At 38.2% G+C, this 111846-nt stretch overlaps 11 protein-coding genes, 1 long non-coding RNA gene and 1 pseudogene across 19 annotated transcripts; 5 read left to right on the top strand and 8 right to left on the bottom strand.

The window, feature by feature from the left end:
* The first annotated feature begins 8239 nt into the window (after positions 1-8239).
* On the top strand, positions 8240-9282 carry LOC131315037 (leucine-rich repeat extensin-like protein 1). The gene has a single exon (XM_058344086.1). The coding sequence runs from the start codon at positions 8464-8466 to the stop codon at positions 9028-9030; it is 567 nt and encodes a 188-aa protein (XP_058200069.1). The 5' UTR covers positions 8240-8463; the 3' UTR covers positions 9031-9282.
* Positions 9283-11329: 2047 nt separating this feature from the next.
* LOC131315036 (uncharacterized) lies at positions 11330-12587 on the bottom strand. Its single transcript, XM_058344085.1, has 2 exons — positions 12256-12587; positions 11330-12079 (listed from the first exon to the last, which is right to left on the bottom strand). Exons 1-2 carry the CDS (start codon positions 12403-12405, stop codon positions 11501-11503), a joined length of 729 nt encoding a protein of 242 aa, XP_058200068.1. The 5' UTR covers positions 12406-12587; the 3' UTR covers positions 11330-11500.
* Positions 12588-16872: 4285 nt separating this feature from the next.
* Positions 16873-19165, bottom strand: LOC131315034 (uncharacterized; annotated as a pseudogene).
* Positions 19166-20133: 968 nt separating this feature from the next.
* LOC131315033 (importin subunit alpha-like) lies at positions 20134-24843 on the bottom strand. The gene is made up of 11 exons (XM_058344083.1): positions 24426-24843; positions 23655-23751; positions 23474-23565; positions 23230-23361; positions 22864-23049; positions 22602-22765; positions 22434-22512; positions 22100-22228; positions 21734-21861; positions 21272-21649; positions 20134-20728 (listed from the first exon to the last, which is right to left on the bottom strand). The coding sequence occupies exons 1-10, from the start codon at positions 24633-24635 to the stop codon at positions 21274-21276; spliced, it is 1593 nt and encodes a 530-aa protein (XP_058200066.1). The 5' UTR covers positions 24636-24843; the 3' UTR covers positions 20134-20728; positions 21272-21273.
* Positions 24844-25969: 1126 nt separating this feature from the next.
* Positions 25970-36248, top strand: LOC131315032 (uncharacterized). Of its 3 annotated transcripts, XM_058344080.1 has the most exons (13): positions 25970-26393; positions 27245-27382; positions 27584-27665; positions 28315-28391; positions 29086-29192; positions 29338-29470; positions 31172-31288; positions 31387-31478; positions 32533-32599; positions 32760-32838; positions 32932-33023; positions 33733-33876; positions 34809-36248. In XM_058344080.1, exons 1-13 carry the CDS (start codon positions 26172-26174, stop codon positions 34947-34949), a joined length of 1491 nt encoding a protein of 496 aa, XP_058200063.1. In that variant the 5' UTR covers positions 25970-26171; the 3' UTR covers positions 34950-36248. The 3 variants fall into 3 exon arrangements, with proteins under 3 accessions (XP_058200063.1, XP_058200064.1, XP_058200065.1); XM_058344081.1 differs by lacking the exons at positions 32760-32838; positions 32932-33023 and having other exon boundaries at positions 25976-26393; XM_058344082.1 differs by lacking the exons at positions 32932-33023; positions 34809-36248 and having other exon boundaries at positions 25976-26393; positions 33733-33752.
* On the bottom strand, positions 35847-41744 carry LOC131315031 (protein FAR1-RELATED SEQUENCE 11-like). The gene is made up of 5 exons (XM_058344079.1): positions 41615-41744; positions 41330-41485; positions 39388-40397; positions 37977-38420; positions 35847-37894 (listed from the first exon to the last, which is right to left on the bottom strand). Exons 3-5 carry the CDS (start codon positions 40354-40356, stop codon positions 37034-37036), a joined length of 2274 nt encoding a protein of 757 aa, XP_058200062.1. The 5' UTR covers positions 40357-40397; positions 41330-41485; positions 41615-41744; the 3' UTR covers positions 35847-37033.
* A 6640-nt stretch (positions 41745-48384) lies between these two features.
* LOC131315030 (uncharacterized) lies at positions 48385-50015 on the bottom strand. Its single transcript, XM_058344078.1, has 2 exons — positions 49465-50015; positions 48385-49140 (listed from the first exon to the last, which is right to left on the bottom strand). The coding sequence occupies exons 1-2, from the start codon at positions 49915-49917 to the stop codon at positions 48880-48882; spliced, it is 714 nt and encodes a 237-aa protein (XP_058200061.1). The 5' UTR covers positions 49918-50015; the 3' UTR covers positions 48385-48879.
* Positions 50016-55774: 5759 nt separating this feature from the next.
* LOC131315028 (uncharacterized) lies at positions 55775-66260 on the bottom strand. Of its 2 annotated transcripts, none has more exons than XM_058344075.1 (23): positions 65832-66260; positions 64721-64800; positions 63820-63906; positions 63685-63735; positions 63476-63593; positions 63245-63301; positions 62525-62589; positions 62303-62386; positions 62136-62186; positions 61975-62037; positions 61820-61866; positions 61589-61658; positions 61446-61508; positions 60990-61079; positions 60868-60906; positions 60035-60184; positions 59877-59954; positions 59695-59780; positions 59320-59368; positions 59152-59232; positions 58881-58974; positions 58026-58136; positions 55775-57514 (listed from the first exon to the last, which is right to left on the bottom strand). In XM_058344075.1, the coding sequence occupies exons 1-22, from the start codon at positions 65947-65949 to the stop codon at positions 58069-58071; spliced, it is 1689 nt and encodes a 562-aa protein (XP_058200058.1). In that variant the 5' UTR covers positions 65950-66260; the 3' UTR covers positions 55775-57514; positions 58026-58068. The 2 variants fall into 2 exon arrangements, with proteins under 2 accessions (XP_058200058.1, XP_058200057.1); XM_058344074.1 differs by having other exon boundaries at positions 55775-57522; positions 65832-66204.
* On the top strand, positions 55910-56644 carry LOC131315029 (uncharacterized). The gene has a single exon (XM_058344077.1). The coding sequence runs from the start codon at positions 55910-55912 to the stop codon at positions 56471-56473; it is 564 nt and encodes a 187-aa protein (XP_058200060.1). The 3' UTR covers positions 56474-56644.
* Positions 66261-75423: 9163 nt separating the features above from the next.
* Positions 75424-79619, bottom strand: LOC131315027 (transcription factor MYB12). Of its 2 annotated transcripts, none has more exons than XM_058344072.1 (3): positions 79367-79619; positions 79123-79252; positions 75424-76279 (listed from the first exon to the last, which is right to left on the bottom strand). In XM_058344072.1, the coding sequence occupies exons 1-3, from the start codon at positions 79497-79499 to the stop codon at positions 75439-75441; spliced, it is 1104 nt and encodes a 367-aa protein (XP_058200055.1). In that variant the 5' UTR covers positions 79500-79619; the 3' UTR covers positions 75424-75438. The 2 variants fall into 2 exon arrangements, with proteins under 2 accessions (XP_058200055.1, XP_058200056.1); XM_058344073.1 differs by having other exon boundaries at positions 79123-79242; positions 79367-79534.
* A 5253-nt stretch (positions 79620-84872) lies between these two features.
* On the bottom strand, positions 84873-87393 carry LOC131315026 (transcription initiation factor TFIID subunit 13). Of its 3 annotated transcripts, none has more exons than XM_058344070.1 (5): positions 87268-87393; positions 87142-87179; positions 86150-86209; positions 85795-85869; positions 84873-85471 (listed from the first exon to the last, which is right to left on the bottom strand). In XM_058344070.1, exons 1-5 carry the CDS (start codon positions 87365-87367, stop codon positions 85421-85423), a joined length of 324 nt encoding a protein of 107 aa, XP_058200053.1. In that variant the 5' UTR covers positions 87368-87393; the 3' UTR covers positions 84873-85420. The 3 variants fall into 3 exon arrangements, with proteins under 3 accessions (XP_058200053.1, XP_058200052.1, XP_058200054.1); XM_058344069.1 differs by having other exon boundaries at positions 84873-85193; XM_058344071.1 differs by lacking the exon at positions 86150-86209 and having other exon boundaries at positions 84873-85193.
* Positions 87394-97582: 10189 nt separating this feature from the next.
* On the top strand, positions 97583-102450 carry LOC131315025 (phospholipase A1 PLIP2, chloroplastic). The gene is made up of 5 exons (XM_058344068.1): positions 97583-98523; positions 99849-100340; positions 100483-100542; positions 100870-101286; positions 101709-102450. Exons 1-5 carry the CDS (start codon positions 97888-97890, stop codon positions 102282-102284), a joined length of 2181 nt encoding a protein of 726 aa, XP_058200051.1. The 5' UTR covers positions 97583-97887; the 3' UTR covers positions 102285-102450.
* Positions 102451-108107: 5657 nt separating this feature from the next.
* On the top strand, positions 108108-110987 carry LOC131315024 (uncharacterized). 2 transcript variants are annotated; one of them, XR_009196579.1, is made up of 3 exons: positions 108108-108163; positions 108256-108313; positions 110778-110987. It is a non-coding gene; the product is annotated as an uncharacterized LOC131315024 (long non-coding RNA). The 2 variants fall into 2 exon arrangements; XR_009196578.1 differs by lacking the exon at positions 108108-108163 and having other exon boundaries at positions 108169-108313.
* Positions 110988-111846: the final 859 nt, after the last annotated feature.

The raw sequence follows: 111846 nt of genomic DNA, 5'->3' as shown, positions 1-111846 counted from the left end.
AATTTTTGGACTGCTCGGATCGGCCGTCCGGTGGCCGGAGACGGCCCGGTGCGGCCGTCCCTACGATTTCCCTACGGTACCGGTCGGTACCTATAGGATTTTCGTATTTTATATTTATGATTTCTAGGTATAGTTAATATAATTTGAATTGTCAATGACTAGAACCCTAAAAAAGATTTCTGGAGCCGCCAACGCATTCACGACATAAACTTGGGACATCACCTAACACAAAGCTAAATTAATACTACACAAGATAAAACACAAGATAATTAATATACTCATTGAAGACGCTCTTACAACTTTCCTTCGGACATATAATTGGATGAAACTGATTTTTGAGTATTTGAAACCAAGAACTAAATACTTTTTCCTAATTTGTATAAAACAAAACTCTAAACACACTGGAAGACACATGATATTGTGAGCTCATGTAAGCTCGAAACTCTAAACACACTGGAAGGAGATATATATTGTAATCTTTGCACAGCAAATATCCTAATAGATTTGTCTCTTAGGCTCGTCAATGAAAGTACCACTTGACAGTCACATCAGTATATCTCTATTTTTTAGATATACATTAGCGTAGACAACATGTAACATTGACCGATGAGGATGATGTGTGGATTAGACATATAATTAAGATACCACATAACACGTCTATTTAAACCTGACGATGTGGATGACATCGTCAATCGAATGTGGATAACAATAGATATGATGGAGGCGTCAACGGTATGGCCAACATGGTTATACCCACTCACTAAAATCTGCATATGTCTCGTACACTTGATGGTGGCTCGTGTACATTTGTGAGAAGACTCCGAGCTAATGTCACTATTACTTATTGATTTCAGATTTTGCAAAACAAAACACCACCTGGCAACCTTAGAGCATCAAGGGGATGGAAATCATGTTGTATACCTATAATACAATTCAGATGCAAAAAAACATGCTTGAATTAAAATGACACAAATGAAAAAAGGAAATAGATATTTTCATCCCCATATGACTATAGCTATAATTGACAGGTTATCAACCCAATTGTTTCTCCCAGATTTTTGGTTTGGACAGCCGGAGTTACTTGATTTCATCGGAAAGATGCCGGAATTTGCAAGAACACGCCGGAATAGCGTGCTTGGACGTCCCCGAAAACTGATTTCAAAGAGGGATTCGATCGGGTTTGTGTGAGAGAGAGAGAGGTCTGGTTTGATCGAGAGAGGAGAGGGGGATTCACAATCGAGAGAGGAGAGAGGTCTGGCCGGTTTGTGTGATGAGAGGGGATTCACAATCAATTTTTTTTTTTGCGGAATTACTATTTTTTTTTAAAGTCCTCAATTACCGGATGTATTTTATATATCAATTGGAGTAGCTCTTAGTAATACATTAATAAAAGCTAATCGTTATTTGGACTCCATTTTTGGTTGCATGCGATTATTTTATAAATCATTATACAAACAAGTCAATTAACCACTGAAAGAAGAATCGTAACAACATAAAGTACGGAGATTCATTGCAATTAGAAAAAATGTACTATAAAATACACGAAAGAAGAGTATAAATTCCTTGACTTTCAAGTATTTAATTCTACTTTTCGTGTAAAAGATATAGCTTACTTTCAATTCCATCACTTTCCACAAACAATCTGTTCGCCGATTCTTGCTGCATCGCGCGGCACCAATTGTCCCTGCGCCACCACCAGCGACCTGTAGATCTGACCGATCATCTTGTCATCGTACTCCGTCACTGGGCCCCTTTTGTAGATCTGAGCGATCATTTTCTTATCGTACTCCTTAAGCGGACCCTTTCCAAACGAATTGTCGAACACACCACCACCACCGTACCCACTACTAAATGCAGGGGAAGCGTCGGCGATCCTTAACATGAAATTGACGTAGGCGTCGCGTAGACCGATGAGGAACTTCTTGGGTGAGAACCACAGCTTTGGAGTTATCTTGATCTTCCAAAACCGCCGTCTCCGGTTCGAACCGCCTCCGCCGGCCCCACCTAGCTGCACCACCCTAAATTTCCGGCGCCGGGTTGCTCCATTGAGCCTCTCGTACTTTCTCCTCCTCCAGTACCCCTTCACTCCTTTGTACAAGCTTGCCGACAACCCTTCCATTGTTTCTCTCTCTTCCTTCTCCCCCTCTCTCTCTATATCAAACCATTGTAGGTAGGTAGGAGTAGTAGTTTGAGAGAGACAGAGAGAGAGAGAGAGAGAAGGGGGGAGTGCAGGGAGGCTAGTTATGAGGGTGAGTAGCGACTCATTTAAGAGGGTGTACCCTTTACTGTTTTTTTATTTGTTGAACGAGGTCGTGTAGAAGGGAGAGTAAATTCTGTCCGGTGGCGGCAGAAACCACGTCGTTTCAGCTGCGACCATTGTAGGTAGGCTTCACCATGCATTACTACAGTAATCTGAACCGTTCGTATTGTAAGGGTCGTCGAGTAGAATATTTATGCAAAAAAATTAAATTGATTGGATATCGATAGGTATATCAAAATTAAATTTTATTTTATTTTATTTAACTTCTAAAATCATTAACTATCCCGTCCATTTTATAGCTATCGATGTCCGATTAAGTTTTTTTTCTTTTCATGGATGTTCCACTCGGCCGGCGAGCTTTAAAAGATGAACGATTCAGACTGTAACAAACACATGCATGGTGGAACCTATAATAGTCGTGGCTAAAGCCATTGTGATGAAACAGAGATCCGCCGGAGGAGGAAAGAATTTAATATCGTGGAGAAGTACTGTTTGACTCTTCTACCACCTTTTATTTATGATGATGAGATGAAACAGAGAACATGGCATGTGTGAGGTACCGGAAATCATGTCCCGTTTCTACACTACTTCTATTCTACCTATAAAATACAGTCCATGATCTTTCCATTATATCCAGATCGGAAGAGGGTTAAGTTGAGAGATCTGGCGGGCCAAAGGATAGGACAAAAATAGTGAGTGATCTCAGTTGAAAAGAAGCCCACAGGAATGGAGGAGGAGGCCGGCCGGGCCCATGTACAACACACCCAGTACGTTCACAATTCAGATCCAGCCACGTGCATCAACGTACAGTAATTAGATCATGTCATGCATGGTCGACGTGTTTGATTTCTAGTCTACGAACATGATCCGTCAACCGCTACCAAGTGGTCCATGCTTGTCTGTCTAGTGTCTATCACTGGAGCCGGAGTGAGGTGCGTAGCCAGCCATTTAGTACTTGACTTGAGGGTTGGGGGTGGCCGGCCGGGGAAGAAATTATTGATTTCGCTTCAATAAAACATCGGTAAACATGAAGTTTGAAAATGATACAACATCGAATGGCCGAATATGGGATTTATCTCGTTTTTTATGCTAGCTTTCAACAAAATTAAGAGAGCATTATGATGATCATAATTGTGTATGTATATATATATATATGCAATTTGAATATGAATTGATCATATGAAAGAGTGATCTAAGGCCATCCACAGTGGTATAATCAAAAGTCAATTGTTGTTAAAGTTAACAATGTTGGGACAAAAGAGTGCTCACAATGGTATAATCAAACTTAGCAACATCCTTAGAAATAATCAGATTTTGGGTTTTGAATAACCAAAACTAGCAACCTTTTTCAATAATCAAAACTCTTCTTAGGCCATCCACAGTGGCATAATCAAAAACTGATAACCAAAAATTGACACATCAGCTTTTGATTATCCATTTAAAAGGTTGCTAAGCTTAACAATGTTGAGGTCCACAATGGTCACTTCTAGTCCATAACTAAAATAAGGGATACATTACAATTACACTCTCTCTCCCTTGTGTTTTCCACCATTGATCACTTCCCTCCATTACACTTTTTTTTTGGCAAAAATATATAGATTTTCTCCTTTAATTTTGGAAAAAAAATTGGTGACTTCCTTCCCTAATATTATGAATTTGGAAAAAAAATCATGTACACAAAAAAAAAAAAAAAACAGATGTGTTCTTGAATTTGTAAAAAAATGTAAGGTTCTTTATGTACTCAACCACAGGGAGAGGAACGAAAAAGAATAAAATAAAAACGGAAAAAAAAAGTGAAATACCTTAATGCGGCGACCAATGTTTTTCACCATTGATCACTTTCCTCCATTACGGTTTTTTTTTTGGCAAAAATATATCGATTTTCTCTCATAATTTTGGAGAAAAAATTGATGACTTCCTTCCCTCATATTATGAATTTGGAAAAAAAATTATGTACTCAAAAAAAAAAACAGATGTGTTCTTGAATTTGTAAAAGAATGCAAGGTTCTTCATGTACTCAACCACAAGGAGAGGAACGAAAAAAACGGGAAAAAAGTAAAATACCTTAATCCGGTGACAATGAGTTGAATTGTAAATGATTGAAAGATACGAGCTTCACTTTTGAAGGGAAAGAAAAAGAAAGAGTTTGTGGCTGAAGAAAATGAGATATAGAGCACGCGAAGAAAATAAAAAGAAAATACCATTTGAAACACGCGTGTACATAAATTTTAGAACCAGTTAACTTATGTAGTGTGATATTCACAAATTTTGATTATTGAAAAAGGTTGCTAGTTTTGGTTATCCAAAGCCCAAAATTTGATTATTTCTAAGAATGTTGTTAAGTTTGATTATACCATTATGAGTCATCTTTTACCCCAATATTGTTAACTTTAAAAATAATTTGCTTTTGATTATGCCACTGTGGATGGCCTTAGCCTCCCACTTTTCCCTCTTGATCAATGCAACATCTTTAAGTGTTCATTGCTTTTCAAGTACAATATTGACTCATCATTCTTCCCTTCATTCTCTTTTTGTTTTTTTTGCTTTGATTTTTTGTCTTCCTTCTGGTCGGATTTGGTTGTGTGCATCATCCTGGAAAACAATCTCGCCAAGGGGAATTGAACTTGGTGCATGGTGATAGAGTGGATAATGGTGGACTGCCCCAGTTATCCAAACCAATAGCTTGACTATGTGGGTTTGATGATTTTTTGGATGTCTTGGATTGTATTTCAAATAAGAACTTGATTGTTCTACTTCGAACTGTGCTTTAAAATCAACCAACAATGCTCATACTTGAACTTATGAAACGTAATGGAGAGAAATGAATAGCGGAAAATAGGGGGAGGGGGGGAAATTGTAGTTAATCCCTTATTTTGATTATGAACTAGAAGTAACCATTGTGAATCTCAATATTGTTAAGCTTAACAACCTCTTAAATGAATAATCAAAAGCTGATGTGTCAATTTTTGGTTATTCATTTTTGATTATACCACTGTGGATGGCTTAAATGACACTAATCGAACCACTAGCTTGGTGGGATCACATACTATATACTAGTTAAAAGAAAAGCCTACATATCGAAGGGTAGTATCAAATTTAATACTCAATCGCTTGGGATGGTAATGGGTCATGTTTGAATCGAGATTTTTCTATTCCTTGATTAAGGGGCTGTTCGGGAATAAAAATGAGCTGGCTTTCCTGAGAAAAATGAGCCAAAGAAGTCACAGTGTGTCAGGAGGTTTATTTTTGCCGGAAAAGCCAATAAGCCATGGGGATTTTTTGTCCGAACACCTCCTAATTCTCAAACTCCATGCATGCTCACATTCATAACAATTAGAGATCAGGCATACACTCCGTGTGTGCGCGCGCGCGCGCGCCCATATATGAATACATGGGATGTGCAACAGTGCAAGTGGTGGAGTAAATAGGTGAGTGGAAGGTGGGGTGTGGCTACTAGAGTGAGAGTAATTTTACATTTATTATTCTAACAATTAATTTTTGTCGTGGTTGAAATGTAGAATTTTTTTTTTTTATGTGGATAATTCTGAAAATCACTTTTTGGACATAGCTTCACAAAAGTGTTAGTAATGCAAAAATGGGTAAACCTCAACCCAACCTAAAAAGATAAATGTAATTCACCACCAAGAAAAATCTTGAACCTAAATTAGTGGGTTATGAAAACAGTTAAAAAATGTATTAAAACACGAGTCCAGAATATTAGTATTATGTATTCTACCATTCTATTCTTCTTGTTGACAATTCAAATAACATTGACTTATCACATGGATGAGTACTGTCACTAGTCCCTTTGTTTTCTATGTTACAACCATCATAGTGTCAGTGTGGATCGATTCTAAAATGACGTGCGGTGTGGGAACATACTTTTGAATCCCTTAATAAATGAGATTATATATAAGGGGCCTTTTGTTTTTTTCCCAAAGCCGGTATACATCATTGAGTTAGAAAGTTAATTGTTAGCGGGGTAAAAAGAAAGGGGAGCCACCACATAAGTGGGGCACACGGCATGGGAAACGAACCCAACCAAACGAAAGGAGCTTCAAGTGCTCTAACCAACTGAGACACGTCCACTTTCAATTAGTACAAATTAAGAAGATGCTGAGAACTAGATTCTTGTTGAGTGTAGAAATTCATCCACTATTATCTGTACAACTAAACTTTTTTGAATGGAGTATATCATTTCTCATGTCGATCATTAATGTGTACAAAACAATATCCCTGGGGTATCAAAAAATCACAAAGAACATTCGGTAAATTATTAATTATTGCTTGTCTACAACTGATTATGCAGTTTTATTACCAATACGAGCACTTAAACTTAATCTATTTTTTTATTTGGAAAAAACCATAAAAAGGATTACTCCTCTCTTGATAGTTCCAGTATTTTTTTCTCAATCATTTAGCAATTCTTTTTTTGGTGAAGCAAGTGATACTGTTTTATACAACAAATTAATTCAGTAACTAGTAGTAATTAAGTATTTAACAAGTGGTAATTACGACATTGATTTGTTGAAGCATTATTACGAGTCTTCTTATAATGATCAGGATTTTTCATCAAATTTAAGCAAACGAAATCTAACCCATTTTACTTGGGGTTCTTGTAGTGCCTCAAGCCACTACAACCCTAGGCCCATCAATTGTGGTTCTTCTGAAGTCCAAGTTTGTGATTTGAACTGTTTTCATTTTTTTTTGGAAATGTTGAGCATATTATGTGTACCAAAAATCGTATTGATCGGACATTGGCAAACAAATGATTGAAACTTATGTCTACGGTCATTCTCTAAATCATATTAGCCCTCCATTTTTGTAAAATAGTAAATGATATCCAATTATACGGCTACCAATATCTAATTAGTTTAATTTTTTACCTAAATAATCTACTCAATATTTTTGACAAAATAAACGATTTAGGTAACAAATTGGATATATTATAGAGGACCTATAACTGTGGCAATAGGGGGTGTAGTGTTTTTGGGCACTATGGAAACCTCAAATCCTTTTATCTTAATACAAAAAAGAAAAGAAAAAAGAAACTCACTTAAAACTCCCCCGGGCGGAAATTGGAGCAAGTTGCAGAGCTATGATGCACGGACACGGAGACACGAAAATTTTAAAAAAATGGAGACACGGACACGTCAAGTGTATATTTATTTATTTAAATAAATAATTTTAATTTGACACCCATAAATTTTTTAAAAATTACAATTTGGCTCCAATTTTTTTTAAAATTACAATTTGACCCTAAATTTTTTTTAAATTACAATTTGGCCCCAATTTTTTTCAAAAAAAATACAGTTTGACCCCTACCGTATCCCCATCAGTGTCCCTGGCCGTGTCCAATCCTAAGGCCCGAGAGGCCTGGGCCTTGGGTATTCCAAAAATTCCAATTTTCAGGGGCATTCTAATATTTTCACTATTTGAGTTTGAGTATGACTCTTTTTAAGACCAATAGAAATTAGAGGTAATGAGTTAAGTCCAACCAACCATCTCATAAGTCTAAGTGCCCAACCTATTAAATTCCCAAAATCATTTTCCCCAAATCACCGAATAACACCTCCCCAAAATCGTTTCCCCCCAGACTCATCCCAAAATCTTGACGATCTCGTATTTTGTATTCGTATGTAATGATTAGTAGAACTTTATATTGGTTTGACTTTCTCGTATTGTGATTATTATTGTAAAAATTGTTAAGTATTAATTCTTTAAGGGCACACTTTTTTTTTAATTGACCTTGGGCACTAAAAATTCTTGGGCGGGCCTTGTGTGTCCCCGTAAAAAATTTAATAAATTATGAGACATGCTGCGTGACGTATCTTCGTGTCTCGACACTGCGATACGTTGACCTCTAAAGATGTCGGTGCTTCGTAGTTGCAGAGTCACCGAAACGGGAGAGAGATCCGAGAAACCGCAGAGATAGCCAAACTCTAATAAATTCAGATTTTGTTCTTTTGATGAAGGGTGGGGTAGCGTAGAAGATAAAACACAGGTACGTACCATCATATGCTTGCAGTAGTTTGTACTCACACAAATGCACTCTCAATCATATCCTCCGCCTCTTTCTCCCAGCGCACCACCACCCCCCATTGACAACTCTCTCTCTCTCTTTAAAATCACTCACTCCTCACCCCAATTTCGACCAGCCCAATTACAATCACCACCACACGTCCCTTTCTCTGAAAATCAGAATGATCAGAAATCACAGAATTCTCTTCCTCTCTCTCTCCCTCTTCGTTTCGCAATTGAATGTCTCGTTGGCGACTTCAGCAATCACGGCAGTGTTAAGAGACCAAGTGGCCTGCACAATGTGCGACTCCTGCGACAACCCGTGCCAGCCATTTCTCTCTCCTCCTCCTCTGCCGCCGCTTCCGCTGTGTCCTCCACTACCATCTCCGCCGCCCCCGTCACCACCGCCACCGTCCTCGGACCCCAACTGCCCGCCTCCGCCGTCCGCTCCAAGCCCTGCAATCAGCTTCGACTCGCCGCCACCGCCAGTGCTGCCGTCGGTTCCGACATTTGGTTACTATTCACCACCACCCCCGTCCCCGTCGGAGAGCGGTGGAGGCTGGTATTATCCACCGCCAAATGGATACAGTTTTCCCGCCCCGCCACCTCCATTCCCAATTCTTCCCTACTTCCCGTACTGCTGTTATACCCCTCCGCCCTCTGATTTCATGAACTCCTCCGTTCCATCGGCAAAACACTCTGCTTTTGTTACCCTTATTTTACTTTTTCTAATCATGTCATTTTTCTGAGAATTAACTCAAGTAGCATATATGCACCCTTATTTTCCCTCGATCTCCATATTGGAAAGCTGTTGTGCAGCTTGTGCTTAACAACCATGGAAGAAGAATAGGCACATGGAGGAGGATTGAAGAAGAAGAAGAAGAAGAATTACTCATTGTACTGACTGGGGATCGAGAGAGATCATACTGTAATAATTTGGTACTCCTAGCTTCTTTGTTCTTTTAGAATGTTCTAATAAAATAAAAATAAGTGATTTAATAGTGATTGTTTCTTTCTTACGTTTCTCGGCCAATAATAAATGATACAAAGCTGATCAAAATGATTTGTCATCATAATATTGCTGTTTACTGTCTTCTTTTTTCCCTTAATTGTCTTTTAGTGCCATTTTACAAATCTTTTAGTGACATTTTATAAATGAATGTGGTTATATGGTTCACTAGCAATTTTATAAATTATAAAATGTGAAAGAGAAAGGGAATGAAAAGCAATGGAGGTCTTTAGCTGAAGTGGCGACAGAGTTATAAACCCGCGCATGCATCTTAAGTTCGAAATTTGAAATTTTTTTAGAGTTAGTCCACAAGAGACAAATCTTTTACTTCCGGGAATGTTATGTCTTTAATTGGATGAAGGACGAAAATAGTCGAGATGTGCGTAAGCTGATCCGAACATCCTAACCACCGAAAAAAAGAAAAGAAGAAAAGCAATGGAGGTAGCCAGGCGGATAGTCGGCAGAGCTTGGCTCTCTCCAATCCTCTAATAATTGGAGGATCCTCCAATTCATTCCAACGGTTGAAAATCAATTCTTTATAACATCCTTATTATCCTGCTAACATTCAATAATCTCTCTCTTTCTCTCTACCCACAACCGCCCAACTCACCTCTTCTCCGGCGCGGTCCTCTCCCTTTTCCGATATTCTCTCTCCCCTCCCCAAAAATATTCTCCACAAAATTGTACATACCCATTTCGAACACTGGCAAAGATCGTGTTTGTACTTAGTTAAAATTGGACTTTCGGCAACAGTTTTTTCAAATTAAGTTTAACCTACTTGAATTTGAATGGCAAACCATGTAATCAGATTGCAAATTACGTTATTATTATGAAAAATTTAAGTATCAGATGATAATGGTCATTGCTCCTAACCTTCAATGGTGGATTCAAAAATCAATTGTGGTGAACCAACTTTTTTTTAATTAATTCACTTTCTACTACTTATTTTGCTGAATAGTGATTTTGTTGGACAGTTTTTGCAAAAAAAAAAAAAGAATCAAAGAAAAATAGGAAGCTATGGATTTTGGCATAGTCATAGAGAGAGATTCCGGCTGTGATGAATTGAAAAGAGATTCACTTTGTTTGGTTGAGCTTTTAGAAAGTTATTTTTAGAGTTGGAATGGTAATGAGTGGAGAGAGATAGAGAGAAAGATTTATTGAAAACTGTGCCGAGAGTTGAAAGTTACTCTCAAAAAGGGCAACCAAACACAGCGATTGATTTTCAATTGAAGCCTTGGGTTGTGAAGATAGTGAACAGGAAAGAGATAGAGAGAGATTATTGGGTGTTAGCGGGATAAAGATAATACTATGAAGAACTCATTTTCAACCGTTGGATTTGAATCGGAGGATCCTCCAATTATTTGAGAGGAGCCAAACTCTAGTTGGCAGCTGGAGTCCAACTAGAGAAACACGTGTTGCGTGGTGTGTAGTGATGGCTGGTCATGAATCATGATCTAATAATGTTTAAGGATCCGGAAAAATATCCTTTCACAGTTTGCACATGCGGCGATGGCGTAATTTATCCACATCTAACAAAATTGTAGGCCAAATGGGTGGTGATTCCGAGGGGATAGATAGATGGACTCTTGGGATGACAAAGAAGGTAGCGTTGAGTTTACACTTGCAACTCCAACTTCAATCGAAAAGTGAATAGAAAACAGAATAACTTGTTTATGGAGAAGCAGTGAATATATTTTACGGAGTCCAATTTTACGTGTTTGAACAATGCAAATTAAAAATAAACTATTTCCGATCAGAGATATTTATTATTGGTCAAGATTTAAAAATATATCTCGATCATTAATTGCTGAGATGAACGAATGAGATTGCGTGCCTCCAGTCATGAATAAAATTATTCTCTATAGAAAATTCAACCTGAACCTGCATCATGCAGTATTTAGTACTAGTATGAACTTGAGGGATTTGGACCATGCTATTTTAGTTTTTTTATAAGAAGATTGCATGTATCTAGCTACTATGATACGCGAGGAAGCACGATCCAATTTTTGATGAAATAAATTAATAAAATAATTAAACAATTGAACTCCAATCCCAACTTTTTTATTTAAAATTAATACTAACAATTTAACCCAACAATCTAAAAAAGTTTGACGTGCAACTACAAAATGCAATTTTTTTAATAAACACAAAACAAAAAATCAAGTTGAGGCCTCAATTTTACCATTTCACAACAGTAGCAGTAACAATGATCACCAATTCTCACGACGGAGAGCCCTGAGGACTCTACCGTGCGGAGAATCAGGATCCCCCCTCGTCGCCGACTGTTTCCAAATCTCCATAGCCCTCCTCAGCGCCTCTTCGGCCGTGTCCAGTTGCTCCTCCCTCCACAAAACCACATCTAATATCTCCCCCACGTACGAATCCGCCGTCCCGTCCGTAGCCCTCGTGATTGGCTTCCTCGTATCCGCGACCTCAATCTCCGATAACGGCGACGCCTTATGGTGGTCGTAATACTCCTTATAATCCTCCTCTTGTTCTGTCCTCAATTGTCTGCGGCTTTCTCCTCCGTCGTCTGGCCATGGGCCGTCGTCTAAGGCTGCGCAACTCACGTTGTCGATCGCTGCCCTGTTTTTGACGGTGGTGTGGCGGCGCTTTTGCTGAGGGATGGGGTCAATAGGTGGCGTGACGGCGGGGCTCTCTAGTTTCGGAGAGGGTGCGTAGGGTGGTTTTGGGGGCATCAATGGGTCAAGGTCTTTTGTGGGCTTGTGCTCTGTTTCCTTCTTCTCTGCGGTGGCTGCAGCCCTTGCTGTCACTAGTGTATCGCTCTCCTGCAACATGAAAATTAACATAGTAATAACGCTGTAGAGCCCAAATATTTACACAGTTTCTTCTTTCATGTCAATGCTTTAAATGAAAACAATAGAATAGCACGTCTTTGTCCCGAAAAAAATATAAAAAATTGTGCCCTATATATATATATATATGATCATTTTTAGCTACTTACGCTAGGGGATTCCCCATGAATGGCAGGGTCAGCGACGCGACGAGTTGGGAGGGGAACCGTGGCGAGTCCCCTGCAAAGGGATTGGTGGCGGGACACGCCGGAAAGTAGTCGGAAGTTGACTCTCGCGGTGGCTGCTAATCTGGATTCCATTCGTTTTACTAGTTCTAATTTCAAATATCTGGGTGGAGAAGACGCCGGTGATGGTGATATTAATATGTGGGATGAACTTTTTTCTCTTGACGGTTGAAAACACTTGTCAAAATATTTTGACGTGGCAAATGTTTCCAGGGCTTTCGTGTAAAACCGTGGAAGCTTCTTTTGTTCTTCTAAGTTCTACTGTGTTCTTGTCTTCTAAAGAGTCTCCCAGAAGCACGAAGAAGTTGCTTCCTGCTTCTTGGATTTACAAGGGTGCCCCTAGCTATTCCTATTTTGGCCTAATAAGAAAAATGTTTTATTTTTTGGTTCTTATTCAATTTTTTTTGTTTTGCATTTGTTAGTTTTTTTTTATCAATTTTTTATGAATTATTATTCGTCATAACGAGAAGAATCTAAAAAGTAAAAAATTACGATCGATATCAAATTTTTTTGAATAAAGACAAAATTAAGTCAATTTTTTAGTCTTTATATATAAAAAAGGGGTTTCGATCGTAATTTTTTATTTTTAAGATTCTTATCGTCATGACGAAGCAATAATTCATAAAAAATTAACGAAAAATTAATAAATTTGAATTTATTTAATAAGGACAAAAAAAGTCATTTTACTTATTTTGGGCCTCCACAAAATCCCCAAACAAGAAGACCCATTCCCCGCCTTCTTTCAAAAAATTTCTCAAGCTTCGCGGCAATGCTTCAGGAGCTCTCTTTCTATCTCTAAGCTCTCATTTGTACTCTACTTGACTACTTCTCTCTCTACAATGTTTCCTGTCGGTGAAAAGGCGGGGAAGGCGATGGACAACAGCGACGGCGCTACAAGTAGTGGAAATGGAGAGTCGATCGTACTTCTCTAAATTGCTCTCTCTTTCACACACATGCGAACATGCAAAGAGTTGCTCGTTGAAATTAAAATCATGGAGAGATTCAACTCTCTTCGCGGCATTCATTTCCAGTTAATTAGATCGTTGCACCTTCTCTTCATCTTTACATTTCGATCAATCAGGTTTTCGCACGAAATGTGAAGAAATCAGAGATGACTACGCAAGATTCACTTTTCTTGGTATACTTTTGATTTTGATGTTCATCTACGGTTAATCAGGGTGTCAAAGATGTCGAATCGCTTAATCAGTCTTCTTCTTTGTTATTTTGTTGAATTTTGTACCTAGAATCTGAAATTCTAAATCTCTTATGTTCAGATCATCCTATGATGTATAGAGAGTAGATCGAACATTAATGATGTGAACTCACTGTAATCTACTAAAATTTCTCAGGTTGTCCCACGACTAGTGATTGATCAGAATTCATTCTCCTGGTATAATTATGATGTTCATCTACGGTTAATCAGTATACAAGATGTACAGTCGTTTAATCAGTTATCTTCTTCATTATTTTGATGAATTCCAGAATCCGAATTTGAACTTCAGAGCTTAAGTTCAGATTATTCTACATTCTACAATATACCAGTATTTTCAAATCAGGATTCGCATCGTGTCTCGGTTTTTTAATTATATAGTTGTTCGTATTGAGATACGTATCGTATATCTTGTGATACATTTGTTGAAAGAGTTGGAGTTTCTATTGCGTAGTTGGATAATATTTTTGGAAGAGGAGGAATACTAAGACAAGAGTGGGGAAGGAGAATATTTGCATTGTACTTGAACTCATGCTTTTTCTTGGCTTGATACAAAATGGTTAGAACCCCTCCCTATTTGTACTACTCCATGGAAAAATTTTAGTACAAAAATATTTTCATATAACATAAACTTTGAGATAATTCTAGAATTACACATGTGTCTACTTCTCACAAAAAAAAAACTCTAGATATTTCACAAGGATATTCTATAGCTAAATATTATATAGTTTCTAAAACCTAGATATTTATATCTTTTTCGATAATATCTATCATATTTGGATTTTGTCAATTGGAGCTTTGTAAAAATACTAAATTTAATTTTTGTTTCAATAGCATTAATCATAATTAATATATAATTAAAAAGTAGATACACTTAATAACATCAACAAACTATGCAGCTTACATTTAAAAAAAATTAAAATGCAAAATTTCAAGTTTGCCGCCTATTACATTATGTTCCCTTTGTTAGGAAAAGTAAAGTAAGACAAAACACAACACAATCGAAGTATGGTTCTTTCTTTTATACAAACTCTACATTAAGGTTGAATTTATATCAAATGGTTTGAAAGATGGCATAATTAGATCAACGGGATTAGATTAATGCATTTGGGGTTTAGCTTCTTGAAATAAGGTCCGACTTTTTTCGAATAAGTAATCATAGGATACATATAGAATTAGAATACATTTATAAATCGTAGGATACGCGATCGTATTGCAGAATTTCTATACAAAAATAATACAAATAGTTGATCAAATCTCAATTGATTCTTATGATGTGAACTCAATTCAATCCACTCAGCTCCTCAGATTTTCACACGAAATGTGAATGAATCAGAGATGACAAAGCAGGATTCACTTTTCCTGGTATAATTTTGATTTTGATGTTCCTTTATCGTTAATCGGGTTGTCAAAGATGTCAAATGCTTAGTCGGTTTTATTCTTTGATATGTTGTTGAATTTCGTACCTAGAATTTGAAATTCTAGATCTCTTACATTCAAATCTTCCTACTATAATGTATAGAGAGTAGATCGTACCTTGATGATATGAACTCACTGTCATCCAAATCTTACTCTCTCTCTCTCTCCTTTCTCTCTCTCCAAATTCGAGCCGTCCAAAAATACAATGGATGGCTCGGATGCGCTGAGCGGGCACCACGTGGTACCCGCTCAGCACTGAAATCTTTTCTGTGGACACTGGTATGCGGGATATAAAACCCCAACGCTAATGACCAAAATGCCCTTCAATTACCAACTTATGTGCATATACACACTCTTACCCTGTTCCATCACTAGCTATTACACATATACTGATGTAGGACAAAAATGGAGAGTTTTTGTATTTTATTTTTATTGTTTTAGAATAAGATTTTAGCTAGGAATATTTTCATTTAGGTTAGAATTATTAACTTTCCGTATTCAGTTTGATTTTGATTTCTGCCTTTATTAGGATTCTTGGTCTACAAGAATTAGGATTTTATTTTAATTAATTAGGAAATATCTTTTATTTAATGCCGCTTGTTTTGGCATGATTTATTATTTCTTTTACAGTAGGATTTCTAGGGTTAGAGTCTTATAAAAAGGGCTGTAACCTATTCAATTATTAAACTTTTATAACTTTTATCAATAATATTCAGAGATTTTCTCTTTCTTTCTTGTGCGCAAGAATTGCTCGTTGCGACGAGTTGTTTATCTCGTTTGGACTAGTACGCTAACTAGTCTCTCGTAAATTCCGCCGCGTCATATACACAGTCTTACCCTGTTCCATCACTAGCTATTACACATAAGTGTACACACATGCACACTTTCATGTAGGTGATGCTGCAGTGTGTTTGATACCCGCATTGAATGTGATTGTGTGTGCGCGTTGTGCATTTGTGTTTGGTAATGGTTGCTATATCCTAACTGAAGTTGCATTTTTTATTTTGGCACATTTCAAAGAGACAAACGCTTAAAAATTTCTTAAAAGCCAAGGCACTCAATCACTCTAATACAAGGATGAGCTGATGAAGTGAGGAAAGCAGAAATCATTAGATGATTAATACAGTAGGATATTACTGTATGACTTTTGGCAACTAGCTAGTAGTACTTCAAACATTAGGCAAATCATTACAAAACCAATTCTGAAATTTTATTAAAAGTAAAAGAGATGACAACTACAGGAATTCATCTGAGGCATGGAAGGAGGATTAGGTTTCCGTGATTATGACCCCACCACCTGGGTATTCTGGTTGGTACCACAGAAATAAGCAGAAAGCGATAGAATCTTTTATTTTGTTTGGTTACAAAAGGAAGGCCTGAGCCCTAAACACCATAGCCACTACTAGCGACCGATCTTAATCTGTCAATGCCATCAACATCGTTTCGCAGATGCTTCAGGACCTCCAAAGGGACTTGCCCGTGGATCAACTCTCCCTGCTCCCACTTCAAGTCTATCTTTGCTAACTTATGAGCACACCCATTAGCTTCCCTCCACACGAAAATTAGACTACCATTCCTTAACAGATCCATCTCTTGTTTAATAAGCATAATCAAATTATGGTTAGGGTCGTGGTGATAGAATCTTTGATAATATAATACTCATCATGTGAACAACATAAGAGGCCGTCTAATACTCCTAAGGGTTTGAAAAAACAACTTTAAGCAACTAAATGGTTCGCCCCCAAGAGATCGCAAGTTCTAATCCAACGAAGGCTAAACATTTCAAACCTTGGACCTACAGGAGGTTTGTCCAGTCAGTAACTTTAGGGTCCCAGAATAAGCGAGGCGTGCGCAAGTTGGCTCAGACATTCGGTTATAAAAAATAAAAAAAAGTAGCAAAAGATCAAGATCAAGATAGGATTTTCATCTGCATCCAATATTCCATTCCGCATATTATTTCAGCACAATTTTTATGTTATCTCATCTCAATCTGGTTATTGGTTTTGCTTTTACTGATTTAATCAATAGATAGAGAGTTCCGGAGAAAGAAAGTTTCCATTTCACTTAAACAAGCGGAAAAAATGACTTGACTAGGACATTTTGATGGCCTTAAGAAAGCGGAATCGTTAAGAGGAAAAGGTAGCATTAGACACGAGAAGTAGCGCTAAGCCAATGACCACTTGATGGTGAAAAAGCAGGACAAGAAATAAACCATGAGGAAACAATATTTATGTTGTTAATGTGTTTTGTGGAATTTGTTACATGATGGTATATTATGTGGGCTAAGCCATTGCCTTTGACCATATGGTTGTATAGTTTCTGGGAATTTGAAACCCGATTTCCTTTCTAATCAACAGTGTACTTAAGTGTGTACATACAAACTACGGCAAAACTTGCATGCGAATATGTTTGAATATATCCTCAAAGAAACTAACAAGAGACGATGAAAGATATCTTACTGCATTTCCTTCATGCCAATGAGCAGAAGAGGTCTTTCACAGCATCCACCGGCTTCTTATCACCCGCTTTCAAGGCTTTATAGATCTCTTGAGACATTGGCCAGTACCATCACACAATTGACTCTTCTCCTCGCAAACTTAGCAAATGAATTGAACAGAGGAACTTCCAAATCCTCTGTTGCCAACAAACTGTCTTCCCGTCTCAAGCAAAGCTGCTTATGATGAACTCCATTGGTCACCCATTCAGACAACTCCTCAACACACTCGTTCACCTTATCGTAGTCAAACCCTCGTGTATCATATACACAGAACCCGCTACTCATTGATCTCAACACATTGTGTTCCTCCATAAACAAAGGTGTGTGACTAGTTCCACTTCCTACGAATTAACAGAAGAGAACCCAGTCATTGACCATCAATTATGTCCTTCCTAAACTTGATTAACCTTGGGTTGGGGTAGGGATGTGCAGCGGTGCGAGAGTGAAATCAAAACTTGAGCTATGGAAAATAGAAGATTATGTGAAGAAGTCACGTGGCAGTAGTAACATATGGAGAAAAATGCAAATTCTGCTGCCAAAAATTTAAGAAAAGTGTTCCAATGATACCTTTGTTTTGCTTTTAGTTTTTGCAAAACATATAGCTATACAACATTGCCGTTACTGTTCCATAAGTTAAATAGCCCCCATATCATTTCCTAACTGCGTCTTGAATATCAAACTTTGTCACTTAACATCACCTAATGATGAAACAAGCACATTATTGAGTAGTACCATTCTGTAGATCACGATTACAACTGAGTGAGTGGTGGTTAAAGTGAAAAGAATGTCAAAAAAGTTAAAACTTCAATACACATTCTACTACAATTTGACACACTTCTACACAATTTTCCTCCATATTCTACTTTTTGCACCTTGACAACTATCAAGTGAACTGTGGTTACCATTTTCTGTAGTTTACTATATCTGGACTAGAAATTTCCCAATTGTAGAGCTAACGGAGTTTACCTGAAGAGGTTTGGGCGAAGGGTATGAGACCAGGCCGTCCCAAAACGCTGTACATGAGATTCACAAGCGAACTCTTGTCAGCATTATGAAAACCAACCAACAGAATGGTGTTAACAGGAGGAATTTATATCCATCTCTTCCTTCTTAATTCCCCCTGTGGGGACCCAGAAATCCCCCACAACGGTAGTTGAAAAGCTTCTGTCAAAGCTCATCGAGGACTTCTGGGGCAACCAAGGCCAATCTCTCCATTTCCCTCAGGACTTTGAGCCATGGAGTCACCTTTTGTATCCCCAAATTTGTGTATTCGTCGAACTTTGCTACCGATCTCCACCAACAATATACAGCCTTTGGCGGAGATTCGTAGACATTTTCCTGGTTAGAAGATAGTAGTTGATCTTCCATTCTTTCGCTTTGAAAAAACAGCACAGAGTTCCAAATAGTTTTATTTTCTTCTTTTTTGACGGAAAGTCGCAAGCAGTTTGGGTTCCTGTTGGAGAGGAACTAAAAGGGGAGGGGAAGATAAAGACAAAAGAGTACTTTTCCTCGCTCTGCGCCTGTGAATGGGGATTGTCCATGCGAGTTTCGTCCTCTTGCTTCTGCACTAATTCCAGAGGAAGGTTCCGAACTTCCCAGCACTATTACACACTCCGTACCCTTTCCATACTTCTTGATTTCTCCATAATTACAGTAATGACGTTTGAGTAACGGTCACATCGAAAGAAACAACAGTGGGATCATCCCGTCTCTAATGACAAGAGAGGTATGAATAAGACAACATGCACGACAGTTTTCACAACGCGCCTGTGTAGCAGTGTAATTGGCAACCAACTAGATGGATTGTAATTTTCAACTGCTAACTATACTTGGCACATAAGCATATTGTGCAAAATGCTGTGTTTCTAGATCTCCTCGAATGGCGCCCGCACCTTTGTTTGTTTCACAAATTCCTAAACTTGGCTAAGTTTAATCAATTAGTATGCTCTTCTACATAGACTCTGAATAGTTTGATAGAGATTACATTATTCACTGTTCGATAAAGCTGGTGTTTTACGGTCGGTCAATATACTGTATAAGGCGCCTGACAGTCCTAACCTCCAAGAACCCATGGCAAGTGATGACCCCCCCCCCCTGGGAGGAAAAAGCCACAGCCGTATACGGTAACAGACCCTAACATCTTGTTTAGGGTCTCCATTGACCAAACCATCATCACAATGACAACTGAAAAAGTGGATATCCAGTTCAAAGAAAATCTAAACTGGGATTAAGCTAGTTCAATCATTATAGGGGTAGTTACACAGACATCTCCGAAGGCTTGCTTGTGTACAATTAGAGGAACATTTGGTGTCTGAAATACACTGCAGCTTACTTTATCCTTTTTCTGATAGTAACATCCAAGAACCTCCATTAAATCAACATCAGCATAATTCGCAGAAACTTCTTGCACCAACTAAATTACAGCGCCTAAGCACCAAAGGTACACTTATCTCGCATTCAATTCATATGCACATCGTTTCAGCCATCTTTGAAAGCATTATGAGGATCCTCATCATCATACAACAATCTATAGTCAAGTGCTTACGACCCCTATTCACTAAGCAACACCAACAGATATTATACCTAAACTGTTAGTATGTACACATGCAAGCACATGCGTGTGTGTGTGTGTGTGTGTGAGAGAGAGAGAGAGAGAGAGAGAGAGAGAGAGAGAACATAAAACAATATTCAACCTTACAGAAGGCGCACAACTTTAAAGATAGCAAATGGGACTTCCAAAACCATATACATCATCCGGCCATGAATACTTTTGACTTTTAACATTAACTCATAACAAATATATATATACTCTTGCATACCCCAAACCCAATTGCCCATAGGCCTTTCCAGTCAGCAAGACTAGATACTGATCTTGGAAGTATAGTCCACCTATGCATTCATTAAGCTTTTTCCTCCTCTTTTTTGACCACCTTGCGTTCTATAAATAGAACACATAAAATACATGAAAACTGACAGCAGGGACCAAAATGAAAAAGGACTCTGGACTCTTGCATTGTTTCACAAGTTCCTCTTCCATGGTAAGGATCTGAAACAATGCTTAACGACGACCCGGTTCATGGTATCAAACGACCCTTTTTTTTTTATTACTCGACCACTTTAAAGAAGCAAACCATAACGTGGCAGCATCTCCTCAACCGTAACTCAATCTGAACCCAACTGTACCTGAACACAACGAACAGATGCTCTACCCCACAAAGGACCCATATCTCTTCCACCAAATTCCAGTTGCATTCCCATCCAATCTGAATGCCCTGCAAAATTTACCAATGCACTAAGAAATAAGCACCCTTTAGCAGTGAGACAACACTTAACTATCATCCGCAAGTCCTATCATCAGCCAACTAACAAATCTACACCAGGTTTGGTTTGGATAGACTGACTAGGAAACAGGCCCAACTAATCTAATTCAAATTCCAATTGAAGTGAGTAAAAGAAAACAAAGCAAAGATTAAACACATCATGGGCATCACGTGAGGAATGCCATTCGTCATGCCTCCGTGAGGTGGCGGCATAAGATACATCCTTCATTTATTTAGACTATGCATTTTCGTTTACTTTGAGATTTCCAGTCTGTTTTTTGCTTTACAACAAGGTGCATTAGCCTCTAAATAGTAAGCTTATAGTTTTGAAAGAACACCTTGGATTTACTCTAATTGTTTCTTTATTTTGCCTTTTCACGTCACAGCTCCTATAAAGCGAACGTCATAACCATAGCCAAATGGTTGTAAGAGCCACCAAGAACAAACGATGGCACACTTCTCAATCCAACTTCACAAGTTTAACAAAACACGTACCTTCAACTGAAATTGAATCCACCTGATGGAACAGCAGGGAGTTCATTCCCTCCAAAGCGAAAACCAGATTGAGAAGCATCACCAGCAGGTAATTGCTCATCCTCATCCTCCAACCAATATGTCTCAAGGATCTTCACTGCCTTTTCGTATATTTCATTGTTGTCATGACTCTGAAGGTTTTCTATCTTCTCCAATCCTTCAGCTTCATCAATCAACTGGGCATAGTAATTTACATCGCCCGAGTTACCCAAGTTCTTCTCAGCTTCCCCAACTTTCAGGATGTTTTCAAGCCCTTCCAAGCAAACAGTGACTATCCTTGGGTCAGGACAAACAAGGAGATCACACAGTGGCTTTATACATCCCTGGCTCACCAAGAACCTGCCAACACACAGCAGTATCAAATCTCTGATCTGAAAATGTAAAAGAAAGCCATTAAGAATACAATACTCAAAAGAATCTTACTTTATTTGCTCATTGGTACCGCCAGATGTAGCATTTGAAATTGCCCAGGCAGCTTCTTTCTTGATCTCAAACTCGGCATTTTGAAGCAGTTGGACAAGTGGTGCCATAATACCAGCCTCAATCACAGCCTAAATGATTTATCGTTTTAAGTATTACCACCACGAAATAGACAGAGATAAACAACTTAACCATTACCACAAAACAACAGCCATGACGTTTTTCTTAGATATACAATATCCCATTCATGACATTGATATTACAGATAAAGGGCCCAACAGCAATGACTAGTGATGAAGATGAAACGATCCAGTACACTAAATGCTAAGTGATGCAATGTACAAGCAACACAAAGGTAGATATGCTCACCTGTATCTGACCCTTATTTCCAGCTGTGATATTTGAGATGGTCCAACAAGCTTCTTTCTTAATGCTCTTTTTGTAATTATTTGTCAAAAGGTTCACCAGAAAAGGAAGAGCTTGATGGTCTATAATAACCTGGAAGCAGTACAAAAGGAAAGCATCCAATTACAAAGGCACAAAGAACTTCATGAAAGTGGAAGACCAAACATGCAAAAAACTTTGAATCAGGAGTCACACAGAAACAGAAACTGCCATCACAATTCAAGAGCCACACAAATGTCGTAGAACAAATGAAACTGAACTACCATTCACAATAGTACAACAAAGATATTTTGAATACCTGAGTTTGGATATCATCACCCGTAACAATGTTACCAACTGTCCGCAGAGCAGGAATGAGCACTGATGGTGATGGATGACTAAAAACAGAACATTTTTTCAGTTCCACATAGAAAAGATAAAGAAAAGATTTTCATTATGAAAAATCAAGATGAAATCAGAAACTAACCGCAAAAGCTCAACGAGGCGGGGGCAGACACCAGCCTCAATAACAGCTTGGATTTTGTCATTAGTACCATCAGACAAGTACGACAATGCCCAGCATGCATCAGTGAGAACTTCTTCATCATTCGAATGTATAAGACGTGCAAGAGCTGGGAGAGCAGGCTTAGTCTGCTCAATGGATTACAAAAGCATTTGGGTTTAGAAACAAAAAATCAGGGAGCATAGTATCAAAACAAATATAAGTCTGAATCATTCCAAAGTCAAACCTGCTCAAACTGTGGTTGCGGTTTCCCCCTGCAAAAGTTTGACAGTGTCCATGTGGCATTTCTTAACATAGAAAGTTTTGCATGCTCATTGAACTGTGCCAGCAGTGGCATCAAGGCTCCACAGGTCAGGACAAGATCGCGACATTTGGGAGAGTCACCAGCAATGTTTCCCAATGCCCAAACAGCCTATAAAGATAAAACAACAGGTATGCTTAACATACTGAGGATACTTCATTATCTACTCAGCCATATAATGCGTAACTCTATGTAAAACTACGTTCTCTACTGCTTGTAAGGACCTAGCAAGAGGATCAAAATATGGAGCAAAACACAATTATTGTTTGGGTTGTTGACAGGAACATATACCTGTTCACGAACATCATCGCTTGGAGATCCAAGAAGTCTCACAAAAATTGGAACAGCTCCGTGATCAATTACAACCTTGGTGTTCTCTGATGTTCCAGATGCAATGTTTGTAAGAGCCCAGGCCGCCTCAAACTATACAGAATTCGTTGCAAATAGAAATAGGTGAACACATGACAAAAACAAATTTCATACATAGATATATCAATAGGTAGAAGCCCATAATAAAGAAAAACAAATATCAAACCTGAAGGTTTGGGTAGTCATCCCTAGCAAGAAACTCAACAAAGCGAGGAACAACACCGGATTGTATCACCTCCTCGATAGGAGGATTTCGTTCTGCAGAAAGAAACACAGTTATTGAACATGAAAGCATGCACAACATCGAACGAATTGAACAGGAATCAAATATGTATTTCCAAGAAAACCTATTGAAAGAAGCTTTCGGAACTGGGTAGTTGCTTCTAGCTGTAAGCTGCTATCATCGGACCAAACACCAGCAATCATGGCAGGTAGACTTTCTAACTGCAATACAAGGCAATAAATTCACCATCAGAAAGCCGACTACTCTACAGTCTACGTAGTTGCACTAAACCCCCCACTAAAATGAGACATGCCGTAATCACATCGGGTTGTCTCATGTTTGTAGTAAGCAGCCTTGGATACGAGGAATCCCCAACTGAAAGGCAAAGTCTAGCAGTAGACAAAGATCTTTCTATCAATTGATGGGGTAGAGTTTGATATGGGGGATAGCATCCATCTAATATTCCTCTCTTCATATTAGAGAGAGCAGATGTATTCATACGAAGAAAAAGGGTCAGTGACTTAATATCCGCCATCATCTCTAATAAGCCCCTCCTCCAAATCCCCCCAAAATCGTGAGGATTCTTCGATACTTATCCCGGGAGAAGCTTGAAGGCCTTACGGCCCTTGCCTATTGGATTATCATGTAAGTCTTTGACCTTGATTAGGCCCATACTTATTACCAGTCAAGGCTAAATTACGATTATACTCCCCCATCAGTATCAGCCCCTACATATATTCATCAATCCATGAAGATTCCAAAGGATGTTACTTTTAAACAAACCCTTATCAACCATTAATTGCAAATAAAGGAAAAGGCCAAATAACGGAACTATAACTGGCTAACTGCAAATCTAACGATCGAGGTATGACAAGTAAGAAAGGTTAACGGAGACCTTCTTTTCGATTTGAGAGACGTTAACGGCGGTTGGGAATTGCTGAGTTTGCAAGCCCTCACGACGCTTCTTCAACAAGCTCTCTTCTCTCTTGTTCTTTCGGATCTCAACCATGTTGTCTTCCCTCCGTCGCCGACCTTCCTCTGCATCGACGGCGACCTTGTACTTGCTCCGACGAACCTCGGTCCTCGCGTTCGGCCTCAGAGACATACTTGCTCGATCGAAAAACGAAACCCGAATATTAAGACGATACGTATAGGACTCGTGTGATTATATACGTGCGTTTACCGCGGAGGCGTCGATCTATATGAGACCTACGAAGGGGCGCTAGAGAGAGAAGAAGAAGGGTTTTGATTTTGATTTTTTGCTTTTTTGTTTTTCTGTTTTCTGGAGTGAGTGGGGGGATGGGCCGTTCATTATAGCGATTTCCAGTTCAACCACCGTTGATTACAAGACAAGGCTAGGTGTTGAGGTTTATTAACGAAAGCGCCACTTAAGCAAGGTCGCGATCGCTTGCTTCGCGTGAATGTGCGTTTTATTTAAGCATGGCCGTCGGATATGGAGAATCAGGGTAGGCCAACACTGGACTTGATTTTTGACGGCTGGAGGACGTTGTTGTGGGAGTCAAACCCCACTGAGAGATTGGGTAGGACGTGGGGTTGTTTTGAAAAAAACATGGGTTTGGGGCCTTTGCTGTAAATGAACAAAGTAGCACCCAAATTCGGTTCGGCTCATTAACGTTTGGCTTGGTTCAACTCATTTACTATTAAACGAGCTTGAGTTTCTGTAAACGAGCCAAATGATGCTTAGCTTGTTCGACAAAAGGCCGACTTGATTAAAAAAACTCGTTTAGTAAATTACTAAACTCGACTCATTGGGAACTCAACTCGTTGAGACTCGAAACGAGCGCAAACTCATACGTACTGTATTTTTTAATCGTTTAGTAAATGAGCAGAGTTTTTTTTTTTGAGGGAGGGCAAGAGGGTAATTATACCTACCAAACTCACCTAGGCAATTGCTGATTAGGGAGAGATAAAATGAACCATTTAAACACACACAAATCCAAACTCCCAATGAGCAGAGTTCAAACTCAGCAAAGCTCGGTTTGTTTGTTTACGTGCGTGGTCCTGACCCCTGTAAAACATCTGTTTACTGAACTCGGCCCATGAATTTTTTTTGTTGTTGTTTTTTTGTGATAATTTAACTTGAAATTAAAAAAGGCAAGGACTTGAGTTGGACTCTATTCTTCTCATTAAAAAGCAAGGCTTAATTATCATGTCCCTTTAAATTATGACTCTCTTTCAAATTACCATCCAAAACAACAAAATTTTGCACTTCATTACCTTAAACTATCTAAACTTTTAAATTTGGACCACTTATTAATCTTCAATCGTTCACCGTTAAATTTGAAATCTCAAAATTTTTAAACACGATTTTCAATAAATTTTTTCTATATTTTTCCGTTCATTATTTTAAAAAATCTTCGTAAAAATTCAAACCGAACTGGTAGTTTAGGGAAACATGATGTAATTAAGCCTTAAAGCAAAGAATCTAAACGAAAACGAACACGTGATAGTCAACTCATTCTGAGGTGATCAATGTTACTAGTATTATTTCCCCTTTGATTTGAAGTTGAAAGAAGATCGGTTGATTCAGTTCATCGATGGTCAACTCGTGATTCTATAAACGAAAACGAACAAGAAGCGCCCAAATTTCTTCAGTCGCACTTCTTCAGACTACAGAAAAATGTCTTCGGTGGTGGTGGTGGCGGCGGCGGACACAGATACAGACGATCCTACCCCTCTCCTTCATGACTCATCGCCGTACGGTGACTCCGCCGCAGGTGACGAGGAGATCGCCCCTTCATCATCGTCGAACGAGCCAGATGGATTATCAAGACCTAATTCGTCTGTTGGTTCCAATCAACGCCTCGCCTCTCTCGACGTCTTCCGAGGTCTCACTGTTGCCGTACGTCCACTCTTAAAATCTTACTACTACTACTACTACTTTGATCGCGTTCATAGTACTAAAATCTCCCATATTGTACTACTTCATTTGAGTGTCTCTGAACCTTGTAAGTACGGAATTTATAATCTACTGTAAAATTCTTGTATATCTGTTGGTGTACCGAGAATCTCGATATTGTCAAGAAAACGAGAATATAATTGATTAAAACCCGAGTTTCGACAGGACAATGTCGTCCGTCTGATAAAAAGTTGTTAAAATAATTTGTTCCACTACATACTACTAAAATTAGCTACTCCATTAGACCGACCACTTGGTCTACAGACAATACTAAAATTAGTTATCAAACTATAAGTGGGTCAAACATTGTAAGCAGGATAAGACCAAACATAATTTTTCCCATGGCTGCACAGGTACCGCACTTGTTTCCTTCTATTTAACTGTATCTTCCTCCTCAAAGAACAGAATAGGCGGAATGTAAAGTGTATAACATTTCCCCATGATTGCCCTCTTTCTTAACACAATATTCGGTTTGCTGGAATGAGTGATGATACTCCCTTCTAGTACCCTTTAGTAGTTTGGTTAGCTGGAAATAATACATTACCTTATGGGCGTATAATCCAATATGTTGTCCAATGGTATATTAATCCCATGGATGTTCACTCAATTGGGCGTCCAAGGAATCACAATTGTTTCACTTCCAAAATCATTCCACCAAGCCAATAGATACTATATAAATTTCGGGGTCTTAAGTGTGTGTTATATGATGTCTGTTCTGGCATCAATGGTGTGGCCTCGTTAGCTCGTTCTTTCTGTTGTTATCTTCTTCTCATTCTCGTTAGTTTTTCTGACAGTTGATGATTTTAGTAGATGATGCCGGAGGAGCATTTCCGTCAATAAACCACTCTCCATGGTTTGGTGTGACACTTGCTGACTTTGTAATGCCGTTTTTCCTATTTGGTGTTGGTGTTTCCATCGGTCTGGTCTTCAAGGTATCTACTATCACAAGAATTTTCAATAGTAGAGTTTCCGATTGGGTGCACACTCATGCTGCTATTCTCTCAGCTTCATGTATTGCTACTATTTTGTTTGGGCTGCATGGAGTACCATAACTTTTTAGCAGAAAATGTATCGACATGATAATCATATTGTCTACTCATCGGAAGTCATGATGTGTCTTGTTTATCATGCAGAAAGTAACAAACAAACAGTCTGCTACCAAGAAAGTCATACTCAGAACAATTAAGCTTTTCCTCTTGGGGGTGGTACTGCAAGGTTGGTTTCTCTTTGTTGTACATGCTGTGTTTAGTAGTTTTATTCAACAGACAAGGGAGGCAAAAGGTGAAAAGGAAAATGGGGTTAAGCAAACAAAAAAAGGCCCAAGGGAAGAAGCAAGGAAACGTAATAATAAGGGAAAAAAAGGGATTCTTTCCGTTGTTTTACCAACTGATCGATTCCCTCTTGGGACTAGTGGCTCATAGGGTCCACCAATTTTTTTTTCTTGAAAGAAGTGTAGTCCCTGTATGTACTGTAGGGAAGTGGAAAGGTTATATCTCAACCACTTTACGAAACCAAATGTTTTTTGGAGAGTTCAGCTTTTCCTTGTACAGACTTTGCTGGAAATAAAATGATAACGTGAAGAGTAACTCTTTCTTTCTACTGATCAAAAAAAGAGTAACTCTTTCTAAGTATTTCATTGTTTTGCTTCAATTATAAATTCTTGGGCAACCAAAAGGGCCTCAAGAACTTGGAAAGCTAATATAGATGCCTGGTAAAGTGGTGGAGTAATGCTTTCAAATTATTTTTATAACATCTATTTGGTTTGCAAAAGGAATTGAAACAAACCAAATTTAGCAAACTTTCATTCCATTTTAAGTCAACTCGTAGTGTAAATTTTTAAGGTATCATTTCAATGCAATTTTAGGTGGGTATTTCCACGGGCGCAATGACTTATCATACGGAGTGGATGTTCGCAAGTTACGATGGCTGGGTGTGCTGCAGGTATTTCTTGTTATGTTATTGATCGATTAGGTTATAGTCTACTGAGTCGAACTTTCCCTCGTGATTGTCCTGTTTTCAAACACATGCTTGCCGATGTATTTCTTTTATGTCAGTGGGTACTTTTTCTTTCCTTGATAGTTTGATAGAAGGAAAAAGATTATACCCATCTTTTCATCGTATTCGTTTATATATTGATTTCCCTAGTTGAGCATAAAGAAGTAATAGAATGCTTCCAGGTTCGCGTAAAGATCGAGTTTAGCTAAAACAATTGTACAAATTCTGGCCTTTGGTTCTTCATTGTACAAGTACAAGCAGCTAAAAGTCTGAGCTAACTTAGTGTGCACCATTTTAAATTTGACACCTCTTTCCCTTGTACGGCAAACAGTCAAAACACTGGTGTTTGCCACCTTAAGTTTGATTATCTCTAGGTTTTTTTTTTTTTTTTTGTATTCCCTCTCCATAGGTTTGGTATGTTTCTGTATCCTCGGTCTTGTATTGCTACGAGGTGTCAAGGAGCCATTTCGATTATTTGTATACAAATGTATAACCTTGATGTCCAATTACCTATATCCTGTTCTTAGTTTACAAAATTGAAACTTAATTTGCTATCCGAGTTTTCCTATGAATTTCAGGTTTTTGGTATCGGTCATACTGTTGGCTACTCCATTATAATCTGAGCGTCTGCAATATGCAGAGAATTTCAATTGGATATCTGTTTGCTTCAGTTCTGGAGATATGGCTAGTTAACAACGTTGCAGTTGACTCAGCCCTAACATTCGTTAAAAGATACTGCATCCAGTGGTACGCTTTTGTATTTTGGATGTTATGGTTTGTGACGAATTGACGATTGTAATTCAAGCTCCCATTCTCCCCCACTCCAAAAGAAAAAGGGTAAAAAAGGGACAGGCTTTCTCTGCTGATCATGCAAATCTTTCCCTTTTTTCAGGACGGCTGCTTTCTTGCTAGTATCGGTTTACATGAGCTTGTTCTATGGCCTTTTTGTTCCAGACTGGAATTATGAAGTTCCATCCGTAAACATGAGCTCATCAACATCAAGATATGGTTCTGGAACCCAAATTGTAAGTTTGGAAGACATTACATAACTTCACAGAAGCAGTTGTTGACAACATACTGCTTTTTGATTTGCCTTGTAGACTATTAATAAGTTGCCAGCTGTTCATTTCTGTTGAGTATTATGCTTTGAAAATAGGTATGAGTCCAATCCGCTTAAGTAGAGTATAAGTAGATGGATCGGAGGGGTATTGGGTGCTTGACATCTAATTGTTCAATACATTATGTTGGTGATTGGAATGTTGAATAGTCATTGGGTGGGAGTGCATCATTCAATTGCCTTTTCTGACTTCATAAGCTGAAGGCCATGTCAAGGAATTTGTTTCTCTCCAGTACTCATTTCTTGTTATATACTTCTACTATAATTTCTGTCAGAAGGGACTCCTTATGAGATTGACAGGCATATGGCTGCGTACTTTTAGGTGCTGTTTCCGACTTATAGAGACTCTGGCGAAGATTTATACACCTTATAGAGCTTACAAATTGGCTGTCGTGCTTAACCTTCACTTTGCACTTTGGTCACTTGGTGTTCGCAGTTGATATCTGATGATAATCTCTATGGTCTTGCTAGTAGGCTTTGGCCAGTTTAGTGGGGTGGTTTATCAGAGACCTGATGCTTTGGTCTACTCCTTTGTGGTGTTTGCTTCGAGATTTTGTTGTTTCTGTTGCCTACATACAGCTACAGGGTCTGAATATAGGCAGTTGTTTACATCCATATTAATGGGTTGTGTGATAGACTTGCAAATTTGCAAGTGCTATTTGGCTACTGGTGTCTAGGGGATTTAGCCATATGCTTTGTATGTTGTTTAATGCCTTTTGTTTCAGTGAGATTGCAGCAAATATGTTAGTGAGAGTCAAGTGAGTGGCAAACTAATGGTGGTAGTGTTACTACCATATGTTGTGGAGCCATTCACTTCTATTTTAATTTGTTCTCTGAACTCTAATCACATTGCAATCAAATTAACAGGGACAATAATGTCTAGTGAGGGTGTATAATCACATATTTGATGTTCGGTCGTTTTAACCTCTTATTCCTGCCCTTCTGAATGTTGCACTTTAGCTTTCGCTTGGGGCTTTCATTTCAGTTTAATAATTGTCTAACTGCAAATGATTCATGTGTTGGTCTGTTGGCTTAGAAGTATCAGGATGAATGCACTGCAAATTTTGGATGTTGAATTTAACAAATGATAAGGCCCAAGAATATAGATCATGTACCAACTCCAAGATAGAGCATGTGGCTTTGCTGATTCTGCCTTTGATATTTATGTTTCCTGGTTAGCAGAATAAACCGTGGTGCCGAATAACCTTGACCACCCTGATACCACAATATCCTGTGTTTAGATAGTTGTTTACTACAGTTGGGAGGTAGATATTCATATTCCTTGTGCTGAAGGATATCTGTTTAATCCTTGAACTTGCCCAAATAAAACTGAAAATGTGACCGACTCTGTTCTTTATGAAAATTGGAAAAACTGCATGCTCACTCTCTCACTATTGCTCTGACCTATGTTTCTTCTCATCTTTTTAGGCAGTATTCGTATCCATGAATTTCACTTTCAGGACTTCCATTTTAGCCCAGAGTTAATTTATTTTCAAAGGTTGATGATTTTCCTTTTGTTTGCAAAAAAAAAAAAAAAAAATTGAAGCTTAACATCAACGTTAAGCTCAATTTATGGAATTAATTGTCAATTAACCACATTCTTTTCTAGGTCCATTGTGGAATGAGGGGCAGTCTTGACCCTGCTTGCAATGCAGTTGGCTTGGTTGACCGATTTATTCTCGGTGTAGATCATCTTTATCAACATCCTGTGTATAGAAGAACAAAGGTGCTCCAGAACCTCCTATTCTTGCTGTCATCCTTCCAATTTTGAAGTCTTGAACCACTTTGCAGATCCTTGACCAGTTAATTTTCCCCGTATAACAGGAATGCAGTGTGAACTCTCCTGATTATGGACCTCTACCACAAAACCCACCAGAATGGTGCCTTGCTCCATTTGACCCAGAGGGCATCTTAAGGTTTGGAAACTTTCCTTCATCAGCCTTTTAGCAAATCCTGTTTATCATGATGGTATTTTTAAGGCTGGTAATATCCCCTAACTCAAAAGTGATAGTATCCATAAATCTTCTGAAGGTATACGATCTCAAACATGATTTGTCCAGTAAGAATGCAATGACAGATTCTCCGGCACAATTCTCATGAGCTCCATGGCTTTTTGGCAAAAGCTACGACTGGCAATGCCTTCTTTATAGACACCTATGGGTTTAGTTCTTTGCATGTTGCAGTGATTCAATGGTGAAAATAGGTGGCAGGTTGTAGATGTGGCCATTGGAGGCACAAGTGGGCTGGGGGTGTAAGGAGCCAGGAAGTGTTGGTACCTTAGAGAGAGTGATTTCTTTCATTCTAAATCTGGAGTTTTGGTTATTTTAAGGGTCCGGGGGCTTCTGACGAGGATTATTAGTAACAATGTAACATTGCTTTATCTTGTTTTATTCATCAGCAAAATTGACTCTATCATGGAATTAGGTACCATTTGCTCTTGCAAATGCAGAATTTGGCATTCCAAAGCAAGCTCGAAATGTACCCATCCCAATCTCAATCACTTGTTCACTCAGTACATTGACCCATACGGAAATGAGAGATGCTTGTAGTCCAAGAAAAATCTTGAATGTTATTCTTCATCTATTCTAGGGCCGTAACGGATGTTCAATGGTGTTCTTGTTTGTCCGAGGAACATACAAGTATTGATATGTTTGGATTGAGCATTCCTTTTTCGGTGATTGAGGTTATAGCTTGAACATTTTGTTGTATTTCATATTGAGGAGTTGTGTTGTTAATGGTTCATGTGATTCGCTTCTTGTTTTCTTTTTAGTGTTATCAGTGGTTTAGAATAATGCCATGGTCTTCTACTGATTAAGTTTTTATGATTGATGTCTTAGATATGGTAAATCGTAGTGATTGTTCGACTGCGTTTTTTGGATACAGCATTACAGTCCTGATAATGATAATTGTCATATGAGGGTTCTTTGACTAAATCTCTCTTCCTCCTTTGTGGGTTGCAAAATGTACTAGCTCATTGATGGCTGCCATGACATGTGTGGTTGGATTGCATTTTGGACACATTATTGTGCATTTTAAGGTATGGAACTTTTGTTGCTTTCCTAGTTTGCTTTTGCAGCCGAGTTGTTTCGAGTTTATGTATTCCCTTCCAATTATTTGATTGTTGCTATCATATGATGTTTCTTTTGGTGTTTTTGTGTTATATTGCTGGAAATTCGTTGATTCTCTAATTATTGCAGGGCCACATGCAGAGGGTGTTTCTGTGGTCCATGTCATCCTTCCCTCTACTAATTTCAGGCTATGTCTTATTTGTGTTAGGTATTACTGTCTCATGTAAACCTCTATTTTGCAACCAAATAAAATGACAAACATTTTTCTCCTCTAAAGGGAAAATATGCTTGACCCTTTCAGGTATTCCTCTTTCTAAACCGCTCTACACTTTGAGCTACATGTGCATTACAGCAGGAGCATCAGGCTTCCTCTTAACCATTATCTTTTACGTAGTAAGTTCAACTTTTGTTACTATATTGGAGATGTATCATATCTGTCTGCACACCTATCTAAGGCCCCCATTGTAAGTTCAACTTTTGTTACGATATTGGAGATGTATCATATCTGTCTGCACACCTATCTAAGGCCCCCATTTTTCAGCTCAACTGCCCCGCTTGTAGGGGAGTATGATGGTTGATTCGAGCTACATTCACCCTTTGGCCGTCCCCTCCTCCCCCTTTTGATATCTTTGTTTATTTTTAAATTTTGCTTTCTGATTGAGAATAACTCTATAGGGTTGATTTACACATTCAAACCAGGCTTTTAGTAAACTTTGTGCAATTTGAAAGGTGCAAATGGATGATCTCAAAGTGAATCATAAAATGGATGACTCTGTTTCTGCTCTGACATTTACTACACTCGTATAGTTTGCATCTTGAACTGAAAACTGTGGCAGAGTCGTATCTTTTAAATAAACATGGTTAGATTGTGAAGGGGGATGTCAGAATTCCATGTTCTTTTGTTGCTTGCAAAGCACTAAGATTCTTGTCTAATCAGCCTTTTTTAACTGTTTAGCGAGCCACTTATGGTATACCAATTCATGAGAGGGTTTGACGATCTATACTTGATAAACCAATTTATTGGCGAACTCCGATGAACTAAATAAAACAATGGTAGACTGCAAGTAATGATAGTGTTCTTCTTTCGGCATATTTCACCCAGGTTGATGTCAAGCATGTTAAAAAGTCTGCAATGGTGCTTCAGTGGATGGGAATGAATGCTCTCATTATTTATGCTTTGGGTGCTTGTGACCTATTTCCAGCAGCTTTGCAAGGTTTATATTGGCGTTCACCAGAAAATAATCTGGTTAGTTCTTTTCTGCTGGGTTACATTGTCCCTGTGTAGTTGTCTACTTCGTTGAGTATTATTTGCATCGTATGCTGCAATTCCCTCTCAATATGAACTTATTAAGAAGTAGCACTAGCAGAAGATCTTATGTTGGTGGTTCAGTTATCACAAAACCTTCCTCAACGTTGCTGCAATTTCAACTTATATGCTAGTCAATGAATCACTTGGGCATTTTTGCCTCTGTTGGGATTTGTCCCATAGCGCTTAATTATCTCCTCCAAAACTAGTATATGAGCCTGGGCGGCCTCTCCACTCTTTGCCAATTGGTTTGGAGTTGGATGCTTTAACATGATATCAAAGCTAGGCTTTCGGAGGCTTTTCCCCTTTGTTTGTGCCATAGTTGCACTTTATTTCATTGTGATCCGTGTGTTCCGGATCCTTTGTTGACCTCTCCACGTGCGAATCGGGGGTCGCACGTGCGGGGGAGTGTTGGGATTTGCCCCATATGGCTTAATTATCTCCTCCAAAACTAGTATGTGAGCCTGGGCGGCCTCTCCACTCTTTGCCAATTGGTTTGGAGTTGGATGCTTTAACAGCCTCACTGTCAACTCAGTCAGAATATTTGGAGTCTGGATCTCAGTATCTAATTCTAAACCATATTTCCAATCATTCAAAGAGGTCGACATTCTCTCGAGGTGTTTTCATAATATTACCAATTTGCAAATTATTGATGAAATGTTCAACTGTCAATGTGGGAATCATTTATGAGAAGACCCAAAAAGATATTTGGAGATTTTTGTTTCATGAGTTCTCCTATGCTCAACGAACCCGAGACACCCTCCCATTACTATATTAGGGTGTGTTTCGTTCCAATGATAGATAATTGCTTTACTGCTTTGCTTGCTATGCTGTGCAGCTCATTGACGATAAGAACATGAAAATACATGCAGGTTGACGGCACAGAATCGCTGTTGCAATCCATGCTTCACTCCAGGAAGTGGGGTACCCTTGCATTTGTAGTGCTTGAGATATTATTTTGGGGTCTTGTAGCTGGTTTCCTGAACATGAAACGCTTTTACATACGGTTGTAGAAGTTTACTGGCATGTCATAATATTAACTCGCTAATCTCTTTGTACAGTTTTTTTTCTTACATGGTGGTGGAAAATATTACAAGAGCAATAACATACCCAATACCCAATCGAAATTTTCTTGTCCCTTTTTTTCTGAACCACCCCTCCCATAATTGGATGTTGCCTTCATTCTTTTTTTTGTTAACTAGCTCTCCTTTTCGGATGGAGCCGTGACAATAGAAAGGTTCAGTATAAGTGCTTTTTAGGGTCCAGCATCCGCCCCATTCTAAAGGTGTTGGGATGGAAAGCAGGTATGAGCTTAATGCACTTCCTTCTTGTTTTGGGTGTTCTACTGTGCAATGGGAATCCTTCTTTTTAGCAATGGGAATCCTTCTTTTAAGCTTCGGGTTGGATTGTTAGTTCTTTTCAATTTGCTTTGGATAGAAGAATCGAAAGACGGACCATGTTATAAAAAGTACATACAAAACGAACATAAAATGCTTTCCTCAGCTTTTTTTTTTGTTTTTTGGTAAATTCGTTTTCAAATATTCATCTCACATCCAAAGCTCAAGAAAACAAATAAACTCGGCTTCTTTCACTTCATTTTCCCCAATCGCTTTTCCTGTTACTTTCCATTTCTCTCCAAAATTTCATCATCCAAACAGGCTTGTTAGTCCACAATTTCTAATCATTCGTGATAAGAAAATTCCTTGGATGGCAAAGCAAAGCTGATGAGGAATCCCCTTTCGGCCAATGCAACACTTTGCTTCAAATCTTCTCCTCCTGCCCTACTTTTTATCCACTATCAAAATATCGTAGACCAACTTGGCCGGCCCAATATATCAATCACTATTCCAATGACAGCTACCTTTTATTGAACAATATAAAATCCAGCCATCCACTTGACACTGTCTGCTAAACATCCTGCATTACAGCCCCGTCGGCCCACTCTGCGGCAAATAAGAAAAATGGCTTCTCATAGAGCAAATGCTGAGATTTCAGGCAGCAATAGTGGCAGCAGCCAAGAGTACTGCACCGGAAGATCGTCAGACAAAGAAAATAGCCAGAGCCGCTTGGGAAGAGCACTAGTGCAAAGAGCACTTTTCGGCTCCGGCCGCCGCCGCAGTGGAGGTAGGAAGTTCAAAGGATGTGACACGAAAACTTCACCAAGCAGGCTAAGCAGAGTTTCTTTGGCTGCCGAGGCAGAAAGCTAGAAGAATACTATATGTTCCAGAAAACTTGAGGGGAGTCACTCTTAGAATTTTCAATCCTCAATGTATCACATTGTTCAGTGGAAGATTTGAACTTCTTTCTTGCTATTCCCTGTAGATAATATCAAACACAAGGAACTCATAACACCGCCATGACCACCGTTAACTAGTTTTGGACATCTTCCCCCTTAGGGTTTGGAAGAATGAAAAACCATCACAACTAAAAATATACGTGGCAGCAAACTACAAAAATTAAGACCTCGATGCATTCTATCTTCTAACCTGTGCAACAAGAAATGTAATGGAAGGAACATACTGCAGACTTAGTTACCGAAACAAGTTTTTGGACAGTGAATTTTGAAAGAGCCGGATCTCTTACCATGCATCCATACTAGAGTTCTCGTCGTCCTCTAGTCATTTGAACTATCATTAAGCTATTGGTTCGCTATCATCATATGCAAAACACAGCATCCCATTTTGTAAGCTTGCAAGTCTGCCAACTCGTGTGCAATGAAAGAAGTTGGTGAATAACAAAAAGTCAAAATTATAACAAGAGGTTACGTCAGAGGACCCGGCAAAGGAACAACATAGCCTCTTCCAAATTAAACATCAGTTAATATCCAACTCTTTACTCCCCACCCTCCCTCATTAGACCCCCCTCTTTTTCTCCCAATCTGATATATCACCTTATCACCCTCCTATTTCATGCGCCCAAGTACTCGCAAGGGTCGCCTGTTGTCCTGTCATAACGTTATATATCTATTCACTCTAAAGTCTAAACATACAAAACAATCTTAGGATTGCATTTGAATGGAGAGATTTTTTACAACAGTCTACGGACAAGGCTGCCAAAATGCTATAACTTCACCTATCTAGCAATTTCAGAAGTTTAACTACAAAAACCCTAGCCCATCGCTATTTAAATCATCACCTCCCATCATTGAACAATCAGTAGCCTCGTGTCCAAACTGCCCATAGTAAGGCATAGTGCAACGCCTTCTTTTCCTATACATGTCTACCGGATCTCTAAATCTTCTCTCTTTCAGCTTTCCTAAAGTTGACTCATGAGGATTCCCAACAGTAAAACTTTGAACAATACCATCTGAATCCTCAACCTCTGGAAGTATCAATGAATCGGATGGGCTGTTGTCATAGGTGATCTCATTAACACCATCTGATGGCCCAGGGAATTCCTTGATTCGAGACAATACCACTGAAATTTGATCACAAGCAACATCAAGGCGTTCCTCTGTCTCAACTGACTCTGCAATTAGGGTTGAGACGATGGAATGCAACAACTGGACTTTCACTGCATGCTCCCCTGAGGAGGGACCTTGGGCTGACTTTGTCATTGCTGAGGCAATATCACGCCAACGGATGGGCAGATACTGATCTGGGATATGAAAACAATTGTTTGTCGATAATACACGAAGAACGTGTCTACACAGGATGCCTGAGAACTCAAACTGATGGCAGCTACAGCTAATGTACTCATCATGTGGGCCCCAAATAACTTTGGAGCCCCCATCCATTTCTGTATGGTGTCTCACAATGAAATAATTTTCATCAACCATTAGTGATGCATATTGTGGTGCCAACACAAGTTCCTCTTGCAGTTTGGAAAAGGCATATGGCGTAAGAACAGCAGCCGCGTGAGATTCCATTGGTGAACCAGTTTTGAGGGGGACTTTCTGGACCTTCCGTTGCATCTTCTGTTTTGCTCCTACATCCTTAACATCCACAACAGCAACCAACTGGCAAAAGAGAAATTCAAAAGTAAAATGATGAAATAAAGAAGAAGCAAAGATAACATCCCAAGAGTTTTGAGGTTCATACCTGCTCTACAAAATTGTCAAGTACAGATTGCACGCTTAAAAACCTTTGGATATAAGCATTCATAGACTCTGATTGAAACGAGCTTGTCATTCCAGCAAAGAAGTAAGATCTTAAGAAAGGTAGAGCCCAAAATGTACGCAGTGCATATAAGCTGACGATGTGCTTATTTCCATGTAGTCCATATGTATCAACCATATCCCTCCATCCCACTTCAAAATCCTCGGCAGAGTGCAAATTATATAGCCGATGGAACTCAGCTTTCCATTTATCATATTGAGATCCAGGCAGGGCAGAAAACCAATCTGAAAACTTTGAAATGATATGCCAAATGCAGAAGGCATGCTTGGTTCTCGGCATCTCAACAGCAAGCGCATCTTTGAGCCACACATTTTGGTCAGTTAGAACTGTTTCTGGAGCCTTTCCATTCATGAAAGCCAAGAATGTCTGTCATACACAGTGAATGAAAAGAATTTCAAAAGTGAAATAGCATGTGGCAAGAATTTTGGGCAAGTGTAGGGAAGCCTACCAATTGATGAACCTAAGGGTGCATTTGGAACTTATGAAAAGAAAGAGAAAAGAAGGGATTAAAAAAAATTCCCTTCTCTTATTTGGTTGATAGTGGAAGGAGAGAAGAAATATGGAAGAGTAGGGATCAACAAATAGTGACTTTTTCTCTCAACTTTCTCTACCTTTTCATTCTTAAATATGTTCTCTTCTTTTCTCTTTCTTTCCTCAACTTCCAAACAGACCCTAAACTTCACACAGTGGCATTATCTCCTAGATGAGAAATAAAATGTATATCATAAGGTCTAGTAGAAGCAGAAAAAAACCATTCCAAAGGAGCCACAAAATCATTGCATCAGTTTTATCGGACTATAAAAGTACGAATCTGAGCCATTGATGTGGGTTTATAACTACTAACACTAATTGGGGCATAACCAAAGACTACTTTTATCATAAGTGATAACCAGAAACAACCACTATCAGTAAGTCAATGAGCACCAATGTGACTCGTACCCAAACATCACAATGAGTCACAACCAAATCCCCATTGGTCGATAACAAGATATTAAGTTTCTATCCCCACAACACTTCGTACAAGACCTTGGGGCATAACCAAATAGGACTAGTGGCCATAATGAATACCACTAAAAACAGCACTGGGAGTTTTTTTTTTATCCACAGTACTGGCAGTATGTACACACCAAAAAATGGGTGAGTAATAAGAAATAACCATTTTACAGAAGGCCAAATACTAAAAAAAAGAGGAGAAAGCTGCTTTAACATCATACGTAGATCAAAATATAACAAGCGAGTTGTTAGTATGAGGCTAGAGCACAATCACATGAAGAAATGAAAATATTACCATATTGATAGAGCCACAACAGTAAAAAAAAAAAAAATTACTCACTTTTAATGCCCAGGAAAAAGATTGTATATTTTCGTCCCTTAGAAGCACACAACCAAAGAAAGCATGCATCCCATGATTATCCACTCCAATCCAAATTCCTAGAACCATATCATATGCATCCAGGCGGTGAGTTGTGTCAAGTACCACGGCATCTCCGAAAGTCTCATATGATCGAACTGATGAAGAATATGACCAGGCAATATGCTCCAACCTGTTGTTGGCATCAATCTTGAAGTTATACTTGAAGTTGGGGTCTTTATCCTTCTTATCCTTGCACATTTTTACAAGGTCAATAGGATCATTATCTCTGTCCACGCTCCTGAAAGACTGTAACAGGTTTCTGATGTCTATTTCTGTGAACGGTAAGCAACCTAGCTTAACACCCTTCTCCAACTCCATGAGTCTTAGCATTTGTCGCACTGACATACCTGCTTTTGCAAACATACAAATCCGACTCTTGTCATCTGTAGACATGGTGCAATAAGCAGGAAGTAGTTGCACCTCGTTTAACTTCACAAGTTCATGGTTGTGGACGTTGCTAAAACCAGTGATGCGCCATTCAGGAACATCAAAATCAGCTCTTTTAACAATTCTCATATAAGCTTGACATCCACAACGTGTCGACTTCCTATTCCTTTGTAGCTTTCCATCATCTGATGGCTTCAGCTGTGGATAGCCACCCCGGTGGCACGTGAAATCCCTTCTTGTAATTCCCCGACCAACACCATCTTTCCCTCGTGTACGGTGTCGTCTGATTGAAAATCCACACTGCTTAGCAAAACTACAGTAAAATTCATAGGCAGCATCCTGCGAAACAAATCTTTGGCCAATAAATGGGACAAGGTTCACAGAGGTTTGTCGTGACAAAATTGTGTCTTCAGGCATTTCCTCGATAGAACCGATATCATCTGGAGACAAATCTGTGCCATTTTCAGAAGTTTCTCTCACCAGGCTCGTTAATTCAGACATTATTCCTATGGATAAGGTAAAGGAGGCACTAGACAGAGTACCTGTAAGACATGTTCAGTCACGAATACCAAATACAAAAATTGGAACAACAAGAACAAAGCCTACTAAGTGAGTGTAAGAAAACTATGTTTATGACATTGCCACACTTGTAACGTTACCTATGCAAAAAACTAAGATCCAAAGGAAGAAAGAACGTCCAATGCAGAACATTTCATGAAGTACCGTCAAATCATTATAGCTGGCCTACTCAAAGCTACAAATAAATCTTCAAGCTTGGAACTAACCATCTTCCACCACATCAGAATTCAGCATTCAAAAAACAATCCCAACAAGATCCCAGCGGAATGTAAAAAGACATCCACACATGAACACATATCTCATACTTTGGAGGCTATTCCCACATTTAGAAATTTCTTTACAAGGACTTCCCTGCTCCCACTACCCACTATTCAAGGAAAAGACAGGCAACATCTACCTTTCCACCAGTATACATTTGTCATCTTGCCCTACTTCGTCAAATCAGAGATTTGTAAGACAGTACTTATCACCTAGCACGCACAACTTGATCTCTCAAATTTCTTCGGTTCTTCGTATAGATCTTCTGGTTTAATTATAACGACCATAATGAGACTTCGTCAACCATTACAACGACCCTTAGAGTATTTGGAAATGCAAGTCACTACTTCCACCACTGCCAACCTCCCGAACAAAGTATCCAATATGACCAATAAAAACCCGAAGTACACAATAATACCTTTTGCATACAAAAAGGTGTTAAATAGCAAGTACATACGCCTATGAAAATTGGCATTGATGGCAAAGAAAATGGTATCTCCAAGTTGCACACATGAAGAAAAACGGGCATTGCATTTAACGGGTTAATAGGATAATAATGTGCTGAAATCTATAAAGATGTAAACAGTCCGATGGATCAACAGCAAAACAGCAGAAATGTTGTTATACGCTCTCTTACCCTTCTACTAGCAGGGCCGGCCCAGAGCAGAAGCCTAGAAAGTCATCGCTTCTCACGACCTCAGAAAGATGCTAACAATAAGGGAGTTGAAATCATGAGTGAATTCACACCTGGTGAGTGGATCGGACATCCCGTTACACCTGAAAGTGTGGGTTTCTAACAGACCCCAAATATATCGTGATAAGCATCACAATCACCAACAATAAACAATATCACAGACACAAACACAGAGAGGGAGGAGGAGGAGGAGGAGAGAGAGAGAGAGAGAGAGAGAGAGAGGAATACCTGTCCGATTTGGATTAAGAATATTTTGGTCTTTGTTCTGATTCTGATCGAACAGAAATTCAGGGGCACAATTACAAATACTGTAGTAATACATCTTGCAATAATTACGTAGAGAACCCTAGAACTTGGGACGCCCTCTCTATGTACCATTACTTTTACTTCTTTTTTTCAATTTAAATCCTAAAAGATATTTTTAATTTAATAAGAATGTCTTTTGGGGGTAATTAAACAATTTTATAACAATGTCAACAACCTGTATATCGTAGTGTTGGAATTTGGGGCCGGGTCCAAGATCAAAATAGGTCGCTCATGTGAGCATGACCCGGTGACCCATACATTAGAGAGTTTCAAGTAATCTTAATATCTATAATTATAGGACTTATGTGACATTTAGGATGGTCTTTCTATTTAAATCTTACAGGATATTAAAGAGTGACACAAGATATACAAAGAGATACAAGAATATAATTCTAGAGTTCTCTCTCCACCATTACAGAGCAATTAGAAGCTTTTGCACAGTGAAATTAAGGGTGATACTTGAAGCTCGTAGTGTCACTCAATTGTAGGAGATTGTTGGCGTTCTAGTACTACGTGATCTGGAGTACATAATCCATCAACCAAAAATCTCGTTCGGTTAAAGTTCGTCCGTTCGGTTGAAGTTTGCAAGAGATAACCCAGATCACACACTTCTGCATTTTGATATGTGATAATGCAAAGACGGCTAAATTATCATACCATATCACAAGCAAATGATGCTTATCATGCAGTGAATTTGAAGTACACTTCTAAAATACTGAGATGTAAATGAATATATGAAATAAAACTTTCAACCAAACTCGTCACACCCAATTAAAATGTTTAGAGTTTCAATGTAATTTGGCCTCTTCATTTCCCAAGAGACTATCTCTCTCTCTCTCTCTCTCTCTCTCTCTCTCCATGCGATTAGAGAGACAGGAATCCTTCTATTTCCGGCCTCGCTCTCGAGTTTTCTTAATCTCAGGCTTCGGATTGTTTCAATTCTGTTTAAACATAAACGAACGCTAAATAGGCTTCTAGATTGATTTATAAACTACATATGGTTGTTCGTGTAAGCCCTTGTTCGGTTGTGGGTTTGGAAAAAAATTTCCAAATCCAAATCCACTCATTATCTATATATATTTCAATCATTACTTTCATTTCTCTCTTCACTCATTACCCATATATCTAATATTAATCTCATTTATTTCTCTACTTATTACACATATCCTCAATTATTATCTTATTTTCTCTCCTCATTCATTACTCAAAAACCAAATCCAAAAATTTTCCAAACCCATGACCGAATAAGGCAAGCAATGCTTTGTTTTCTAGGATAGGAAACAAATAGGAGTAATTAGACTTTGACTTTTAGATATATAGATAGATGTTCATTACGGGACTCGAGGTCGCTAATCCCCTGATCAATTTTGTCAAGGCTAGTTTTGTTTTGCCTTTGTTCTAGGACTAGGATTACAATATCGATCAACATCTCGAAAGGCTTGACCCTGGTCCTCTCTCTACAGTCTCCTCCTATCAAATGCTCACTTCAAGGGTGAGTTTTTTTTTCTTTAATTACTGCATAGAATCAGAAATTGGCAACATTGTGGTTGTCAAACATTAGTGGAAATTTAAAGTCAGTAGAAATTGAATCATATGATTCATGGTAATAGTAAAACAAACTAGAAAAATTTAAACAGGATTTTAGGGTTGGGCATCTCTTGATCTTTGGTGGTTTGCTGTGTACCATGCATCATCTTGTCAGTCCTCAGGAGCTCATTGTAGCCAGTTTTGATTAATAGGCGTTTTAAACTATATATGTACAAAAATTTAGGAGTTAAGTTAGGGAAATGAGTATGAAAAAAAGTAGCTCCCGAACACCTCTTTAATTTTTTACATGTCAGACAGTGGAGGCGCCTAAAACAAGGAGTGATAAATGAGTCAAGTTGGTGGTTGATTAAGCTCAAATTGAACACTTAACGAGCTTCAAAAATATTTTTGAGCTTAACTTTTTTATGAGATGAGATGATTTTGTAATTAATGACTTCAGCATCCCCCTACGACCGACGATGAGGGTAATGACTTTGGGCATGGCCAGCTCCCATATTCTGACGAGCAATGTTTACAAGGCCCGGGAATGAATTCCCTGCCGTATGGATGACCAGCAAGTATTAGCGATTCCGGCTTCATGCAGGCGTACGTTGCATCCTGCAATCCGAACGAGGACGGCTAGTTTTTTGAGTTAAACCCTCGCCGAATCGTGACCCTCTGTCACAACCTTTGTAGCATGTGTGTAGAGCTTTAATCTAGTCAAACACGAACATTTCGAGTAGTTCGAATTTTTCATACATTATCAGTTGAACGAGTTAATTAAGTAGCATCTTCTTCAACCTTAGTTTGAAATCTTAACGAGTTTCAAAAAAATGTACAAACTTGATTTGTACATTTAATAAGCCAATCTTAAACAAATTTCTATTACAAATAAATATGAGCTTTCATGAATAGGTTACATTAATATTGTAAGGTTTTCAATTGATTCCATGCATGCCCTACTTCCCCTACTTTGAAACTTCCCCCAAAAAAAATACTCAATGGAAAAGTAGAATCGAGTGCTGAGACCACCATCATGGCGCAGCGTTCCAGCGGAAGTACTGGGGCGAGCTGTCACCACTATTTTAGTTTGCTCCTCCTAGCCTAGGTGTACTTTACAGACACCTACATATACTACTACTCCCTCCTACTTCGTTGGATAATCTGGAAATAAATACTACTGAGCTCCAATCACAAACCCTTACCTCAATTGTGTTGGTATTTTTCTCTTGCCCTCGCTCCGGAAGTTTATGGAAGAATCCAGACCAAGTTTCGGGTACAGCGGCGGCCAACGGCGGCTGGAGGTTGTGAGCGGGAAGAACTTCAACGCGTACCAAATGTACGCACCGAGTCAGTCCGAACCGCCTCCGGTACCGCTTCGGGTGACTCGGTTGAGTTATAGCACGGCAGCGGTGGCGACGAAGCCGTGGGGATTCACGGATGGTGAGATGAAGAGACGGAAGAGAGTAGCAAGGTATAAATCGTATGCCATTGAAGGGAAGGTTAAGGCTTCAATCAGGAATGGGATGCGTTGGATCAAGAACAAGTGCTCTCAGATGGTCCATGGCTTCTAGTCTCTCTTCTCTTCTATAGAGAAGGAAAACAGAAATCGCGGGAATTGTTTCTTCTTCTTCTTCTTCTTCTTCTTCTTCTTCTTCTTCTTCTTTTTTGAAATTAATTTTCTTTGGTGGTTATGGTTTAACCAACCATTTTAATTGTTGCATAGCAAAAAAAATGAGCTGAAATTGTTGTTTGGTCAACAATCAGGATTGAGGGTGGGTTGGTTTGGTTTGGTTTGGGGAACGTAGGAGAGATACCTCTGTTTCCAGTTCGATTTTTTTCCGGTTGGTTTTGAGTTGGAGTTGAAATATTCATTAACTGCATGATTAATCATATGCAACCTCTCTGATTTCTTTTCAGTTGAATAAGTTCTCATCAAAGGGGGAGAAAAGTTTCTGAATATCGTACCGGCTAGAGTAAAAGTTTTCCTACCAGTACCGTAACGGTGCCAAAATGAGATGTTGACTACTGTTCGAATTTATCGGTACTTGTATTATTGTCCCACATCAAAGAATTTAGTATAATATGAGTATACATTAATTAAAAAAAATTAAAAATAGTTTGGTGTTGACCAATACCGGGAGAGAAAAATAAATTTAAAAATAATCCGGTAATGTTCGATATTGATTGTCCTGGTATTTGAGCCGAAACAAAATTATAGGTGTAGTTGCTGGTACGGTACGAGATTCAAACCTGAGGAGAAACTATTAAACTTCCCTCAGATTTAGGACTGACCCTCAAGTTTTTGCATTGTGAATAATGCGCAGACTCTGCAGGGGATAACCAATTCAACTTCCTTTTCTGTTTTTGGATTGAATGACCAAGTAAACTTGGACTGGTCACACATTCAGGAGTTGTCCCAGTGGTTCGGGCGGATGCCCAGGCTTTAGGAATACTCCGTAAGATCTGGGATTCGATTTCCAACCGTGTGAGTATCCTGAAGTAAGTAGGGGGCCGAGACTGGTGTGACAATGTCAGCTCCTCCGGAGGTTTAGATTGCACAGTCGAATTTATATAGTGGCCTGGCTGTGGGGTTGTTACTCCGTTACCAAAACAAACAAAAAAACTTGGACCGGTCCTTTTGGCATGTTTATAGTAATAAACACAGGAAAATTTTGTTTGATGCTCATATGAGCATGAGTGAATCTAAACATGATTAATTAGCGTGTTTGAGTAACATGAAAATTTGTGACGGTGGAAGTAGTATTACACCGACAGTCCGACACGATTACTAGTAGTTGCTAAATTGCTAGGTGAGGGGCAAGAATTTCAATGGGGCTTTTGAAGTCGAGAAGGTGCCCCAAAGTGAAATTATACTATAGTTCGGGAGTGTATAATTATCTAGGAAAATTTCATATTAACACCTCACCTTTCACACAAATTACACATAGATACTTGACCTTCACAAAATATCACATAAACACCTGATGTATTAAACAACTCATCAATTAAACCCCTACCGGCAATCTCCGTCCAAAAAACAAACGGAAAACATGTTTTTCTCTTCAATTTTGCTACCCCCACCGACTTTTTGTCACAGATTTTGCACATTTTTTTGTGGGGCCCATTTTTTGGGTCCCACACATATTATCCGATCCATTGATTATGTCAAAAATATTTTTTTGAGAATCCTTGCAAAAAATCAGCTCCATCAGATAAATGTAAGTGTATGATCCAATCGTATAACTTTTTATTCAGAATTTCGGATTAAAATTATGCATGAAAAGTTGTAAGATTTGATCTAACACTTACATTTACTCTGTAGAGTTGATTTTTTATAGGGTCATGCAAAAAAAAATAAAGATTAATGAACGGATCAGTTCACTTTTGGCCGGGTTCCCACAAAAAAATTTGCATTACAAATCTCTTCTTCTGCGCTATTATTTTCCGTTTTTCCTTTCCCGCATAGTGTTGAGTTGTTTTTTTTCAATTTATTTTTTGCCGGAGCAACTAACACTGCCCAATGTACCCACACAAATTAGTACTATATAGATTTTTTGTGGGGCCCACTTTTGGGTCCATAAAAATGATCTGATCATTTCATTAGTTTTAAAATATTTTTTGCGTGACCTTATGAAAAAATCAGCTCAACAGGGTAAATGTAAGTGTTTAATCCAATCTTAAAACTTTTTATTCAAAATTTTAATCCAGAATTATGAATGAAAAGTTGTACGATTGAATCATACACTTACATTTATTTTATGGAGCTAAATTTTTTGCAAGATCACTTGAAAAAATATTTTGGAATTAGTGAACAGATCAGATAATTTGTATGGGACCCAAAAATGGACCCCACAAAAAATTTGTGCAAAATATGTGAAAAAAAAGTTCGTGTGGGTAGCAAAATTGGAGAGAGAAATATGTTTTCCTTTAGTTTTTGGACGGAGGTTAACGGTAGGGGTTTAATTGATGAATTTTTTAATGGGTCAGGTATTATGTGATGTTTCGTTAAGGTTAAGTGTTCATATGTGATTTGCGTGAAAGGTTAGGTGCTAATATGAAAATTTTCCTAATTACCTCCTCGTGGGGAAGTTGAGAATTCGAGCTCTACAAACATATCGATCTTTAATTGATCCCATCAATATTCAATTTGCAGTAATACATACACACATACCGATCACATATACTTTCGTAGCATTCAAATATTGTGGGTCTCACGTGTATCGGATGGCTTTATAGTCATCCGATGCACGTGAGACCTTGTCTGTGTGTAACATTTTGATATTCATCAATAGACAAAGTGGAACCATGTACGTACATAAACAAAGTAAAAAGGAAGAGAACCTTTGGTGGTTTTGTGGATCATTACTCTTCCTATATCACTTTTTCTCAAAATTTTGTTCTAGCAAAGATAATTATTCTTCCTATACATGATCTGCGAGTAAAGAACAAAACCAAGAAATGTCAAATCTCTAATTTCTCTTTACAATTATTAGGAAAATTATGAATGTTGCTCGAATGGTTGGCGAACTAATTAAGGATGTTTTCCTTTCAATAATCTTCTAAAACGAATGAGATCTTTATTTGGATTTCTATGTCCTTATCAATGTTTCTTTTTCGTTTGAACTAAGAAATAGTATATTGCAATTGTTGATCGTGTAACATTTCGAGGGGCGATAACCAAAGAAGAGAAACACCAAAAAAGGAAATTTGCGAACCAAAACTTAGGAAATCAAGATAGATAAGGTTCTGGTCATTTCCCTGGAGTCGACAAAGGATTCGGATCCATTTCCATGGTTCATTCTAATCTTGTTCTCCCTCAATGAATTTCGTTCAATCAAAGTCCAATTTTGTTCGCCCTCTCTTAATTAATGAGGGGAAATGCTACCCTCAATGTTATTGGTTGTATCCAAATGTTAGGTTTCACCATATTAACATGGTTAGTGAGTGTTCTATTTTCTTTTGCGCAGTTAAGCTCTTTTATGCTTTCCTGTTTTTTCCTTCGATGTATCCTTTTTGAGTTATATAAAATGTTTCGTTTGCCCGGAAAAAAAAAAAACCATTAATGCCTAAGACATGTTGGCTCACGTTTTTTTATTATCGACTTTCTGTTTCTTTATTGCTGTAGGTGGTGAATGGGATCGAATTAAAATGTTAAAGCCACCTTGCAATGAAACATTAGTTTAATCTCCAAGACGAATAATTCCTAAAAAAAGACAAATAATTGTCAAATAAACTAAATACAAAAAAGAACTATCAGGAACAATTTCATAATCTCTTTCATCTTTGTTCCATAACAGAATATACTCAAAAAAAGACCACAAAAAAAAAAAAAAACTAAATTGAGGGAAAAAAAAAGCCCCAACAAAAAGACTAAAAAAATGCGTTTGCATAAATATTAGTACATCCGATCCAGCGCGACAGTAGAAAAATAAAAGATAATTCGAAGTTTATTGTTGAAAATAACACCAACACAACAACCCCTTTTTTTTTTTTTTCTTTCTTTCTTCGATCTTCTTCCTCCTCCTGCATCCATCCGTCCACTAAATTTTAGTTTTTCATAATAATACGTATTCATCATTACGGTCTTTGAAGAGAGCATGCATAAAAAAATGCACATCCCAATTATATGTACCCTCACTGGCCGGATTTGCTTAACGTTAGAATGAATGCATGTGCTGAAGCTTCATTTGATTGTAAAACTTGGCAATGAACTCGTCGGCCTTGGCATCGATCATTTCGTCTCCCCCGTTATTATTATTATCCGAATCCTCATCATTTTCATCGTCATCGTCGCCACTATCATCACCTTTCAATTCAAGTTCGAGAAGGTCCTTTGCCGAAGCATAACGGGATGATCTCTGGAGATTTGTTGAAGAAGCATATCGGCTCTCTGATGACTCTGATCCCTTGTCAACTTCCTGAACAATATTTGTCCCAGGGGCATCAAGAAAATTAGACCATGTATGCATCCATAAAATAATGGGCTAATTGATTAAATATGTAAAAATTCAACTAGGCTATATATACATAATGTCAAAACTGTTTAAATTTTAATGCCAGATTTGTACTATATGCATGATACAAGGCTATAACACACTGAATTTCGATATTGGTAAAAATATTTATGGCATTATCATATTCTGTTCAAATATTAATAGATTTATTGACAAAAATAGTATTGAGAGATAATTACGCATAGGTTCAATGATGTTAGTTCTTGTCATCAATTCATAGTAACATACCACAAGCCCTTGGAGATTCGGTGATGAAGCATATGATCTCATGACCCCTCCCTTATCAAGAGCCTGGAGGTTGGTGGCGGAACCATACTGACTCATGCTATCGACAGAGCTGGAGGAGGAGGAGGGCCGATCTGGTGATGACAAAGGTGTGGATATCATTTCCTCGGATTGTTTGCCAATGGATGGTGGCGGCGACTGGTTGTCCTGCAGGTGCAAGGGGCGCATTGATCCCACAAGTTTCATCAACTTGTCATTTGAGGCCACTGGTGGCTTGGATTTTCCACTTGGCCCACGGCGCACCATGAACATTGCCGCCTTTATGAAGGTGAATCCGCCTCTCTTGTTCCTCGCCTTTTCTCCTTCCGTAGGAGTTTTCTTGCCATTTGTTGCGGTGGGGGGGACGGTTGGGACTACTTTGGTAGCGATGGCTGCATCGATTGATTTATCTTCCATCAGGTGAAAAACGATGGGAGATAATGGGCCCCTTAGTTACGCTTTGATTGCCCTGCAAAATGCAGGGCGATAGAGAGAGGGTAAATTGTAAAGAGAGAATTTGATCTCTTGCAGTATTATATAGGAAGCATTTTGTTTGGTTTACGTAAATTTCTGGTTTACCAATGACAGTTTAGACGCAGAATATTCTCTGGATTTGTGAGGTTCAAATTTGATCTTAACTAACCCTCTCAAAATAGGAACAGAAAGAGAAGCAATTAGCTTGTTGAGAGTACTGGGCCGGTACTCAAATAAAGTCCAAATGACTCCGTTTGTGTCTTAATTAAAAACATTACTTTAGGCAGTGTTGTAGAGTGATTGATCGTTAGTCATGTTGTTCTTTTTTTTTATAACCGTATATTCGGGTCAGCTTGCGCATATCTCAATTAATTTCAAGACTCTAAAGTTAACGACTGAGCAAACCGTTCAATGACACCAAGATTTGAAATATTCGGCCTATCGTTAGTCATGTTTATTGACTTGCAAACGGGCATTCACGCCATTTACATGCTTTAGTTGTTTTACGACCAGGGGAGGTTGTGTACTACCCCTTTCCTTTTCAATGTATGTCACTGTACAATTTAAGTGAATGAATAGGGAGGTTAAAATGTATTAAAAATCAGAAATCCTACTGGTACCGACGGTACCCATAGGGAAAATGCACCGACGGCCACCGGACGGCCGTCTCCGGTCACCGGACGGCCGATCCGAGCCGTCCAAAAATTTTAAAAAATAAAACCGAGGGGCCCTAAATATACACGAAAAAGGGATACTCGGATCAAGTACCCTACACACCTCGGATGCCATTGATTCTCGCGTAGGGCCCCTCGGTTTTATTTTTTAAAATTTTTGGACGGCTCGGATCGGCCGTCCGGTGACCGGAGACGGCCGTCCGGTGGCCGTCGGTGCATTTTCCCTATGGGTACCGACGGTACCCATAGCAGTACTCATTAAAAATTGGTCTAATTGTAATATGTTGGGGTGGTGGTGGTGGTGGTGGTGGTAGTTACGTGGTTGCAATAAGTTTGAAAAAAATTTTTTTTTTTTTTTTTGTGGTAGCCAAACAAAGCCTTTGTTTTTTTTACATAGGGTAGTTTTGTCATTGAAATTATTAGTGGACTCGATGGATTAAGAACTTTAGAAGTGGACTAGTGAGATTAAAAACATGCTTAGTGGACCTCTCAAAAATTCTCCCTAAAATGTTCCATCCTCTTATTGGTTTATAGGTGGCTAGATTTTGTGCATCTAAAAGGTTTTTTTTTTTAAAAAGAGAGAGAGAAGGGATAAACGCTTAAACTACGCCATTTAGGGAATTAAATTCTTTCTGGATGAGGTGGAAACTCCATGGTTTCTGCCGCCCATTGTGGGCTTCATCATGCATTAGTTGTTATAATCTGAACCGTTCATCTTGTAGGGCTCGCAAAATAGTATACCCATGCAAAAAATTAGCTTCATAAGACATCAATAACTATATCAAAAATTAAATTTTAATTTATAAAACAAACGGTTATGAACAATTTAACTTAAAAAATTTGTTATAGAATCTGGCCGTCTGTTTTAAAAATCAAAAATCAACTTTTGATATAGCTATTGATGTCCAATCAGGCTAATTTTTTTGCGTGGATATGTTACTTTGTGGGTCCTACAAGATGAACGGTTCAGATTACTGCAGTAGACGCTTGGTAGGGTCCACAATGGATGGTGACGGAAAAGCCATCTTTTCCGGTTCATCCGAACAGAACTTAAACTCAATTAACCATGCTAGATGAAATCAGGTTGTTATGCCTACAAAATAGGAACCAGAGGCAAGCCGACCAGTGAGATTTGACTAGAATGTCCTTCGATGCCTAAGTCGATAAGGAACCGCACAAATGAAACAAACTCAGCCGAGCATGGAAGAGAATAGAATAGAGAGCCATCTTCCTGTTTGCTTGTTGGCACATTTGAACCCACCGGGACAAAATACTTTTTGGAAACCAAAATGTCCTCAAAAGTGAAATTAATGATTGAGATTCACTTTGATACGTGGAACCCAAACATTCAAGTGAATTTTCTCTTTTGGGGGCTATTTTCGGGGTAACTTTTCGGAGTCCTCTAGCATTGCTCTTTTGCTAATCACATTATGGCCAAAGGCCCAAAAAGCAGTGGAGCTGTATTTTTCTGTCCATAATAACAACAGCAAAAAGAAAACAACATTAATTCTAGTTGGATGCAAGCCCGGCCGGCCCCATCAGAGGATGTTTTTGAACTCAATAATGGATCGGTGGATCTCGTCACGGGAAGAGCTAGCACGGGTGATCTTACTCGGGACCATGAGGAGGGTAGATGGATTGGAGGTTTTCACCGGGAAATGAGAGCGACTTCCAGCATTATGCCGGAAATTTGGGCTCAAGCACAGCTTGGTTATCACTTATCAAGCACATATACCGGGAGGCAAACAAATGTGCGGAACAAACCAATTTTTCAGCTGGAGTTTTTCATGTTTATCCTTTCTACTCTGTTTGTTGTAGTGTTGTGCATCTTTTATTTGATCCATGAGGACTCAATATGGGTGAAAATACCTACCCCAGGATGTAAACTGTTAATTTCTTCTTAGGGTCCGTTCCGGAACGTAAAATAAGTACTTATTTTTTAAAAAGGCAATTTCAGGCTAAAAAATAATTTGTTTACGCAAATAATTTTTCTATCAATATGGATCTTGTTTAATAAATCTCATCAAGATCTTTAATATGGTGCAAAAAAAATTAAAAAATTATTTTTCATTTATATTATTTTTGAGTTTAAAAATGTGAAATAAGCTGCTTATTTTTTAAGAAGGTAGTAAGAAAATACTGTAGAAGACTTGTAGTCCAGAGAGATTATACGACTACTAATAATCAAACGGTTCTTATTTAGTAATTCTGATGGTGTTACTCTCCGCGAAATGCCAGTTGGTTTTATTCACTTACTAATTTCTCCTAATACTAAACAAAATCCGAAAACGATACATTTGACAAAATTATTTTACCTCATAAGTGTGTTTCGCTCAAACAGGGATCCAAGATTCCAACATTACGGGGCAAGTTCTTACCATATATGCCTCCACTTAAGAATGAAAACTCTTATAATTTGAGAGCGCAAGTTATTATAATTAATTTACTTATTTGTTATCTACCAAAAATTACTAGCATGTTTTATTATATTATATAGATTAAAAAAAAGAAGTTTTTTTTTGTCAAAAAAAAAAAAGTTGAGGGTGCCGTTCTCTGTCCACACTTAGATCAATCAATGTTCACATAATACATATCAAGGGCCCATATTACACGCATCTGTCCCATAAATAATAGTTCATGGTGTCACATAAAATGATAAAAAGTCACAAATATAACCTCTCTTTGTTTATCGGCATTACAAGTATAACGTTGATCCCACTGAGTTGGCCTAAGTAATCAAGACTTGAGGGCGTGTTTGATAGCCGGATTGGGGCTTGGGATGGGACTCCGAAAGTGAAGTGTAGTGCAAGAAGTGTGTTTGATTGGATTTTTATCCCATGGATTACAAATCCCATGGGAATACCAATCCACCCATTTAATGGGATTAGTCAACCCATGGGGGGGTGTTATTACGAATCCCATCCCCATGGGATTGAGCAAAATCAGTTTAAAAATCCACCTCAATCCCAATCTCAATCCTAATCCTAGCCAAAACAAACATGTTATTTACAATCCCACCTCATTCTCAATTTCAATCCCAATCCTAATTATGTGCAAAGCAAACATGAGTAAATGATTTATCCCCTCATTAATAATCCCACCTCATTCTCAATCCCAATCCTAATCCCACCTCATTACGAATCCCCCTAAAACGAAATCTGCAATCAAACACGCCCTCAGAGATTCAGGGGTTCGCTCCTATCAGGTGTTATCAACTCCTTTCAGGGTAGTTCATATAGAATTTTGCTGTGACTTTAATTGGTACCCCCGCAAGTGTGCAACGGTATTGGCTCTAGGCCTGTCAATGGACCAGATCCGATCCGAATCCGATAGATCCGGATCCGGATCCGATAAGACCCAATCCGATCCGGATCCGATAAGACTCAAATTCGATAGTGGTAATCCGGATCCGAATCCGAAAAATCCGGATCCGATCCGAAAACTTTTTTTACTTCAAAAATTTTAGCCAAAAAAAAAAAAAATTCAAAAAAAAATATTTTTTTTTTTTCAAAAAAAAATATTTTCCGAAAAAAATAAATAAATATAAAAAAAATAAAAAATAAAAATACAACTTCTTAAACATTTTTTTTTTCAAAAAAAAAATTTTAAAAATTTAAAAAAATAAAGTTCGGATTCGGATTGATAACGAATTTAATCGGATCCGATCCGGATCCGTATTGAATTACCGGATTATCGGATCGACTTTATCGAATCCAGATCGGATTTTTCGGATCGGATCCGGATTAAATCCGGTCCATTGACAGGCCTAATTGGCCCCTACGATTAGTCGACATGCGCTTAAAAATATCTATTTGATTATTATTAGGAGGTGAGCTGCAAGCCAACAAGTCCACTACACAACTTTGTTTTCATTGTTATTTACACTCAAGAATGGAGCCTGGTGTTTCTAATCATAGCATTTCGGGCATGAGCTATATATATGCACATGCACCTCAAAGGGACCTTTTTTATGTTTGTCTTTGGTAGAGTAGAGCCCACAAGAGATGGCAATCATCCCCAAGAGCCATCTACATTGAGACAAAATGGGCTCGAACCACATACAGCTAGCCAGTCTAGTTTTGTTGAACCACGAACACCCAAAGAAGCTTCTTGTTGCCAAGTGGTATACAAGTCGGCACATGTATTCCCCCAATCTTCAATTCTCATTTAACTTCACAATCTGTCTCTTCTATTGGTCAAACGAAGGGTGTTACATTTTGGTGTCTTATTTTAAAAAGACATGCTTAGTTTTTGTTTTTTCAATAGTTGGAGTTGTCTGGACCAGCTTACGTGCACCTCAAATAATCTCCTCTCCGGTCAAACATAGGTCATCCACGCCAGAACTATGAAATTCACAAAAAATTACTCTCATGCCCTGAATCTAAGAATCAAACCATAATCAACTTCGTGAAAAATAAACCCACAGACTATTCAGACTAACCTTACAGTAAAAGACATGTTCTGTGGTCACCAATACTGCAATCAAAAAGCTGTCACGATATTTTTAAATTTAGAAAAGAAAGCTATTGAGCTAATCATTCCCGATACCAAAGACACGGATTAGTTGAAAAATAGGCCGAGAGTTGGCTTTAGTTGAAAAATAGGCCGATCCCCAACTCTCTCTCTCTCTCTCTCTCTCTCTCTCTCTCTCTCCACCTGCTTAGGATTCTTTTTCCTTAAAGTTACATGGAACTTTACTTGTAGGCCTCACCGTTTTGGTCTTTTTCTAAAAGTATAAATCATTATTGAGGACAGCGAAATAGCAAAGCAACTTCCCAACAAAAACCTTGTTGATTCCAAGCAGGTGCGGGCCCTTTCATTAGCCAATTTTTTACTTGAAGCATGACCAAAATCGCCCTACAGAGGTCTAAGTTTGCATAAAAAATCCCAACAATAATCAGAGACAAGGGGTACATCAGGAAACAAACAGAACCGCACTTTTTTTTCCCACCGCGTACAGCCGTGTACCCCTGGAAACCCATCACTCATATAGCTTATTGAATAATCAATAATGTATAAGCCTCTCTCTCTCTCTCTCTCTCTCTCTCTCTCTCTCTCTAAATAGACCGTGTATCATTTCCCGTACATGTATGTATATATAGCCATCGTCTTCTCTTATAAAACCCAAACAATTGTTTGCACTTATCTCAAACGTGAAATCATTTCAACTCTTCAAGAAATTCTCTGCACTCCCTCTAATTATTCACAGCATTCCCGTTACTTCCTACTCCTGCTCTGAAAACAGACCCCAAACCAGCAAAATGCATAAGCAGAGATCAGACATTGCTCACAGAGCATGGAACATCCTCCGTCTAGCCTTGTTATGGGCAAGAAAAGGTGGTTTATTCAGGAAGAGACTCGTGATGGACCTACTACGTCTCTTCCCCAAGTTCCTAAAAACCCTCGGACACTCCACCAAACGGGACGCAATCCACTATGGAGAGCGTGAGCTCTCCTTCGAAAACACCCCCATTATCAACATCAAGATGCACCGCCCATCGTCAATGCGATTCCGGATGCCTCGGATCCCATGCATAACCCCACGTGGTGACTTTGACTACGATAGCGAGTTCAAGGATGATAATGATGATAATTTTTTGAGTTATTGTAGTGATGGAGGAGCGAGAAAGACTATCATGATGGGAGGCGACGACGAAGACAATGAAGATAATGTATGTGAAGTTTGTGAAGCAATAATTCCAGTTGATGAAGGGATTGATATCAAGGCAGACCAGTTCATAGCTAAATTCTACGAGCAAATGAAGCTGCAGAGACAGATATCACATCTCCAGTACAATGAGATGCTCAATAGAAGCACAGGTTGATCATGGAAATAGCGCCTGAGCACCTCCGATTTCATTCTTCTGCTTTTACACCCCATAAAATTTTGGCCTTCTCGGGCTTGGATACATGTATACAAGCGCATATTTTGTAAAAGAGGCATTGCAGAATTTCTGGGAGTACGTTTGGTTGAGTAATCAAATTTCTTAAATAAAGCATCATTGTATTCATACCATGAAATGAAATTAAAATACAGAATGATCCAGAAATACCAACAAAAAAGAAAAAGAAGATTCATAGAATGCTTTACGGTTAACAGACATAATAATGATTCGATGAACTGGGAAAAAAGGACAGTCTCTTGATATAGCTCACAATGCTGTTGGTGAGATCAATCAGCCAATCAACAAATGATGATTCTGTATCCTAAGATTATGCATCTGTATAAATAAACAAACCTATGTCACTCTAGATATTTGTACCATCTATTCAGTAGCTAGAATCATTCTTGCCGTTCAAAAAAAGAGGCAGCTAGAATACTTCTTCTGGGGGAAAAAAGAGAGATCTGATCATGGGAATAAATTGCGAAATTATTATAGCGAGGGGCTAGCCAGACGCAATCCAACTACCACATGTAGAGCGACGTGACCATGGCTCGTTGCCTCAACCTACCATGGGGAGAGTGGGATGTATGTAACCCTACACTTCTAGTCCATGGAGTTATTCTGCCTCTAAAACATTGAGTCAATATTCAAGAAGGGTGGGTTAAGGAAGTAAGAGCAAAAACTCTGCAATCAAAACTTCATAATGTATACCTATCAAAAAAACTTTGTACCAATTGATATCATTCATGCAAGAAAAAACTTAGAAACAACAAATCTCCACCACAATAGACCAAAATGAGGGGAGATCGAGCAACTAACCAAAGAAACACATAAAAAAGAGTCAAAGTCAGCTTTGAGCTCAAAGGTTGCAACACTTCTAGATGCAGCAAGGAGCACGTTTCTCCAGCTTAGTTTAGCATGTCATTGAAGATTCACTTTTTTCAACCCTCGATGACCACCAGTCCACTATAAAGCCTCTATCTGTTCTCCTACACCAGAAGTCAGTAGAGTAAGTTTAGGAATCAAAATATACGGTTTGTTCAAGCACCCAATGCATAACCATTTCCACAATCAAGAGTGGTATAGCCTACAGACTGCCACAACCGCCACTGAAGCTATGGTTAAAGACCAAAAAGTAGAAGCATTTAAACTAGAAGTCCCAACAGCCACCCAACCAGATCAACGACCTAGTAATTGACCTTACACCAACAAATATTCTCATTTGGGAACAGTCAGTTTTACGTTATACTTTCCAACTGGATGATGGGGCAGAGATCTGCTCATGCAAACCCCAAACCAAACCGTGTAGAACTACACACAAAAATGAGGCCCTTGAACGGTACAAATTCATAGGATTCAAGGTTTCGCGGTAGAAAACCAAACTGCCCCAAACCAACTATAAGCAAACCACGCTATATCAGTCTGTTAGCTTTTGCTCAGGGCCTGGGACCTCATTGTTACACAACAATGTAATGACAGAAAAAAGGCCTACCTCCTCGTACGATATTGTAAACATATTTAGACTGACGAGTCTCTTACAGACTTCCATTCTGACGGTTGCTAAGATGTGCTTCTAACCTCCCTGTTGCTGCCAATATAAGACCTACAACACAAAAGTGGAACTAAATAAAAGAGTTTAAACAGAAACAGTACTGCAAGTGCGGGTTGTGTACAGGGTATTCATGCACTACAATCAGCGGGACTTTACATATGGGGCACTACATGATTCTCCATGGTAGAAAATCTATGAGATGAAAGGTTCTCAATTTTTTATTGCCGTCACCACTCACGTGTTAGTTTGGTTATGTAGTTATCTATTTTGAAGGTCAAGAAATATGAACTTAACGGCCAAGGAGCAAAACATACTCATTAGGTTTGCTTGTTTTCTAAAGATTTTGGGAAGGGAAAATGACGACCAAGGACGTGTTTTGATAATTAATACCCGCCAAGGACATTTTCAGCATTAACAAATGTTCTCAGCATGTCCTTGGAGGGTATTAATTATCAAAACACGACCTGGGCCGTCATTTTCCCATCATAGGGAAAGGGGGTGATTGCAAAATGATAACAATACAACATATACTTAAAGAGGGCAACAAAGCATTCACCAATGTGAAGTCCATGTTTTCCTATGTGTTCCATATACCAAAATTTAGATCAGCGCCTCGTGTGACCAGTAATTGACAGTATGGAAGTGAGAACATCGACTTCCATAACACAAACATGGGAGAGAATGATCAATTTTTTCCAAACGAATCTTTCACAAACATACAAACATTCCATATTTTGGTTCTGGCTTAAAATTGTCTGTCAATGAGATGCATAAACTCGTTCAGTAGCAAAATACCAAGAAACAGAGCTGAAGGCCTCCCAGGTCGTGACTTGAATTCTGGATGAAACTGTACTCCTACATAGTATGGATGACTTCGGAGTTCTAAGATCTGCAGAGTGTGGAGAAATCTCTAATCAACGATGGTTGGAAGTCGGAAAAAAAAAACTACTGCTTCCCATAAAGAGAAAACGTTGGCAATGGGATCTCGACACATTCATCGTCTAACAGTTTCTCAAGTTTAGCTGATCTTAAAGCCTGGATGAACTAGTTCAAGAAAAAAACCAACCTCCATTCGCTGTCCACTTTCATCCTTCCCCACAAAATTTAAACCAGCTTCTTCTAACACACTGATCACTGCTGGGTTCACCTGCAACATGAAGGCATGTGCAAAGTATTTCTCCTGTGATACATATCATGTCCATGGACAATTTCTTCACCTAATTCTATGACCAACCTCATATCTATGTCGATGTCGTTCTTCCACACTCTCTGAATTATGGTACCTAGAAACGAAGAGAGAACATAGCATTATGCAAGCATGACGGAGAATGATAACATCAAAGCATTCTTGATTCTGAAATGTGCAAGTTTATCCAATAAACTTGGCTCTGTATAGCAAAACCTCAAGCCTGTCATTCTTAAAGAAACTAGCAATATACGTAGAGACACAAAGCAAATTATTTTTCCTTTTCAACTATCAACTATGACGTCAGCAAGTTGGGAACTTGACAAATTCTTTTAGAGCATAAAAGATAGAGCAACAGTAGTTGATCAGTTTGGGGTGTCATCCACAATCGGAATATAAATGGAGCAAATCTCTATATCTTACAGTTTTGCGCTGATACAATTAGAAGTCTGAAAGAGAGTTCTTCGACACCCAAGCCTCATTGTGCTTCCCATATGTGTTTTAGAACCCTGCACATATATGTAGAAGATGAAAGCTACTGATTGTAGCAAAAGGTAACTAGCTCTTAACAATGTCAAATATGATAGACGCCATTATGCAAGTACCTCCGGCATGAAAATTACAACAGGATTGGGTGTCTCATCATCAAATTCTTCACTATTTGCCTTTTCCAAACCCAGAACCTAAGGCATTTGGTGGAAGCAGGCTCAATACATGATCTGATATATAAACCTGAACGATATTTAGAAAGTAAAGCGCTTACAGATCTAGCAAACTCAATAACCGAAATCTGCATGCCCAAACAAATCCCAAGGTATGGAACTTTATTCTCCCGGGCATACTTTGCTGCTAACATCATTCCTTTCACACCACGATCTCCAAATCCACCAGGAACCAAGACACATGCCGCACTCTGTAAATGTTGGCTTTGTTAGCTAAAATCGAACAATAATAGTAAAGAATCAACCATAATGTTCCAACTCAGAAAGTAATAGCAGCCCTTCTAAATACCAGATCATTAACTTTCATTGTCTTGCTCCTAACTACAAGGTAAAATTCAGATGAACATGGCTTCCAATTTCAACTATCAGAAACACAAGGAAGAAAACACATGCATCTAGGTACTTCATATAGGCCCTGTATATGAGAGAAGCAAAGTACATAAATCAAGTACCAAAAAAACCGTAACACAAAGCTGCAATAAACATATTCTAACCAAAGAATTAAACTGGAAGACTTAAACAGACAATTTTCACCAGCGTGGTCACAGGATCAGCAAGTCACCATTTTCCGTCGATCATGGAAGTCAGTTTACTTATTTTGAAAACAACTGAAAAATTCTGGGTCTACAGTTTTTGAAAATTAAAAAAAGAGACAAAGTTAAAACAAGGGGCAAAAAAGAGGAAGACTATCAAAGGTGAATCCACTCACACATGAAAAGGAGATGAAAAATAGAAGTGAACCCAAAAGGGCAAGCAGCAAAGGACTATTCTACCAAGGGACAGAGACAGCTCTTGGAAAACCAATCACAAAGCAAAAGAGTTGCCAAGCAAATATAAAAGGAGGGTACAAAGCGAGAGCTCCCATCAAGCTTACCCTCAAAGTCTCCCATGCGGCAGCATGAGCTTTTGGCATCTGTACAACCAAAATCAAATATTAGATGAACTCCCCAGAGTCCCCAATAAAATCTCCAATATACAACTAGTAAAGGCCGATACCAATATCTGACTCTCATCTTCAAGGTCTGAAGCTGCAATCCAATCAACTGATGGCTTCAATGAACATGCAATACATGCATGCAGAAGAGCCTGGCGAGAAATGAAGCATAGAAATATTTTGGGCTCCGAATTAGGTGCCAAGTTGAAGCAGAAAAGAGCATGGCCAAATTAAACCAGTTAAAGTCGAAGGAATTGAAATCAGGCCTGAAATAATTTCATCCTATTTCTGATATACTAACGATCAAGAGATTTTGGAAATCAAATTAGTAGATGAAACAGATTTCACAAGAGTATATTCGAATTTTGTACTCATTAGCACTTCTTTTTTCTTATTCTTCTACTTTTTTTTAACAGAATCACTTCTGATCATCAGATAGAGATGCATTTTATTTTTCATGTCTGCCTCTCGCTTGAACTAAGCATGAGTTATCAACGAACAATAAATAGTTATCCCACCTTCACAACAGACAAATAGGAATCTGTTAATCCAACGTACTTCCCCACCATTGCAATTCTCACCTGCAGAAACCAGCTTTCAATAATGTGATTCAGAATGAGTTGCATTTCAAGAGAGAGAATCACAGGCTACATATACTTACAGAATTAGTGAGATTGTCAAAAGTCTCTGCCCTCTCGTTCCACTCCTGTAAAACAGGAGGCGTAGCAACTCTGAAACAGAACTTTAAGAACTAGTCAACAATCACATATCTATGGTGAAAACAATAAACATCAAAAAGAGCAGTCCATATGTTGGTGGTCCAACTTATTACGAAGGGTCGGCCAAAGTAGCTCTCAGGTCAACATCTAGAAATGAACAAACAGAAGCTTGCCTGAGTAAGTCCAGCTGTCTTAGGATGGCATTGTGAGCATTTTGGTTCTGGAAAAAAAAATTATGCGTTAGGAACTCTTTTAAAACCTAATTAAACATGTTAACAAAGTAGGCATAGTCAGGCCCCAGAGAATCAACTACAGTCAGAAAACCCACCCGAAGTAAAAGAGGAACATGCCAAATGTTTGGAACATCATGAACATTGAGAATATTACCAACCTGTAAGAAACCAAATACAAATACAAAATTTCCCTGATTGTGAGAGCAAAATCCATCTGCACGGTCTCACTAGGCAATTTACAACAGTAACAACTTACTGGAACATGGCAAAACTGGGAAAGCTTCTGCTTTGTATTTTCCAATAAAGGCTGCAATTTAAAAAACATAGTTTTGATTCTTACATATTCTAACTTAAGAGAGCACAAAAATGAAGAAGAAGACAAGACTTAAAAGCTACGAAGTTTTCAAAGATGAGACAGTCTACCTGAGCAGATCGACATGCTAACAAATGAGGAGTCAGTCCCAAGGCTCTCAATTCCCGAACACTATGTTGTGTAGGCTTTGTTTTCTGCATGGGTGAAAGCACACATCAGAGTCGAGAAAAAGCAGGCTCAGGCCATGTTCAGCTGTGAGAGCCAAGAACAAAATCAAGTTTGCCAGTGAAATCACAAGACTCAAACTCCTATAAGAAGATATAGACTATTACTTGCTCTCCAACAACGCCCAGTACAGGTATAAGGCTCACATGAATGAGGCAGAAATGATCTTGACCTGAAGTAGGAATCAAACCATAACAAGAAAAATAGAAAGTGATGCATTGAAATACAACGCACAGGTGCAAAAGCATCAACATATGAAAAAAAGCTATCTTACTCTCAAGTTGTTACAACCTCCAATTAGTAACACAGGTAATTCCAGTTATTTAGATTTATTTATTTTTGATAAGTAATTAAGTTTTTTTGAAAAGGCATCAAGGGGATGCCACCCATGTACAAGCGAGGAAAAATAAAAGAAAAGGTCAAAGAAAAAAGGACCTATACACCCCTCCATACTCCAAAAGTATCTAACATATCAAAGAACTGACTCAAAGTAGAAAATTTTGGACCAATTATCAAAAATAAAATAAAATTTAAGTAGAAAATTTTGGAACATCTCTCAAAATAACATATCAAAGTTTTATTTAGAAAATACAACTTCATAAGTTAACAATGTCATCATATTCACTGCACCGCGTAAAGATCTCAATAAACACCATCACCATACCCACGTACTTCCGGATCCCATCTCGATGGACCATACCAAAAAAACACAAGTTATAGAGCATGATAAGAGTAGCAATGTGAGACGTAAGAAGTAGAGGCATGAAAAGAGCTGCAATGTGAGACATAAGAACTAAGTAGCCTGAGTAGGATAGCAAACAACTTACCAACTGAGAAGGACAATTGTCGTAAAGCCTCAATGAATGGCATTGATTCAATGTCACCTTAAAAAAGAGAAACAATTTTAGGTAGACACCCCAAAAGGAGAAAGGATGTTACTTGAATCCAAAGATACATCAGACATGTATGTCCACACACACATATTAATTTACATACAGAGAGATAGAGAGACAAGAATTTCAGTATCAGATGTTTCTTTGCTCCAAAAAAGCTCTTACCAACAGTCCCACCCAATTCTATCACGCAAACATCAGCTGGGCCCTCTTTCCCATCGACAGGAATGGCAGATACCCGTTCAATCCAATTTTTAATGGCATCTGTTATGTGTGGGACGACCTAGAATCCACACAAGCAGGTGGCAGCACGGTGAGCGATATTCTTTTAGTGTGAAAAAGAGAAGCATAAACAAGTTAATGCACGTAGATACCTGGACAGTTTTTCCAAGATAATCACCTCTGCGTTCCTTGTCGAGAACAGACTGATGGAAAACAGAGCAACTAGTCATCTTCAGCAAATTTCTAGGTCTCATAAAATTATAGATTGGAACAAACTATTTACACACCTGATAGATTTTTCCTGTAGTAATGTTGTTATCTCTAGTAAGAGTCACATCCAAGAATCGTTCATAGTTACCCAGATCCAAGTCAACCTTTCCAGTGCATGCCAGGTTAAAAAAACGAAATGGTACTTTAGAACTCAAATGAAAACGGTACTCTACATTCAACAAAAAAAGGTATGTATGGTGCCTAAAATACAAACATGGACGAAACAAGAAACCGTCAAAGATAGTAATCTGAACTTTAGACCTTCAAGGTTTACTTTCATGCAACTTATATGAGAATCCTGAATAACTCATGTTCCAAAATTTGAGCAAGTATACTAGACAACTATCAGATGAAGCATTCAAGAATCAGCACCAGTGGAACATCGTTATACAGTTTCAACTCAAGAACCAGTAAAGAAAAGGACTAACAGCTTAACCAATTTCAACAAGTCAACCTCTGAAAATAGTACTGCTCAAATCCATCACTACTGCCAATGGTTGATGGAATAATAAAAATACGGAACCTCAATTGGTGGCTTATTGCTGAATATTTACAGTAGTTTCATAACAAAGCAAAGGATGAATAAAACATGTGTATCCACACGACAAAATGAAATAAACAATCCTTGTAACCACTAGGATATCTGAGTTTAAAAGTACATGAAACTGATATAGTAAAAGATTAACCAAAAGGATATCTTAGTTTAAATTATGTGCAATACTAAGCTACTTATGTAACAGGTGCAGAAGAAGCCAAGAGGCATTTGGCCCAACGGCATCGGTAGTGCACTTAGGGGCCAAGAGAAAGGAGGTCTGGAGTTCAACTCAACTTCCAAGGTGCTAATCTAACAATCTAACAAATACCAACTTTTGCCAAGCAACAAAAAAAAAATGCAGAAGAAGAAAAGGGTAAGCAAACCTCTCCCCCGTCATCAAGAACAAAAACTTCTCCATGTTCAAATGGAGACATGGTACCAGCATCGGTGTTCAGGTAAGGATCTGCAATTATATCAAACAATTACTGCAACTGCATTGCAAAAGGAATAAATACCAACAACTCTTCCCATACGGTTAAGAATAAGACAAGAATAAACAACATAAAAATCTGAAAAGAAAATTAATAAACCAACAAGATGCATGAAGGAAGAAAAATAAGAGAAACCATAAGAGCATCTCCAACCACACACGATATTTTTGCAATAGAGACCAAAATCATTCGACATATTTCACATACACTTTACATATTGGAAACAAATGTAATGAATAAATCATTGATTAGCATTTTATATCATAACAAACAATAAAATATGTTGGTGCTACCTTCGAAATGGAACCACTGTTCAATGTATATTACAAATCTAGAAAAACCAAGAATTCAGTTTTTTGGAGAGAGATTTTAAAATATTGATTTTTAAGAAAGGCATGTAGATTTCAAGGGAAATTGGTCAAATGGTTGAAGTAAAATAAATATGGACAGATTTTGGAGGGAAAATGGGGATAGATTAGAGTGTTTTGAAAATAGGCATAGGAATGGAATTACGTGATTGGAGATGAAATGAACATACGCATAAAAGGCTCTAAAACCACTTTGTGATTAACACTCTGAATGAGCTAATCGTATACATACACGAAAGTAATGAAAACGTATTTGTCAAGAGGCCTTTAGCCCAACGGCATCAGGATGCACTTTATGTTCTAGGAGCATGGAGGACACAAGTTGAACTCCTCCTCCAAGGTGTTAATCTAACTATTCTAACAATACTAACTTTCCCAGGTAAAAAAAATGAAAACGTATTTCAGAAGAAGCATACAAGCAAGTCGAAGGGGAAAAAAACAACAATAAGCAAAGAAACTCGGATATCCTATGATCAACAAAATAGAAGCTGGGAAAACAACTAGTATTAAACCACATTGACAACGAAAGCACAGCAGAAAAACGGAGCCCAGTATCAACAAAACATTGCAGTGGAAATCGAAAAAGAAAACTGAAAGAAACGAAGATTGAAACGAAAAGGTGGAAAGCAAGGAACCTATTTTGATGGAGGTGACGCGAAGGCCACAGGCTTTGAGGACGACACCGACGCTACTTGCAGTCACGCCCTTTCCCAGCCCACTTACCACCCCTCCCGTCACCAGCACGTACTTCATCTCTCTCTCTCTCTCTCTCTCTCTCTCTCTCTCTCTCTCTCTCTCTCTCTCCGGGGTGCTCTGGTTACGCAGTCCGGGGTGCTCTGGTTACGCAGTCCGGGTGGTTGGTTTAATGCCCGAGTGGGAAAAGTAAGGCCTACCCCAGTACCACTAAATAAGAACTGGGGGAGTGTTACCACCACGTTGCTCGTCGAGAGTCGCTGTTCTAATTTTCAATTTCAAAGAAGCAACTCACCCCCGCTGATTAGGGTTCCGCCAATAAAATTTCGGAAATGTTTTTTTATGTTTTTTTATATCCGCCAAAACGCCCCTCGGGCAATTTCGGAGATATATACTGTATTAATGCTGAGGATTTTACCGAAGTCCACTTTCTTGTTTTTTAATCGGCACTGAACTCCACTTGCATTGGCCTTCCCTTTGAATCTTTTTCCTTTTTAAATCTTTTTTTTTCAGTTTTCCTTTTATAAAAGAAAGAAGACTAGCACTTTACCTCTAAAGTTTTCCCAAAGTTATTCTAATTTTCCCTTTGAAATTAGAAAATTGCATCCTCGCACATCAAATTTCAAACGAATCATTCTACTTCTGAGGTCGGCAAAAATCAATAAAAAAAAGTGCCAAAAAACACAGAAAAAGTGCAAATACACTCAAAGGAATCATTCCAACGTATGAGGTATGCAACAATCAATAAAAAGTACCCCCAAAATACATGGAAAAGTGCCTAAAATGCATATTGTACTGTACTGTAATTATTTTGTCTCTTTCTCTACTTTTATCTACCACCCATGGAAGGATTATTAGGCCGACTCAATTTTAAATAGTAGTAGTGACATCACAAAAAATGTGATACACAGATGCAAGTGGGCAGTGAAATTGATTCTTAAGATTAATTAAGGTGCGCGTGCTTAAATTAATCTAGATACCTGAGTTATACAACATGTGGAGGAAGATGAACTTGTTAGCTCAATCGGAATAGTTTATTGGGAAACAAGACCATTAAATATGCGATTGTGGAAAGCGCTAAGGTGATGTTCCATTTTTTCAAAAAGTACTTTTTTTCAAACGAAGGTAATTTTAAATTCAAATATAATTAAAATGAAAAATATTTTTTCAATTTTTTTTTGTACCGTTTAAAATATCTTAATGAGATCTATCAAACAAGATTCATATTGGTAGAAAAATTATTTACGTAAACACATAATTTTTGAGCTTAAAATTACCTTATTTTTTTTATAAAAAAAATTTCCACAAAAGTGGAACGGCCCTAATTTGCAATTGCTTATACAATAAGTCTAGGTACACTACCTCCAATCACTACACCATCCATTACATTTTTTGTAGGGCCTACCTCGGGTCCCAAAAAAATACAGAAAAATATTCATAAATTTTAAAATAATATATCATAGGGCCTTGTAAAAAATCAGCTCCAACAAATATCGATAAGTATTATTTCTTGATTCATAGGGGCAAAACTGTACAGTTTAGTAGTTTCGCCCCCACAAATCAAGAAATAATACTTACCGATATCCGTTGGAGCTTATTTTTTACAGAACCCCATAAAATATTATTCTAAAATTTATGGACATTTTTCTGTATTTTTTTGGGATTCGAGATGAGCCCCAAAAAAAATGTAGTGGATAATGTAGTGGATGAATAGTAGTGTATGTAGCATCTCTTTTGCTTATATGCTTGGGAAAATGTGGAGCTTATTACACAAAATACGAGAGGACCTGGCTTATTAAAATTCTCACAACTGTCATAGAAAACCGAAGACATACTTCCACCTGTCTCCAGAGAGCGTTATTTTTTCATATAAGTTTGAGTGGTCCATCTTCCTTTTGACTACGATTGTCAGTTATAGTACTATTTTATTATGGGTTTAATATCTATCAAAGATCTCCCCGTTGACTAGCAGGATTGACAGGCCTAAGTGCTACACACAACGGTTGTATAAAATACAACACACAATTAATTTTTAGCCGTCTATTGCTGTAATAAATGGACAGGATTCACTCAAACTCATTTCCATAAAAGTTATACTTTTTCTTGGAAGAGTTTGTTTAAAATCTAGACCATCCAAATACATCTGGAAGGTCAGAATTATGCACACAACCAACACAACGGTTGTGCAAGTAGCATTTTGGTTAGTTTTATGCTTTGTTTGATTCTGAAATTGTGAGGGACAATGCCAGCCTCGACATTTGTGTTACCCAAATCCAGCCTCATGTTTTGTTGCCCACCTACTATTAAGTCATACAAAATTAAAAAATATATATATAAGAGCATCTCCAATAGGCTCGACTGCATTCTAAGCAAATTGACTACTCAAAACACCAAAATTCTACTTTGACTACTCACAAAATACACCTCTCTTCCAACGGTCTAAGCAAATGCCTACTCAAATCCCAAAACTCTTAAAATAAAATCAAAATCAGAAATCACCTTCCCACAGCCGCCACCATCCCACCGTCGCCGCCGCCGCCAGCCATACCCACCATCAAAATCAAGTCAAAAACCCACAAATCAGCACTGGAATCATAAACCCACAAACTCACAAATCCACAAATCAGTCGAAAACCCACAAAATCGAAAACCCACAAACCACAAATTAGTTCCGATTTTTCTCAAATCAAACCCAAATTAGTTCCGTTTTTTTCCAACCAAAATCCAAATTAGTGGAGGGTAAAACTGCGCTTACCTTTGCCGGAGCCAACGACGGCGAGGGAGACGACAACAACACAGTGGTTTGCTAAGATACGTGTCTTCAAAGACGGAGAGAGAGAGACGAGGCTACAGTAGCACGCCAGGACTGACGTGGTACTGTAGAAGTCGCGGAGGAGACGAGGTGGGAGATGAGGCTGTTGGTAGAGGGTTTTGATGGGTTTCACTCGTGGAAGAGCAGAAAAGGGGGAAGAGACGAGTTTACTGGGATGCTCTGAGTACCACAAAAAAACATCATCAAATTTACATGTTGTTCCTTTAGCTTGAATAATATCGTAAAAAATCAACATCAAAATGTAACTATAACAGCCCGAACCCTCAAGCACCACCATGTAACACTATCACTCTCAGGTTAAATTTTAATCGTTAAGACAAAATCCAAAACCAAAATTTTGTAATTAACACCTTAACATATATTTTGTGTAAAATTCCCAATCAAAAACACCAAGACCTCGATCAACTCTGTATAATTCTCTTGAAAACTTCCTCTCAACCTTCCCTTTGTGCCACAAAACTAATTCGGAAAAGAGTTTTCAAAACTCTCCCCTGGCGCTCGGACAAAAAAGAAAACTGAGGTGAGGAGAGTACACTAAATTTCCACTCTCCTTTTTAACCAGTCTTTTTCCCCTCTTCCCCAATACTCTGTCCACCTTCCCTTTTTATAACTCTTGCGGAGTCATCTCTCCAAGAATTATAAACTGGCCACATGTCCATATGACTAGCCAAATCCCTTCTCTTTTTTTTCCTTGTCTTGTTATCATTTTATCTTCAAGACACATGCTCGAAAGTTTATCAGATACTCCCTTCACGTGCACATACTCTCACCCAGTTGACACTTAAACTATGCATGCAAAAGATCTCATTTTAGTTTACACAATATACCAATTAAACCTTCCAGCCACATATTTCTTCTCCAATTATCTATCTTCCCATTATCCCATGTAAAAAAACAAATCAATAAACATGGATAATTATACCATTCTATAACAACCCGAATACTCGATGGGGTATTACAGTAACCCCGATTATAGTGCTTTTATAATTAGCACGATCCGATTAAAAATAATAACTTCCCTTTGCATTTTTTAAAACAAATTTCTCAATATAGTCATCATATTTTACTTATCCATGAACTCGGGGTCCAGTCCATTAAGTTTTGGTTATTCGGTTTTTTGTGTTTTCTAGTTGATATATGTGACAAGAATGGCCTGTCTTGAAAAGTGTAAAAAATTACAAAAAAAAGTCCCTACATGCTCTTAATGGAATGATGCATCATTTTCAATTGAGATCATAGCCAATTTGTTTAATCTCTATTGCGAAATAATAGTTTGAAGGTAAAAACAAAAAGGAAACTGATATTAGCACTTTAAAAATTAATGGAGGCACTCAAATATCAGTGTAATTCCAAAGTTATTCTCCTTTATTTTTTTAGAGTGCTAATATCAGTTTCCAAACAAAAACTATGTTCGCTCGCTTAATTTTATTTTAACTATGACTTTTTTTAATCAAACGTAAGAATATATCTACATTACTCCACTATTGTGTTTGTTAAGTCAAAAATTTCCAACAAAATAATTTAGGATTTTTTTTTTGTAATATTGTGGGTTGGGAACAAAAATAAAAAAATAAATTGTGAATTGGGAGGAAAACAAAAAAAGGTAGAATAAAAATGGAAAAAAAGGGGATGAGGCACAGGGAATTGAACCTAGATCGCCTTGAACTTTGACCATGTGCGTTGGCCACAATGCCAAGCAGATGCCTTATTGCAATTATGGGAAGCTTGTTTATAATTATATCTAACCTAAATTTTTATTTATTTTTTGGATGCTCCAGTCCAGGGGTTGTTCAAGCCCGAGGGTTTGCGGGGCTTACCCCGAGGCCGGCCCTGGTGAGGGGAGATGAATGATTTTCTTAAATTTCGTTACTTGATCTTTTGAATGACATATGACATAAATATCTTCAGGAAAATCATTAATTTTTCTAATTTCAAGTATGTAAACAACGTGCAATTGACTTTGTTCCAATTTTGCTTTCGTTTCCTTCAACTAGTCTTAAGGCCGAAGAAATATGATTTTTCATTTAATACCATATTTTAAAACAGATGATGATGACATTTACTAGTGATCGCAACGGGACGGATCGGAGGCGGATATAGCAATCTCCGAATCCGAACCCTTCACCCGTCCCCTGAATCCATCCCGATCCCCGACGGATATTTTTTTGGGTCCTCCATCCCCGCTCTGAACGAGGAACGGAGATCCGATAGGATATCCAAAAATCCGAACTTGAAAAAAACAACAGAAACAGAAACTGGTTCTTATTTGGACTTCATTTGTTTCCAGACCATTTTCACAAAAAAAACAACACCAAATATGAATACAACTGCTGAATCATCAGCGTCGACAACTCCTGTGTCCACTTGCAAGTAGTTTTTATAGCTCTCAAAGAAAAAGTATGGCTCAAACAGAGCACTCCTCTGGGCTTTATTGATCAGTTCTATTTCCAGAATACAAGAAAGGGAACAAGGTCAGTGCTTCATAACCAACTGGCATATCCCAAAACGAGGGATGACGAAGAAAGAAATGAGAGAGAGAGAGAGAGAGAGAGAGAGAGACGCTGTTGTGAAATGTGATTCCGTGAATAAGAGGTGCGGCTGTTAATGAATGAACCCTAAGTGTAAAATTAGTGTATATATATATTATATAATAGACTGGTATTCGGGGACGGATTGGGATGGATCGGAGATGGATATCGGATTCGGGGCGGATCGGACCGGGGACAGGCTTACCCCCGAATCCGATCCGATTTTCATCTTTTAAAAAAAAATAAAAAATCCGTATCCACCCCGATCCCCGAAAAAATTTCCGAATCCCCGATCTGTTCGAAGCAAATAACAGATCGGATACGGACGGATCGGCCGAGATAACCATCCCTAACATTTACGATGCCTAAAACCGTCAGGATCGAAAGGCATGCTCCAATTTTCTCCGCTATTACTATCATTCTATACTTCTTTTATTTTGATCAAACATCATTGTATGTGATTGAAAGGGCAATCACAAACAATAAAAATTTGTACGCAAATTGATATGGTCTAGTTGTGGGCCGATCATTATAAATTTAATATCTATCAAAAGTATCTTTCGGTGACAGGTATTTATTTTCATGATGAATGTAATCCCTCTAAGGTATTAAAAAAAAAAAATAGAAGTTGCCCATGTCGGTCATCAACTTGGATCTGGATCCTCTGTTCTACGAGAATGGTGCGATGATTTTCATTCAGATTGTTCCTCTAGAAATCAATGGTTTAGAAGAATTTATTTTTAATCTAAACCATTGATTACTAAGATGAACGATCCAAATTTCATAAAAATTCTCTCACCATCCTCACAACGAAAATTCTCACAAAGAATCCGGATTCATAATGAATCGGAATTCTCACTGAGAGAATCCTAATAGAGGATCTCGATCCATCAACTTGGGTCAAAAGGGCCTTTGTATTGTGAGAGGTGGTCCATTCGTTCAAAGAAAGGTCCCTAGTCTCTACCCATCTTGCAGTTAAAGGTTTTCGGTACACTGCCAGACAAGTGGACTCTCTACCCATTTAATGCTCCTGCAGCGCTGAAAATTTTAATGGGCTGACCCAATGGGCAAAGGCTTATAACTTTTACTACTTGGGAAGTTTTGACTAACTGGAGTACTTTTTATTTATTTGGATCAAGAACTATTGCTTATTTATGAGCTTTGTTTTTGGTAGAAAAGAAAAGTTGGATGATATGTTCTTCTTCTTTTTTTCTCCTCTCTAGAAAAATGCTATGAAATCAAGTAACTACGATTTTTATGTGCGCTTCACCGATATCCCAAATCAATAATTGTTTGTCCAAACACCTGATGGAACAAGCAAAAAGTTAAAAAGTAATAAAAAAAAAACTATCAATTCTTACTTATTCTAAATCAAAATGAATTTTGTTCCCAATTGGAAGAGGTGTTTTGATCAAAACAAATAAAATTTATTGGAGCCCTTCATTTTTTTTACTCGTTGAAAATTGAGAGTTGAGAGCTTTCTATCATTTATTTTATTACTATATATTAAAAGAGTGCCTTTGTCAATAGTAGTCTTTTTCTGGCTAATTCCATAACGTATTTGGCCGAACAGTTATTGGTTGGGTGTCGGTGAAATGAACATTAAAACAACAAAGAATGTATTATCGATTCTTACATAGAGTATAATCTTAAAACGTGTCAGTGAAATTTACCCAAACAAAAAACAAGAAAGAATCTAGCTAAGAATCCAACTCCACGTGTACATAAAGTTTTTTTTTTTTTGTAAACTAAGAACACAACATAAACTAATTAAGAGTCATACAATAGTCTAAGGTACTCGACCCCATTTCAGTCATCGAAAAGATGCGAAATAATACAATCTGGAGCAATATCAAAAATATGAAAGTCTAAGCCATCATTGAAATCCATATTAGCTAATAAGTCCGCACACTTGTTTCCTTCGCGGTAAACATGATCAATCATTTCCACTCCTAGTTGCCTCATCAACTACTTGATGGATAATATTACTCAGGTTGTGCTGCAGTTGAGTCAGTCCCATAATGAGTTGGATGGCTGCCAAAACATCTATCTCCATGCAAATTGGAGCAAACTGATTGTTGATGGTCAATTGCAAGCCATCCCTAACAGCCCACAGCTCTGCCTCCAAGCTATGCATTGGCCTCAAAGAACGGTGAAAGCCGAAAACCCAAGTCCCATAAGAATCACGAATAAGACCTCCTTCCGTAGCTTGACTAGGGTTTGTCTTATAGGCACCATCAGTGTTTAATTTAAAACAGTCTGTGTGAGGCGGGCACCACTTAACAAGTATAGTACGTCTACTCCGGGGTGATGAAAATGGGATGGCGATGTGTTTTCATTCAACCGATTGGGCAATGGAAGATTTGATGGTGGCATCTAGGTTTCTGGATCGATTTGAGTCCCTCTGGAAAAGAGTTCTATTCCTAAGGAGCCTGATATTCCAACAAGTAAAAGGGAACACAAAGCAATTGAGCATGGTATATTCCTCAACCTTTAATTTGCCACTTCGCACCGGCAGAATATCCATAGGTAGCCTATAAAAGACAACAGGGAATTCATCTCTTTGCACTTGATTGCGAAGGGACCCATATGAAAGACCAGTTTGTTTTGGGTCTCAAGTCTTAGTTATTTCTCTGCACACGATTTGAAATAAATTTTATATCTAATTATTATTTTCATTTCTTTATCTACCAATATCCACTCAATACCCAAAAAAAACTTCTTCAAGTCCCAAAATGAATATGGTTTCCACACTCATTACCCAAACAATTTAGTTTGTTGGAAAGTTAATTACATTCCGTGCAAGAATACTATATGAATGTATAATCCCTAGCGGAGCCACCCAAGGACTAGAGGGGCCACGTGACTCCTTGAATTTCCCCTACTTACAATTACGTACATCCCTATTTTGAAACCTTTGATCATTCTATTTATGAGTTGAATCTACCTACTATATACTCCCATTAGGATTTTGATGAGTTTTTGATTTATGCTTTTGACGAGCCATGCATAGCTTGATAGGAATAAAAGAAGAAGAGGAGAAACTACTACTATGCGAAACTTTTGTGCTTATTGATGAATTCTCCACTTAAGTGTAGTTCATGTCATTGTATTGCAATTGATTTTGGACAAAAATATTAAAAATCAACATGAGTACTTGGTGCCTCTTCTACGTTAAAATTATGAATCCGCTACTGTGTAAAATGTATATCCTTTTCATACATAACAATAATGGCTTTTTTGCCTTTTTGGTCCCCCAAAGTATTAGCGAGTTGTCAATTTGGTCCCCAATGTATGAATTTAGCCAATTTGGTCCCCAACATTTAAAATGTGTGCCAAAATGGTCCTCCTTCCCAACGGCGTTTGCCTCTTCCGTCAATGGGTCATGAATGATATTTCACCCCTGTACATGTTTTCTTCTCATGGAGAGCTTTTTCCCGCCAAATTTCATCCCCCACCTCTTATATAGATTGTAACACTCAAAAGAAAACACACACACACACACACACAGAGGTTTTGTTTACCCAAGATTTTTTTGTTGACTTATTTATTGTCCTTGTTCAAAAAACAATCGCATTTGTTAGTTTTTCGTCGATTTTTTGAGGATTATTGCTTCTTCATGACAAGAGGAATTTAAAAAGTAAAAAAAAATTACAATAAAACCCAATCTTTTTTTAATAAAGACAAAAAAAAAAAGCCGATAAGCCAAGTTTTTTTTCTTTATTAAAAAAAATATATTTCGATCTTAATTTTTTACTTTTTAGATTATTCTCGTCATGAAGAAGCAATATTCTCAAAAAATAGATGAAAAACTAACAAATGCAATTTTTTGTCCAAAAAAATAACCCGTTTGGCTTATAATGCCAAACTAGGCATAAGTTACGTGTAAAGGGGGTGAAATTCCATTCATGTCCCCCCTTTTGACGGAAGAGGCAAATGCCGTTGGGAATGAGGACCATTTTGGCACACATTTTAAACGTTGAGGACCAAATTGGCTAAATTCATATATTGGGGACCAAATTGACGACTCGCTAATATTTTGGGGACCAAAAAGGTAAAAAAAGCCTAACAATAATCATTTGAAGAGAGATTGTCCGTATATTTAACAATTACATGAAAATTTTAAAAGTCGCTCCAACCGGGTGGGGGGAGGTGGCGGGCGGAGCAGGTGTTAGAAATTAAATGAAATTAAGAGAGCAGCCAAGCAACCATAGATTCTTGCTTCTCAATGTTGTCAATTCCCCTAAACCAAGATAGCATCTTCTCTTCCTCAATACCCCATAGCTCATGCCCTTGAACCACCGCATCCCAATCCAAATCCCAGTTACTGGTTTTCGTTGAAGGGCAAGATTGCAATTCACCATTATTAGTAGTCTGATCTCCATTTGAGCTGCTCATGGCCCCACTCTCTCTCTCCTCACTATTAATGATCACGGCATCATTCATCACCACCTTAGAGTACTCTCTCTCCTCCTCCTCACCTAAATTCATAACCCCTTTTGGGTCCACTATCTCATCCCCCATAATGTCATGAACCCACGACTCCATGCCACTATTCTCTACCCCTTCATTATACATTGATATTGAACCATCACTTTCTCTCTCCTCACAAGGGCACATCACCAACCCTTCTCTCTCCTCCCCACAGCCTGACATTCCGTTTACGTGACTTTGATAATTAGGACTAGACACACCTACAATTTCATTAGTATTTGCTTCGGCGTCTAAAGTTGGTGTAAGGTGCATTGGCACTAGTCCAGTGTTCGGAATAAATCCTATTTCTTGGGGTATTTTGGGACCCTTTGTGGGAAAATAGCTCCTGTTCTTTTTCATGGCTGCTCGGCTCGTTCGACCGCCTCTTCGCTTGGGTGCAACACCGGTGTTGGTTAAGTCCATGGTCACCGGGGGTAATGGTTGGTTGCAATTAGGGCTCCTAAAGCTGTGAATTTTTCTACTCAGATGAGAGTTCCAGTAATTCTTTATCTCGTTATCTGTTCTTCCCGGCAATTGACCCGCTATCATAGACCACCTGTAAATAAGATGACACCATCAGTGTGCATAAGTTGATCATACCAACTACGAATTAGCTAGCATCTTGCGTATTGCTACCTTTTTTTGGTTTAAAGACTGATATATTTAATTACTATCGGAAAATGATATATATAAAAAAAAGAAGACATGAAATCTTCTGATAACAGTTAGCAACCGCCCGATTCGCTACTTTCTCATATCGATTAGGATCGATTGCATTTGAACAAGAAAGCAAGCACTATTATTGGAAGAACTTTGGTATATATTCTTATATATAGCCAAGGACGGAACCAGGATTCTACCCTAACAATGGCGAAATGTATACTAAAAAAATCTAGTGGTTGTGAGACTATATAAGTTGGGTATAATTTTTTTTTTTACATATAATAATTATATTTTCTAAAATTCTTGTCGTGCCGGTTGCCGCCACTAGATCCCCTGTCCCATCCTTGTATATAGCCAGTAAAAATTTAGATATATATATATATATATATATATATATATATATACAGTCGGGTTCCGGTAAGGGATCCCGCATTTTTTTAAAATGCGGGACTCCCCTTTCCGATTGAATTTCGATGATCCGAGCCGCTCAAAGTGATCAGAACGTGATTTTAAGGGTCCTCGCGAGAAATCAGCAAAAAAAATGACCGGGAAGGGCTTCATCCGAGCAGTTTTCATTGAACGGTTCAAAAAAAACTGCTCGGATGAAGCCCTTCCCGGTCATTTTTTTTGCTGATTTCTCACGGGGACCCTTAAAATCACGTTCTGCACACATTGAACGGTTTGGATTTTCAAAATTTGATCGGAAAATGAAAGTCCCTCATTTTAAAAAAATTTGATCGGGAGTAGTTGTTAGAGCATCTCCATTGTAATAAGCAAATGAGTGTGGATAAGCAAGCTTAACAATAATGCTTAAAAAATACCTCACATTGTAATAAGCAAAATTACAAATCGTTTAACAAATAACCAAATTTTACTCATTCTATAACAAAACTTAACAACTTTTACTAATAACCAAAACTCAATAACCAAACCTAATAACCAAACTTAAAACTCAAAAACACCTTACATTGGAATCGTCTCATCGAGACAAATAATTTGTTGTAGTCGGGTGCGTGATTGAAACTCGTTTGTGATTGGACATAGGTGCATTGCGTATTGTGGGGTTTTTTTTTGTTAGGAATACAAAAATAACCAATGTGAAGGTAGATGTTGTTATGTTTGATTATGAACTAAATGGATAATCAAATGCTGACGTGACACATTTTAGTTATTGATTTTGATTATTTCCATTGCGGATGCTCTTAGGCAAAAGATACATTAGGTTCAAATATAACCCACCAATCTTGTCAGAGTCCGGTTTTCCTCCAACTCGATCTCTTGATCCGCCAAAAAAAAAAAAAAACCCTCATACTTTTAGGAAAACTCCATGTAATTAGGAAATTTCAGTTTCTCTCTTCCATGTCTTCTAAAAAACGCAAAAAGCACGAGAATGGAGAAAGCCTCCGTTTAAAAAAATAAAAAAATGGGAAAAATCTAATGGAATTTTTCTAACTCTATGCATAATCTTGTTCTTCGATGAATAATAAGCCAACTTCTTGCTGTTGCAAAATGATGTTACCGATTACAATTTTTTCGCTACACCGATGAGAATATTGTTCAATTGCGGCATGAAATTGCCAGAATTAGGACAGTAATGACATTTTTGCTATGGAATATTTATTCCTTGATGAACAATATTAGCATGCGGAACTATGTAGTTTTCTTCGGGGTGATCCGGTCGATCTACTGCTATTATGATTAGGGTTTAGTTTTAGATACCCAGCTTAAATTGATTTCTATTAACGGTTTAGTTCTTAGAAACCGAGCTTCAATTGATTTCTTTATTTCTCATACATAATAAGTATACACGGTAATCTATTTCCTAGAATAATGGGATTGTAAAATGTAATTTCCTAATTACGTGGAGGAGTTTTCCTAAAAAGTAGGAGTTTTTTTTGGTTCACGGTGAATGTGGTTTCAATAGGCAAGGAAAGAAGGGACTTAGGCGAATCAAGAAGGGACTTGGGCGAATCAAGAAATGTCATGTGTCCTTGGTTGGCGGGAAACCGGACTATCTTGTCATGCACAGCGATATCCGTACTTTCCTCTTTTGAGAACAAGCTATAGCAAAATTACATAAATTCAGATCGTCACAAAAGAAGTGTGCTTTATGCTAATCCTATTTGTATTGATCTTTTTGGCTAAAGTGTATGTCATTTTATAATATGTGAGCTTGCAAGTGATGATAGACGATGACGCCAATGACTTCTGGGTTTTTTTTTTTAAACGAAAAAGAAAGTTCCACAAGTGATAAAGATCCAAAGATGGAATTAACACAGTAGAAGAAGAATCGTGTTGATAGAGCCTTGAAGAGTACACATATTCTGTCTTCTACTCCCAAAAACAAAATCTATGTTCAAGCCGGTCGGATTTTTTTTTAAAGAAACCAAACAAAAAGGCAAAAAAAAAATTTATTGCCAATTAAGATGCCAATCGAAAAAAACCAAAACATAAAGCTGATCAGATGTTCCTCAGTTGGTACCCAAAGATCAGTGCGCTGCCGATGTTGACACGAATGACTAGTGACTAGTGAGACATGCATGGGAAAATAACAGCCAATGACGTGTTTTGATAATTAATATCTGTCAAAAACATTTTCAGCATTAACAAATAGTTTCAACATGTCCTTAATAGGTATTAATTATCAAAACACGTCATGAGCCATCATTTTCCCGACATACATGCATGTCATAAGGGAGGGAGGAGAGCGAGAAAGGAAAGGAAAGAGTGATTTACCTATTCCCCAAATTAGCATGCAGTTTGACGATGATTTCTTCCTCTTGGGGAGATATGTTACCTCTCTTCACGTCAGATCTCAAGTAATTAATCCATCTCAGTCTACAACTCTTCCCACACCTAAGTAACCCTAATTCAAAACCATGCATAATATATTACCACAACCAGAAATAAGTATATATATGTATCCCATGCATGCATATTCCAAAAACCATGCACACAAACATAAGTATATATATATCACCTGCATTCTTGGGTAAGGACCTCCATGAACCTTCCCCATTAGTATGAACGTAATTAGTCAATATCTCATCTTCTTCCGCTGTCCATCTACCCTTCTTCAATCCAACTTTCTCACAGCACGGTGCTCTCCCCATTTCACACACACACGCAGAGAGAGAGAGGGAGAGAGAGGGAGAATAAAATATACGGAAACGTTGGTCTTTCGGAGTTTTATTTGGAGTGCTCAAATATTAATGTGGGGGTATAGAAAGAGAGGTGAAATGTGGAATTTATAAGAAGAGAAAGATTATAGGTAGCCTTGCTAGGGGTGGGGGCCGGTGAGCTAGGCTAGTGATCGATGTAGTAGTAGTAGTAGTAGTAGTAGTAGTAGTAGTAGTAGTACAGTACTAGTAGTAGTAAATTAAACTGGGGAGGCGATGGAGTGGTGGAGGAATAAGCCACGACTCCCACGATACAAACCTTGCCCTGATCTTCATTGTGGCCTTGTCCGACGTCGAGGGCCTCTGTGTACTACTGTAGCCTATAGTTTAGGAAGCGGGGCAAGGGGCCTGGGGGTCGATCACCATTGTGGCCTTGTCTGACGTCGATCGAGGGCCTCTGTGTACTACTGTAACCTATAGTTTAGGAAGGGGGGCAGGGGGCCTGGGGGTTTCTTCGATCACCATTAATGTGGCCTTGTCCGACGCCGAGGGCCTCGTGTGCTACTACTGTACCTTATAGTTTGTTAGGGGGGGGGGGGGGGGGTGGGGTTCTTTTATCACCCCCATCCAGGAAGTAATTTACTACCCCCTTTGCATTATTTTCACTTAGTGCTGTCCTTCAAATATTCACGAACTCTAAGAGGGTTGTTTTGGTAAAGGTTTTGTGGAGAAATTTTTTGGTGCAAATAGGGTACTGCTGACATGATACTTATGCAATGCATCCAGGCCATTCAAAAGTGTAATCGACATCGGTCCGGATGCAGAGGTACTGAATAGATTTAAAAAGAAGGAAAAAGAAAATGGAAAGACTGTTTCAATCCGGATCATCGTTGAAAAATTTCTCGGTTTTGTGGGATGTTTTTTAGATAATAAGTGAAGAGAAATAAATACGACATGGATGCAAATAAAGTTGTTGATTATTATACTATAAATTTGACGGACATTATTAGTGATTTTGTAGCTTAATTTTCATCAGAAATAGTATTAACTTCCATTCGTTCTTACTTCTTAAATACAGTAGGAGTAATCGGTATACTGTTTTCGCAAAACCCTAATTATAAACCTCCGATGGGCCCACAACTGGAAGATTGGGACACGGGGGATGCTGTCCCCAAGCGTGCTGCTGTCCCAATTTTGGGGCCCATTCCGGTCTCGCTCTGATGATCTGAATCGTTCACTTTGTAGAACTCGTCGAGTAGAACAACTATGCAAAAAATTAGCTTAATTGGATACCATTAAATACCTGATCGGAGCCCATATAACTCTCAGTCCATGGGTTACAGTGGATTTGATCTAGTGTTTTCGATCCATTTTTTTTAAGATAAAAAGGTTCCGATCAGATACTTAATGATATCCAATTAAGCTGATTTTTTGCATAATTATTTTACTCGACGAATTCTACAAAATAAACGATTCAGATCATCGAAATGAGACCGGGGTAGGCCCCAAAATGGGGCGCAGCAGCCCCCCTCCCTCCGGAAGATTGGTACTAGACTCTACACAAATCTCGGCGGCTAGTAATAATAATACTCCATCTGCCAAACTCTGTACTCTAGGCATTTTTCGATCAATAAATTCAATACGGACCAAATGCCAGTATGCCACTTTTCTCTCTCTCTCTCTCTCTCTCTAGACTCTAGACAAATCTCGGCTAGTAGGAGAAATATCTATCTACCTAACTGTGTACTACACATTTCGATCAATAAATTCCATACGGATCAAATGCCACCTCTCTCTCTCTCTGATTAAATTGAATTTCATTAAAAAACGAGAAAGCGTTGACGATTACATGTCTGGGATACGAAATCTCCAAATAGTCTGCACGAAGAAATACAAGACAAAATGCAAATATAAAAATACAAGTTCCTCACAGAAATTGGGATATCATTTGCAAGCGTATCGGCACACATATTGGCCTTTCGAAAAATGTGTTTAACGTTGACAAACTGCAGCATAAGGGACCTGCAACCAAAGATGATGTTATGGAGAGGGTGGTTTTCTACGTTCCTAGCTGAGAGAAGCTGAATAGCAATTTGAGCGTCAGTTACTGAGAGGGTGGTTTTCATGTCTTGCATGAGAGCAAAGTTAAGGCCATCCCAAATGGCCGCCCAAAGTTCCGCCATGGTGCTACAGTTGGCTAGCATTTTCTGGTGAAAAGCGCTACACCAGTGGCCCGATCGAATTGTCACGGATAAGGCTGGCCTCCAGTTGATGCAGAATCGTTAGCAACAGAGACGGAGGGAGGTGTAAGCATATGGGGGCCAAGGCCCCCGCGTGGTTTCGGGTTTTTTTTTTTTTTAAATTTTTTTTTGTTTTTTTGTTTGGTAAGAACATCTAGGTATTGTTCGTTTTTTGTCCCAAAACCCAATTTCTCTCTCTGTGCACGGTCTCCCATAAGTTTTTCCTTCAATTATTGATCTCATTTCTTTTTCTATCTCTCTGCTTACTACCCAAAAAAACCTCCCTCAAAATTTAAACCAAACAAACTATTAGATTTCCGAACCTTCAAATTTCAAAATCGTGTTCATAGGTTGGCCCCCCGTGTTTACAAGATCTTGGTTCCGTCCCTTGTTAGCAATGTGGTTGACAGCCCATCCGTGTTGAGTTTGAAGAAGTGCAAGGGAGGGGGGTGGGAGGTCCAACTGCCAAACTGTGTACTACGCATAGATACCGGCCGGAACCTTCCGGCCTTCGCTTTTGTTTCACAAGTACGTAGGAGCACTGTACTTAATTAACTAAAAACTCATGTATCCGCCTGGCCTTCATGTTTGGAAGTTAACATTCGTCAAATACTAGTACTTCTCTTGTTTTTTGGGAGGGCCGGCCGGTAAATTACTCCATTAATAAGTAGCGTGCGAGGGTTGTGGGCTGGGTGTTAATTCCTAGCTAGCTGCATCTGCCCTGTCTCTCTCGAGTCTATTACTCCTAGCCCTAGGTGAGAGCTTTTACTGTAATATATAGTCTGTAGACATAAGCACTTAAGGAAGGAGAATAAATTCTTTACACCGTCGGTGTAAATATTTATTCCTCCAAATTAATTATATTGCGTCACGTGGCAAAACAGTAGTTCTAATTAATAATATAGGGTGACGTGTCGCAATACAATAAGGAAGTTCTAGATACTATGAACTAATAAGTGCATGCATGCATGGATTTGACATTTCGATCGAAATTCCCAAGTACGGTTGGGGACTAGCATTAGGTTGCCATTGATGGAGTAACATTGCTGGGCAAAAGGTACGTGTCCACCTATAAATAGGCTGCTAATTAAACGAATCAAGGTATTTAAATTTGAGCCTGTATTCCTTCCCTAAAGTTCGTTCAAGTTCGTTTGTTATATATAATGTTCAAATTACATTTTTTTATTTCCACGGCAAGAGTATTCTAATGTTTAAATTAATTTTTTTTTTTTTTACAAAAGTGAGAGGTACTGCATTAATTGATAAAACCCAACGACACTTACACAATTCATTACAGATAATTTGGACAAAGCGAAACTAATCATCTAACTGATACATAATGAGAAAGAATGAGGTGATTGATGTCTTTCATTCCCAGTCCAGGTATCGCCTGACACATCTTCTGCAACGGAAAATTCATATATCCTATAGCAATCTCAAAAGGAGATATATTGCTAACAAAGAAAAAAAGACAACAGGAACTCAGACAATCAGATGAACTTCGACCAAAATGAACACATTAAGAGACCGTGGTTCGGTTCACTCTGAGATTGTGGGGCTGCGCTTGGCGGTTGGCACGTTTGGAATTGTCAAAATCTGTTTGTCAGCAACTGCAACATTTCTCTTTGGACGTGGGGTTCTTTTTTATTTTTTTTTTAAAAGTAGAAAATTCAGAAAATTAAAATTGGGGTTTAGAGGACCCCTTTCGGTGACGACTCCCTTGACTGCCTTGAGGCTGGCTCACACTTTTCTCTTCCTAAATTGTCACCCACAAAAATATTAGTAGTATTTTACACATTAATCAACTTCCCCACCTCAGTAACTTTAAGGCCGAAAAGGTAAATAGTTGTGCAGTAACTGCCCCACGTATAAATATCCCACGTCTCTTGTTCTTTTTCTTGTTTTGCAGGTATAAATATTCCGCGGCAGTTTGGATTTACTGGTTTCGGATTTTTGTACCATGGGTGGCCTATAGTGGCTTGGTGGATGTTGGTGATGAAATCCGGCAGTAGTGGCTGTTCTGTCTGTGACGGGAGGAGGCGGCTCATGGGTTAGATTTAGGATTTTCTTTTGGGTTGGGCTTTCATTGTTGTATTTGGGCTTTTAGACCCTTTGGATTTTTTGTGCTGTTTATTATATATTTGGACTTCTTAGGCTCTCATGTGTTGCATTGGTCTCGTCCATTTGCTTTGGTTCCAACTTTTGCTTAGATACCTTTCTTCTCCCCCTAATAAAATGTTATTTTGCCGTTAAAAAAAAAGTGGTGTGGTAGATGTTGATGCAATGCTTGGGGTGTTCCGAGTCCAAAGAAGCTGGGATGAGATGCTTTGCGGTCAGATTTTAGATTCTAAATATCCTAAAAACTGATTTCTATTTTTTTATTTTTTGCAATAAATAGTACCAGCTTTTACTGTAGGTTAATTATAATTTCAAGCTATTGTAAACAAGCTTTTTTTGTTTTTACAAAAATCTAGAATCTATGATTTAAAGCAGAATTCAAAGCTGTAATTCAACATCCATTTACCACAGCAATCACAAGCACTCCCAAAGTATAACTTCGCCGGCCCGTCCCACCACTATAACCCCCAATCGAGCAATAACTTTGCCGGTCCGTAGCAATGATCGTATTGGGCTGGATGTCACTGGAGGAGCTTGAGGGTGCGAAGCTAGGAGTAGAGAGAATCAAGTGGTCATGAAACCTCTGAAGACAGAAAAGGAGAGGAGTGAAACGGCATCCAAATGCAGCAAGAGAAGAGCATTGATACTGACGGAGAGTCGCTGTGGGGAGCCCCTGGTCAGCTTGCAGCGCATCCTTTCGTTGAAAACACGTGCTGCGATAGTGGTGGTGATTCTAGCCAATTCCTTTCCCGGGGCTCGACGCAGTCAAAGGCAGCAAGCAACCGGAGCGTGAAAAGAGGGTGATACGGTTTTACAACCATCACAAGGCCAGCCATCAAGGACCAGGCTTTGGTTTCCCCAAGGCCCAATCAAACCCGGAATGGACCATTACATAGGCTTTTGTCAGACACTCAGTGCCCGTTTCCTACTATTAAAAGTCGATGTCCTCACACCCCTGTGCCAAGCTTAAAAATCTCACAAGGTCAATAACGTAATGCTACAAATCACAGATTCAAATTCTACCAGGTAATGCATCCAAGGCCAGAGCAATTGTTTAGTGTACAATACTCGAATAAAGATCTATCAAACTCCAACTTGTATTAGTTGAGGACAGTTCATTTGTTTTTACACTGCGACACAAAAGACATACCATATAGTAACTCGTAGACCTCACTGAAGAAGAGTAAACTGAGGAAAAAGGGAGAGTTCCATTCCCGTATCACTCAATTGTTGCCAGCTTTTCTTCGTCAACCTCAAAAGCCTTCCTTGCTTGTTTCAGTTCCTCATTCATAGACAGCAGTTCTGTCGAGCGGTTGAGCTTAGGCAGGTCCTACAAACGACCAAATGATTGAGTTTATATTAGGCACACAACCAAATGAAAAAAAAAAAAAAAAACCAATTAGTACACTCATTCACATGTTAAGATAATAGGTCGAATTCCAAAAAGCAAGAACAGGCCACATGATCCTCAAGAGTACGTTTCAGAGAAAACGTTAGCCCGCATAATTTTGTTGAAGCTAATTGGGGGAAGGGAAGAAAATCAACAAAGTAGCCCAGTTAGCTTATCTTTGGTTGCTGGCACACGATGTCATAGACCCACACCATATTCTGAAAGCAGCAAATGAAGTTAATTATTTCTGATGCCTTCAAAAAAGCTAAACAAAATCTAGGATAATGACATCAGTGAGAGCTAGTGATTAAATACGTGTTTCCTCGATTGAGTTTTGTTAAGTCATTGAACTATTTGAGCAGAGAGAGATAAAGAGAGGACATTTTGTTTGTCGTAGCTCATCGTATCATGAAAATTATTTCAATCTGATCTGACCAAATAAAACTGAAACTTCTAATTTGGGAAAAAAATATGCTTCCAATCTCCAAAAGAAAAGCACAAGAAAAGAACAAGAGAATATAATAAGCAACGCAGAACACACCTTACGAATTAGGAACAAGAAATCCTCAGTTAATAGCTTTCCCCTTTTCGATGCAATATCTTGAGCTTTATGCACCTGCAGAAATTTCACGCGCTTAAAACGTTCCGTATCTCTTAAACGAAACATGCTAGTATATCTTAAGCCTACTAGCATATTCACTTCCCGCCAAACCCAAAACTGCCAACAGCCGTAACCCTCCCAAAAGCAAAACGTAAGAAGCAAGCCTAAGCGGCATGCACATGAAACCCCAGGGCGGGCTGTTGGAAAGGGGAAAAAGGGGGTTTGCGGGGTGAGGGAGGATGGAGTTTAGAATCCTATATTGCAAATTAAAGAATACACAGGTAATCTAACTTACCAGATCAGTTACATACTCCACAACAATGTCCTCCACGAGCGCAACAGTTTCTGGAAGCGGCTAACCGTGCAGCACAATGAAATTAATAAATAAACTGTTTTCATTGTGATGAGCCTCTCATATATAGGACTATAGGAGAACTAAATTTTTTACTGCAATGTGTACATCCAGCTATTTATTGGGTGAAAATAAGAAACTTCCACAAAAATCAAATATGACATTTCTAACTCTTTTTGCATAAGCAAAAAATTTCCATCACATACTGACTGATATGAACATCTTGCACAACTCAGGCAGGACAAAAACTCCAATTCTGGTACTTAATCTTCCCAAAGTCTAACAGTGGAATAAATAAAATGAGCAAGATCTTTTCATCTCTGAGAAAGCCAAATAAGGAAACAATACAGCAGGAAAATGAACTACAGTTTGCAATAAGATCCCAACTAGGATAAATGCACTATGATTGTGGATCAGATTGACATAAAATATGTATGAACCAAATATTGATACAATTGTTTACCCCGCCTCTCCATGAAACTGAGTCATGCACAAATGAAAGTACACAATGTATCAGTTAACATAGTTGTTTGTCGTAAAATCCAGAACTAAGGCATGAGTGACCCAAGATAACACTGGTGCAGCTGAACACAACAACATAGAAGATCTCTGGTAATGTACTGCTCACAATCCCCACAAGAAAATATGTTGAGGATGAAAGTTGTTTATCTGATAAAGTGAATCTAGAAAACCATAATTGCCATGCCAAAAGGGGGAGGCAGTACGAACCAAAAGACTACCACAAACAAGCTGTCACATACAATAAGACTAAGAGGCACATAAATCACAAAAGAATTCATTGATAACCTATTGACAATGTTTTCATAAGCATGGGCAAGAAAGACTGGCCAAGTCCTCGTGTTCGGTAAATATAGTAGCAGTACATACAATTTCATCCACGAAAAGGAAAATATTTATGTGGAAGTAATACGTACATTGGGATCATCACCAAAACCATACATCATGTGCTGCACTGTTACAACCCAGATAAAGATACTGGTGTAAGTTAAACTCTTCCTAAAGAATAATTTTCAATGCATGCAAAGTATGTAAGCACCTACAATCTTTCTGAAAAACTCCTCGCTTGCGCTTAAGTGCAGCTTCTGATGGCTGGGATGATCCAACTCTCACTTTACTGGGTCCTGCTGAAGAGTTACTCATTCTCTTAAGACACTAGCTTCCCTCTAGTCTGTTGCACAAAGTTTGGTGACACAGAGATAAAATAGATAAGAAAAAATTCAAATTGATCCATATCTTCCATATGAAACAACACAGAATATGGTTTTCCATATAAATCCTATATTCCAAACTTAAGGGGAGAAGGCAATAACTGGCTGTAACAACTTAGGATCGTAAATATGAACTTCAAAATTTCATCTGCGAATATAAACTTCAAACTAAAACTCCTTAGAATTTTCATTTCTCAACCATTCTTAAACAAATAACCTTTCAACCTAAAACTCAGGAAAGAGAAAGAATGAGTCCAATAGTCACTTATCTTCTTCTTTCTTTCTTTTTTTTGAACTCAATAGTCACTTATTAGACCAACAAACCCACCAAGACCAATAATGCAAATAATTCCACTAGAATCATATCCGCACTCAAGGATAAAGCTTGAAGGACAGAATTTGAAATACATTACTGGAAAACAATATAAATAACATGTTAGATTGAAAATATCGAACTCTTTCGCCTCAATTTTTTTGAAAAGTAACACTCTGATCACAACCCTAGAGGACTGTCGAATAATTTAAAAAATACAGGCTCACTACGAATATGGGTCATAAATGAGATGATGAACCGAGCAGGTGGTTGTTCTGATTCAAGCCTGGTTTGAAATCTTAATGAGCTTCAAAATATGTTCAAGTTTGGCTTGTTGGTGAGACGATTCGAACTCGAACAAGCTTTAATTGAGCCAATCTAGAGTAGCTTGAATCTTTTATGCATGATAACCCAAGCGAGTGGAGTAGTAGATTGTTCGAGCTTTGTTTGAAAACTTAATGAGATCCTAAAAGTTGTTCAAGCTTGATTGATTCATGTAATATTTCAATCCGGGATAAGCTTTTAACGAGCTAACAAGAGCTCGAACTCGAGTAGCTTGGCTCGTTTATCAGCCTAACTACCAATCACTAAGCAACTACGCATGTAGAAGAAACTCGAGTATCAGGAGAAAAACATTACTTGTGCAATTCATAATTTATCAGCTTCTTCTGTGATAGGGCTTGGCAAATAACTAAGAAGTCAAAAGGCAGCAGATAATAAAGCACCGAAGTAGAGGATAATTCAGAAGCAGAGTTCATAACATCTATATACACATGAGAGAGAGAGAGAGAGAGAGAGAGAGAGAGAGGCTACTAGGAGGCAACGGTGCCGGCGCTCCCCGTTAGGAAGGAGAAAAAAGGGAAATTCAGTGGTCTCGACGGTCACCGGAGCTTGCTCTGTATGCGGTTGACTCGAATGAATCATGCCCTAACTTCTCCGATAGACAACCGCTGAAAACGGATTTTGGTAAAGCAGGACCGTCACCCTGACCCAGTGGCCCGGTCTATTGGGCCCGTTGGTTTTGGGATCTGGGAAACTAACGGCCGGGACATATTTTGATAATTAATATCCGTGAAAGACAAGCTAAGTTAATGTTGAAAATGTCTTTGGCGGGTATTAATTATTAAAATACGTCAATAGCCGTCATTTTCACAAAAAAATCCGAACCATTCATCTTATAAGGCCTGAATAGTAGTACATTTACACAAAAAAATCACATTTATCGGATATAGATAGATATATCAAAAATTAAATTTTAGCTTATAAAATAGACGGCTATGGATAGTTTAACTTTAAACTTATCTACCGTTGATTTTTTAAACCAAACTTCAATTTTTTATATAGCTATCCATGTCCGATAAAACTGATTTTTTGTAAAGAAATACTATTCTCCGAGCTCTACAAGATAAACGGTTCAAATTACTACAATATACGCACTATGGAGCCCACAATTGATGGTGGTGGAAAACTTGTGTTTTAATTTTCCACCTAAGGCGGATAGAATTTACACTCCTAAATTTAAATACACTCTTTTCACTTAAACTAAAAAAAATAAAAAATTTCTGCTTAGCTCCTTTACTCAAACTTGTATCAAATTGAGTTTTACCCAATTTTTTCCTCAAGTCAATAGAGACTCAAAATTTGCAAAATTATTTCTCCCTTTCCAAATTTACAACACTGCCATTAGTGAAGATTTTACTGAAAACTGTGCTTGGATTTTGAATTTGCCCATTAGATTGGTTCAGACCAAATAAAGCTTTAACATAAATTTTTAATATGCTTTGTTCGGATTGTATTTTGGAAAAAAAATTCCGACTCAAAAAACACTTATTATCTCTACTTTCAATCATTACCTTCATTTCTTTATTCATTCATTATCCATGTCTCCAATTATTACCCTAATTTTTTTATATACTCATTATCCCAAAAATCAAACTCAAAAATTTTCAAAAATCCATCCAAACACAGCATTAGTCACAGATTGATCTCTCTTCGCATTTAGTCACTAGCCCACAAAGAACCCATCCCCAAAATTAAATAGTCCAACATTACTCTTCTTGCCAATTACTCCCTCCATCCGGATTTAATAGTCATTTTTTTGGAGTTCGTGTTAATTTTCAATCGATTATATCTTGTAATTTATAATGTTTTATGTGATTTTGAAAACATTATCTTATGGAAATAATTGAGATCTATCAAATAAGATCCATATTAGATATAAAATTTATTATCAATTTAAATATATAACTCATTTTTTATACGATTAGAATTGAACAAGGGACTATTAAATCCGGACGGAAAGTAATAGTTAGATAAACCAAGCAAGTTTGGTCCCTCATCTTTGCTTTAAGGGAGAGGAACCCTACGATCATGAGTGGCCCAATGGCTAGGCCATTGAGGCCTTTTGCCTAATGCCTCCCACATAGGGAAGGCCCCATTTTTTTGGCCCATGTAGTATTCTAGTTTAATACCAAAAATAAAATAAAATGTAGACCTTCAAATGTTTGATTACTTTCGCACAATTTTTTTACTGGACTCAAAATTAAGACTTTTTTTTTTTTATGGTGTATTCATTGCTCCACGATTTTGTGAAAAATCAGGTGAATTGACCGTGTGATAAGTAATAAAGCAGTACAAGCTCTTTCTTCATTTAAAAGTAACTTTGAATACTTCTTTTTTTTTTTTTTCCGATACGTCAGAAATTCAGTTTGAATACTTCTAAATTAATGACAACATTACTTGGTTAGAACAAAATTTTATGATTCATGTCACTGAATGATGGCGGAATTGAAATCATGTGATTTAATCCCGTCACCACTAGATTTTTGTTATATTTTTTAAAATATTTGTAAATAGCTTTATAGTCATTTAACTATTTATTTAATAAAGAAAACTCAAATGAGTGGTCCAAGGTCAATTTTAATGACATATGTGAAGTATCAAAAAATATATAAATCTAATTTGAGAGAATAATAAATTACATACTTTAACTTCAACTCAAACTCTTTATTTATTAAAAGAAAATGCATTGATGCAAAACACAAAAACAAAAAGATATTTGCTGATTCTCTTTTAGTTGCTCCTTCTCAAAATCCCTACACATCTTTAGATCCTGAGATGACTATATATACTGTGTTTAAAGTCAAAGATATTTGCAAGTCTGTAGAAAAATATTATTCTTCTGACTTCACAAAGCATTTCGAAACTTTTAGACTTATTTTTGAGTTCAAATTCGATCCGGTTTTAGTTTTCGTTGATCCTTCTTTAGGCGTACCTGCTTGTTTGAATTATTCATTTTGTCCACGCGTTGAGGTTTTGGGATTCAAGACCCCAACCATTTCACTATTGCTAATGAGCTATCGCCTTGCAAGGGAAATAATGGTATGCTTGCCAAATCAAATAATAATAATGGTATGGAAGGATAAAAAGCAAAAGAAATGACAAAATGATCGGAGCCGCGGGTGGTTACAGTGAGAACCACCTTATATAATGGTGGCTCATATAGAGTCTGTTGGCAGTCTCCTTTTTCACATTTTGCATGTTGTATGGTATGAATACTATCTCAAAAGACTACATTATTAGAAATCAACTAGAGTATGCAGGATTCAAAAATTACACTTAGAAGAGTCTTAAAATTGTAGGGCCTAGTGATACTAGTGACCTGACCCATTTGTTTTTGTCAACATATATATAATTGTGTGGCAAAAGTTGCATTTGAGTTGTTGGTCTATTTAGCTACCATCTACTTAACATATACTACTTTTATTACTCCATTTCGGTTACAACTGGGGATTTGGAGAGTATTTTTTTTGGATAAATTAATGATTTTCGAAGTATTACTCACTATTTACTTCATCCATATTGCTTTTCTTTTCGCGTGCAATAGAAGTAAGAGTCTCATTATTGTGGAAGGAGGTAATGAAGCATACTTTAAATAGTCTGGACTTTGTGCAATTAATTGGTTGCTCATTTACCTTTCCAATTATTAACACTATAATAAAAGGCACCTTCTTTTTTTTTTTTGGGTGATTTTTGTCCTACTACAAGTTACGTACTTCATAAATGCTAGGGACAAAGAAAAATTACCCCGAAATTACCCCAAAAAGATCAACTAGTGGTTGAGATTCACTTTGATGTGTGTGACACAATTATCAAAGTGATTCTCAACCATTGATTGCTGTTTTCGGGGTACTTTCGAGGTAAATTTTCTTTGTACCTAGCATTTCCCATGTGTGTGTGTATGTATATAACACTTACACATATACCTATATTTTGATAAATTGCATGTATTGATCGAGGTTATTGGTTGTTCACTCTTGCCCTTGCTTATGATTTTTGATAGACGAAAAATCTAGTACTCCTTTATTAGTATATGTTTTGAGATGTCCATTGCATTTATATATCTAGTATTACTTTTTTTTCAGTTCAGATAACAAGACCAAACTCCACTCTGAAGTTTCATCTTCTAGTAGTCCGAGTGACGAAAATTGTGCCAAGAAAATTAACTAGTATCGATGAGGACAACCTCCATTCGGATCTGAGACTGATGCAGGCTTAGGAGGCGTGTTGAAAAAGAAGAAATACGCAACAAGAACAATCACGAACAAGCATGTATAGAGGTACTCCCTCTATGAACACACAATAATGAGAAAACTCTCAATTTTTATTAATCAAAAATAACAATCACCTTGCCCTTAAAGGCTTAATTACAATTCGATTATAATAACCTAAAAATACTAAAAAAAGAAACTAAAATAATGAAAAACTAAATCTACGTACGTATTGAAAACAAAAAAACAATAAAAAGGAAAATAGAATCAACCTAATTTTAAAAAATTCAATATTCTAGGCAATTTATGAAATGGAAAGATTCCAAATTCCTAAAAAAAAATACTAATATCAAAAATAATAAACTAAAACTCTTATATTAATTTCTAGAATAACTAATATATCGGCCTGCATTAGAGCAAGTACATCAGAGTAGGTATATGCTGGTTTGCAGGTAAAATAGAGAGTGGAAATGAGAAAACTCACCTGCACCAGATTAACAATTCCCTTCGGTAAACTACATTTGCTACAAAACCTCGGTATATTTACCTAGCAACTGTAGCAGAGGTATTGATTAAACAACTATTGTTTCTCTTTCCTCTGTCTTCCCCGTCGTCATTCGTCCTCTCTCTGCAATTGAATACTAATATTTTATGGTATTTTAGAAGAAAAAAGATGATAATAAAGAGGATTGGTGTGGGATTGAGAGAGATTTGAATAGATAAAAAAAAAAAAGGGATTGTTGACAGGGACGAATTCAAAAATGTCGTTTAGTGGGGGTACCTTGTTAATCATAGTGGCGAAATTTTTTTTTCTAGTTAACCACAATAAGATTGTTACATAATTAAGGCATGCAATACAAACTACAAAAATATATAACACATACTTTCACTTAAATTATGTAAAAATAAGCACAAAATCTCAGACAAAATTTGAGAGTATGTTTTACATTAACATCAACAAGTTTTAAATGATTGATATAGTTTTATTAATGATATTATTTTAAAATATTGCTCATAGACGGTTAAAAATAAGTACAATTAAGGAAGAATCGATCCAAGAAGACAAATAGTTCGAAAATCAACAAGTATATATAAATGCACCATACGACGAAATTGGAACATAAAACTAGTTTTATATGTATATTTTCAAGATATGTGCACTTGTTTTTATGTGTACATAATAGTACACTTAATTTCATAATTATGTAAAATATACGAAAATATAACAAAATTATTTTAGTTTCGAGCGGGGGCACGTGCCCCCCTTTCTCTCTGTCCCTTATTGTTGAGTAGCTAAAATACATATTCCTTGATGTACATGCTCTTAGAGACTTAAAAAATAAGATCCCAACTTATGATCCTAATTATGACCAAGATGCAACATGAAAATATTATTTGCAAAAGGGTCCTTGTCAATGTCAACCTATTGCAGAACATAAAAATTGGTTGGAATATGCTAGTATCGACAAAGATATGCTATATTTGGTTAATTTGTATCGCTACCTATTTTGGTCTGAAGCCAAATGTGAAGTTGGATTGGAAGTGACACCTTTGTGACGGGGAAGCGGGGGGCTGTCCCCTTTGGAGACAGCAGCGTGCTACTGTGCTTATTTATGGGCTCATTCCGGTCTCGTTCCGATGATCGAAATCGTTCACTTTGTAAAGTTTGTCAAGTAGAACAATTATGCAAAAAATTAGCTTAATTGGATATTATTAAGTGCCTGATCGGAACCTTTTTATTTTGAAAAGAATGGATCCAAAACACTGGATCATCCACTGTAACTCATGGACCTAGAGTTATATGGGCTCCGATCAGGCACTTAATGATATCCAATTAAGCTAATTTTTTGCATAATTATTCTACTCGACGAGCTCTACAAAATGAACAATTCCGATTATCGGAGCGTAACCGGAGTGGGCCCATAAATGGGCACAGCAGACCCCCGCGTCCGTTTGTGACGGACGGATCCTCAGCATGAATGGAATAATAAAGATATATAGGCTAGAAGTTCATGTTGGAGAATGGAGACCACAAAAGTGCTTACATAAACGAAGCTTGGAAAAAATGCAATGCTGATCTAATGAATCAAGCAACACATCCAACGATTCCGTTCGTTTAAGAATTTTGAATTTTGAATTCTAATTATTATTCTATTTTTCTCTAATCATTATTTTCATTTTTCTCTTTATATCTCTCCAATTATTATTCTATTTCTCCTACACTCATTACCTACAAATCCAAAATCCCAAAACGAATTTCATCAACTGTCAAGACAAAGACGGAAGCGAGTATCGAATTCACTTTCGGTGCATGAATATTTGATTGTATATATTAAACTTCTTTTGCACGGTGGGTTTGGCTTCCCGTGAGGGATCAAGACGAGTCTGAAGATTTTATTGTAGACGAAGCACGTGTGTAACAGTGGGCTCCTGATTCAAAAGTTACGAGCAGTAGCAGGTCGGCCCAAGAAATTTGGATGCTTAAGACTAAATTGTGGAATGGTACCTTACGTATTTTTAGAATTAAACAATAATGACAGAAATGTTTATTTATATTACTACTTTAAACTTTATAATGCATGTTAACTGCTTGTTCATCGGTGGTCAAAGTGGTTAATTTGAATTCTACTTGACTTGATTTCAAAACTTGACAGTTACAAATAGCATTATTTTTGGGAGAAAAACATGGATTTTGATTTTCGCGCTCCATTTTTTACTGATCGCCATCAATAAAAAATAGAGTACGAAAATCAGTTTCCAAAAACATTTCAAAAGATAAAGTTGCCTAAAAGACTCAAACTTAGACACTCCATGTGAACTAAAATCAATTTTTCACTGAGCTAGCAAAGATATTTGTATTATAAAACGAACAAATAATATAAATACTAATTTATAAATAATATTAAAATGTCTCTAAATTTTAAATTTTTTTGGATGCCCGAAGCCCATACCTCTTAGAGCATCTCCAATCCATCTCCATTTCCTCCAAAATAGAGTATGGATGTAACACATTGAGGGGAGATTTTATAATTTATTCTATTTTTTCTTCACTTTTTGTACTTTTTGGGAGAATCTTTGTGGGACCCATCGTCCTTTTTAGAGTTTGGAGGAATTTTTTTACTCCAAATTTACTTTTGATCCTCCATTTTAGAGGACCAAATTTACTTTTGGAGGACCAAATTCTAAAAAGTACAGTGGGTCCCTAAAAAATTCTCCCAACTACAAAAAGTGAAGAAAAAATAGAATAAATTATAAAATCTCCTCTCAATGTGTCACATCCATCCTCTATTTTGAAGAAATAGAGGTGGATTAGAGATGTTTTTAGGCCCTGAGTAGTAGCGGAATACGACATCAATAGGTTATTAGAATAACAACGAAATACTACTCGTATAATGATTACGTGTTGCCGGTGTTGGCGAAGCTCCTTGTCTGAATAAAACACAATCATGTCCAAATCTGCACGTTAATTTGAATTTATTTTGTTTTATTTTGTTTTCTTTGTCCGTAGCATTTCTGATTAAACAAAGAATGATTCTACATAACAAATGCTGCTAAAACGAATTAAATTAAGTAAGTTAACAAATTCACATAGAGATGCGTTCCGAATCGTTTGATGCATATAGATTTTCATCTATCGATCTTGGGAAACTTACGTACATCAAATAATTTCAAGCACATATGTATATGTGTTTGTAATAGATGGAAGAGTCTCATTATTGGGGCGAAGGATATGAAATTCCAACCCCAAGCTTACAAGAGTACTACTATTTTTTTTATGAGTTTTCTGGATTTTCAACCCCTTGGCTCACTCGTATTGCTTTGTTCAATTAATGGCTCATTACCCATACAATTAAAAAAACTAAAGAATCTCTATATCTTTTTGTTTTATGAGTTTTTCGGATTTTCTACCCCTTGGTTCACTCGTTCCGCTGTCTCCAATTGGTGGCTCATTTTACATGTGCAATTTAAAAAAATTAAAAATCGCTATTGGAGAAGTCGAAATCTATTCTTTTATTTGTCCATTTCATTCTGATCAAACCATATAAAACTTAGGCCCTATTTCCACCAACAAAAATTACTAAAAACTTAACGCATTTTATCATTTTGTTTTCACTTATAAAAAAATTTCAGTATTTTACCTTCTTATTTCCACTAACAAAAAAAATTATCAACAAATATTGCTTTTGCTACAGTAACTTTACTTATAAGTCATAAATCATTAACAACTTATTCACGACGGAAAATAACTTGACATTTATCAATTACTTTTTTTTTTGCTAAGCACATTTCTCAATATTTTATTCAATACAGAAAACACTTAATAACTTTTCGACCACAAATAAAAATTTATAAATTTTTCACTATCGAAAACACCCCTTAAAATAAGATGCAAAATTGGACAGGATTTGTTTTATACTCCTAAGATAGAGAGGGGAGCTTTACAAAGCACGTCATCGATATCTTTCGATGTTCATCTATATAGGAGTCGGAGTAATCTATTGACGTGGCATGTGCCTAGCTACTACTACGGAGTACTACGTAACTGCTGGAATCGTAGGCCCACCGTTGCTTGCCCCACGCGCACTTCCGTATGCAGGGAGGGGAAAATCTTCAACACAGCCAATCAGACACGTGACGAACACGGGACAAGAAACGACGCCGTGGCAATGGTACATGCGTAAAGAGAGCGAGTCACCGTTTCTTTCACCCACCCTCGTTGTCCTTCGAAGACTTCGAGGGTGTTCTAGTTTCATTTTTAAAGTTTTTTTTAAAAAAAGAAGATTTTTCAAGTTCAAAAATTATGTGTTTATGTAAACAATTTTTCTATCAATATGGATCTTATTTGATAGATCTCATCGAGATATTTTAAACGGTGTAAAAAAAATTAAAAAAATATTTTTTATTTTCATTATATTTGAGCTTGAAAAACCTTTTTTTTTCTAAAATTTTTTTTTACTGAGCATCCGGAACACTCCCAATCCAACTTTTCCATGGAAGACATTAAAATCAATTTGGTAGATTTGTTCTCCATACAATTAATCCAAGCTTAGCCCTTTGGGTAGTAGTATTTGATGACCATAAAAAGAGATTGATTAGACTTTGATTTTAAAATCAGGCCTCAAGAGGTAATTTTTTATAACATTTCTAGTTCTGCCTAGAACGACATGCCTTTAATTGATCCGGTGAAGAATTCATTGCGGTGCGTGGACACCCTGACCGACAAGTTTTTTTTTCTAAAAAGACACAATAAAATCTGACCTCCCATGTGAAGAGTCGGCGGAAAAATCGTACAGAGGCAGTGAAAAATCAGAGAGAGAGAGAGAGAGAGAGGTTGCCAAGCTGGTCACCTAACCGTTAAAAACGCGGACGGAACATCTTTCACATGCTCTTTAAATGCTTGTCCCCTCCCTCTCCTCTTCCCCCCTCTCTCTCTAAATTACAATTCGTCAAATACAAAGAAGAATCCCCAACTCCTAAGATCGTGGAACACCTTAACGCCATAATCCCCGGCGGTGCACGTTAGCCTCGATCTCCTCTCTTATTTCAACAGAAAAACTCTTTACAACAGAAATTTTTTTTTGAAATCAAATGGATGGTCTGTGTTTGAAGGCGGGGATACACGGTGCGACACCGCAGATCGGATGCATCGACGTCCGCACGAATCCGTCTCACGTGACTGCGTCCTTGGGGAGGTCGACGGCGGCCGGAAATGCGATTACGGCCGAGAAAGCCGCCGTGCCGAGCCGGCCGTGGGGGTTTTCGTTCAAGTACCCGATCAGACCTCTGTGGCCCGGTGGTGGAGGTAGCAAAAGGCACGATGCCATTGCCCTCGACGACGCCGTTCTGGTCAAGGAGAGAGAACAGGAAGAAAAGGGGGGTGATTCTACAGGGGAAGGGCGAAGGGGGAATAATTGGGTGTTGAAAATTCTTCACGTGAGGAGGGAAGCAGAAAAGGGGGGTGAGGTTGAAGATGATTTCAGGGAAAAAGAGGAGAGAGATAGTGGTGGGGCTGATGGTGATGATCAAAGAACCGAAGAATGCTCTTGTTCTGATCGTGAAGAAGGGTGTGATCTGTGTGGAGTTGATGATGATGATGACGAAAGAATTGAATTCGACAGGGAATCGTTTTCGAAGCTGCTGAAGAGGGTGTCGTTGGCCGATGCGAGGCTGTATGCTCGAATGTCGTGTTTGGGCAACTTGGCTTACTCCATTCCTCAGATCAAGGTACCACTCTTTTCCTTTCTTTTCTTTTTCCTTTTTCCTAGCAGCCCTTTTGGAATGAGCAATTTTATGAGATGAGAAAAGAAAAGAAAAGAAAAATAAATTTAACTCACCAAATCACTTACTCGGATTGAATAATTTGGTGAGAAGTGGAAGGAAATGTAGCAAAATGAAATTTTTTGACTGGCCATTTCCCCTTTCTCACCAAATTTGACCAAAGAGTTGCCCTTTCCTGTCACATCATTTCTCGCAATCCAAAGGGGCTGTAATTTCTTCAAATTTGAATACTTCTTTATGCGTTTGATATCTGGTTTGACGTTAAGAGGATAGTGAATCTAGAGATACCCATGTGGATTTATGTTGATTCTGAGATATTGAACTAGCTGAGGTGTTTTATTAGGAAGATTGTGGTTGAACGAGAACTCAAGACTCTACTTTAGATTCTGTGGATTTTCCTCCGTTCAATTCTTTGCTGTTTAGGTGGTTTTGAACAAAATATGGGTTCTTCTTGGCTAAAGCCATATGTACCTAGTTCTAGTACTTCTTAGCAAAATGCTTTCACAGCAATTGAATGGAGGAAAATCCTGCTTTGGAAGCTTAGATAAGCTCTCTGCTTTTGTAGAAGTTTGTTTCCTTCGAAGAATTTGAGCAAGTTATGGAACTTGTTTCCCACTTTTGACAATGTGTTCCTATTACCAAATGAACAAGGAAATGGTTAATGAAAGAATGTAAGAAAGAAAATTAAGGGCAAACGTAGGTAGGATGGGCCAGCCAAAATGTCAATGACCAAAATTCAATTATCGATGGCCATGGTTTCAATTTGCTTGACTATCATTTAACTGGTGGATGTGTTATCTTATTCATGACATAGGTTTTTAGATCTTTCGTTAAAAGGTCGCATGCAGCATTTTAAATGTGGTAAATTTCTTTCGCGCATGAGGAGTGAAACCTAATAATCTGATACTTTTTGCATAACCTTTCTTTACTGTAATTTCTTGCCAATCTTTCGTTCTGTAATTTTATGAAGGCGAGTGATATTAAGCCCAAGTATGGTGAATTTGCATCTGAAAAGTTCTTTGACTTTATTATGTTGAGTCGCGTTGAGGCCAGTCTTGCGATGCTGTTTTATATTATGTGCGAGGAGGTACTGTTTCCCATGGTCCAATTGTGGTTTCGTTATTGTCTATTGTTATGTTGAATTCAGAGGACATGCTGAGCGAGTTCGTACGTTTTACCAGCAATTTTATTCTATGAAAGTGGATTAATTTTAGTCTTTTTTAAGGTATAGCCAGGAAACTTCCTAAAATTTAGTCTTTTTTGGGGTATAGCCAGGAAACCTTTTGAAAAATCTCGGACTACGGTTTGTGACTTCGTCTCTGGAGAAGAAAGAACTGGCTATGAAAGCTGAGAAAGAGAAGGTTTTAGATGAAGTTCAAGAACCAGAAGAAACCTCAAACGAGCCAGAGGAACAAAAGAATATGGGGAGTCGAATAAGTGCATCGGCTGCTTATCACATTGCTGCTTCTGCCGCTTCTTATCTTCATTCTCGTACAATGAGTATTATTCCTTTTACATCCCCACTATCCGAATCAAGTGAAGATTCGCCTGACAAATGTAGGGGAATCAACGACGATGTCAATACAAGGGATAGTGAGGTGGCCTCTTTCATGGCAACCACTGACTCTGTGACAGCTGTGGTTGCTGCAAAGGAGGAAGTGAAACAGGCCGTTGCAGATGATTTGAACTCCTCGCTTTCGTCGCCATGTGAATGGTTCATTTGTGATGATGATCTCAGTAGAACAAGATTATTCATTATTCAGGTAGGTCAATGGCTGACTGTGCTTATACTGCTTAGTTGTTTTTATTACGCAATGAAATTTATTTCCCTGGGATGAATTCGTACATTTGGTCGCCAAAATTTGGCTTCATTTGTAGGTGTTTCTCACGTTTATTAACATGCAGGGGTCTGAGTCATTTGCATCATGGCAAGCCAATCTACTATTTGAGCCCATTCAGTTTGAGGTAAACTTTAGTTTCATACACACCTTGATACTTTTCTAGCCATTTCATGTGCTCTTGCCTTTAGATGATGGTTGTTACCATAGTCCATAGAGATGTTTTAGATAAGTAGAATTATCTATAAAGCTGCTCTAGGCTGTATTTGAATCAAGGATTTTGGCACGGATATGGAAAACTTGAAAGGTGTAACCGTCTTCAGCCATTACATCTTTTAACTTCTCTCTCTCTCTCTCTCTCTGCCTTTTGTGAAACCAACATAAATCTCATATTTAGGATGTCCACTTCATAAAGTTCCTCAATAGTTGAACTGAGGCATCTTTTTTGTTCCAGGGACTTGATGTAATTGTCCATAGGGGTATATATGAGGCCGCTAAGGGGATCTATGAGAAAATGTTGCCCGAAGTTCGCAACCACCTTAAATCTCACGGTGATCGTGCCTCCTTCCGTTTCACTGGGCATTCTCTAGGTGGAAGCTTGTCGCTGCTTATAAACCTTATGTTACTGATAAGGGGTGAAGTGCCACCTTCTTCCTTACTCCCTGTTATAACTTTTGGTGCACCATCAATCATGTGCGGGGGGGATCGGCTACTTCAGGAGCTTGGATTGCCTCGGAGTCACGTTCAAGCAATCACAATGCATCGAGACATTGTGCCCCGGGCTTTCTCTTGCAATTATCCTAATCATGTGGCAGAGCTTCTTAAGGCCATCAATGGGAACTTCCGGAATCATCCATGTCTTAATAATCAGGTATTGCATTTTCATGTGTTTTGTGATGTCTTAACATTTTTTGCTTTTTGTTAAGTTTGTTTTTGTCTTTCGCTAGCTTATTTTAAGTTCCTGCCGACATCTTAGGAACTATGTTTGGAAAAAGTTCAGGAAAGACAAAAATAAATCAAAAGGGGCATGAATTTTGGCTTTTTCCATCTTTAGTGAACATTTTCTAAATTTGCTTTCCATGTTATTTCCTTTTCCGACCCCCCTCACTGAGACAAATCAGAAATGAAAAAAATTTTGTCCTAAAACTAAAAGAATCCGGAAAAGAGAAAATGAGCCAAGAAAAAAGAAAGTAAAAACTTGTGTGTGTCATGATTCATGAATCTTTTGTGTGGAACTATCCGACAAATGGATTTCTTTATCCTAATTTATGTTGGCGTATCTTTTTTCAATAGAAGCTGTTGTATGCTCCAATGGGCGAGTTTCTGATTCTACAACCAGACGAGAATTTTTCTCCAAACCATAACCTTCTTCCTTCGGGCAGCGGTCTGTATCTGTTGAGCTGCCCGGTATCCAATGCAAAAGAGGCAGAGAAGCTACTCCGGGCAGCTCAGGCTGTTTTCTTGAATTCACCTCACCCACTTGAGATCTTAAGTGACCGCTCTGCCTATGGTTCGGATGGAACCATTCAAAGAGATCATGATATGAATTCTTACTGGAAATCAGTTAGGAGTGTGATCCGCCACGAGCTCAACGGCATAAGAAAGGCAGAACGAGAACACCGCCGGAGGGTATGGTGGCCGCTGGTGACCTCACATGGCAGTAGTGCTGGTGTCAGTGTGGGCGGGCCCATGAAGTTGAGTAACTTGTGCCGAGCCCAATTGAACTTCTCTGGGATTTTGCAGAACAGGAGAGAGTCTTTGAAACGGTTCACTCGGCTTGTTGCATCACAACACATGCATTTGCTTGTAGTTCTTTTCGTCCCCGCTCGGTTTTTAATTGTTGGGACGCACAACACGATTGGTTTTTGATGGATACTGTATAGGGTACTTGGCAGGTAAGTAAAAGGATAGATGATTCATGGTTTATTAGAAGCCATGGAAATTGCTTGTAGATGGGGGGGATATATCAAAATTGCTTGTAGAAAAACAACATTTGAATGTCAAATTAATATACAAAATTTCAAGGTTGTATTTACTACTAGTTCCCACATCAATTTTGTTTTCCGAGGACTGTTGGTGAGTATGTCGTTCATCATTTGTTAGAATGCCATGACTTACCATGGCTTCAAGTACTCCCAGGGATTTTGCATATGCTATCTTTTGCTGTGAGTTTCACCACATTTTTTTCAGTCTTTTATGGCTTATTATTGACATTACACTTGCGGGTCTAAAAAAAGGGGGGGGGGGGGCGCTAATTATTATTTCTTTTCGTTCGGTCAAGTAAATAGAAGGAAATTGATTCGCAATTCTCAAAAGTTAGACGTTTCTGTTGACGAGGCGCCAAAATATGAAGTAGTAATAAGTACTCATATAAGTTTTAACCAGGGTCGGCCCTGGGCATAGGCCCACTAGACGGTTGCCTAGTGCCTCCCGTTTTGCCCCCAATAATAGAGCCCAAAAAAAATGAAATATTTTAAATATTATTATGTATGCTGACCATTTTACAAGTAGGGTGATGTTCCACTGTGGTAAGTCGCACGCAGTTAGACCATGAGATTCCGAGTTTTATTTGCATCCCGTCTATTTTTTAATGCCACAATTTTGCAACCTGTTCAAAAAAGATTTCGAAACACTACTATCGTGGGTCAAACTCGCAACCTGATTATACTAAAGAGATGGCACAACTATTTTGCCACCAAGATACAAGTCAGATTTGATAGTTTTGTTGAACAACTAACGTATATACTAAAAAATGGGAGGTCCCATCTTCAAACACCGCCTAGGGTCTCGAAAATCTCAAGGCCGGACCTGATTTTAACTAGTTTTAATCAGGAAAGAAAATAGTATTTTGATTGGAAGATTATCAAGTTTTGTCTTTGAAAGGAAATCAATATTGAAGCCAGCCAGATCCAAACATACCGTGCATCAGTGTGCAAGTATCTCCATATATATGCATGGCCTGATAGCGAGACCTTGCTTGTGTGCAATAAACACGACACCGAATTTAGTGGTACAAATTAATTACAACTCTCATATTGTGTGTGTGTGTGTATATATATATATATATATATATAGAGGCATCTCAACATTCCAATCAACCCATCAATTATTGCATAACAGATGTAAATGTCAACCACAAAGGTGGCTGGCTCAAACTAATTATAAGCAGGTCGCATGTTCTAACTGAGGAAGGCATTGATTTTTGTTAGTACTGAGAAAAACTCTCGAAAGCTAGCTTAATTTTCATTACAAAGAAAGAAAGAATCCAACATTTAGTGGGGACCAGAGTTGGATAAAAAGCACATGCTTGCATGTTTTGTATGTCAAACCATCCCACCTAAGCAACTACCAAGACACGTATCCAACCAACTGCATTTTTGTACACTCCCTCAAAAAGCAGGTCAATATTATTTTCTAGGAGCTCTGCACCGAGCCCGTATCAAATATTAAGTTGATTTTGTATGACGTGTTTGTTTTAAAGTAAATTTTGCAGAAGAACCAGTTGTGTTGGCTCGGAATACTAGTCTAGAGTTTTGGAGGGACAATTGAATGCTTAGATCAACCACCTATTGATATTCAAATATTTTTTTTTTTGATATCCTTATTGACATTCAATTGACTTGATTTTTTTTAACGAGACTAACTATAAAACCAAGCTATGTGAATTGAACGAATCTGATCTTTGATGTTTCAGGACACGATATACTCCACACAAACTCTTGCTTGCCTATACTATTCATCATATCGAAGATAATGAATAAATATTGGATCCATAGTTTATCTATAGTTCTCTGACTCCTAAAACAAAAACAAAAACTTTTAGATTGGTTCTAAGACGTTCCTCACTACTACAATTCTGATTTAGCTAGGGTCGACAATTATGTGGAATAGGTGAGATGAGAAGTTTCTGTACTCCTCGTTTAAAAGGAAAGAAAGGTCGAGACATCAGACGGGGCCAAAGGATTTTTGGCCGCATCAGGAGCACTATGGAACCCAGAAAATGAGAAAAACAAGGTGCATTCTAGAGCTCAATTGGTGACAAAAGTTGGGCTGGTCCCCAGTCAAATACTGGAGTAGTTGCCAAGGATGTCACAAGATACTTCCAAAATAAAATTCGTGAAAAGTGTACTCCACTCTTAGCTCACATTCCAATGTGGCGAATAAGTTTTTTTTTTTTTAATAACGTGCTTATAACGCGATTGAGCAGACTCTTCAAACTTTGTTATCAAAAAGTGTACTTAATTTGCTACCTTTTTCGTATTTTGTTACCTTAATTGCATATTCCACCTTTTGATGTAAGATTTGGTATGTGATCTATACTATTCTTATATCAAAGAGAGAGAGAGAGAGAGAGAGAGAGAGAGAGAGAGCCGTGAGGGAGAGAGAGAGAGAGAGAGAGAGAGAGAGAGAGAGAGAGAGAGAGAGAGAGAGAGAGAATTTGAAGGGTCTGCTTAAGATACGGATAATTGAATGAGGGTCGAATTTGCACAATACAATAAACCTTGAGCCGGAGGAGCAGAAGGATACAGGGAGTCATCGACTGCTTACATCTTTCAACTATTCTATTTTTTGTCTATTTTATAATTTCTACGGCCTTAGTTGAACCAACATACATTCTTGTATGTTCATCTTTTTTGTTCCAAGGACTTGATGTGATTGTTCATAGGGGTGTATTTGAGACCGCCAACAAATGTTGCTTGAAGTTCACGACCACCTTAAATCTCATGGTGATCGTGCAACCTTCCATTTCACAGGGCATTTTCTAGGCAGAAGCTTGCATGTCCTTGCCTTTAAACCTTATGAGGGGCGAAGCACCACCTTCTTCCTTACTCCCTGACCCTTTATGACTTTTGGCGCGCCATCTTTCACTTGCGGTGCGAATTATCTCGGAGTCATGTTTAAGCAATCACAATGCATCGAAACATTGTGCCTTGGGCTTTCTCTTGCAATTATCCTAATCATGTGGCAGAACTTCTCAAGGCAACCAATGAGAACTTCCGGAATCATCCACGTCTAAATAAGAAGGTATCCATGTCTTAGATGTAATAAAATTTTTGCTAAAATGTTAAATAAATTTACTAAAACCAAAAAATACGCAATCTTTTGCAATTTTTTATCTCAAAAAAAACTCATCTCAAGAAACACAAAACCAAACATAACCCATATGATAAACCAATATCTTGGGCTCGCTGAGAAGTAGTATTCTTTATTAGGAGTGGCAAGCCCAACTTTCTTCTCAAGTTGGACTAGCATTCATGTTGGGCTTCCATGAGGATTTCATTTGGGTTATTATCTGGTTCCTCCACAATATAGTTAGGCCTATTGGTTTTGGGCCCAAGCCCTCATTAGTCCATGGCACATAGGGCTACAAACGAGCCGAGCCGAACTTTACTGTGTTCAAGCTTATTTATTAAGTTTTTAACGAACATGGGCTTGAGCTCAAGCCGAGCGGGCCTTGGCTTGACTCAAACTCGAGCTTGTTTACGAACCTCAACGGACCAACAAAAAATGTATATATATCATCGCATAGGCCTAAGACAACCAAAAATATTTTGATTGTGAAATTATATATCTTTCTTTTTCCTATGGAGCGGGGGTGTATTGGTGTGCGCATGTTCTCGCCTCCCTTGATTGACTGAAAACGAAAAGAACAAATTATGAAATAACAATAAAAATCCTAAACTTAAGTGTATATACCCCGGCTCGAGAGCCGACTCGAGCTGAGCTTATCCTAGCTCGAGCTCGGCTCGTTTACAGAACGAGCTGAAAAAATTGGCTCGAGCTTGTTCGTTTAACTTCCGACCCAAACTTGAACGAACCACTAACAAGCCGAGCCGCAAGCCGCTCGCGAGTGACTCGGTTCGTTTGCAGCCCTAAACTGGTACATGTGAATTTGTAAAAGAAAATGATCGGGGAGCATGACCGCTCTACAACCACACTATTATGAGTTCACAAATAAGTAAATATGACTCCAAATAAATGTGTGGTTCTAAATCAAAGCTGGCCCCGGGATAAGACCCACAAAGTCTTGGGCTTGGGCAACCCTTCGTCATGAGGCAACCAAAAAAAAAAGAAATGTATACCCAAAAAGAAAATTTTGACTTGTATATATGGTTTGTTTGAATTACTTTTTGAAAAAATATTCTCAACTAAAAAAATACTCATTATTTCTACTTCTAATTATTACTCATCCCTATCTCCAATCATTATTCTCATTTTTCTTTTTATCTCTCTCCAATCATTACATCTACTTCCAATCATTACTCTCATTTCTCTCTTCACTCATAGCCCTATAATATTTATCAAAAATTTCTAAAAAACTAATTCAAACACTGGCATTTATTTCTTACAGTTGAATAGTAATAGTAGGTTTTTTTTTTTTATCAGCAATAGTAATAGTAGGTTGACAACCAAATTTAGAGCAGGATTTGGACAACCTAAAATCGGGGCTCACAGTGTTCTGAATTACCATTCCGAAACATCACGCACGTGGTGCTCCCGGACTATGGAAAAATTACTCGTATATGAAGCCCGATAAAGAAGTTTATCCTTAGGGTTCACGAGGAAAGTTCGGAAACGAGTCCAGATCCTCAGTCCGAGCCCAATCCAGACAGGGGCTGTTCCATTCCTTGGAGCCTTGGAGCCGTTGATCTTTTAAATCAACAGCTAAGATGTGCTGAATATTTTTTGCCCAAAACGACGTCGTTTTGGCTCGATACATCTCAGCCGTTGATTTGCGAGGTAAAAGGAGCAAGTGTGATTAGGGCTGTAAACGAACCAAATCGAGCCGAACTCTGTTAAATTCGGCTCGGGTTCGTTAAGGTATGAGTTCGGCTCGTTAAAATTTTTCAAGGCTCGCGTTCGACTCGGTTGGGTTCGTTCAGATACTAGTTCGGCTCGAGTTCGGCTCGGGTTCGATTCGAACTTGAACATCTTGGCTTGAGTTTGGCTTGTTAAACTCAAATGAATCGAGCCGAGCAGAATCTAAGAGCGAATTGAGCTCGTCAAGACTCAGATTTGATTCAGCTCAGCTCATTAAACTCAAGCGAACCCAAACTCTCTCATTGATCGTATAGAATTTGGGAAAAAAATAAGTATTGAATTATATATACAACTTTAAAATTTTTTACATTTACAAATAGACCCCTATTGAATTATTAATTAAATTTAAGTATAGATTCGCGAACCTAACCGAGCTGAATACCGTTAGGCTCAGGTTCGGCTCATTTACGGAACGAGCCTAGAATTGAGGTTCAGGTTCAGTTCGTTTAGCAGACGAATCGAACTCGAACGAGCTCTTACTGAACGGAGCCTCGAACAGTTCGCGAATGGCTCAGTTCATTTACAGCCCTAAGCGTGATTAATCGAGTATTCATGTACTGGAGAAAGTATCTGTCCATTTTTTTACTTGTTCTCCTGTCTTCTATATCTGATTTAATTGATGTGTTTTATGAGAGGTGCTAGGGACACATCGGGTGTGGCACACTCTCACATACAGGTAGGGTCCATTTAAGGTACATGACATTTTTTTGGTGATGGGATAAGATACAATCATACAAGGCATTAGAAGGCTTGTTTCAACTCTAGTCTTGTAAATCCTTTGAAATTTGTGAGTGTGAGAATTGGGTAAAAGTAAAGCATCAACAAAACATAATAATTGAACATATACCATATCTATAATGGAACATATTTTTTCGTAGAGCGATAAAATTAAAACAGTAGGCAAGAACACACCGGTATCGATAGCGGTACACAGTCCATCATGAGATTCGTAACTTTGGTTTTAATTCCATATGAATTAGAGTTTCGCTTATGTTTTTGTTTTTGTTTTCTGCGACAGTGATTATTGTATCGATGTACGGCGCAGCATTGTACTATGGCAATAAACATGGGCAAGCGTAAGTGTTCTTTTTCACTGCTTAATTAACTAGCTGGTTTATGTTTATTTATTGTTTGGTTAAATGGGTTACTGAAACAACTGTGATAATAACTGTTTTGGGATAAGTTCTCCCGATTACATTAGAGTGAATATAGATTAAACATAGTTCGGAGCTTGATTAACTTAAGCCAATCCATCATCTTCCAGACTGCAGCATTTTCAGTAAAGTCATCGCTCTTTTTTGCTTTGAGGTAGACATGGGTGAAAATAGCCAAGCTACTGATCCCGAGGAGACACCTGCAATCAAATTACTAAAATGATTTAAATGAATTGCATCATTCTCATGATTTGCACCAGCTCATAAGCCTGGGTTGCCTTAGTCTCCATATCAAATTAAGGATATTGTTATTTGCAAATAAAGGCCCCATCTTAATGCCCATCATTCTGCACCCAAAATTACTTGTATCCTCAACAGGCCTCAGAAAATCAATCACCACCCCGTGGTGTTGTATCTAATTACCCCACTGACTGTTGCATGGTTGGTTAAGGTGTTGCTACATGCCTATATCAATGTTCAGCTTGAACCAATTTGGCCTTGGAGGACCCTCCAGTCTTCATCCTTTGCTTCCCTTTTTCTCGTGCAATGTTAGACCAACTAGTGCCCACTCTATAGCATAGGCAACACATCCTTCACAATGGGTGATTTATGGATCAGAATCATTTAAAGGGCAAACCAATGTGTCTTTTATTTCTACTACACCAGATTCTCTAACTGGTTATGGAGAACAATCAACCAAGGGACACTAAAGGTTTGGAATGATATAAGCTTACAAATGGATCTAACCTAACTGCGAGTATCAATATCCGTGAAGTCGTGAAGAGATAGGGAAGATGAACTTGAAGTTCAGTCCACGACGGAGTGGCTTTAGGGCGATCCCATAGCACATGCTTTGCTGTTTCTTGAGTGTTAGGGCAAAAGGACCAGTCAGCAGTGGCGACTGAGCCTAAGGTTTCAAGTTTTGTAATGGTCTTGAACAACAAGCCAAAGTAAGTGATGAATCTTGCTTGTAACTACAACGATTGGTCCCCTCTCAAGATCTCTAGGAATAGCGCAGAGTTACCCCAACTCTTCTTCCCTGTAAAAGGCATTATCCCGTTTGGCAAAGCTAAGAAACAATTTTCAAGTTATTACTATAATTCTTGAGGAGTTTCTGATCTCTGGACAAATAGTCACTCTCCGAAGATCCAAGGTTCTCTTTCCTAAAAAAGTGAGCAAGTTGAATGTGCTGATGTTGTCCAACATCTCCAAATCCAACCAATCTCCGAGTCTTTACCTAGTTAAGTTTCTTAATCTTGGTTGTCCTATACGCTATAGACAGCATAAAAGTGGACTTACCAATATTAGCGGACAAAGTTAAAGCTTACAGTCACAGGTTGGAAGGGTCGATGCCTTTCTCTTGTGGGACAAGTCACAGTCATCAAAACAATCATCTCCGTCATCCCTAGAGATGTTAATAAGAAGATCCGTGCCATTAGGTGGCCCAATCTGGCCAAAAAACTTGGGGTCTTTGGGTATGTATCCTATTGAAGTGGTTAAAATGGTCACCGTGGCCAAAGTTAATTGGAAGATGGAGATGGAAACTCACTCCCTTTGGGCTAGAATCTATCGTGGGAAGTTAAAAAACACTTATCCCCTCGAGTTTCCAATTTTTATGGAGAATATCATTTTCATAAAACTCCTCTGGGAGTGCTGGTAGCCTGGTAGGCTTATCCAAAAGGCCTTCATAAAGATAGTGGCCAAGGAAGGCTTTAAAGCAAGGCTTCCATTTTTTCTTATAACAAAGAAGTTTGGTCTGAAAAAAAAAAGCCAATGCTCGCCATTTAGAACTTTGGTATGGCCTAGTCAGTTCTCACATGAAACTTAACCAGAAAATAATGCTCTTGAAGACCCCAAAAGCAGTCGTACTTCCTTCTGATCATCACTATCCTTTTATAACAAGCCTTATCATCCTCGGTTAGCAAAATGGTGGGAACTGCTTGGTGGGTTGCTCAAATCATCATCACTAGCCTCATTGGGATTAGTTTACTGGGAAATAGGATAGATAAGGATCAGAGCATCTTCAAAGGTTAGCTTATGCATATTTGGCACCTGTTATTGGCATGGAGGTTGGTTTGTTCGTACTTTGTAGCGACTATGTCTGTCTTGTCATCTGCTGCTTCATCCTTGTTGTCCACGGTTAATCTATCTCTCTCTCTCTCTCTCTCTCTCTCTCTCTCTCTCCGTATTGGGGAATGTTTGCTATGGTTTTGGCATGTACTTTCTGGTTTAGAATGCTGCTTTCTTCCCTTACTTAATGATGGAAGACGCTTGCTCTATTGTCTTGTTCATCTACTGATTCTTGTTGGTTATTGCATACTGATTCTTGTTGGTTATTGCACGTATGGGAATGATTGTCTGATTTTATACCCAATTGTTCAAACAGGTTGGCTGAATTCCATGAACATACGTCAGAGAAATATGCTGCATGGTATGGATTTACATAATTTGAACATGAATGTTGTTGGTTTTGTTTGTATTTGGTTGGGATTATAGATAGTTAGGCTCAAGTTTATATTGGCCTTGAAAACTTCTACCAATTGTGTACCGGCTTTAGTATGTTATCATTTGGGCCATTAGGACTTCTGTTTTTCTTTGTTTATTCTTTTAAATTGCTTTTTGTAAGATAGTGTCCCAAAGGGTTGGCCCGGTGGTCAAGGCCTGAGACTTGGAGGTTGCTCCCTTCTAAGGTCTCATGTATGAACCTCCCAGGCGCTATCAACTCCTTTGGGCCACTAGAGGTTTGCCTAGTCGTTAATTTCAGGGCCTCAAGATTAGTTGTGGTAGTTGTGGTGTGCGCAAGCTGGTTGGACACCTCGTTATGAAAAAAGAAAAGAAAATATAGTTTGCATTTCTATAGACTTTTACTTATTTTGCTTACCACCAACTCTTTGGACTCTGCTTTATGCCAGAAGATCCTCTGATTTCTTTCAAGCTAGAGAAAGTATATCGTAGCAGTGAGAGAGCATCACAAAATCAAACCCCTGAGATTATTTCCCCTTAACCAGCCGCAAAAACCACCCCACCTCCAAGGTCCATTAAGCACCCCACTTTTGCTTCTAACAGCTTGCCACACATCCAGAGAGAAGGAGCATGATAAGAAAAGATGAGAGTGAGACTCTGCTTCTGAGTGACATAGACACACTCTTCATCAACCCTCAAGAAGCCCCATCGAGACAGTCTATCACAAGTATTCAACTTCTTGTTGAATAGCTGACCAAGTAATAAAGGATCATCTAGGAATATGCTTTTTGAACCATACCACTGTGTGCCTTTCTATCACAGATTTCTTCTCTCTAATTGCATGCCAAGCTGACTTAACCGAAAACCTCCATTCATTGATCTTGTCTGCATGCATTTGTTGATGATGTGGCTCTAAAAATGCTTTATTTTCCTAGGTGTGGCTAAGGCGTATTGGGAGGATAAGGCCTTGGTTCATAAAAACGCTAGCATAG

The sequence above is a fragment of the Rhododendron vialii genome, chromosome 13a, assembly GCF_030253575.1.
Source record: "Rhododendron vialii isolate Sample 1 chromosome 13a, ASM3025357v1".
NCBI classification, from domain to species: Eukaryota; Viridiplantae; Streptophyta; class Magnoliopsida; order Ericales; family Ericaceae; genus Rhododendron; species Rhododendron vialii.
Note: the sequence above shows the minus strand (reverse complement) of the source record. Positions and strands in the feature narration are given on the sequence as shown.

Bases quoted from the DNA above. Each gene is read 5' to 3' on its own strand.
- LOC131315037 (XM_058344086.1), top strand. From the start codon at position 8,464: ATGATCAGAAATCACAGAATTCTCTTCCTCTCTCTCTCCCTCTTCGTT.
- LOC131315036 (XM_058344085.1), bottom strand. From the start codon at position 12,405: ATGGAATCCAGATTAGCAGCCACCGCGAGAGTCAACTTCCGACTACTT. The intron at 12,080-12,255 runs GTAAGTAGCTAA...TTCATGTTGCAG, and splicing joins TTCATGGGGAATCCCCTAGC to GAGAGCGATACACTAGTGAC.
- LOC131315033 (XM_058344083.1), bottom strand. From the start codon at position 24,635: ATGTCTCTGAGGCCGAACGCGAGGACCGAGGTTCGTCGGAGCAAGTAC. The intron at 23,050-23,229 runs GTATATGTTCCT...TTATCTTTATAG, and splicing joins GCGATGATGTTCGTGAACAG to GCTGTTTGGGCATTGGGAAA. The intron at 21,650-21,733 runs GTAAGATTCTTT...GTGTGTTGGCAG, and splicing joins GGTACCAATGAGCAAATAAA to GTTCTTGGTGAGCCAGGGAT.
- LOC131315032 (XM_058344080.1), top strand. From the start codon at position 26,172: ATGTCTTCGGTGGTGGTGGTGGCGGCGGCGGACACAGATACAGACGAT. The intron at 28,392-29,085 runs GTATTTCTTGTT...TGCAATATGCAG, and splicing joins GATGGCTGGGTGTGCTGCAG to AGAATTTCAATTGGATATCT. The intron at 33,024-33,732 runs GTAAGTTCAACT...TATTTCACCCAG, and splicing joins TAACCATTATCTTTTACGTA to GTTGATGTCAAGCATGTTAA.
- LOC131315031 (XM_058344079.1), bottom strand. From the start codon at position 40,356: ATGTCTGAATTAACGAGCCTGGTGAGAGAAACTTCTGAAAATGGCACA. The intron at 38,421-39,387 runs GTGAGTAATTTT...TGTGTATGACAG, and splicing joins CTTTTTCCTGGGCATTAAAA to ACATTCTTGGCTTTCATGAA. The intron at 37,895-37,976 runs GTATGAACCTCA...CTCTTTTGCCAG, and splicing joins TTGACAATTTTGTAGAGCAG to TTGGTTGCTGTTGTGGATGT.
- LOC131315030 (XM_058344078.1), bottom strand. From the start codon at position 49,917: ATGGAAGATAAATCAATCGATGCAGCCATCGCTACCAAAGTAGTCCCA. The intron at 49,141-49,464 runs GTATGTTACTAT...AATATTGTTCAG, and splicing joins CGAATCTCCAAGGGCTTGTG to GAAGTTGACAAGGGATCAGA.
- LOC131315029 (XM_058344077.1), top strand. From the start codon at position 55,910: ATGCATAAGCAGAGATCAGACATTGCTCACAGAGCATGGAACATCCTC.
- LOC131315028 (XM_058344075.1), bottom strand. From the start codon at position 65,949: ATGAAGTACGTGCTGGTGACGGGAGGGGTGGTAAGTGGGCTGGGAAAG. The intron at 60,907-60,989 runs GTATCGGCCTTT...TTGGTTGTACAG, and splicing joins AAGATGAGAGTCAGATATTG to ATGCCAAAAGCTCATGCTGC. The intron at 59,369-59,694 runs GTAAGATATAGA...CTTCGTTTCTAG, and splicing joins AATTGTATCAGCGCAAAACT to GTACCATAATTCAGAGAGTG.
- LOC131315027 (XM_058344072.1), bottom strand. From the start codon at position 79,499: ATGGGGAGAGCACCGTGCTGTGAGAAAGTTGGATTGAAGAAGGGTAGA. The intron at 79,253-79,366 runs GTGATATATATA...GTTTTGAATTAG, and splicing joins GTCCTTACCCAAGAATGCAG to GGTTACTTAGGTGTGGGAAG. The intron at 76,280-79,122 runs GTAAATCACTCT...TCTTATTTACAG, and splicing joins CATGCTAATTTGGGGAATAG to GTGGTCTATGATAGCGGGTC.
- LOC131315026 (XM_058344069.1), bottom strand. From the start codon at position 87,367: ATGAGTAACTCTTCAGCAGGACCCAGTAAAGTGAGAGTTGGATCATCC. The intron at 87,180-87,267 runs GTAGGTGCTTAC...GGGTTGTAACAG, and splicing joins AGGAGTTTTTCAGAAAGATT to TGCAGCACATGATGTATGGT. The intron at 85,194-85,794 runs GTGTGTTCTGCG...GGTCGTTTGTAG, and splicing joins TCTTGTTCCTAATTCGTAAG to GACCTGCCTAAGCTCAACCG.
- LOC131315025 (XM_058344068.1), top strand. From the start codon at position 97,888: ATGGATGGTCTGTGTTTGAAGGCGGGGATACACGGTGCGACACCGCAG. The intron at 100,543-100,869 runs GTAAACTTTAGT...TTTTTGTTCCAG, and splicing joins TTGAGCCCATTCAGTTTGAG to GGACTTGATGTAATTGTCCA. The intron at 101,287-101,708 runs GTATTGCATTTT...TTTTTTCAATAG, and splicing joins ATCCATGTCTTAATAATCAG to AAGCTGTTGTATGCTCCAAT.